The sequence below is a fragment of the Culex pipiens genome, chromosome 2, assembly GCF_016801865.2.
Source record: "Culex pipiens pallens isolate TS chromosome 2, TS_CPP_V2, whole genome shotgun sequence".
Lineage (NCBI taxonomy): Eukaryota > Metazoa > Arthropoda > Insecta > Diptera > Culicidae > Culex > Culex pipiens.
In genome coordinates, this window is record NC_068938.1 from 193158038 (window position 1) to 193301557 (window position 143520).

Sequence of the window (143520 nt, forward strand, 5' to 3'; positions counted from 1 at the left end):
TCGGTGGCCCTTTCGCATGTTTCGTTCAGCCCAGTTAGAAAGCAGCATTCGGTAAATGGGTTACGTTCTCAGCTCAGTTATCGAACAAATACTGTATTTGTAATTTATTTTGTAGCCGAATCTCATTATTAAAGTTTTATTTTCCCCATGTTCCCCGGTCATTTTGAACATCTACTTTTCCGAAAACTTTAGTATTCTTGTTTTATGGTTTATTATTCTATGATTTTTATGAATTTTTATATGCATTTATATTTTTAAGTGTTTGTTTGTTTGCGATAATATTAGGGCAGTTCTACAACCTACATTCATTATTTGTTTACCCAATTGCTGGTTTTTATATTTCTACCGTCTTCTTTTTTCACATTTTTTATAAATTCGCTGTGGTATCTTGTGACAACAATCATTTGGTACCTTTCGAGAAAATCTTTTTTCTTTATTTGATGTAAATATTTTCAAAGCTATGAATGATGGAGTTGAAGCAACTTTTTGAAGCAATACTATCGCTATCCAAACGCTTCAAGTTTCAAATTATTTGGTAATAATAGTTTAAAGAAATATCAAATTATAATTCAAAAATCAAAAAAGCATGTGTCACAAGTGTGTTTTGAAAGTGAAAAATTTACTACTTTGAACATGTGTGAACAGAATTTTAATACAAACTAAAATAAGTTTTAAGTTGGTTTAAAAATTTATATATTAACCCTCTATAACCCAAACCCGTCTCTAGGCGGGCTTCGACCAAAAAAATCTCAAAAAATCCATTTCCCAACCAATTTTTGATCTTCAAAAAGCATTATAGACAAACTCTTAAATTTTATGAAAACTTGATGTTCGTAAGTAAGACTTGTTTTAAGTGACTTTGCCAATGTTTAAAAAAATGTTATTTTTTGGGTCAACTTTGGCTGTGTTTCTTATTAACATTTCCACTGCATTATGTGAAATTTAGTATGCTGTGATTTTTGTAGTGTACCAGACTATGCCTCAAAGCTTTTTTACAATTTAAATGTTAATGGTATCGTTTTAAAGTATGAAATTTGAGAAACAAGCAAGAAATTAAAAAAAAAATAATGTTAAAACATGAACAAACTAGATAGACAAAAGGTAATGATAGTAGAGTAAGCCTAATACTACTAGAAACAAACATAAACTAAACAAGATAAATGCGAATTAAAAAACTAAAAATGAAACAAGAAAAACATAAAACAAGAGAAGTATAGTTTTTTTAAGAACCAAAGTTGCTCAAAATAACTCAAAATTGACTTATTTTCGACTAAAATGGTCATTGTCGCAAGATAGGACACAATCAATAAGCTTAATTTTTTTATATTACAAAAAATAATGCATACTTAGTTTACTTGAAATATAGGGAATATCAGTTAAAAAAACTCGACCAGTGTTGATCCTGATTTTTTTTAAAAAGACAGCACAGTTATATAAAAAATCGAATAAAAATACTATAAAAATCTATGTTTATATTTTTTAAACATGATTATATTTATCAATTTGAAACTCAATAGAATTTGCCAGAATTTGCATTGCATGAAAAATATAAAAAGAGTGAATATATTTTCTTCTGGAATATTATAAAAAATATAAAATAGAAAATCTTATTTTTTCAAAATTTTTAAGCAAAAAGTGCAACGAAATGCTTTTTTGCAAAGACCGTTTTGATCAAAAGTTTCGCTAACTTGAAGAAAACATAACATAACGTAACAAATTCGAAATATTAATATTGAATAAGATTTGATAAGATAATAAAAACAACGAAAAATTATCAATTTAAAAATGAGAAGAGCTTTTTAACATTACATGTTAACATATGAAAACTTGAAGCTTAAATTTGAGTAAAACTATAAAAACAAGGCAAAAATATGTTAAAAATAAATTCATCGGAAAAAATTCTCTTGAAACAATTTAGGATGTATTTTTAGAGTAATGTATACAATTTAATTAAAATGATAAAAAAAATTAGTTAAAAATATTTTTTTAATCAGAATACATCCAATAAACTGAACCCATTTTTGAAAAAAAAAGTGAGTGTGTTTCAAGTGAAAATACTCAATAACCTGTAATTCTATCGAATTCTATGTTGGCATAATATGAGCGATTTTCTACGAAATCGAATATATTGATGAGGAATGTTGTGAAAAAATCACGCAAGAAAATTTATTTAATCATTTTTAAAATTAACTTATCCACAATAAGAAAGAGTTTCCCAAAATCCATAATTTTATTATGTTTTATTTGTTTTAAAGGGTAAATACCCACACCCCCTTTTGAGTAAAAATAAGCACGGAAAAAAGTTTTGCCGCCGAGTAATGACTTTTTTTATAAAAGTGGTGTTTTGGAAACAACATTGAAATCTTACACAGCACTTTGACGTTCAATTACAACTTCTTGAATGCGTTTGGAATCGAGTAATAAACAGGTCAATCAGAAGTGAATTTAATGAAATTAGAACCGATTCCTTTACTTAAGGATTTTTCCAATTTTGAACCATTGCGTAGGATTAGAAAATAATTAAGCCCAGGCTTTTCGCCTGTGTGTTTTTTTTTTAATATTCAAATTATGATTGAAAAATGGAACCATTTTTTTACATTGATTCAAATAAGCAATTGAAAAGTGCTTCTCACAATTTTTTATACCACAAAATAATATTCGTGAAGAAACGTTGTTGAACCTAAATATCGAAAAATTAAACTTATCAAAATAATCTACACTAAGTATATATCACTGAATTAAAAAAAAACAAATTTACACAAAATTAGTTCTGATGGACGCTCAAGTGCCACTCTTTCGGCGGAAGCTTCCCCAAGCGGAAGCTCCGTCCGTTGCCGGGGAGATGATGCCGCCGTTCGGAAGTCGGAAGGAGATGAGATTTTTTCTCTCCCCTGTCCTTATCGTACCGTTGATGCCTGAGCTCAGGCAGCTTAGAAGGACGCGAGCAGCATCAGCAGCAGCGGCACGGGGATAAGGATGTTTGTTTTCGTTATTCCGTCCCGGCCCCGGTGGTTCTCCTGGATATGCTTCCGCCATAAATACACTCTGTGGAAAAATTGCACAATGTGTAAATAATAAATGAAATTTGCCACTGGCTGTTTTCCGGACGGGAGTCTGAAAATGAAATGGAAGGATCCTAGGGAATCAGACTTAGGGACGTGGCCTTTTTATAAACAAAAATTAATGGAGCTCTTTTTTGAGTTTCTTTTTTTGGAGGAATTGAAAGCATTATGAAGGTAGTTTAAAGCTAACGTGCACTAAACTAGAATTTTGAGGTCGTAAAATAATCATTTTAGAAAAATCCCAGAAATAACTGCCAAAAGGAAACCATTTAAAGAGGTAATAACCTATGATGGTCCATTCCTCGTTCCACCGTCCGAAAAAAAAACAGCTTATGAGGTGTCCGAAATCCCTTTTTTATTCGTGGCCACAGCTTGCACCCTTCACTCCTCCCATCCTTGGCGGATGATGATCCGGGATGAGTGAAATGTTGCCAAGACCCCCACACAGTTTGGAGGGGAGAGAATTTGGGGTTGATGGAAAAGTCTTAGGACTGGGAGCCGGGTGTATATAATTTTCTACCAAGAAATAGATCCTACTCTTTCCTAGAATTCACATGTTTAGGGGGAGAGGATAAAAAGAGTAACGTGGAAATTGTAGAACATTGTTTTCAATTTTAATCAGCTCCATCTGGTGGCATTTTCCGTGATAAGCCTAAAAGTAGGCAAAGTGACATGACAAAATTAATTTCAGTACGTAAATTTCCTAATAACCCCACTTGCCTATAGCCAGGCGAAAGGGGGAAGCGAACGGAGTCTACCATGCTGCATAGCTGTAGGCGAAAAGAGGAAAAATTGACTCACCCACTACTCGGAGGAAAAAAAATGTCTGGAAATGACGCCCCCACCCCTTTCCACCGGCCCTCACACGACCAAGAAAAATGTACATATTAAATTTTTATTTTCGGGTTGTAAAAGCGATATTTACTTTTATGATCCTTATAAGGAAGCAGTTGGCACCGGTTGGTGGGGCCGTCTCACGTGCATTTTCCATTCAGTTCGAGTTGAGACTGGGAAAAAACACAGCACGAGAAAATCCCGAAACAGGCTTTAGGGAGTTGGAGTAGGGAGGTTGGGAGTACGTGAAAAATCCTTTGCCATAATTTTCCAGGTGGTGCGTGCGTGGGCCGCGCGACCGGGAGTCTCTCTGCGGTGATGAACTGGAAAGGGATCATTATTAAAGGGGAGAAGCCCCTTCCGGTGATGATGGTGGTGGGGGTTGTGAATACGGTAGTGTATTGAAACGAAAGGTGGATTTTATGACAAGTTCTTAAATTGTAATAGGGCGGAAGTTGGTTTGAAAGAGGGTTCCGATGGGTGTGAAATAATAACTGGGTTTATGTTTTGTGGAGAAAACCTTTTTGAAAGTTTATTAGCATTCTCTATATGGTCCGTATAAGTTAATACGAAAAACTTTAAAGGAAAGAACAATATTAACAGTGTGAAGACGTCAGGCCAATTTTAAAATTGAAATGTTAATTTTAAACTTTTTAATCTTAAACTCAAAGATTCTGAACATCACCTGACTCTTAAAAATCGATTGTTACCCTCCTAAGGAGTGAACAAAATCTAATGGTCACTTTGACCGATCCGAAGAAAGCAATTAAAAAAATCGCGTTTAACATGTTTCGAAGTTATCGGATTCAGGATGCTAATTAACCGAAAGATTTTGTAGACTTTTTTGAAGCTTATTAGCTTCTGAGTGTAACTAAAGATCTTTCGTTGTAGCATGAAGGTTAATTTAGAAGCTTTTTTCAGTAATGTAAAATCACAACAGTATGGATTCTTGTTCCAGTCCAAGAACAATTTAAAACCAGAACCAGTTCCAGACATTATTGCGGTTTGTAAAAAAAACATAAAAAGTCATACATATTTGAATTTCGAAAATTGGTCTGGCACCGATGTCAGCCTTCACGAGATGTGATACGAAAAGCAAAGAGAACATAATTAAATCAGCTTTTTTAATTCTATATGATCCGATTTCAATGCTCTTTTCCCTTTGAAAATATGATTAAAGATTAATAAGTTTAAAACCACTCAAATAAATTGCAAAACAGCTGAGTTCGCCATAAAACATAAAACACAACACAAATTTTGGACCTTTTGGAATGTAAAGACTGTTTTCAATGTTTTCAAAATATATATATATTTTTTTTTTTGATAGATTGAATAATTTGACAAAACCATTCTTTGACCTTTTTTTGGATAAAGTCACCAAAATTCAATAAACAACTACAACTTAGAAAACTCATTATTTCTTAATTTCAATACTTTGCAATGTTCTATCTCAGCAACTAAATTGAAAATATTATTTTTTCACTGGAAACTAATTTTCAAATGGCTAAAACAAAATATTAAATAAAATACAGTTTATTGGCTAAGATTTTCATGTAAAAACCGTAAGTTTTTGATTTTTGTAAAAGATATAAAAAAAATATTTTTCATGCACGCGGGATGTTTTGAAAGTCTTCATACCAAATTTTAGCCAATTTGGTCCATCCAATCTCGAGATATCGTGGCACTCGTAAAGCAACTCGTTGTTTAGAGAAAAACGCTCACAAAGTTTGACAAATTGCTTTGCGCATGGAAAAATTCCAATTTTAAATCGTCTGTTACTCAGTTTAACCTTGATTTTTTATTCATGAAACTTTGAACAGTTTTTGAGTGGATTAAATAACTTTTCTGTAATTTTGAGAATATCTACATGTATTTAACCCCTTAAGTTCAAGTCATAAAATAGAAAAATCCATTCCGAAATGATTATTTTTATTTATTTTCTTTTAATTAGTAAATTAATTTAAATTAACGTTTTTTATGCATTTTTCTAAATTTATGATCATATTTAGCATATTTGGACTTGTTTAAAAATATATTGTTTTTTATTATGAAATTTCAATGAACCCGCACACATTTTTTAGGAAAAATAAAAACAAAAATAGTCAATACTTAGAAATGTTGGCAACTAATGATTGAAAAACAACTGGACAGGTGAATAATGCATTTTAAAATATTTTTTTAATCAAACATTCAAACCATGGCTTATACAGTCCAGACTCGATTATCCTAAGCCTCGAATATCCGAAGTTTCGGTTATCCTAAGGTTTCCGCCATCTTGATTTTTTTTTTTTTTCATTGAATCACTTTAGAGTAATTTTGGGTTTGTACGCTCGACAGTAAATATAAAACAGCCAAACATGTTTTTATTTCTATTATCCGATGTGGTTTTCCAAGTCCTTCGGATAATCGGGTCTGGACTGAAATGTAAATTTTTATACTTTTTTTTCTTTTATTGCTCTCCCCCCTTTATTTTGGCCAAGGTTGAGGGACATAAACTCCAAAAAAATAACTTTAACTTTTTTCCTAATAGGAGTTTCCATAATTCTAAACTTGTGAAAAGAATAAATGGATTTTTGTAGATAAAAAAATGCATACATACACGTTGTACAATGTATTGTAAATAGTTTACAATCGATTTTTTAAGTTTTTTCCCCTATGATTTTTTGAGGGAATTTTGAAGGTGGAAAATAAAACTGCAATAAAATTTGCATTAACCTAACAAAAACAAGAATTTATATTGAGTTTGATGCATTTCAGTGAAACCATTTCAAAGTAACATTTGTGTGTTGTAAATTAAAGAATGAAACAGTTTAGACGTGTCGCTTTGACCCCATGAAATAAATCTTCAGCTATTTGGAGAGAGTTCTCCGACAAACTTGAGATATTCCAATTCCCAGGAATTTAATTTACTCTCATCAAAATGCAATCGCCCCACACTCATCAACCTGAACTCTCGAAACCCAAACCCGAGGTTAATTCCAGCAATCCAGCCCAAAGTGTGCTCCTCGTACTGCATCATCCTGTTTAGATCTTTTGCTGCATTTAGGGAAAAGGTGAGTGAAATAGTTATCCCATTAAGATGAAAAAGCTGCTGCTCGTCCAGGTTGCATAAAATACGTAGAAATATAGACTCCCCAATAGTGTGTCTAACTCTAGGCCAAGACTGATTCCTGAGCATCTCAGTTGCTCTCAGCTGCAGCTTCCAAGAACAAGACGATGATGGTATCCGAGATTCGAAACCAAGAAGTGCATCCTTAAGCACACTGCTGCTAATCTGGAAAATAAAACACTCGCACATCGTAGCGAAGTTCAAACAGCATCCTGGATCGTCCGGAAATACCTCCACCCTGGACCGTCTCCACTTCTCCCATAGATACCGTATTCGCACCGTTTGATCTGCTCCTTCCTCTGTGAGCAACCATCGTCCAGAGAGGACCAATTCTGGGAAGAATCTAAAGCTAGCAAGACGTTTAACGAGTGCGAACTAAGTTGAAAGTCAGTGGTGTTCAACCGATGACTGGAATAAATTACTGTCAACAATTTGAATTATTGTTCTTAAATTCAAAATTTTCCTAAATTTCAAAAATCATTGAAAATGCCTAAACTATGAGTACTTGAAAACCTCTGCCCTCTTCCCAGCAATCCAGCAAAAATAGCACCGAAGAAGCGTAAATCTATTGCCTTTCGGAAGATGTACGACCTCCAGGATGGCCAAGATCCTTAACCAGCCGGCACTTTCCCCCCGGGAGTCAAGATTTGAACCAGCAAGCAAGCTCTTCTCTGGCGCTGGCACTGGCCTCCAGAAATGGGCTGCCATCGATCTTGTGCTCCTTTCGCTTCTGGCCTCGGAGAGGCAGTGCGCCACCATTTCATTCCAACTATTCCTCGGGAAGCACCTCGTAGAAGAAATACCCTCCCGAGAGTGTACGCTCGCTCTCGTATAGGAAAATTATTCAATTTAAGTTTTGTTGTGAACAGATAATGTGCCATAGATCTTCTCTAAATAGTTCCACACCGGATTGGCGCTTGGCTGCTGCTCCTGAAGAGTTCTGTCTCGTTTTTTTCTGCCCTGAATCAGGGCTGCTAAAACGCCTAAAGTTATACAGCAGTTGCGCGACATCTGTTGGGAAATTTTCCTCCAAAAAACTCGCATCACTGCCCGGAAATGGTTTGCCAACATTTTCTCCATGAGAAGAACCCCGGTGGCGGGAAGACGAGCTGAGAATGGCTATTAAATTGCTCTGCCGATTGTTCGATAAGAGCCAGCTTGTGCCAATTGCGGGTCACTGGGTCGGTGATACATGGCCGCCGATGCGGTGCTGCGGTGTACTCCATATTGCCGGTACTGTACTTTTTTGATGGTGTACTATAAGGGGCTCCAGACACTTTTGGCCAAGAGTGAGCGAGTAGCAGCAGCAATCTTAAGCACCAACAGTCGGGAATAATTCATTGTTTCTTTAGACGGGGGTTAGGGTTTGCTAGGGAAGAAAATTGGGAAACAATATTGAACGAAAATAGCCAATTTTAAATTATCTTCTTTAAAATATCTGTATCGGAAGGCGATGGCTTGATGCCATCGAAAAACAGATGGACAGAGCATCTGTTGGGAAATTTTCCTCAAAAAACTCGCATCACTGCCCCGTAATGGTTGCCAACATTTTCTCCGCGCGGAGACCTCCGGAAGAACCCCGGTTTCGGAAGACGATGTCTGAGATTTTATGAAGCTCCAAAGCTATAATAAAACCTTTTTCTCAAAATTTTGCATGAAACTCAAAGAAACTTGCTATGTTATTGAAATAATGAAAACGAGTGTCGCGAATTTTACAGTTGTTTTATTAGTTTGATTAAACCACAAAAACATAGAGAACAAGCTTGTTTGTTTGTCAGTTTCAAAATTCAAAATGAAAACTGGGTACTTGAAACTGAAAACTGAAAACTGAAAACTATCGTAATCGTTATTTCGATAATTCTATCGGCGATAATCTTAACGCCAATAATGAACGATGACTCATTTATTTAATCTTTTTAAAATCGATTAATTCAACCATATCATGATAAATTTTCAATATTTTTGCAAAGATTTTTTTTTAATCTGGTAAGTTCAAAGTACAAATATGTACTCAAAATTGTTCACAAAATACCGTAATTTTTCGCAAATACTTAAATTTTCATAATTATCTTTATGGCTGTCAAAATAAGAAAAATGTTGTGTGTTTCTTTCACATTATAAAAGTATTTCGAAAATACTCCAATTTAAATAATTTGCAATATGGGTATCAAACGAAAAGAAATTGTGTATGTCATTTCAATTTATTAGAGTTTTTGCTTGGAAAATATTAAAAAGATCACAAATTACCGTATTTTTTGAAAATACTGAAAATTTTAAAATATGCAATATGGGTATCAAACGAATTGAAATTTCCTATGATTTTTCAATTTATTGAAGTTTTTTAAAGCAAATACTAAAATTTTTACAAATTTCCGTATTTTTTCGAAAATTCTCAAATTTTTAAAATATGGATATCAAACGAAGCGAAATTTGGTTCGCTTTTTCACATTAAAAGAGTTTTTTGTTGGAAAATACTAAACATTTCACAAAATACCGTATTTTTTTCGAAAGTACTCAAATTTCCAAAATATGCAATATGGATATCAAACTAGTAAAAACTTCGTATGCTTTTTCAATTTAATAGAGTTTTTTTTAAATACTAAAATTTTCACAAACTATCGTATTTTTCCGAAAATACTCAATTTTTTTAAATATGCAATATTGGTATCAAACGACTCAAAATTTTGTATGTTATGAAGCATACACAATTTGAATGTATGTATGAAGCGTGCAAAATTTCGCATAGTTTTATACCCATTTTGCATATTTTGATAATTTTGATAAGTGAAGTGCTTCTGGGGACGCGCAGTCCTGTTTTCTCGCGATGATTTTCGTCTCTTTTGTGTTGCTGTTTGTGTGCATGGGGTGATTGGTCATAATAATTTCAATAATGCCTTCATAAGTGAAGTGCTTCTGAGGACGCGCAGTCCTGTTTTCTCGTGATAATTTTCGTCTCTTTTGTGTCGCTTTTTGTGTGCATGGGGTGATTGGTCATAAGGCTGGTACAAATATTTTTAAAAGTTTTTGTCACCCCCCCCCCCCCCCCTTCAAAATTGGCCCGAAAAATCAGGGGGCAAAAAAAAATATTTTTACAATAAACTTCAAAATTTCAATGAAAATTCAAGTGCAACCAGCTGAAATCAAATTAAAATACATTCTCCTGCGTTTAAAATCATTTTTAGCATGTTTGGGTTTATTAAAAAATCTTAAGGTTTTTTGAAAATTTTCGATGCAAAATCTTTTTTTTCGATAAAATTTTTGTTTTTGTCAGATCTTAGATTTTTTGAAAACTAATGATTGCAAAACAACTTAACTAGTGTAAAATGCATTTTAAAACACTTTTTTCATTTAAATGTGAAGACTATGGCTTGTTATTTAAATTTTTATATTTTTTTATTTTTTTGCCCCCCCCTTGACCTCGGCCAGGGCCGAGGGACAAAAACTTTTTTAAATATTTGCATCGGCCTAATAATCGAATAATGCCTTCATAAGTGCAGTGCTTCTGGGGACGCGCAGTCCTGTTTTCTCGCGATAATTTTCGTCGTAAATGATCGTAAAAATTTATTCCAACATTCAGTTTTAGTATTAACTCATCAAACTATCGATTTTATGAAGAGTAAAGCGTCATTTATTTACTATTTTTGAAATTTGCTCGCGTTATCTAAATGGTAAAAACAGTAAAAATATACTGATAAGTCCAGCCCATAGCACTACTGCTCGGCTGGCACGCGTACGATAAAAATAAACCATTTTAAATAATCAATTATCTATCTTTCCGCAGCCGGCTGCCTAAGATTTAAAAAATTTCAACCGATAAACAAAATGCTCATGGTCACATCACTGCCACTCGTGAATCCTGACCTCATACCCATCTACTAACCCCCTCAAAACTCATGTGATACTTTGTCGGAGAAGCAGTCGATTGGGCGGTCTCTATCACTCAAGTATCGGACTAACATTCCCATCCACTTCCCCGTGACCCTACCACTGGTCGTGGCCGGCGCCGGTATTGATCAGCATGATAGGGGCCTTTGAGAAGTTGCGAAGCGAGGAAAGATAGCACCCACTCATCTTCCACGGCTCGTGGATGTAACTTCTGGAGGTCCTGGTCAATAACGGAGTAGCAACTGCGGGTGGGCACCTATGCTTATGCTTATGCATTTTGCATATTTTGATAATTTTAGTATTTTCGAAAAATACGGTAATTTGCATAAAAGCATAAAAAAAATCAAATCGTTTGATACACATGTTGCAAATTTTGAAAATTTGAGTATTTTTGAAAAAAATACGGTATTTTGTGAAAATTTCAGTATTTTCCTTTGAAAAACTCTAATCAATTTAAAAAAGCATACGAAATTTCGCTTCGTTTGATACCCATATCGCATATTTTAATAATTTGAGTAATTTGAAAAATACGGTAATTTGTGAAAATTGTAGTATTTTCGGAAAAATACGGTAATTTGTAAAAATTGCAGTGTTTTCAAATAAACCCAAATAAATTGGTGAAGCATACAAAATTTCAATTCGTTTGGTACCCATGTTGCAAATTTTGAAAAACTGAGTATTTTTGAAAAAATCGATATTATGTGAAAATTTTAGTATTTGAAACAAAAACTCTAATAAATTTGAAAAAGCATGCAAATCTTCGCTTCGTTTAATACCCATGCTGCATATTTTGAAAATTTTAGTATTTTCGAAAAAATACGGTATTTAGTGAAAAATTTAGTATTTTACAAAAATACTTTTATAAAGTGAAAGAAACATACAAAATTTTGCTTGAATGCAATACCCATATTGCAAATTTTGAAAATTGGAGTATTTTCGAAAAAGTACGATTTTTTTGTGAACAATTTTGAGTATATATTTGTATTTCGAAACATACTAGACCTTAAAAAAATATTTTTAGTGAAAGTATGGAAAATTTAACAGGATATGGTTGAATAAATCGATTTTAGACAGATTTCAGAAATGATTTGTCGTCCATTATCGGCGATAAGATTATCGCCGATGGAAATATCGAAATAACGATAACGATAATATTATCGACGATAAATTTATAAAAACGTATTTTCCATCGAAAAAAAGCAAAAAACATTTTAAGAAACTCTACCATTTTTCGTTAGGCCGTTGCAAATATTTTTTGAAGTTTATGTCCCTCGACTCTGCTCGGGGTCGAATATAGTTAATAAAAAAATATAAAAATTTAAATTACAAGCCATAATTTCAACATTAGAATGAAAAAAGTGTTTTACAATGCATTTTACACCTGCCCAGTTGTTTTGCAATCATTAGTTTTCAAAATATCAAAGTATTCAAAGTAAGTCAAAGTAAGAGATTTTTTTCGTCGAAAAACAACTTTTTGGAATTCCATAAAAATTGAAAATATTTTTGATCGATCCCAGACATGCTAGAAATGCAGACATGCGCTGGAAAATGCATTTTAGATTGTTTTCAGTTGATTAGACTCCTATTTCCATTAAAAAATTTTAGTTTTTTGAAAAAATATTTTTTGCCCCTTAATTTTTCGGACCGATTTTGAAGGGGAGGGAAGGGGGCGACAAAAACTTTGAAAAATATTATTCAACTGTAAAAAAAAAACTAGAAACACGTCATTGGGGGGAATTAAATGTACTTTTCGAATCTGCAATAAACCAGAAGATTCATTTTTGCATTTAAAAAAAATATTTTAAAATTACGTGTTTTTTTGTAACTTTGCAGAGTAATTTTTAGAGTGTAACAATGTTGTAAAGCAAACTTTTCTTTTAATTGAAATTCGGCCATGTTCTAAAAATATCGTTCGTTTTTTTTTTTGCTTAGATACAGATTACAAGAATTTTGCGCATTTTTTGCAGCACTGTTCACTGAGCTCGTCACCTGGTCCCACGAGGGAGCTGGTCACTACCCCCAAAAATAAACAGAGGAAGTGAAACGTGGCACGTGCATGTTTCATGCCCCCATGCATATCTTGTGCGTACCTGAGTGTAGGAGAAAGATGACCAATGACGTCCTTTTACCTGGCCAGGCTAACCGGACCGTTATCTGCCGGTTGACTGACGCCGGACGAACAACACACAATATGGCGAAGAAGGGGCTTCCACAGTTCCCTGGAGACCCCGGGAAAAGGTACGAGCCGGTGCCACAAAACCGAGTAACTCAACTCTATCTGGACTCACATTCTCATCTATCTTCATTCCGGTCGGCAAAACTTGGCCAGGAAGGACAACGACCGAAGTGGCCCCCCAGAATTCTCTCCATCATCCGACGACGACGGACGCCGCCCAAATGACACAGATCCCGAAGAGGGTCTTTGTTTCGTGTTCAACGACTCTTCAAAGGAGTTGCTGCAAGTTGGTTCTGATGTGGCACCGTTGCCACTTCACACACGGCCGCTGCGGAAACTAGGCCAGGAATGTAATTATAAACACACATACCGTCCGTCCGCCGGGGGGCAGCCCAAAACATATTATGTGACACGAACACACCGCTGGCCAATGGGTTTATTGATTTATTTCGACACTTACAAAACGTGCACGTGGCGTGGAAAGCTGCAAGAATTGGGCGCCACTTTCTTGTGGTAAACTTTGAGCTGGAAAAAAGGTGCGAAATTGAGGTTAAATTCAGCATCATCCACTCTTGAGGCTAATTAATTGCTTTACTTCTGCAACCGGAAGTGTTCGCAGAGAGCTTTTTTCACACTTTGGAAACAGATCGAAGAAGGAATAAATCTTGACCATCTTGCTTTGACAGATATGGGTCAAAGAAATGGGAATCAAATGGTTCTGTTGAGCGATTCTTATGGGAAGAAGTTCAGGACTGGACCGTGACTTTTTTGTTTCATTTTGAATCGCAGATTGCTTGAGGAAAATTCAAGCATCATACTTTAAAGTTAAATTTCACGGAAATCAAACAAATATCTCCATCCCGTGGCTAATGGCACTCTCGTTTGCCCTAATCGGCTAGCCGAAATGTTTTAGGCAAAACTGACACTTGCCAATCCACGGGTCTGTTTTCTTCTACACCGGATGTCTAAGAAAGAAGGTTTCACACCGGAAATGGCCCTCCCGCGTGTTTTCCTCCCACCCGGAATATTTAATCACCGCTCCGGACAAATCCATTTGCCTTCTCGTTTCAAGAAGCGAATTCCTGGAAGGACTCGCGGAATGCCCTTTCAGCAACCGAGATGGATTGGATTGTTTCAAAGTTGAAAGCTCTCGCCGCGCCGTCCAAGATCGATGAATCCTCTGAAGCTGAAAGTGAAAATAGAACTTCAAAAGGAAGTCGCGCTGAATGCTGGTGCGTAGTTCAATTTCTAGCTGATGAAATATTCACGGTCCTTTTGTACGAAACTCGGCTCATGCCCATAAGTCTTGCAAGCAAGAGTTGATAAGCTTCGTATAATTAATTGCACTTGCGAATGGCGAGCTCGTTGTTTCATATCACATAATTCCGCATTGTGAGTGAATAATTCCATTCTCCCAGTGGTAGTTCAAGACAAACCCACCAAGTGGCAAGTAGAGCGTGTAGTATCGCTGAAATCCATCTATCCTGATCCTGATGGAGCATGGCGCGATGATGATAATGATCGGGATCGGGATCAGGCGATAGCAAACCAACTTCGTTGGGAATGGAGAGTTCCATTGACCTCGTTTGGCCACTAGCAGCAGTAGCAGTTTTGCCCAACATTCAACGTTGCAGTTGGGAGGGAGTTGATGGGTTGAGTGGTCTTTTTTGTTATCTTGAACCTCCAAAAGAAGTAATTTCACTTGTTCTCCAAACAAAATGTTCATAAAAAGCAATTTATAGAGTCATATTTCAGAGCAATTTGCTTTTCTTTTAAACTATAATCAATAAACCATATAAGTTTGCAAAATAAGTTGTTTACAAAGTGAGAATCGCCAAACTGAACCGAATCCTTTACCTGCCAAACAAACAAAATATACCACTATTTTAAAATAATTTCTCGAAAGAAGATCTTCACAACAATGTTAGGCCACTTCAATAAGCAAAAAAATTGGACACGATCTGAAACTAATTTCTTCTTTTTATCAAAAACTTAAGACTCATTTTTACGTACAATTTTTCAAACTGATTTTATAATTCGAATTAGAATTCTTTTTTTCAATTGTATTACACACAGAAAAAAATCATGGTAATTTTCAGATTTTTTTTTACACAAAATAGAGGTAATATTCAACCAACCAACTTTTCATTATTTCGAAATTCAACTTGTTTTGCTGTGAATTGCATTTTTTTTCTTGACAAATTATATGGTAATTATAGGAAAATCATAATCTAAAGAAAACATTTTGTTTCAATTAAATTAAACTTTGAAATGTTTTTGCAAATTTGATGCTTTTAATAAGTACCACTCTAGAAAGCATAATTTCCTCTGTAAAAATTGCACAGATGATTTGCAGAACAATTATAGTTATGAGCGATTCTCTACCAAACTTTGTAGGATCCTTCCCTGTGACCAAAGAAACCATTTTGTGTCATTAATTTACCATACAATTTTGGCAGCTGTTCATGCATAAATGATACGTAAATATTCGAACATCTGTAACTTTTAAAGGAATTTTCTGATCGATTTGGTGTCTTCAGCAAAATTGTTGGTATTGATGAGGACTATTCAGAAAAAAAACACATAAACATATACATACACATATTTTTTACCGATTTTTAAATTAACTTTTTTCCACATAAAATAAATTTCTCAACATCCTCATTTTTATTTATAAAAGGCAACCGCAACTCTTGAGCCATAGAGAAGTGTGGACAAAAAAAATGCCGTTGAGTTATGATTTAAAAAATGTATTTTGAAAAAAAATAGAAATTTTCGTCAATTTTTTTAATGCAGAATAAAATTTACAATCGAAAAGTAACAGATACAGTCCAGACTCGATTATCCGAAGGCCTCGAAAAAATTTCACTTCGGATAATCGAAATTTCGGACAGTCGAATCACGATTTATTTTAAGCTTACATTTTCAAAATATAGCTATTTAAAGTTCAATTCATACTGAAAAATTTCCGTTTTATGTTTTCTTTTTAAATATTATCCAAAGTAGTTCATTCTTGAAAATATGTATTTCCAAAAGTTCATAAGATGTCCAATAAAATGTCTGCGAAACATTGAAGATTGGATCTCTGATTGCTCAAACTACAGCGAATAAAAGAAATAGAAAAAATAATATTGAAGTTTTTTAAGCTTTTTAAGTCTAAAAATTCCCACATTTTCTAATGCCAATATCTCAGCAACTAATAGTCAATGTTCAATGTTAAAAAATACATTTGTGAAATCCAATCGAAAAAAATATTTTGAAAATTTTGGAATCAAGACTGAGATTCACGCCCATAGGAAATTTCAGTGTAGATTCCAAAATTTTCAAAATATGTGGTTCAATAAGTTTATCAAATATAGACCAAAAAATTTCCAATCAGATTCTTCATAAATTTAGAAAATTGTTCAAATTTAAAATAAATTTTGAAAACAAAAGTTTCAAATTTTTCCGATTAAAATTTTACGTTCTGTTTTAGAATGTTTTTTGTAAGGTGTTTGTGAAAGTGACAATTGTTAAAATTAAAGAATTTAAAAATACTACGGAATTATGCGAAATTAATATTTTGAACAAAACAAATCTAATGTTTAACACTGAAAAAATATATTTTAGAAAATTGGGCCACATTTCCAATTAATTTCACAACATCAGATTTTTTTTGTTGCAAATACATAAATTTCAATCATAAGTTAGAATAATAATAAAAAATCAATAGATTCAACTTATTTAAGTATTTTTGAACAAAAAGTCTAATGTTCGCTAATTGTTTATGCTAGTGAATTTACATGATTTTCGTTAATTTTGATAATTTGAGTGGAAAAAATTTAACAATAACTGAAACAATAACATTTTTTAATTATTTTTTATTCGTTATTATTATATTTAGGCAAAATGTCTATTTGTAAGCCTGGTTTGCAAAATTATGATACAACTTCATATTTTCAGGGTAATTTGAAGAAAAATCACGAACCTGGGACCTGGTGTCGGAGTCGTCAAAATTGGAATAGCCGGAGTCGGAGTCAGAGTCGTCTAAACTTTCAAAGCTGGATTCGGAGTCGGAAATATCAGATAACCCGAGGTCGGAGTCGAAGTTATCTCAAATTTAACACAAGTTATGATTTTTTTAATGTTCAGTAATTGGTATTCTAACATCACAAAATTTCAATCCAATCCAATTTCTTTTCATTTGTTTTACTTAAAGAGGTGTATCAGATGCCTTTTTATTTTTTGGCATTTTATGAACTATTTTTTGCAACGGATTGAAAAATTTAAAAACTAAATGTTGTCAAGCTCGGTGGGTAAAAGGGGATTATTATGCGACTTGCATGCACCTATGAAATTCCCCCTGAAGGTTGTTAGGGGGACTATTCTGAGGTCAGAAAAATCGATTCCCAAAATATTCTGTCAGTGAAAACTGATTTTATCTCGATTTGAAGTTAAAAACATAATATATCTCCTAAAACCTCTAAAATACGTCTAAAATCTCTGTCTAACTCTGGACAAAAATCAGGAGTGTAGTAAGAATTTTGGTTCGGGGGGGCTGGAAGAAGAAATTTTCTTCTTTTTTTCTTACTCCCTCTCTCCCACATGCCCACTTCCCTGGCTACGGGCCTAACAAAGATGTTAATTTTCATCAACATATCAATTTTAAGTTCCCAAAATATATTCCTGACACAGCACACCTTAAATCGATCCATAACTTGAGTCCCAGAGTCATCAGGGTGTGTAAAATAGTATAATTTCTTTAAAAAAAAATCTCTGGTAGATAAACTGTCATGTCTGAATGCAAAAAACTTATGTTGTGACAAACAATATGAAGAATAATTTTGCAGAAAAAAGTATGATTTTTGATCCATTTTTAATAATATGATGTCTATTTTAGTGGGAATTTTTCTGCCAATTTTCAAAATGTTTTGTTATTTAACTCATTTCTGTTATAAACAGCTACTACGATCATACTCAGTTTCTCATATATAGTATTTTGAAAGGCTTCCTATAAAAAAAGAAAACAAAATTAGAAATTGCACAAAATGTGCGCATTTCTTGAATTATTCTGCTAATCAACGAAAGCGACAATCTTGTTTAGTAAAGTATTATATTAATAATTTTGTGAAATTTCTTATTTTGTTTTCTTTTTCTATCGGAAGCTTTTCAAAATACTTTAAATGAGAAACTGAGTATGATCGTAGTAGTTTTTTTCTTAGTCACATCAAGATTTTTAACCATTAATTGTCCATCTATGATCACTAAATGATGAACTGTTAATTCTTTTTAATTCATGTTTGTAGCAGCAGAACTCATGAATTAATAATCAACAATGGATTCTCTTAAACAAATTGAAAATTGTATAACTAATTCTTGACTGCTTCTTTTTGCTTGAATAATTGCAATATCAATTACAATTTAACCAAATTTAATAAAACTCTTACTCAAAAAAACACACGCTCGCAGGCATTTTTTAGCACGAGAATAAATGTCTTGGAAACTTTAAGTAGATTATTTATTTTTTCCAATGTTTCAAATTTCAATTCAAATCCAATATCTTTCTTTTGTAAGGAAGGCATAAAGCTATGAGGTTCATAAGAAAGATATGATTGGAAATAATAATCACTGTTTTGACAAAATTTCGAAAAAAAATAGGTGCACAATCAGTTCTGAACTAAAATAATAACGTTTTCAATACATTTCTGAATTTGTTCACGTAGTTTATGGTAACACAATTCATAAATTACACAGAAAAAAATGAGGGTAATATTCATCAGGAAATGGTGACAGATTTTGTGGCAAAATAAATGGTTAAAAAAAAAGAAAATGATGAATTTTCATCAGTTTTTGATGAATATTCATCAGGTTCACGTTTTTACACATTTTTTATGTAATATTATTCAAAAAAAGAGGTAATATTCAACCTACCAAATTTTAAATAACTTTCAACTTTTTTTTTCTGTGTAGTATTTTTTTCCCTTATTTTTATATAGGGTTCCTTTCCTACTAAAGATATTTTGAGTATTCTAACAAATTCAATATTATCAAATCTCACCCCAATTGCCCCTAGCCGAGTCCTTTCCAGCAGTCTCAGCAACTGTCGCAGAAGCAGCAGTAAGCAGCACCACATATTCATAATTCACCCGGTTGTTTCCGGTCGTTCTGTTCCGGGAATCCCGCGCTCCGGTCGCAGGCCACACGCCGGCCGTGCGAAGTCCTGTTCATCGGTGTCAATGCAAAATAGCTTTGTTCTTGCGTCGTCCTGTCGGTTCTCGAGAGGGGGGGCGGTGGGGGTCGGCCATGTCCAACTAATCTGTGTGACAGCATCTTCCACGGGTCTCACACGTGCAGAGGGCCCCACATCGCGGCAGTGTGAATGTGTCGTGTAAAATGGTGGACGGACATGATGGTACAAGATGGACACACAGTATAGTGTTGTAGCTAGTTGGGCGGGCCCTGCTGCTGTTGCTGGACACACTGTCGGTTTCAAAGCATAAAATGTTTATCGGGCTAAATCAAAATTGCTTGCATTACACGAAGTTACCACATGCTCACTCGTTGTTGCTGGCTGTAACGGGGTCAGTTTGTGATGTGGAAACTAGTGAGTCACGGCGTGCTCGAAAAAACAGTTTATATTAGAATTTTAAAAAAATTGGCGAGTTACAATTTTTTGTAGCTAAATTTGTACGAACAAAATATGTCTATTGAAAATTCAAAACAAAATTCATGTAATTTGTTCATTTTTATGATGAAAAATATCAAATCTCTTACTTGAGCACCACATGTATTGGCAATGTTTATTTCTTCATGTTCCACTATCAACCCGCTAGTTACTGCCTCGGTAGCTTCATGATTTCCCCTTCACTCTTCCAATCCCGACACTCCGACAGCAGGTCACAGAGGCTGGTGACAGTGAAATTGCAGCACTGCAGGCGCATCCAACGGAACGGGCCAGGCAAGGGCTGATTGCACATTTAGCTTTCGCTTTTGGCCTCCGTTCGTCATATCTCGCCGTCAACTGGCACCACTGCCTGGGAAAAGTTGGAAAAGCCTCGCCCCCGTCCTCGTTGGTGTTCTCGACGTTGTAATCGAATATCGGATCCCATTAAAGCGTTTTCGAGTTCATTAATATTAATTGATATCTGCATAACTTTATGGCCGGGCTTCCATTATTGCGAGCTCCGAGGGAGTTGACCGAGAGGGCTTCCTAGAGTCTGGCGCTTTTATGGACCAGTGACGGCCAACCGGTTGATAGGAAAAGTGCAGCATATACAAGGACAATATTAGCCGGTTTTAACTTTGTCACATTGGCAAAATTGTAACAACCCCTCGGAGTTGCGATAACAGCTACGGAGTCGAGCCGTGCAACGCTGGAAATAAAGGAAAAACTTTTAGATGAGTTGCTTCTTCCCGCTTTGTGTAGTCCGGTGAATCGACTTCAGTGGAATATCACCGATAACAAGTTTTGCGTGGAATCCACGTGAGAATGGAAAATGAGTAAGCAGTGACGGGGTTTAAAATTACCATTAGAAATTTTGGATTAACGAGCTATATTGCGAGCTATATCAACTATAAACTCATTTTACGAAAATTTATTTTATAAACATTTGATGCTAAAAAACACTAAAAAATATAAAATTTGAGTAACAAGCCATGTTATTAACATTTCAATGGATAAACTGTTTTTAAATGCATTTTACACCTGCCCAGTTGTTTTGCAATCATTCGTTTTCAAAGTGTGTAAGTACCGAAGAATTATTATTTCGCAATATACGCTTTTTGCCGTATTGTACAAAGGAATTTCACAAAAATTCAAAATATTTTTAATTTTAAAAATTTTAAACACGGAAAATGCTTTTTAAATCGTTTACAATAAATTAGAACTCTTTTTCGATTAAAATTTTGAAGTTTTTTTTAAAAACAATTGCTTCCAGATTGTTCAGGCCGATTTTGAAAGGGTGGGGGGGAGCCGACTTACACAGAAAAAAAAGTTGAATTTTGGAATGTTGAAAAATTTGGTAGGTTTAATATTACCTCTTTTTTTGAGTAATATTACATAAAAAATGTGTAAAAATGTTAACCTGATGAATATTCATCAAAAACTGATGAAAATTCATCATTTTCTGGGGTAAAATTAATCTTTTTTTTTTTGACACAAAATCTGTCACCATTTCCTGATGAATATTACCATCATTTTTTTTCTGTGTAGCCGTTGAAAAATATACCAAAATTTCAATGACGAATTTTCAATAACGATTTCAAACGAAGCGAAATTTTGTATGCGTTTTTACTTTATTAATTTTTGTTTTTACAATTTCTACAAAAAAAAATGTATTTTTCGAATATACTAAACGAAGCGTAATTATGTATGCATTTTCAACAAACTTTGGTTTTTGTTGTTAAAAAACTATTTTTTAACAAAATACCGATTTTTTTTAGAAAATGCTAAAGATTTTATAATTTGGAAAATGCGTATCAAACGAAGCTAAATTTTGTATGCATTTTTACTTTATTAGTTTTTTCCTTTTTATTTTTTGCTGAAATTCTCATTTTTTTCGAAAATACTTACTTTTTTGTAAATCGCTAAAATGTTCACAAAATATCATATGTTTTATAAACACCACAATTTCCATAATTTGCGAAATTAATTTTGTACTTTAACATTTTAAGAGTATTTTGGGAAAAAAATAAAATTTTCACAAAATACCCTATTTTTTCGAAAGTACTCAAATTTTTATAATTTGCAATATGCATATCAAACGAAGCGATATTTGGTATGCCTTTTTACTTTATTAGTTTTTTTTTCCTTTTTATTTTTTGCTGAAATTCTCAAATTTTTACAAAATAAAGTTTTTTTCGAAAATACTCACATTTTTTTGCAAATCGCTAAAATTTTCACAAAATATCATATTCTTTTGAAAATACCAAAATTTCCATAATTTTCAAAATTCGTTATGTATTAGAGTATTTTGGAAAAAAAACTAAAATTTTCACAAAATTCCATATTTTTACGTAAGTACTCAATTTTTTTTAATTTGCGATATGCGTATCAAACGAAGCAGAGTTTGGTATGCATTATCTCTTTTTCAATGTTTTTGCTGAATTTCTCAATTTTTTACAAAATATTTTTTTTTTCGAAAATACTCACATTGTTTTGTACTTCACTAAAATTTTCACAAAGCATCATATTTTTTTTAAATTCCAAAATTTCCATAATTTACAATATGTTTGATAACCATATTGCAAAATATGTTTTTTTTTTTTTGTATAAAGCATTCACAACTTGAATGCACGTTTCAAACAGGCAAAACTTCGTTTCGTTTTTGAAAATTTTGGTATTTTCGAAAAATACGGTATTTTGTGAAATTTTAGTATTTTGAAAATAACTCAAATAGATTGAAAAATCATAAAAAAATTAGCTTCATTTTATATCAATATTGCAAATTTTGAAAATTTCAGTATTTTCGAAAAAATACAGTATGTTGTGAACATGTTAAGTACTTTAAAAAAAACTATAAAGAAGTGAAAAAAGCATACGAAATTTCACTTCGTTTGATATCAATGTTGCAAATAATAAACATTTTAGTACTTTTGAAAATCTACGATATTTTGTGAACATTTTTGTGTATTTATACTTTGAAACTAAGAACATTTTCAAAAAATATATTCTTAGTAAAAGCATTGAAAATTTAACATGAGTTGCGTTTTTGGTAAAGAATTTTCAATTTAAAAATCCCTGATCAAGATAACTTTTTTTTTCAGTAAAAATGAACTTCAAATTTTTAAAAATAATGTTATGGACATCCGTCAATCTTTTCAACACAATTTTCAAAAAGATCACAAAATCAGTATAAAATAAACTTTAAAGATTACTTTTCGATTCAAGGGCTTAAAAAAGAATTTCCAGCACTGCAATAAATGCTATAATCCACTGCTTTTTTTGTGATGAAGATTGTAAGCTGTTTCGAAACAATGGAATGACTGGTAAAGTAGGTTTTTTTAAAAAAAGAATAGCAAATGAAAATCTTAAAGCAGTTTACGATACAGATTTTCTTATTCTGTACTAAATGTAAGAAATTGATTAAATATTGAATCATCAATCGATGCTTCTGAAACAAAATATTTAAAAAAATATTACAAATCAATACACAACTCAATAAGAGAAATTATAAAAAACCATCAGTTTTTTTTCCGGCAATAAATAAAAGTAATTTTTTTTTCAATTCTCGATGTGCTCAACTTCATCAAAACCGCCCATGGCTTTTTCCGAAAAGCCCAGAAATAATTCCACCTATTATTAGCTTAAAGTTTCCCATTTCACCCACCTCAACCAAACCCTGACCACCACCATCATCTCGCACCCCCACCCTCGTGGCAAACACTGCGGCAATTCTTCAGCCCAGATGAGTTACAACTTTTCGATTATTTAACATTCTATCGGCAGGTTTTTGTGTGTGTATAAAGTGATGCCGCGGTGTGCGGGGGAGGAAGCGCTCAAGACGACCAGACCCAAGACTTTCCGAGAGCTTTCCATTGAACGCACACAGCAGGCCAACTTTTCATCTTATCGCACCACTCACAGTCCAAGCCAAGCCAAGTCAACGCTTTTTCCCACCTTTTGAGAGGTGGAGATAGAGAGAGAGTGCTTTTTCCCAGCCAGAGCCAGCAAGCGCTTCATTGAACAACTGTTCCTTTGTTTTTCACCGATTATTGGAAAAGTTGCCCCGTTAAAGTTTTCATTAGCTGTCTAAACTGAACAATCTGTGTGCAAGAGCGCGGAGGCATAGACAAACAGATTGAACTTTTTTTTTTTTGATTTTGTTTTGTGAATAGTTGAAATTTAATTTAAAAAAAAATGAAACAGAATACAATTTCATCAAAAAATAATTCCAAAAATTTGAACTCGCCATCATCTTGTCAATCTGTGGAAAACTCTGCAGCAGGAGAGGATGAGTTTTCCTAAAGTAGGTGGAAAATGAAAACTAGTGAACGTTAACTGGAACAACGGTCTTTGTTTATTGGCGATTTGATTTTACGATAATTTTTCTTTCTGATTCCAAACAAGTAAAGAACAGTTATTGCTTATAGGTGTAGGAAAACAATGTTTCTAAGTATTCTAAAAATTTAAGCTAATAGAATACTACAATTTAACAGTTGAGAAAAAAAAACAAATTTTCTTCTTTTGGTATATGTTTTACAAAATTGCTTTCTAAAATTTGATATTTTTTTATTAAATAAAATCTTAGAAAATCTTGATTCTGATTTTAAGTTTTAAATTAACTAACATTTGATGCTACTACAAACCAGTTTTTTTTAATAATAATTACCTTTCAATTATCCTTAGTTCAAACTAAAATTTATTCTTTCATCAGATTTCATTTTTTTTTTTCAACAAATTTGGGCTAAATTGAGATATTTTTATAGTCTAATTTGAAAAAGGTAGTTTCACCAAATCAGGTAAGCAAAATTTTCAACAACAACAAATTTATCAAAACGTGCAAACTGTAAAGAAATGAAAAAAACATTATTCTTTTCTAACGAAATGCAATTTACAACTAATCGAATTACGCTTTCCGATACACCGAAATCCTTCCCGTAAATTCCTCTTAAGTTCTCAGTACGCTCAATCCCTACAAATGGCACAACCTTCATTATACAGTTAAGTACGCACTCGCCCAACTTCCTTCTTCCCGGCAGAACAACAAACCAAACAGCATAAGCTCCCCAAATCCTCCCCCGCGCGGATAATGAGCTTTTATCCAAATGCTATTGTTTTTGAAACATCTCATTCACTACCGGGCGCATTTTACCAACTGTTGGCAACACCCAACCTTGGGATGAAGCTAAAATCGAAGCTGCTTTCACGATTTTTCTCGATATCAAGCAAAGGCAATCGCCAACCAGTAAGAAATGTTGAACAGTACTTGCGCGTTCATCCCACGTTGAACTTGTCCTTGAAAAATTCTAAGCAAGGAATTGAAAATTTTCCTTAGAAAAAAAATGTTTTGCTATTCAATAAATTAATGTTATTATTAATTAAACCTTAAAAAATATTCAAAAAAAAAACTAAATTTGCTAACTGAGCAGTTCTCTAGTATTTCGGTCATTCGATTTTTTTTGTATTTTTTAATCCGGCTGAAACTTTTTTGGTGCCTTCGGTATGCCCAAAGAAGCCATTTTGCATCATTAGTTTGTCCATATAATTTTCCATACAAATTTGGCAGCTGTCCATACAAAAATGATGTATGAAAATTCAAAAATCTGTATCTTTTGAAGGAATTTTTTGATCGATTTGGTGTCTTCGGCAAAGTTGTAGGTATGGATACGGACTACACTGGAAAAAAATGATACACGGTAAAAAAAATTTGGTGATTTTTTTATTTAACTTTTTATCACTAAAACTTGATTTGCAAAAAAACACTATTTTTATTTTTTTTTATTTTTTGATATGTTTTAGAGGACATAAAATGCCAACTTTTCAGAAATTTCCAGGTTGTGCAAAAAATCATTGAGCGAGTTATGAATTTTTGAATCAATACTGATTTTTTCAAAAAATCGAAATATTGGTCGCAAAAATTGTTCAACTTCATTTTTCGATGTAAAATCAAATTTGCAATCAAAAATTACTTTAGTGAAATTTCGATAAAGTGCACCGTTTTCATGTTAAATCCATTTTTAGATGACTTTTTTGAAAATAGTCGCAGTTTTTCATTTTTTTAAATTAGTGCACATGTTTGCCCACTTTTGAAAAAAATATTTTTGAAAAGCTGAGAAAATTCTCTATATTTTGCTTCTTCAGACTTTGTTGATACGACCTTTAGTTGCTGAGATATTGCCATGCAAAGGTTTTAAAACAGGAAAATTGATGTTTTCTAAGTCTAACCCAAACAGCCCACCATTTTTCAATGTCGATATCTCAGCAAATAATGGTCCGATTTTCAATGTTAATATATGAAACATTTGTAAAATTTTCCGATCTTTTCGAAAACAATATTTTCAAAATTTTCAAATCAAGACTAACATTTTAAAAGGGAGTAATATTGAATGTTTAGCCTTTTTGAAATGTTAGTCTTGATTTGAAAATTTTGAAAATATTGTTTTCGAAAAGATCAGAAAATTTCACAAATGTTTCATATTTTAACATTGAAAATCGAACCATTAGTTGCTGAGATATCGATATTGAAAAATGGTGGGCTGTTTGGGTTAGACTTAGAAAACATCAATTTTCCTTCTTTTAAACCTTTGCATTGCAATATCTCAGCAACTAAGGGTCGTATCAACAAAGTTCAAAAAAGCAAAATATAGAGAATTTTCTCAGCATTTCAAAAATATTTTTTTCAAAGGTGGGCAAACATGTGCACTAATTTAAAAAAAAAAATAAAAAACTGCGACTATTTTCATAAAAGTCACCTATAAATGGATTTAACTTGAAAACGGTGCACTTTATCAAAATTTCACTAAAGTACTTTTTGATTGCAAATTTGATTATACATCGAAAAATGAAGTTGAAAAATTTTTGCGACCAATATTTCGATTTTTTGAAAAAATCAGTATTGATTCAAAAATTCATAACTCGGTCAATGATTTTTTGCACAACCTGGAAATTTCTGAAAAGTTGGCATTTTATGTCCTCTAAAACATATCAAAAAATAAAAAAAATTAAAAATAGTGTTTTTTTTGCAAATCAAGTTTTAGTGATAAAAAGTTAAATAAAAAAATCACCAAATTTTTTTTACCGTGTATCATTTTTTTCCAGTGTAGTCCGTATCCATACCTACAACTTTGCCGAAGACACCAAATCGATCAAAAAATTCCTTCAAAAGATACAGATTTTTGAATTTTCATACATCATTTTTGTATGGACAGCTGCTAAATTTGTATGGAAAATTATACGGACAAACTAATGATGCAAAATGGCTTCTTTGGGCATACCGATGGCACCAAAAAAGTTTCAGCCGGATTAAAAAATACAAAAATTAAAATTGAAGAAAAAAGACCGATTTCGTAGAGAATTGCTCAACTATGAAAAACAAACCAAAATTTCTCACAGTGAAAAAAGGCGACTCCCCCCACGGAAGAAAAATGAAGCTCACGACCTGCTGATGTTGCGATCCCAGACCATCCCCAAGACTCCGCCCGTCCGAGCTCAACCGTTTTCCTCCTCCAAAATGAGTTCATTTCAAAAGCCAATAAAATTTAAACGGCCGCCCTGCAAACCATTGATGAAGGGGGGTGGTTTTGCACTGAGACAAAGGAAACTCAAGGAGGCAGGGTAGAGCAGTGGGGGTGAAGGGTAGAAAAATGAAAACAAAGAAATTCACTCGGTGTGCGAAAATTAATCAATGTCATGCGATTTTCCGTTTTCCGGAGCGCGTTAAAATGTCTGGAAGGGTGGAAAAACTGTGAAAAAATTGATCGTTAGGATATTTCGGATGAGATTTAACGGATTCAAAAAACGAGAAATTGTAAAGCCTCTTACATTTTTTGCTATTTTTAATTTAGTTCATAAGTTTTGATATATTTTTAACCATCTTTTCATCATGTCAAAAAATATTGTTTCCACCATAACAACCTTCACACAAATCGTAAAACTGTCCAAATAAAAATATAATAAAAATCATACAAAAAATCTGTTTCTTGAAGAATGCTTTCAAAACAATTGGGTGTCGTTCGAAAAAATTACAGGAGCAAGTTAAATACATTCTTATTTAACCTTTTGAGTCATTCCAGGATCTGGGATCACTTTTGGACTGGACCTTCACCGATTTGGACCAAATTTGGAGGGAACGTTCATTTATCGATAGTCAACAGAAATCCCAAGTTTGGTGCCGATTGGACCATCCCTTTTTCATTGGCACCGGCCTCTTTTTTTACGATTTTCTAAAAAACATTTCTGGAGTTTTTTTTCTTTTTGAAAAAGTCCAATAAACCAAATTTCCAGTTTTTTGCTTTTTGGGTGTTTTTGAAACCGCCTTGATTCAGGGGATTTAAAAAAACACCCAAAAAGCAAAAACTGAAAATTTGGTTAATTGGACCTTTAAAAAAAAAACAACTATTAGACCAAAAGACGTTGTTCTGGTTGCATTTTATAGGAAATTGTCGAAGGAATTCATTAAAAATAAAATATCAACTCTTAAATGCTTCCAATATAATATCTTTGCAGATTATTGTTTAAAAGGTAATTTTCATCCATTCCATAATTATTTTTTATTTGATCACCATCGTGTTTACCGGACAATTTTACATACAAATCAATGCATATCTCAAACTAAACCAAACCATGGCCGAGAAACAGCCCTTCAAAAATATTCAGAATTTCCACTGGGGAGAATGCATTTTAGATTGTTTTCAGTCGATTGCACGTTTAATTTAAATGAAATTTTGAAAGTTTTTGAAAAAAAATGTTTTTGCCCTTTGATTTTTTGAGCCAATGTCGAAGGGGCGACACAAACTTTGAAAAATATGTGTAGCTGTTATATAACATAAAAATAATTTCTAAAAAATGCTAAAATTCAATACTTTGACCATCCAGATTTAGATTTATAATTAGATTAAATAACAGAAAGTTGGACAAATCTCAATTTTAAACAGTTTGGTTTTGAAAATAAAGATTCAAGAGATTTGTTAAGCGTTTGCAGAGCAAAAAAATTGTAAATATGGAAGGTGTTAAAATTTAAAAAGATAATAATACTTCTTTAATACTAACCTCAATTTAGAATGAAAAGTGACAAATAATTAGAGGAAAAATTTTAGAAGAAAAATTTAGAAGAAAAATTAATCATTTTTTGCTGACATAAAAGATGTTCAATACAATTTGTCAAGGCTTTTGTTTAATTAGTTTTATTGGGGTAGGAGGCGTGGCTGAATGGTTACGCTGTTCGCTTTGTAAGCGGAAGGTTCTGGGTTCGATTCCCATCTGCTCCTATCGAGAAATTATGGAAAGAAGGAATTCTGAACACTTGAATATGAACGAAAAATTCATTAGCTCGCGGCGGGGTTCGATCCCCCGTCCTTTGGGTCAGCAGACAAAAATGCTAATCACCAGACCATCGAGGCTTAGTTGTCTAGAAGGATTAAGAATGCTATATGAATCCAAGAAACTTGATTGGAATCTGTGTGAACCTAAGAACAGGAAAATGCAATATTGAATGCAAGTTGAATTCAAGGACACTGGTTGCATAATTGTTAGGCGAATATTGAACTTTCAACACGACCAGAATTCACCACAAAAAGCTTGGTGAACCGAATTGGAAAGCTTCCAAAAATGAATCCAAGAACATACGAAGAATTAAGAACTATAAATAGATTTGACCGGCCGCATCACTTACCACGGTGAATCCTGGCTTCACACCCATCTTACTAACACCCTCAAACCTCACGTGATACTTTGTCGAAGACGCAGCTGATTTAGCGGTCTTCATCACTCAAGTATCGGACTAAAATTCCTATCCACTTCCCCCGTGTCTTACCACTGGTCGTGGCCGGCGCTGTGATTGGCTAGCATGATAGGGACATTTGAAAGTTGCGAAGTGGTGATGATTGGTTCCTACTCTTCATCTGTGGTCCACGGAGCAATTCTTGGAGGTCCTGGTCAATAACAGAGTAGCAACTACGGGTAGACACCAATGCTATACTATGAGTTACGGAAATTGCTTTCCGCATAATTGATCGACGCCACCAACATCGTCAGCACAGCCGACAACAGTAACCCAAACTGCGAACAAAGCTAAACTTCGTTAACCTCGCCGCGATTAAAGCAAGTAGCTCGATTAATGCTCTGTAAGCAAAACCTCAGTACCTCGTGTGTGAGGCTCTGGGGGACTTTTCGATCACAATAAAATCAGAACGTTTTGGACCGTCAAACTCAACACTTTGGAGTAATAAATCAAGAGAAACCACCCTTTCATAATGGACGTTTTATGCTATGCTTTTATTAATTAGTTTTATTCGATAGGTAAATTAGGTTGTCGGCAAAAAAAGGCTCCAAAACTGCACAATATTTCAGAACATTCAATTTTCCCTATTTTTTGCCATCTGGATACGAGCTTTAACTGCTGAAATATAACAAAGATCATGAAAAGTTAGTTTGCCTCAAGTTTTTTTTTATGGATTTTCGGATTGCAGTCGTTGATATCAGCTCAAACACTTATTTTGTGTACTTTATCAGATGTTTCAATTTATTTATTGAATCATTTTCAGCTTTGTTTTAAGTTTTATTTAAGTTTCTTTTGGAAAAAAAAATTGAAAATGTTGGAATCAAGACTAACTTTTCATTGGGGCCATTTGAAATGTTGCTGTTGATTCAAAAATTTTCAAAAAAAAAAACGAGAAGATCATAAAATTTTATAATTTTATAATTGAACCATTATTTGCTGAAATATTGGCATTATAAAATGTGGGATTATTTGCTTATTTGCTGTATTTCATCAACCAGAGGTCCAATCTTCAATTTTTCTTAGGTTATTTTACTGGATATTTTTTGAGCTCTTCACAAAAAAATGGAGTGGACAATCATGGACACAATTTTCATAAAAAATCGAAAAACGGAAATTTTTAAGTTACCGTTAAACTTAAAGCTTTATTTTGAAAACGGTGCAATTTTACGGGAAAATTTTACAAAAAAAAAGTTGACTAAAATTTCTATTTTTTCTTATTTTCACATTTTTTTTTTTTTCAAAAAATCATAACCTATCCCCAATTTTTTTCTCCATACTTATCTATGGCTCAATGGTTTTGGGAAATCATTTTTTTTTTTTTTGTAAAAAGGTAATTTATGAGTCGATTAAAATTTTTCCGTGCACTTTTATTCTGAATAGTATTTAGCAAAACCTACAACTTTGCCGAAGACTCCAAATCGATCAGAAAATTCCATCAAATTTTTTAGATTTTCTAATACAGTCGACTCTCTGGTTGTCAATATCCAAGGGACCGTCGAGGAAGAGAATCATCAGTTTACAGAACGATGCAAAATGAAGACTCGATTGAAAATATTTTTTTCTTGATACCCAGCTATGGGAGAGAATCATGGCAACGTCCATCAAACAAAAACAAATAAATGTCAAACACCCTTCAAAGCTTCGTTTTTAAAAGAAAAGTGTCTATGCAAGCCATGAGAAAGTGAAATTATTGACAACCGGAATAGATATTTAAAGCAAATAGAATCCAAGGGACCGTCGAGGAAGAGATCCTTCAAGCAAGAGAAAATATCGAGGAATAAAGACAATCGAAGTATGCAGTTTGAAGGGACTGAAGAATTCATCGGTACATGGAGCATTATTGATATCGAGAAGATCGACAGCCAGAGAGTCGACTGTATTTACATTTCATTTTTGTATGGACAGTAGGGTGCCCAGAAAAAATGACCCTCTGCTCCACAAGCGAAAAACGGTTTTTTGGGTTATTTTAAGCATCTGTGTAAATTTTGAGCGAAATTGGATGAGATTAACCCATTGATACCCGAGCCTAAAGTTGGCGAAAAAAAATGTTTTTCATACAAAAATGACTTTTTTAAATCGCTAATAACTTTTCAGGATCGATTTTTACAGCTTTGGTGTGTTCAACAAAGTTGTAAAGCATTAAATTTTCAATAAGAATCAAACTTTTGGGAATATTTGGATGGAAGTAGCGCACCGTGCAGACCAAACTGTAAGAATCTTGGGTTTTCCATACATTTTTTCGATTTTTCCCATACAAACTTCACCTCCGAGTATCAATGGGTAAATGATTACCGATTTTGCTCATATTTGGCCCAGAGTCCTAAAATAGGTCAAGAAACAATATTCAGCTTGTGGAGCGAGGTTTTGAAAAAAAGTCCCATATTCTGGGCACCCTAATGGACAGCTGCCGAAATTGTATGGAGCCTTGTATGGGTAAACCAATGACACAAAATGGCTTCTTTGGTCATAGGAAAGATCCCTTAAAGGTTGAACTAATAAAAAATATATAAATAAAAATCAATTTCCGGTTTTGGCGAAGAATTGCTCTGGAGTGTTTTTGACTGCAAATTTACTTTAAAAGATGTCAAAATTAGGTAAATGTGTTGTGTGGGTTTGTGTTGGCACCAGAAAAAAAATGATTATTCGAAAATTTTCAAAGCACTTTTGGTAGGGCCTATGCCCTAAATATAAATAGAGACTTTCTTGAAGATTTGATTCTTGAATAACGTTGGATTTGCAAATAAAGTATCGTTCAATTAAAAAAATATAATTCAGAAACACGATAAAATCTAGAAAAGCCCATGCATAAATCTTTTACCATTAAAAAGTAATCTTATCAAAAATCAAAAGGAAATAACAATAAAATATGTGTTACTTAAACATAGCTAAAAGAATAATTTTAAACGATCACCTTTTTTAAAAGCGAGGAATTTCGGATAGTTTTGTAACACAACACAAAGGCAAACAAATTATTTTTCAAATAAAATGTTCATATTGATGTTTTATTAAAAATTTCTTTGATATACAATGTGTTTTCTTCACCCTTACAGCGCTTCCTTTCTTCTCATCAAGTTTAATGCTTCTGTATAAAGTATATATATGTGGTTATGACTAAGTTTAAAACTTCACACTTTTGTTTTATTCTTCTCAGTAAAACATGTTTATTTTGTCAAATTTATTTTAATCTAAGAGTATTCGGTTTGTACACAGTAGATTTGTTTGTTTTCCTAAACTGGCTACAGTTACTGGGCTAAACTAGCTTTGCTTAGTGCAGTTACACGATAAGTATAGTATAAGTTAAAATTAAATCACAAACGGCACAAACAATCAGAAACAACCTTTATTTCAAACAGAGTTGCTATGTTACAGTTACGTAGTAATGCTTTAGTGCTTTTCAAGAGTTGTAAAATTAGTCTCATTGCTATAATACTTGATTTTTTTATTGTTTAGTTCTATGTACACTTACATACGCCGGAAATGGAATGTAACAAGTGCTTACTTTTTTTAAGACTAACGTTTGATATTTGCTTTTTTGTGTGTTGAGTTTTTTATCTTCATTCGCTAAGTTAATCCCCTTTTTACTAGGGTGTATCATTTTGCTTGATTTGCGATAAGTTTTATCTTTTCTTCTTCTTAAGTAACGTTGGAATGTTGCGTGACGTTCCTTCTCAGCATTTCTTTTGTCTCTTCACTAGCTAAGGAAAATTCAAAGAAGTTATAAATTATTCATCACTCACTTCCGGGCTCACTCTTCCAACGGGGCCAATCACTCTTCCTTGACTTGACTATCCTTCAAGTTGCGGAGACAAAGACTTGCTCAACCGAGCAGGTAGATTAAAGCAATAAAATAATAACTTAAGTTGAGAATTTGTATTTCTATTTACATAATTTACCCTAAATACTTGTACATAAAAAACTCAAAAGTGAGAAACAGCCTTCTTTTTGGATTATTCTATTACGTTTGAATTTTTATCTTCTTTCTTGTCGTTGGGGTTCCCTCTCTCTCGCTCTTTTTTGTTCCTTTGTCCTTTTCGTAAGTAGCTCCCCTAATAATCCTTAATATTTCTTTGAAAAATTTACACCTTTTCCCCGTGCCACTCTTTCAAAAAGTTTCCCCGACGCAAACTCTGCCTTTTCCTGGTGCTAATCATTTGTACCTTTTCCGGTCTGCGATATCCGGTCCGGGAAAGAGGACGCCCACGTTGTGTGTATGCAAATATAATCTGCCCGTTTGTTATCTTTTCGCGCGGGGAAAACCCCCGGCAAACGGAAAAGTTTGCCTTTCGAAAAACCGCAAACAACGAAACGCGGCATGTCCAAATATACTGACTGACAGGACCAACCTCAGACAGGACTCCAGACCCAAACCTTGAATGGGGCCAGGTAAAGTTATTCTGGAGTCTGCTTCCTTTATAAGGTTAAGAAGTCGATGCAGTGTTGCCAAATATTCTACTATTTTCATTTGAATAATTATAAATAATTCAAGGGATCGCAGCAACCGTGCGCGAAGTCGGAAGCGAAAATTTTTAGCTGTCGTTTTTTCACCCATTTTTTTGTGAAAAAAGTATTTTAACATTATGAAGATCAACGCAAAATTTCTGATGATGACCAGTGGAAGTTTTGGAAGCGGGGCTTTCGCGATTATCTGGACCAGCTCTCATCAATTCCTCAAGTGTCGTCGTCGGATGAAATGGCAGTTTTGGCCAGATGAGGTCTGCGGTCCGGGCCCCCCTAGCTGCAGCCGTTGTTGGAGTAGAGATATTCGGAGCTAAGGAACACTTCCACTTCATCCGATCGGCCTGTTTTTTATCAAGAATTTGGGATCTGACGATCGGGACCCCAGCCACCTGGCTGTGTCTTTTGAAGATTTGCTGTTCCTTGGTGAGAGCTTTCCATCATTATTTGCTATTTGACTATATTCCCCTTTATTATAATATAATATTATAAATTCAATAACCCTCCTACCCCTTTCTCATTTTCCCATTCCCCAATCCCAATTTCCCCAACCCCAATTTTCCCATTTCCACTTCCCCCCTAAAAATATAAATAATTGCCAATTTACACTAACACACCACACCCAACTTATTCGGAGCGTTTGGTACGGTATGTCCACGCATCCTTCCTCCCCTGTTGATTCTGTGAAATGTGGTCCGTTCACAGAATCTGTCTCTGCGGTTAATGCAACGCAGTAGGCCTGGCCGCTTTAATTTTTGCAATACATTTTCGGGGTAACTCGGATGTACTGCAATTATTACTATTGACAAGAAAGAACTTGGGGCGTAATCTAACCACAAGTTCTTCCAGGATGCTTTCTTCGGACTGGCTGCGCTTGTGTTCGATTAGATTAGATTGGATTAGAATAATAATAAATAATTCAAATTATCAGAAATATTTTGGTTTGTTTTATTACAAAAAAAACTATAATAAAAATATTTAAACTCACCAAAAACATCAATCTTCCAACACTGCACATCAAATTTCAAAACATGACTTCCCCAACCAACCGTTGCTAATAATTCTAAAATTAGAACCCCCAAGGTATACAACAAACCCCTTTCCCTTCCAAAACCATCAGACCAAACTTTAACCCATTCATTGTCCTTTTCCAAGAAATACCACCATTAAGGAAAGTCCGCTCCCTCCCCCTGCAAAGGCTAAGCCATCGTCAGGCTAATCTAATCAGAAGAAATTTGCAAATTTGTTTACCTTTATGATGGACGTCCCCTTGGTTGAACTCGCTCTCTCGCTTCCAAGAAATTGACAACCGAGCTTCTTGACGGCCCGCGGCTGCGATGGATGTCGATGATGGAAAAGTTATGGTTTTGGGACTGAGCGAAGGAGTAAGTTTGCGCTACTTGGGTTTTGGGCTTAAGAGTTAAGGTAAACCTCATTAAGATGGAGGGGTTACGGTTTAAGGGAGGAGGAAAGTGTTTTTCTTTGGAAGTGCAAACATTGGTGAGAGGTGTTTGAGGTCTTTAAGAACTCTATAATGCTTTTTGAAGGATTAGATAAAATCCAAACAATTTAGTAACATAAAAGAAACAATGAGAAGCTTTATATTTTTTTCGATTAAACAGAATTTCTTTAAGATCTGTTCATTTAATTTCATATTTTACCCATGGTATGAATTTTCCAACATGCTTGAATCTTTCAATAAATTCTAGTTAAAAAATGCCATGAAACATATCTTAAAATTAAGGATATTAGACCAAATTTATCTACTAATACGAAATCTAGTTACGGTAAACTTTTACGTTGGATTAAATTAGTCCCTAATTTCAAACTCCGGGATGAATTGTTTTTAAACATTTTGTGACTTGCAATCCGATAAAATTTGCATATAAATGAATGTCGCTGCAATTTGAGATTTTAAAAAAATCAAAAGGAAAGTTTAAAGTAAATTTCATATTCCTATCGAATTATACTCTTACCCAGGCTGATATCAATTCTATAAAAAATCAAATATCTCATTTTTGTAAACATTGTAGGCAATGTTTTGTTTTGAAAAGTTGTTGAATCGGCAATAACAAATTAGTAGTTTATGCAAAAAGTTGCAAACCTCTTTGGATATATGTATCATACATGTGGTGAAAATCAAGGTTTGCAACGAGGTTTATACAAGATATTTTGCCACTCTATGAATCATCCTTTGATTGGAATTTTACATCATATCTCCTTGGGTTTAGTCAGTTCACCGTTGAAATCAAAACAATATTAATCTCTTAAATTTTCAATAGAGAAAAATAGACCATTTTGTTATTCGAAAATGACAGCCAAAGTGAGTAGTTTCACGATGGAATTGCAAAAATTGAGATTTATTAGAGAGATATTACGATTTTACGCAAAAATAAAAAAAAAAATATGTAGAAGGTGTTAAATTTGGTAGTGAGTGATTATTATTTTTTAAATATTTTTACACCAGTTTATACGTAAATAAAATTAAAAAATAAATAACAAGAAATCTTTATTTTCTTTACATTTGATCTTTACGAAGATATAATAATTCTTCTTAACAATCAACAAATTGTCGAAGATTTCAGATTTTTTTATATTTAAAAACAAAAAAAATACAGTCATATCAGATCTAGAAATATTAACCAAATTTGTTTAGCAAAAAAAGGTAATATAAAACCTCCAAAAAAATGTATGAATCAAAATGCATTCTACGTTAATTGAGGTAAAATAACATCTAAAATGAGGTAATATTAAACCATCATATTTTTCAACCTTCCTAAACATAACTTTTTGTTCACTGTAAAAAGCGATTTTTTTTAATCTACACAGTTAAAAAATGTATTTTGGAAGGTTGAATATTACCTCTTTTATGTTGTAATTTTACCTCAATTTAGACTAAAAAAGTGACATTACACCAGAAAAGTGGTAAAATTACACATTTTCAGAGGTAAAATTTCACATTTTTTCTGACATAAAAGATGTACCCCTTCCCAGATGTAATATTATCATGATTCATTTTACTGTGTAACGATAGCATTGTTAATATCAAAACGGCCCACTTCATCAACAAAAAATAATCAAATTAATAAATAAATCAAACAAGTACTATAAGAATAGAAAAAAACACTGGAACTGCGTTTTCAAACCACCATGGCTTTAATCGTAATCGGCGTTATTCGAAAATTTCGGTAAATTAAAAATACGATAATAAATTTTATATTTGTTATTCTTCATGAAATTTTAAAAAGTTTTGAAAATATCGTTGAGTTATTCAAGGGCATATTTTACAATCAGCCAAGCACGAATTACAAAAATTTCTGTATTGTTAAGCGGAAATTTTCAATGTAAACTTTAAATTTCCCGAAATTACAGAAATTGGTTATGGTTTTTAATGGATTTGAATCATGGTAAATTTCGAGCATTCACTAAGAATTTATTTTTTACTTATGTAGTAAATTTCTTTGTAAAAAATCTCAAAATATAGAACAAAATATCGTATTTTTTCAAAAAATACTCAAATTTCGACTTACAATTTGAACATCAAAATAAATTTCGCATGAATTTTCACTTTATTAAATTTTTGTTGTAAAATACTAGCGTGTTCGAAAATACCGATTTTTCGAAAATACTCAAGATTTTGGTATTTGGTATACATTTGCACTTTATTATTATTATTTTTAAATTACTAAAATTTTCACAATATACCGTATGTCTTTGAAAATACTCAAATTTTCATAATTTGCAGTATGGATATCAAAATTTTGAATGCAATTTCACTTTATAATTTTTTTTTTTTTTGTATATTTATAAAATATTTACTAAATACGGTTTTTTTTCGAAAATACTCAAGATTTTTAATTGGCAACATGGATATTAAACAAAGCAAAATTTTCTATGCATTTTCACTTTACTAGAGCTTTTTATAAAATACTTAAATTTTAACAAAATATCGCATGTTTACGAAAATATTACAATTTTCATAATTTGAGATATGGGTATCAAAAGAATCGAAAATACTCAAATTTTCATAATTTGATACCCGAGTTGCTCAATAAGTAAAATTTTGTATTTTCGAATTAAAAAACGGCATTTTCTTTATTTTTGGGGTTTTTTTTACACTTGGAAACCTATTATATTATTTAAAAAAATATTCTTAGTAAAAATTTTATAAAATTTTACATAATTTGAATAATAATGAAAATAAATGGATTTTTTTTAAACCGCTATGTACAATTTGAAAACGGTACAATTTTTTAATCAATGTCTATTTCTTCAATAACTCGAAGGTTGGAATTTTAAACCGGCAACATAACATTAGAATAAACAAACTGAAGAGGACAACATTTGTCAAAATCAACATTGCAGAACACACTAAATCGATCAGTTCTACAAGTTACAGACTTTGGATTTTTTTTATAACACTTTTGTGGGACATCTCTCAAGTTGGTTTGGAAAAAAATAAAGGTTGTTAAACTGCTTCAGAGCATTGATGTAGCATTTATCTGACACTTTTTGATCAATTTAAGTACAAATTCATTTAAATTTTAATGGAATTCAGAGCACTTTTATTGAAAATGGTAAGCTTTATCATAAAACAATAATAAAATTTAATAAAATGCTACGTCATTTGTGAAAGGCACTCTAGTAGAATTAACCTGCTGCAACGAATATGCCTGATTTACCACCATGAATACTTTACTCCATCATCCCACTTAACTGTTGAATGTTTTACAACTTGGCCATCGATATACATCTCATCTGCAACGCTCTCTCGACTGCACCGAAAAATCCCATCAACACCCGGCTGCACCTTGAACCATCATCCCACGCCACACTCATAATTGCCTTTAAAAATTCAGCCAAGTACTTGGCTGCTGATGCTGATGCTGATGCTTCTGCAAAACAGTCCGCACAGTGATGATGCTTTCACCTCTGCTTAATGTACTGTTAATGTTGATTCTTCCAGTTGGGCTGCTTTACCCCACATCACCCCCCTTCCTCAACCATATTCCGAAAAAGTTCTCACAAACCGATCCGGGTCCGGGTCCCGGCCCAGGTATTCCCGCAGGTGGTGCAAATATGTAATTACACATTCATGTAGCAACCGAAAAGTGTTGGCCACGTTCCGGACCCTCCCCCAAACCCAACCTAGGACCCAAACCTGGCGTGTTTTGTTTGTTGTTGTTTGGCGCTTAAATAAAAGAGCAGCTTTTTGGAGATAGCAGGCCAAACCTGGACCGGAGACCTCCGGAATGCCTGTACAATTATTACACACACACGCAAGTTGCCATACAAATATTTGTTTACAGACTCCAACTGGCCGCAACTGGCCCCTCAGGTGGGGGTGGTACGGAAAAAGGACAAAGCTGCTGCTGCGAACAGCAAGGGATGCCAACAAAACAAAAAAAAAGAATCCGTGCAGGTCCAGTCGGACCGGACCGGAAAAAGTCCCGGCTGAACAAAGTGTTACGTGTTGTGTTTTGTTTGCTTTTGGTAACGAAAATGCGGATTTGACCGCGTGAAAGGGTGTACAACACCGCCGGGGGGGTTCCAGCAGGGACCGTCGCCGGTAGGGGTGGTCAAGTTGGGAATCGTGAAAATGCGAAAAGTATCAATCGAGAAAAAATAGGTCCGGAAGTGGGACTGAACCAATTCTGGTAAATATTATACTTTTCCATAACTTCGTATCCGGCCTTAAAATCTTAAAATTTCAAAAAATTGTACTGGTTCTTAACTACTTATTTAACTGTTTGTGTACAGGACGCTGCATTATTTGATCATGTTCTGGCCTACACATTATTTTTGCAACTCAATACCAGTTAAAGAAATGAAAAAATAAAATTTTGTTTAGCATTGTAACCAATATTGTTTACTTTTTACTCTTTGGTCTGACAATGTTGGTCTGACAGTTTTGGTCTGACAGCTCTATCATGAATTTTGGTCTGGACCAAACGAGGGGTAAGACACAGCACTCTCTTGGGGAAAAATATATGTCCTGAAGTGAGCCTGAATAAATTCTGATACAAATCATAATTTTCCATAATTTCGTAGCCGGCCAGCGGACTACATTGAAATAAAAATATTATAATTTCCAACATTCTATACTGACTGAAACGGTGTAAAGGCAGTGGAAAAACAAACAATATTCAGGACTGAAGTTTAGTAAGGCCGATTATAGTGTCTCATAACTTCGTTGGCGGCCAACGGACAGCTTTGGACTTTCCTTCAGATTAAAAAAATATAATGGTTGAAATGGTTGGAAGCAATGCAAACAGCATATTATACCCAGGACAAAACTTTATCCATGTCTGATGAAGATTATACTTTCCCATAATTTCGAAGCCGGCCAAAGATCCAATTTGGAAAAAAAATCCAAAACTTGTAATGGCTGATATGGTTGCAAGCAGTGCGAAAAATATTCAGTGTACTGAATTTTAACCAAGTCAGATACCGATTACACTTTCCCACAATTTCGTAGCCAGCCTTCGAAACACTATAAAAGAAAATCTATGAATTTCAAAAAAATGTAATGGTTGAAATGGTACGAAAAAGTGCAAACTACATATAATGTCTGGGACTGAACTTTGACCATCTCTGGTTCAAATTATACTTTCTTATAACTTCGTAGCCAGACTACGAAACATATTTAAAGGATTTTTTTGAATTTCCAAAAAAAATCCGGTTGAAATTGTTTGCGGCAGTGCAAACAATATGTTTTGTCCGAGACTGAACTTTAAACATTTCTGATTCAAATTGTACTTTCCAATAACTTCGTAGCCGGCCTACGAAAAACTTGTCAAGAAAACTTTTTAATTTCCGAAATTTGTGATGGTTGATATGGTGGAAAGCAGTGCATACAACATAACATGCCTGGAACTAAATTTTTACTATGACTGGTTAAGAATATACTTTCCCTTAACTTCGTAGCCAGCCTACGAAATACTTTTCAAGAAATTATTTAATGTTTCGAAATGTGTAATGGTTCATATGGTTGAAAGCTGTGCAAACAACATGATATGTCCGGGACTAGCCTTTAACCTTGTCTAACTCAGATTATACTTTCCCATAACTTCATAGCCGGTCTACGGAACACTTTGAAGACAATATTTTTAAATTTGTAATTGAAATAGTTGGAAGCATTGCAAGCAACATATAATGTCTGGGACTGAACTTTAACCATGTTTGATTCAGATTATACTTTCCCATAACTTCGTAGCCGGTCTACGGAACACTTTAAAGAAAATATTTCAATTTTCAAAATGTTTACTGGTTAGAAGCAGCAGATGAAATCTGGGACTAAGTATTAACTATGTCTGATACAGATTAAAATTTCCCATAATTTCGTAACCCGCCAAAAATCCACTTTGGAAAAATAATTTAAATTACAACATTTAGAGGGGCTAAAATGGTTGCAAGCAATGCGGACAAAACCCGAATGAATGGGACTGAATTTTAACCATGTCTGATTCAGATTAACCTTTTCATAACTTCGTAGCCGGCCTATATACCGCTTTGTAAGAAAAATCTTTAAATTTTCAAAATTTTAATGGTTGAATTGGTTGGAAGCAGTGCTAACAACTCATATTATCCGGGACTGAACTTCAACCAGGTCTGATACAGATTAAACTTTCCCATAATTTCATAGCCGGCCTACATAACACTTTTTTAGAAAATCTTCAAATTTTAAAATTATCTGGCGGTAGAAATGGTTGGAAGCAGCGCAAACTACGTAAAATGTCTGGGATTAAACTTTCTAATAATTTCGTAGCCGGATCATTATTTTTGAAGAATAAAGTAAATTTCAAAAATTTAATGGCTTGTAATGGCTAAAATGGTTGCAATCAGTGCCAAAAATATATAGTAGAAGGGAATGAATTTTAAACAAGTCCGATACAGATTATACTTTCCCATAATTTCGTAGCCAGCCTACTAAATTTGCAAATTTTGTAGTGGATGGAATGTTTGAAAGAAGTGGTAATGAAACTAGGAATGACCTTAAACCAAGTCTGGCATAGGTTATAATTTTCAATAACTTTGTAGCCGGCCTAAAGATATCGGATTGCTAGTACAAACACCATATTTTCAAAACAAATTTCGGCTTGATTTTTTGTGATTTTTGAACATCCCACCCATCACCTCCATCCACCATATTTTCCAAAGGTCAACCCTTTTTCCCACCATAACTGAACCTTCCCATTTTGTCTCCGCGTCTGACCGCAAACGGGTTCTCCCGCTCCCAAAAAAATGTAAACCACACACGTCCCAAAAATTTCCCAGAGCTTAAAACTCCAGCCAAATTCCCGGCTCCTCTCACGTGCTCACACTAACCTTCAACAATTACGCCAACTTTAAATGGGTATTGCTATAATTTCCCTCACTTTTCTCTGTTTTTGGCCATGATAGCACCTGGTCCGGAATCTGCTACCGAGTTCTGCATACCAAACAGCGCTCCAAACAGGTGTAACTGAAAAGTTGATCCCTAGAAAATTGAATCACACACAGCGATTGGCGTTGCTGCACCTCAGGACAGGACCAACTTTTGATTCCCTCCCAACTTTTTTGCTGTTTGAAAGAGGATTACTCAACAGCTATTATCGCAAAGCCTGACCGGCATCGTTTGCTCGGCGAAACTTTCCCACCCTGCAGGATGAAGGACCAAAAAACCAACCGAGAGAGAGCTTCCGGCAAGGATTCACCCGCAAATTAATTTACACGCTGGCATCGCCGCACTCGTCGACCAGCTTTCAATACTATAACTCCGTAATCGGCAGCGGCTTGGCATTGTAGTACGGGTTGTACCCGGCGGACGTGGCCTGCATGTAGGCGGCGGCCGCCGTCGGGTACCCGGTCAGGATCGGCTGCACCTGGTGGTTGCTGTACAGGTTGTTGTGGCGATCGTCGCCGGTGAACGCCTTCTCGTAGTCTACGACGTCCAGCGAACCGGCGGTACTGCCCGCCGAAGCGGGTTTGTTCTTGCACCCGTTGTGGACGTAGGTTCGCAGCAGGTCGCGGAACTTGTACAGGCAGATCACGATCGCCGTCATGAGGGCTACCGCCAGCACTAAGACGGAGATGAAGTTCTTGTTCTTCTGCAGTGCGTACTCACACTCGAACTGGTCGGGCAGGTAGTGCGGACAGCCGGTGGCGTTGTACATGATTCGGTTGGCGGTCTGCAGTCGGTGCAGCAACCGGGAGTAGTAGCAGTCGCAGTTGATCGGGTTGTCGGAGATGTCCAGCGAGCGCAAGCTGTTCCACGAAAACATCCCTTCATCGAGTTGGGTAAACCCGTTGTTCCTTAAGCTCAAGTGCTTCAAGAACAACAGTCCGGCGAAGGTCTCCTCCTCCAGCTCGCTAAGCGCCTTGTTCGACTCGATCGCGATGCTCTCCAGGTTGGTGTTCGTCTGGAACGCTGCCCGTTCGATCCTCTTCAGATACAGCGATCCTCGCAGCTCGAAACGCTTCAAATTCGAAAGCCCACGGAATGCGTTCCCTCCCAACGCTTCAAAGTAGTTCTGACCGATCGATAGCTCCTCCAACCTCCTCAAAATCCCCAACGCTTGCGAGGGAATCCTCGTAAACCGATTATCCGCCAGGTTCAAACTCTTGATGTTCTCGATCCCCGCAAACGTATCCGTACTAATATTGCTCAGCAAGCAGCTCTTCAAATCCAGCAGCGTCAACTCCGACAGCACCGCAAACGCTCCGTCCTTCACCGACCCAAACGAGTTCGTCCCGATGTACAGCTCCGCCAGCTTCTCCACCGGCCGGAACGTCTCCTCCACCGGAACCACCTCAAACCGATTATCGTCCAAAAACAGGATCTTCAAATCCCCCAACCCAACCAATCCCGTCACCGCCATCCCGACGCTGCTGATCCGATTCTGCCCCAGATTCAGCTCCTCCAGCTTCGGCAGCGGCGCAAACGTCAACGGTTCGATCTGATCGATCAGGTTCCCGCGCAGATTCAGCACCAACAGCTCGCCCAGCCCCACGAACGTCCGGTTCGACACCGCGCTGATCTTGTTGTGGTTCAGATGCAACTGCTGCAGCTTGCTCTGCCGGGCGAACGTCCGGTCCGGGATGTTGAACAGGTAGTTGTAGCTCAGATCCAGCAGCGTCAGCTCCGAGTAGAACTGCACCGACGAGTCGATGATCCGGATCTTGTTGTTCCGGATGACGAGCCGCTGGATTGAGGGGTTCAGCGCGATCGGGACCACGTCCAGGTGGCCCTCCTCGCAGTTGACGTCCAGCTTTTCGTCGTCGCAGTGACACCGGGATGGGCAGTGGAGTAGGCTCGAGGACAGATCCGGCACGATCAGCGCCAGGATGAACAGCCAGGACAGGATGAGCGTCATTGCTGGAAGGGGAGAGAGAGAGTTGATTGTTAGGTGAGTTTGAAAAGATCTAATCTTCGATATTTCGTCGTTGTCGTGCTATCTTGTCGCACGTATCCGTACGTGCATTCACATTTTTCGCAATTTGAATGCCAATTTGAAAGAGCTGAAACTCACCACGGCAGATTTTATTCACCACGGCATGCGTTTGACAGTTGCTTGATCGTGCTTCCAATATTGAGAGATTCGACAGAAACGTGCACGCATCCTGGTGGCGAGTAGAAGCACTACGCAACGATGTTCGGAATGACAGCGTGCTTGGAAATATTTTTTTTTTTTTAGTTTTTGATTTTTATTTCCTTCAAATATTTTTTAACGTCGATGAAAGTTATTGTAAAGTGTGGCAATCGCATAAACGAATCAAATGATGTATAAATCATAGGGGCTGAGTTAATTTTTCATGTTTTTTCCTCAAATTTACCAAAAAGATCTTTTGAAAAATTGATTTAAATATGATTTATTTGATTGATAATGCTCCTTATGTGTGTATTATTGATAGAACTAACTATTAGAGTCATATTACAGCATAATTACAATAATTTTCTCAAAAAATTGCCAGTTATTCGAATTTTTCCAAAAAATTCAAAAAAATCACCAAAATGCATTTTTAAGGTCAATATTTTGGTCAAAGGGGAAGAAAAGTAAAGTTTAAACACTTTTACATAACACTTCATCATTACTTTTAACTTTTGCCACATTTAACTCAAGTTATCCAAAATATCGATCATCTTTCTAGAAAAATCGTTTAAATAAAATACCAGTCACAATTAATCATTAAAAATCACCACGCATTATGATCGTTAGCGAAATTGCCACACTTTGCAATACCCCACTTTTCTGAAAATGCTTGATTTTTCATCATAAACGCGATTTTTCCCTAAAAACTGTTCAAACTGTAGGGGGGCTGTCATTCCAAACACCGCTGGAACAACAGCGAACCTAGCGGAAAAAACGTCGTCGAATTCTTCAATTGACGTAGACTTACGTCTTTGTCGAAGGTACTGGGGTGTCATTCCAAAAAACCCGGGCCGAAGGCCCTGGATTACTGCGTCATCCGTCAAACGCTTATATCTTCCTTCCCTCAAATCGAATCGACACGATTTATGTGCCATTCGATTCGAAAATTATTCAGCAATTTGCTATAAAACTTTCATTGTTGGCATAATAGTTTAACTATTGAAACAATTGAATGTTTTAAAATGTTTTCAAAATGCAGAGATTTTGCAAGCAAAATGAGCGCTTCCCACTCACGGACGGGAATGTCAAGTACCTATTTTGAGGGGAAAATCATCCGAGCAACGCGACCGAGTGTCGGTCGCGAAAAAGGAGGGGAAGTAGCGGGCCGAAAGGCTATATAAGAACGCGCGCCAGAGCCCATTCTATCATTCACGTCTCAGACGTCGGACCGGCAGCAGCAGCAGCAGGAGCAGCAGCAGCAGGAAAGCTCAGCCCAGAGCAGCAGCAGCAGGAGAGACCAGAGCAGCAGCAGCAGGAGAGAGGGACCAGAACTGGAAAAGAAGCGCGCATCGCCTTCTCGACGTCACCGTCAGCCAGTTGCCTCTCGATGGCCGGACCGTTTGGATCTTTCGTGGTTGCCGTGGTTCGGAGTTGCCTCACTCCCCGTCCCTCGTCCCACCCGGGACGAGGCATCAACGAGATGAGGCGCGTGCCTGCTGCCTTCCGCTGAAGAGCCTCTCGTGGGTCAAGCCGTGGTTGTGAAACAACAACTAGCTCGTCGCATTCGCGGCGAGCGTTTCTGAAAGAATTGCGTCGTGTCCAATTCCAAACTGTTGAAAGAGTTGCCCTCATCCCTCGTTCCACCCGGGACGAGGCAGCGAGCTAATTTGAATTTAAATTTCAGGAACAAATTTTGGTCTGGGGGGGCGACGGAATGCACAGCTTTCTGAGGCTGCTCTCGCCCCCAACCCCTCCCCCCATTCGGCTCGCTAAAATTCCTTCGTCTCTTTCTTTTCTCTCTTTGCCGTTCGAATGGGTGTTCCGTCCAATTAGGGGTCGGCACGGATCTTGATACTAAGGGTGTGTAAGTTCTGTTGGGTTGGGGAGTTAGGCTCTAAGAGCAAGAGTTCAACCCAGATTTAAAACCAGCAATTTTGCAAGAGTAACAAATCTGGGAAGATCTCTTGCTCTTAGGCTTAGCTCCCTCAGCGTTCGCCAGTCTGTTGTGTTCGGGGGTTCAGCTCCCTCAGCGTTTGAAATTCGGTTGTGCGTCTTGAAGGGTCGTCCAAAAGCGCAAATTCAAAAGTAAGTTGGTAGATTAGTCGTCCATAAACGTTTGGGTGGGTTGAAAGTGGTCTAAGGATGTTGTCAACTTGGGATTGTAAGTTGTCTATAAATGGTTTCCTCCCGGGTTGCAAGTTGTCTAAGGATTGTGTCGCCTTGGGTTTGTAAGTTGTCTATAAATGGTTTCCTCCAGTGTTGTAAGTCGTCCAAGGCGTTTGTTTTCTTGGGATGCCAGGGCGTAGAACTTTATAACCATTCATAACTTAATCTTCTTTTCAGAAATTCAATAATCTTCAACTTTTCTTTCAGAAATTTGGTCCTTTTTGACGTAGACTTACGTCTTTGTCGAAGGTACTGGGGTGTCATTCCAAAAAACCCGGGCCGAAGGCCCTGGAATATTGCGTCATCCGTCAATCGCTTATATCTTCCTTCCCTCAAATCGAATCGGCACGATTTTGGTTCCATTCGATTCGAAAATTATTCAGCAATTTGCTATAAAACTTTCATTGTTGGCAAAATAGTTTAACTATTGAAACAATTGAATGTTTTAAAATGTTTTCAAAATGCAGAGATTTTGCAAGCAAAATGAGCGCTTCCCACTCACGGACGGGAATGTCAAGTACCTATTTTGAAGGGAAAATCATCCGAGCAACGCGACCGAATGTCGGTCGCGAAAAAGGAGGAGAAGTAGCGGGCCGAAATCATTTATAAGAACGCGCGCCAGATCCCATTCCATCATTCACGTCTCAGACGTCGGACCGGCAGCAGCAGCAGCAGGAAAGCTCAGCCCAGAGCAGCAGCAGCAGGAGAGAGAGGGACCAGAACTGGAAAAGAAGCGCGCATCGCCTTCTCGTCATCACCGTCAGCCAGTTGCCTCCCGATGGCCGGACCGTTAGGATCTTTCGTGGTAGGGGGTGAAGACTTCCCAACTCTTCGGAGTTGCCTCACTCCCCGTCCCTCGTCCCACCCGGGACGAGGCATCAACAAGATGAGGCGCGCGCCTGCTGCCTTCCGCCGAAAAGCCTCTCGTGGGTCAAGCCGTGGTTGTGAAACAATCAGGACATCCAACTAGCTCGTCGCATTCGCGGCGAGCGCTTCTGAAAGAGTTACGTCGTATCCAATTCCAAACTGTTGAAAGAGTTGCCCTCATCCCTCGTCCCACCCGGGACGAGGCAGCGAGCTGCAATAATTTCAATTTAAATTTCAGGAACAAATTTTGGTCTTCGGGGGCGACGGAATGCACAGCTTTCTGAGGCTGCTCTCGCCCCCAACCTCTCTGCCCTCCCCCCATTCTGCTCTTAGCATTCTTGTCAAAATTCATCGAATGCTTTCGTTTATCTTCAAAATCAATAATTATGTATTGATTCATGCCTAGAAATGCTAAAAGTTTATTAATCTTTTTAATCTAATTGAAAATTTCACAGAATTTCATTTTTTCGAAAGTGTCGAAAGTTAAACAATTTACCCGATTTGATTCTCACCAAACGCACACATCTAAACTTTACGTAGTCTACGCCATTCCGGTTATGTCTGTGACATAACTACTTTGACTTTTATTTTCTTCCCATTCGAGAATGTCCTAGGTAGCTCTCTTGATCGAAAATAGTTCATAACTTCTGTTTTTAGTAGGGATACTGCTCGAGTCCATAAATTGCAACAAACTTCCCATTGCACTTCCATTCCGATCGACCCCCTGTCTATTGTCCAACTAGCACTAAATATGTGGCAACCCCGTCAATTTCCACCTTCTAAAACCCTTGTCAAAATCCCCCTTTTTGAACCAGCTGAAAAAAGCGTAACTCCCCTTCTTTTCCAATTCGACGTTCGCGTGATATCGCTACTCCACCTTCTAGCCCCGAAGCCTTAAACCGTCCAACAGGATAGCTATTTAGTGGCAGCAAACAGGCCCCCACTCAGTAGCGCTACTGTCTATCCATGTTCCCCGCCGACGTTCCACGAGGATCAGAAGGTTTTTCGGAAAATTTAATTTATGTTTATTTGCTCACGAACGGAACCTCGCCCCAACTCAGTCCTGCAGGTTCTTTGAAGGCTCCCTCGAAACTAGTAATGCTGGGGTGGTTCTTGAAATCAAGCGATCGAAAATTGAGAGATTCGACAGAAACGTGCACGCATCCTGGTGGCGAGTAGAAGCACTACGCAACGATGTTCGGAATGACAGCGTGCTTGGAAATATTATTTTTTTTTGCAGTTTTTGATTTTTATTTCCTTCAAATATTTTTTAACGTCGATGAAAGTTATTGTAAAGTGTGGCAATCGCATAAACGAATCGAATGATGTATAAATCATAGGGGCTGAGTTAATTTTTCATGTTTTTTCCTCAAATTTACCAAAACGATCTTTAGAAAAATTGATTTAAATATGATTTATTTGATTGATAATGCTCCTTATGTGTGTATTATTGATAGAACAAACTATTAGAGTTATATTACAGCATAATTACAATAATTTTCTCAAAAAATTGCCAGTTATTCGAATTTTTCCAAAAAAATCCAAAAAAATCACCAAAATGCATTTTAAGGTCAATATTTTGGTCAAAGGGGAAGAAAAGTAAAGTTTAAACACTTTTACATAACATTTCATCATTACTTTTAACTTTTGCAACATTTAACTCAAGTTATCCAAAATATCGATCATCTTTTTAGAAAAATCGTTTAAATAAAATACCAGTCACAATTAATCACTACAAATCACCACGCATTATGATCGTTAGCGAAATTGCCACACTTTGCAATACCCCACTTTTCTGAAAATGCTTGATTTTTCATCATAAACGCGATTTTTCCCTAAAAACTGCTCAAACTGTATGGGGGCTGTCATTCCGAACACCGCTGGAACAACAGCGAACCTAGCGGAAAAAACGTCGTCGAATTCTTCAATTTAGTTGTTATGTTCAAAAACTCACCACGGTGATTTAATATTCACCACGGCTCATTTACACACGTTTGATAGTTCGACGCTGTCGTGCTATCTTGTCGTACGTCGCTTTTTTTTTAAATTTCGTGCAAACGCGTTTCAATAAACAAAAACGAGAGCACGCAATGTAAACAATAACAAACACGTTTCGTTTGGCTGACCATTCTGTGCATTGTCCCGAATTTTGGTATAATTTGATTTCCGAAGTCCCAAGTTATAATCAAAAATGTTTACGGTAGTCGGACGTGTACGTGAGTCAAACGCGTTCTGACCTGAATTCCCTTTGGCCAGTTGTCGCATATTTAGAGTGAAAAAAATGCACGGAGTTCTTTCGGTTTTTGTTGAATATCTCAGGATTGTTATCGAATTTTGGGGATCTGCGCAGGCCAAAAGGTGAGGCATTGACAGCTGCACAAAATTACGTTCTCAACTCAATTTGGCCCAAAATTGACGTGTGACAAGATAGCACGACAATGACGTAATTGTGAACGTTCGTTTTGCTCGAATTGTTCGACTGTTATGAGCGGTGGTGAGTTTGAAATGGCCGTGGTGAGTTTCCGATTAATCGAAATGACGGTTAGATTGCTGATTGATCGATTTGATAAGAGATTTATGTCTGTTTGTCAATGCTTTTACCTTACACAAGATATCAAATCTTCAAAATTACTTCAAATTTCTTATAAAATTCATCAGAGGATCGAAAAAACACCTCTTGTAGAAAATTATCCCGTAGAACCACCCCAAATCCAAATTTCCCCTTTTTCCTTCAAAATCAAACAACTCCTGCGAGGGAGGTGGGAGGGGGAATTTCCAAAACTTTTCTCGACCCCCTCAGTCGAAATTGCTCAACTCGATAATGCAATTAGCCGCGAGCACGTTGTACACTTTTGCTGCAGCAATTGCGCCCGCGTCTAGAGCTGTCTGTCTGTCTCGGCTTGCTCTTGATGTGGTTCCGGGTAAATTTTATGTATTATATTTTATTTGGCGCAAATTTGGTGTGAAAAGCACTTGAGGGCGCCAAAGTCGAACTATAGCGCCAAAAGTACATAAATAAATGAGTCCCAAATTTGGGGTTTGAGGGAAGGGGGAACAATTGGCATGCTCGCGATGTCAGATTTAAGAAGGGACTCGGCAAAGTGGAGTCGTTTTGATGGAGAATTTGAAACCGGCAAGCAATTTAAAAATAGGGAGGGGGTGGCAATTAGGGAGTTCGGTGGAAAACAACCGTGTTGAAATGGCAATTACCCGAGGGCAATTTGGTGGAATTTTAGTTTTCAGAAATGCCATTTTAGCTACGATTTCGCTGTCACGTCACTTTGTACAAGTTTTGCAATTATGCGATGGCATCTAATTGAGATTGTTTCCGCTAAATTGTTGTTTACGCCAAGCGGGAAAAATTTCATGTTGTCATATATTGTACTTGTTGTTCAAATGAACGCACTAGAAAACGGTCCTCTCGCGAGTAACATTATGCTCTGAAACAAAATTCAGTCCGTTTTACTCTGTATTTTTCAATTCTCTTTTGTGCGAACGTCCGTGAACGGTGAGAGAGAGAAAATGAGCTCTCTTTTCGATTCTGCTTTGTGTGGACGTTCGTACTCTGATTTTTTCAGCAGATTTTCATTCTCTTCACGAACAAAAATATTTTTATCGGTTGATACACTCTTCAAAAAAATTAATCCTTAATTTGGATTATAATGAAATACCAAAACTATCCGCACTCTCTTAAAGTTCACTCAACTCTTCATAAAATAACAAGCCACTCACAAGACATTCTGTGATCTGATTCCAACGGGGTTTCGCTTGAATTCCGAACTGCCATAACTTTCTACTGCTCACAATCTCAGCAGAGAAAAAGGATCGTTGCCCTGCGTATGTTTCTAGCCCAGCTCAAATCCAAATTCCATGAACCCAAGAAGTGGAAAAGAATTTAATATAAATTCACTTGAACAGCTCATTCAGTGTGTGCGAGTGCTGCATGAACGTGTGTGTGTCGTAATATTGTAGAACACACCCCCTCTTAAACCAGAACAAAAGCAAAAGCTTTTCCACTCTTATCAAACTCAATTTAAGCCCAATGAGACATTGATTAAAGTGAGCTTTTTCCGGCTTTCTGGATGTTTTTCCTCTTCTTTGTCGTGTACTCGTCGTCGAAGGGAGATATTCAGAGCAATGTAAGTCTTGGAAGTTCCGCCTCTCTCTCTTGAATATTTTCCTCAACCTCTTTTTTGTCGTCTAAGATTGCGTATTACATTTTCTTGTTTAAATGGGACAGTTGGGGTAAACATAAGAACACTCCTCTATTTTCACAAGAATATTGGTTTAAAAAACACATATTTCTGAAAGGTAAAACTACAATCATCATGATTAGTTTAACAAAATCAAATAAGACTGGTACATTTTTTTTAATTTTTGTCTCCCCCCTTCAATGTTGGCCCGAAAAATCAGGGGGCAAAAAAATATTTTTTTCAAAAAACTTCAAAATTTCAATGGGAATTTAAGTGCAATCAGCTGAAATCAATTTAAAATGCATTCTCCTGCGTTTTTAATCATTTTTAGCATGTTTGGGTTGATTTAAACATCTTTGGAATTTTCAAAAATTGTCGATGTTTATTATTGCAAAATGTTTTTTTTTTTCGCTTAAATTTTTGTTTTCGTCAAATCTTACATTTTTTGAAAACTAATGATTGCAAAACAACTGTACTAGTGTAAAATGCATTTTAAAACACTTTTCCATGCAAATGTTGAAACTATGGCTTGTTATTTCAATATTAATATTTTTTATTTTTTTACCCCCCCTCGACCCCGGCCAGAGCCGAGGGACAAAAACTTTGAAAAATATTTGCATCAGCCTAAGCGAAAAATTATTCCAGACATATAATAATAAATGGATCATTTCATGTGTAAGTTTCCTTGTGCCACATAAATTGAAGTAAAACATATCAAAAAGAGGTACCTACGCAAAATAATTATAAATATGGAATATGTAAAATGTTATTCTACTTTACTAGTTCCTTTGTGAAGAAAAAATACCTCAATTAATATGAAAAAAATAAATTAACCTGAAAAGTAATCTTATCATACACAAAAATGTGTAATTTTACAATTATGTAATGTAAACGACTGGGAATGGGTACATCTTTCTTGAACATTTGTTTTAGAAAAATGTTCCCATTAACAGGTAAAAGTTTCTTTTTCCTAGAGTATTTATCTTTACATCTTACAATCTGTAAAAAAAATGTTTACCTATAATTAAGGTTTATAACATAATAAAAGAGCAATATTACAACTTCCATTTTTTTCTAATAAATTTACTTTTTTATACTGAGTAATATTATTATATCATTGCTGTCACAGTGCACAGCAATATACAAATTCCAAATTCCAAAATTGTGACATAATTTGTGTTTAAAAAGTATGTAATTTTGTGATAGAAATTTCCCATTTTTACAAATTTTTCAGGCTAAAAAAAAATGTAAATTTTCAACCTTCAAAATTCAACTATTTTTACTGTGTGCAAAATAAAAAATTGTGTTGTCATGTCTTAGCCACTTTACACAGTAAAATACTTGATAATATTACATCACGGATTGTTGGCTGATTTTGTACAAAAAATGTTATAGTGTAAATTTACATACTTTTATAAGTAATCTCACATTTCTTCTACAAAAATTGAGAAAAAAATTACGTAAAAAAGAGGTAATCTTTATTCATGAAATCCTCCAAAATTAATTCTTTATTGTGTATCTTGATAAAAAAAAAATGCAATTTCACAAAAAGATTCTAAAAATAATAGCTCTTTTTACATTCATATGGCATTTCCATATGAAAACATGTTGAAGTGAATTCTTAACAAATTCGCGAAGGTTTTATTTTTGTAATTGAAAATAGGTCTAATTTGTTAGGAAACAACACGTAAGAAAAATTTAACTATTCTTTTAGAGGCTGTTTAATGTTTTCACCCAAGTAAATTTTCACAAATTTGTTTAAAAGCGAGTTTTGTGACAGTTAGATATTTTTTTGTCAAATCTACATGTTGTGCATGTAGAGCAAAATATTACGAAAATTTAGAAGGTTTAATATAATCTGTTTTATGATGCAATATTAGCACAACTTCGACTGGAAAAATTGCATTTCTTCGAAAAAGTGGTGAATTTACCCAATTTCAGCGGTAAAATTACATACTTTTTTTTGACATAAAAATATACTCATTCCCAGATGTAAAATTACCGTGATTTTTTTACAGTGTGGTTTGTGTAACATTTCACCAAATATGTTGTTATTACACAGTTGAAACAATTTTTTTTTAAATTAGATATTTATGGCCCATTTCACCCCTCATATTCAGAACTTCACCAGTAGACCAAGTGGCTTCTACCACCACCAATACCGTTCGAGCTCGATGGAGTTGGAAAGCGTTTTTCGTTCGAATTAAATGGCTTAACTTTATCATCTCCACTTTGGCATGTCAGGAAGAGTAAATAAAGGAATTATTGGAAAAGTTGTACTCTTCCTACGGGCTGCTTGGGGTGGTTCGGTTGGAGGAAGGCGACATTTCCAGGTAAGTTGGTTCAATTTTGCCCTGAAGAAAACCAGGAATGCTTGCACAAACAAAGAAAACCCTACGAGACTTGAGAGTGCCCCAACTTTAAGTAAACTCTAGCTTATGGGGGAAAAGTTAATCGTATTCCCGTGTCTTTAAGCAACCATAAGTGTGGGAGTGTGTGTATGAGTTCGCACATGGTAATGGTGGGTGTTGTTTGCTGCAGGTTAGACAAGAATTTACCCTCCCAGCTGCTGAAAACATGCCAAAGTTTGAAATCGCAAAAGGGTGTCTACCCGGCAGCCAACCGGCCGGGCGAAAAGAGGAACTCGTCGAACACGCTTTTCCGAGAAATAAAAGAAGCTGGAAAATTGAATTTTGATATGATAGAATGCGACACACACGTGGCTTGCAAGTGTGAGTGTGGAAGAGAGTCCTGGGACAAAGTTTTTCCCGGCGGCAGCAGCTGTTGCTGCTGCTGTTCTTGGAAGGAAATTTTTGCTTGGGACAGATTAGAGTGGTTTGCTGGAAGTGGGAGTGAGAAATGTTGAATAGATGAAATTCTTTTAAATTGTGCTGGAAGTTTGAGCTTGAATCTGACGGTCTTGGGAATTTCAGTTGACAGCGTAGGGAAGAGTTTTGAAGTGCAATTGGATGGAATTTGGGGAGCGCTTTTGTAAAGTATTTTTCAATCGATCAATTGATTTTGTCGAGTAAGTTGAATTGAAGGAACATTTTATTTTCTTAACGTGAAGACTTCCATCATTGCCATGATTTTTCGTTCAAAGATATAAGTTTTGCGTCGCTATCAATATTTTGACAAAATTTCTCGACATTGTTTAGAATAGTGCCCTACACATGCTGATTCCTTTTGGTAACGATTATCCCATTCCTTGCAAAGTTATGGAAATCATCATTAATCAATGATAACCAACTAGGACCTCAATGATTGTACCACAAAATTATATCTTGACTTTTTTTTGATAACGTCCTATAAACAAATGTAAACATTGAGTGTATCCCTTTCACACCTTATGTCAAAGTCCATCGGAGTAAGCGGGATACACTCAATGTTTACATTTGTTTATAGGACCTTATCAAAAAAAAGTCAAGATATAAATTTTGAAACAAATTTGATTTAGACCAAAAATTCTTTCATTGGCTTCAAGAAGGCAACAACCGGCACATACTGATTCATTTTGGTGCAGAAATTCGTTAAATTGAATTAATACAGAGCATTTTAGAGTGATGATCAATTTTATTCGAAAATGATCAACGGCTTCACCTTAAGTCTATGCTTATTCTTTTAACAGTGATGATCAACCAGAGCCTGGTGCACCAAGATTATAGTTACAAAGATTTAAGATTTTTAATGTAGTTACCGTACACAACCATTGGTTAAACTCAGTCATAATTAACAAAAGTTTAAAAAATTTGTTTAAAATCATTTTTCTCTACAAAGCAAGAAATAAATAAATAAAATAAGGGAAACAATTATTATTTTACAGTAAAATTATGAAAGAAAACATAAATTGAATTCTTCCCTTATTATCAATTATTTGGAAGGTTAATTATTACACTTATTTCGTCTGGTAAAGATTGTTTATTGAAATTTTTAAAATCATTTTGCTTTACAAAGCAAGAACTGTTTAACTAAAATGTTACAATAATAATTTTACAATAAAATTAAGAATGAAAACTTTATACAGTCTAGACTCGATTATCCAAGGGCCTAGCAAAATTTGCATTTCGCATAATGGAATAACGAAAAAAAAATTTTCGTACCTTATTTTTATTGTAGAGCTTTAGTATGACCCCAACTCTAAGATGAGCGTTCTTTTATTGCGTAACGCAAAAATTAGGGCTTTTGGAGCCCCTCCTACCTCGTAACAAAATTTCCATATTTTTTTTTTAAATTATATGGAACGTAACACTGACTACGACCCTCTCCACCTAACTGCGTTACGTAATAAAAGAACGCTCCCCAAGTGGTTTAGAATTTTGTAAAAAATGAAAAATAGAAAAAAATGCATTTAGATTTTCATGCAATCAGTCATTCAAATTAACTAAAAAGGGTCGCAGAATTCGAATTTGATGTTAAAAGTAAGAAGATGACATTTTTTTTTTTTTGAGTCTAGGTCTTATCTTCAGACATGTTCGGATTTTTAATATTTGTTCCTTTTTTTCTGTAAAGTTAACAAATTTCCTAGAAACTTTTACATGAAAAAAATCTTTAATCCTCATAGTTAGTCATTTATTTCAAACTTTTTTTTAAATGTTTTCCAGCACAACATTAACTGAAACAATTAATTTTAGACATTTTCATACATTTTTTATAATTATAACACACTGATTCTTTCTGATTTATTTATAAAACATTTAAAGAAATCCTCACATCCACCCAAGTATTCTCATATTTTTTGTCAAATTAGTGTTTTAAAATGCATTTACATAGATAAATAGAGTTTAAAATATTAAATCTGTACTGTAAAAAATATTTTCAAAGCAATTTTAGTATAATAATTATGTGTGCAACAAAAAACTGTAAAAAATCTCCTTAATTATTGGCTATAATTAAAATTTTAAGAAGCTTAAAAAGTCTAAAACAGATTTTTAAATGTCTAACTTAAAAAAACTATGTCATCATTTATTGACCGATTCTTTCGTGACGGGACAACGTTTGTACGCATATGTTTTCAGTTTTTTGCTGTTAACTTTAAAATCTGTGGGAAAAGGTACCAATATTTATACAAATTTGGAAAGTACATTAAATTTCCAATAAGATTCACTCCAGCAAATATTTAAAAACACAAAGTTTGAGTCAAGTGAGATACAAATGTAGCGTGACGGGACAACATCGTACAATTGGATCATTTTGATTTTTATACACAAAAGTGAAGAACTCTGCTCTCCTAGTAAGTGTTTGAAAAAACCTTTTTCTACAGTTGTTTCTAAATTGAAAAACGAAGATTTTGCTTCCTGGACCACCCAATTTCGTCAAATTTTGTTGATTTGACAGGTACTTCTTTTCGTGACGGGACAACGCAGATATTTTGCAAAAGAGGGTTTTGCTCGCGTTGTCCCGTCACGAAATGAAGCAATTGTGAAAATCTCTACTGACTAGTCAACTTTAACTAATTTAGGGTCGCTGAGCTCGAATATGACTCCTAGAATACTCCAAAGTATTCAGGGAATGTGCAATCCAAGATGGCGGCCAATATGGCGGTGCTAGAATATTCGATATTTTATAAAGAAATGTTACCGGCAATGAGCAGGTCAAATTCAACAAAGGGTTGCTGAACTCGAATATGAGCCCTAGAATATTCCAAAATACTCAGGGAATGTGCAATCCAAGATGGCGGCCAATATGGCGAAGCTAGAAAATTTGATTTTTTTTCAGATGTGTAACAGGCAATCAACGGTTCAAATTCAACTAATTTGGGGTCGCTGAACTTGAATATGTGCCATAGAATACTCCAAAGTACTCAGGGAATGTGCAATCCAAGATGGCGGCCAATATGGCGAAGCTAAAAAAAGATATATTTTTTTCAGATATGTAACAGGCAATCACGGATCAAATTTAACTAATTTGGGATCGCTGAACTTTAATATGAGCCATATAATACTACAAAGTATTAAGGTAATGTGCAATCCAACATGGCGGCCAATATGGCGAAGCTAGAAAATTTGATTTTTTTTCAGGGTTGTAACAGGCAATCAACTAGTCAAATTTAACTAATTTGGGGTCGCTGAACTCGAATATGAGCCATATAATACTCCAAAGTACTCAGGGAATGTGCAATCCAAGATGGCGGCCAATATGGCGAAGCTAGAAAATTGAATTGCATTCCCTGAGTACTTATTTATTTATTTGTCACCGTATTTGGCATTATGCCGCACAGACTGTTCCAAGGACTTTAGAATATTCTAAGGATTATATTCGAGTTCAGCATCCCCAAATTAATTAAATTTGACCTGTTGACTGCCTGTTACATTTCTGTATAAAAATTTCCAATATTCTAGGTTCGCCATCTTGGATTGTACATTCCCTGAGTACTTTGGAGTATTATATGGCTCATATTCGAGTTCAGCGACCCCAAATTAGTTAAATTTGACTAGTTGATTGAACTTAAAAATCCTTTTATGGTGGTTTTTCCATTCAGCCGCCATATTAGACGCCATCTTGAATATCTCGCTTCCCTTTGAGACTCAGGAAAATCAACAGGCAAATTTGGATTCAGGAGGGTCGATTTAGTCTAGATCGATCAAAAACTGGCCTGTTACACGATTTGCTTCTAGACACGACAAATGAGCATCTTTTTTTGAATTCGTGCCTTGACCAAAAAATTGGCGTGACGGGACAACGCAAACTTGCGTCAGTCGTAACTCTGGTTCCTTTTGACCAATTTTCGATTTCTAATAAGCATTTTAAAGGGTTTTTCGAGTACGAAGAGAATCCAAAATATGATGCAAATCCGATTTCAAGAACGATTGCAAATTAAACAATTGTCATTTTTCGTGACGGGACAACGCTTCTATATACCCCCTTTTTAAATGTCCTGTATAATTTTATACCTACAGAATCTGCTTTTGTCAATAAGAGGGCTTATAAAAGAGTCATTTTACTATAAAATTCCGTTTAGAATGATTAAATATCTGCATTCCATCGATTGATTTGAGCAATTATTTAAAAAAGTTGGGAAAATTAAAAATTTTCAGCGTTTATACATTTTACAACTTCTGCTCACAGATATGTTTAGAATAAGAACTTTGGTGTGGAAATATGTTTTTTGTGTCGTTCAAATAGTTGGAAAACATGGAAAATTATCAGAACCATCCAAAGTTCAACTTGAAAAAATGACTGCTTGGTAAACAAGTGCTAAGAATTGGTCTATTGTTGAATGATTTCAAACCGATTTTAAAATAAATTGTTTTTGAAAAGCATGGAGTGCAATATTGTTAAATTTTCAAAATAATTAGTATCTAGTGATTTTATCAACTTCATGTGATTTTGTTAATGTTTTTTTTTGTGTTATCAAATATTTTGATCAATATTTTCAATTTCAATTTTCTGAATAATTTTGATTAGCAGCACCAAAGTTTGCCTATCTATTTCTTAATTTAAAGAATTTGTGTACTTAAGATTTAGACTGTAGTCCTAATTTCACCAAAGAAGAGTAGAGATTTTGTAAACCTTCTATTTTCTCATCCTGCAACCGCCGGTAAAGCAGAAAAAATTTAGTCAACCCAGTCAAATTTAACGTTTTCAAAAAAATGTATAAAACTGCAAAATAGTTTTTCAAAACTAGCAGAAATCAAACAGCGCAATGGCATGTGCTTGTTTTGTGATAGAAAATTCTCAACGCTTAAAAAAAAGATAATCTTTGAAAAAATCTTTGACCATAAGATTTTTTTTTAAATAAAGATTTGGAAGAATTAAGTTCTATATTTTCCCATCCAAATCACATAAATAACACGAAATAAATCTTCAAACGACACCATAAATAGCCCACCAATTACCGGCTGACACGTACACGCGCACAGGTTCAGCGCCCTGCCCGTGCCTGCTTCGACTAATGCAATCAATCCTCTGTTTGCCTGTCAAAGTGGAAACAAATCGCATCCCCCCCTTTAATAGTCTCCATCAGACGTTCAACAACCTGGGCACCTGGAGAAGTGCACCCAGATGCATGCAACCATGCAAGTCTGCCAAGTCTGGGCCACGTGGCCTTTTGCTCCCTCGTTGCAATTTGCATTCCACCCTCTTGAGGCAATATTTTTCCGATATTTCCCCATTTTCGAGTCTCGTCGTCGTCGGGGAGGAAAAACAAATGCTGTGAGCACGTGATCGCACACACGAGTTTTCCGACCATGTCATGCTGTAAGATGGTGGGGGGTGGGATTCATGTTATGGCGTAGAGCAGTGAGCTTCAAAATCGGAAGAAGGGATCTCTTTTAGGGGAGAGTAGCTGTTTTTTTTTCGATAGGGTACGTTTCAACTTGGATTAAATTTTAGACGACTTTTTTTTTATTTACTTCAAAATGTTTAATGACAATACTTCTAAAATAGAACAGTAAATTCAGCTTTTTTGACAAATTTCTAAATCGCTTTCTCAGGATTTTTCTTCAAAACAATTACCCCATTTCAAGGAGCAAAAACCCCAATAAAACCAAAAGGAAGCACGTGGTCCCAAAATTCCAACCGCCACCCCCTTCGCAAAAATGCAAAGTATTTAAAATTAGCTCCCGCACAGCATAATTCCACCTACTCAATATTACCCACCAATACCAACACCAGCACCCACCACACTTTTTCGGGTTGTTGTTTCCCGAACGATGGTCTGACGTATAGGTGGGAGGAAGGAGGAACAGCAGCAGCATATTCGAACAAATTTTCATTTCATGAAAACACGACACAACATAGCAAGCAAAACCCCCCACGGTTGGTGGTGGGTGGGTTAAATTGGGGGTGGTTTTGAGGTGGGTGGAAAATAGCATATATTTGCGTTCGGTATTTGCTGCTAATAGCGGGTTCAATTTGTTCATTCGCCCAGACTGGTTGGGGAGAGTTAATGTAGGGGGTGGTGTATTTTGGGGGTTTTCTGAAGAGGGAGAGGGTGGTATTGTTACAAGGGCAGGAATGTAATGAGTGGAAAAAATTAAGTTTCAAACTTGTACCGGATTCAAGGATGGCAAATATTGCTGTAAATTAATGTAAACTTTCTGTTAGCAGAAGGTTCCACCGTAAAGTTTAGTGTTTATCACTTAATTTGTGGTGCTGACATTTCCGCAGTGATTTCAACGCTTTTTTGAAACAAACATTCTCATTCGATTTTTTTGACTAATAACAATTATTTCCAATCTTTTTTTTTTCATTTTCAATCAAAAAGTATCGATATCGTAAATTGCTTTTAAGAAAATTTCGTCGTAAGATCCAAGTAAGATCTACTAAAATAACAATGACGAATATAGGAAAGTAAAGGAAATCTTAATCTTTGAGACATATAGCATCAGTCTCGAAAGGCCTAAACGCGTTTTGGTTTTGGTTTTGAAATTGGAAATGGAAATGGAAATGGAAATGGAAATGGAAATGGAAATGGAAATGGAAATGGAAATGGAAATGGAAATTGGAAATTGGAAATTGGAAATTGGAAGTTGTAAATTGGAAATTGTAAATTGAAAATTGGAAATTGGAAATTGGAAATTGGAAATTGGAAATTGGAAATTGGAAATTGGAAATTGGAAATTGGAAATTGGAAATTGGAAATTGGAAATTGGAAATTGGAAATGGGAAATTGGAAATTGGAAATTGGAAATTGGAAATTGGAAATTGGAAATTGGAAATTGGAAATTGGAAATTGGAAATTGGAAATTGGAAATTGGAAATTGGAAATTGGAAATTGGAAATTGGAAATTGGAAATTGGAAATTGGAAATTGGAAATTGGAAATTGGAAATTGGAAATTGGAAATTGGAAATTGGAAATTGGAAATTGGAAATTGGAAATTGGAAATTGGAAATTGGAATTTGGAAATTGGAAATTGGAAATTGGAAATTGGAAATTGGAAATCGGAAATTGGAAATTGGAAATTGGAAATTGGAAATTGGAAATTGGAAATTGGAAATTGGAAATTGGAAATTGGAAATTGGAAATTGGAAATTTGAAATTGGAAATTGGAAATTGGAAATTGGAAATTGGAAATTGGAAATTGGAAATTGGAAATTGGAAATTGGAAATTGGAAATTGGAAATTGGAAATTGGAAATTGGAAATTGGAAATTGGAAATTGGAAATTGGAAATTGGAAATTGGAAATTGGAAATTGGAAATTGGAAATTGGAAATTGGAAATTGGAAATTGGAAATTGGAAATTGGAAATTGGAAATTGGAAATTGGAAATTGGAAATTGAATTGGAATTGCAATTGTGTATGTGTGATTCGAAAACACCAAATACGTCCCTTCTCACTCCTGTTTTCAATGAAAAACATAAGAAACTCCCTCCCACATTCGTGTTCAAACACGGAAAATGTCTAAAGTCAGGGGTGGTGGGCTTTTCTAAAATTGGAAGAAAAAAAACTGTGCTCAAGTGCCCCCTCCCTGGTCGATCCAATCATCATCGTCGGCGAACCCGCGTTGCCCTCTTGCCCTCTTGGCAGAACACATGTTTCTGCCGGCTTTATTTCACGATGCATTTGGAAAAATGTCAATCTTAAAGCGCGACGTCCAAGGGGTTGGCGTAGCTTCAACTCTTCAACGCCAAAGTGCGAAACGAATTTTGCCTCCCTCCCTTCGACGAGGTTCCGGCATGCAATTGAAGTTTTCTGTGAAAAGTGGTTTCTATTGCAATGAGGGGAACTTCACCCAGTCATAACCTCACTTTATTTCTGATAGTAGGAACGGGGGTGGTTGGGGAATAACTTTTAAATCAGAAAAGGGCGACGGAGGTTCCGGGATTCATCAGCGTGTGTCTGCAGCGGAGTTCGAGCGCAGGGGAAGTCGGGGTCTACGTGATTAGAGTGCCAAGTCATGCCAAGCCAAGTCGAGTTGATAAGCAGGGCCAGTGCACGGTTCGTGACGGGGCGCCCCGTGACGGCTTTAAACGAGACTAGTTCCAACTCAATTTGTTGTGAAATGTGCCGGCAGTTGGGGGTGGAAGTTCAATCGCGTGAGTGGCGTTTGAAATTTGAATTATGGTAAGGAGTTGCTGGCTTGTGATGATTTTAAATTTTTGCTCGGTTATTTTAATCAGAATAATAAAAGTGTTTTTGCAATTCTGTCGTGAAACTGCTTACTTTTTCTGTTATTCTCGAACGACGCAACGGTCAATTTTTGTCTGTCTAAAATAACAGAGACGAATAGTATTACTTTGAAATGAGGAATTTATCTAAAAGTAATAGTTTTCAATCATTCAGACATAAAGGCCCTTAATTTATAAATAAAAGTTGAATTATCCACTTCACCAACCAATGTTCCCATCTTACACCATGTCTACTTGCAGCACTCCAAGCGACACCTTAAGCGATTATCCTTGAAAACTTACACTCACACACTTCATTCCACACGTGTCTCTCCGTTGGTACAAGAAGCCGTCTACTAACAATTCACACCGCCGTTGAGTATGCCCATTGAGAGGAAAATTTTCTCCGTGAAAACATCCTCACGTAGGCACTTTTTTCTCTCCGTTGTTCAGGAAAAGTGATTTTTCCATCTACGGGTAGCAGCAGCACCAGATGTGATAGACGGGAAAATCTTCCACGCACACAGACTGCTTCCGTTTGAACGGGCAGAACACGCGGGAAATCCAGTCGAGAGGAAAAGTTGTTTCTTGTTGAAATAGGGGGAGTTAGGTTAAAGTGAACTTTTCTTCTAGAAAATATCGATTTAATTAGTTATTTCGATGTTTACTCAAAACTCGATTTCAAATAACATGTATTAATTTCAAGAGCTGGAATTTTCAAAGTCACTTTTTCCCACTTTCAAACAATATAGCAGCTATCGGACCTAACTCAGGCTCAGACGTTCGAAGTAATGGTTAGTGTGCTTCCAGCTGGCTTCCCTCGAACATAATTTAGGTTTCCTCAGACGTGTTCGACGAGCCCAACTCAACCCGAGAACGGAGAATCGTGGAGAGCCCTTCAATTGCCCCCGATATGATGTAACTTTGGATTAGACTGGCGGCGGAGGTGTCTCAGACGCGGTGTATGAGATAGGTGCTGGCAAAACTCATTTCCCATTCAAGTTTAGTCTTTATTTACCGACTTTGACAAGGCAGACAGTCTGCTGTTGCGACTGCTACAGATGTTCATGTTTGATATCAAATTGAAATTTAAACGCTAAACGTTGATTTTCAAAATATGATTTTTCACCTGAAAAAATACTTTTCCGTGTGGATTCGATAAAAAGGAAAATTGTAAAGATCCACAAGCCATCTGTGAATGCTGGTAGATATCATATCATCTCCGATTAACTTTTTCCCATATTTCGTAGAATGTCCTTTCAGCGTCGTTGACATTACTCTCTTTTGTACACACAGCTCACCCTTTGGAAAATGTGGATGTCATTCTACCCTTGGGAAAACCAATCAACTTCAATCGTGTGTGTCGTCGATACCTTCCCGCCCACAAACCGGATCCGGAGTGGAGCTCCTGTCGATATCAATTAGCAAATCGAAAGGAAAATCTTCCGCACACAACTTCTTGCTTGCATGCGGTACATCGTCCTCCGGTGGGACTACCAGGTTCATGACACTGATGGCTGAAATCGATTCCTGGTCGCTTGACAGTACGGGATCACAACAGTGTGCGTGATGTGCGTGAATAAGAAGCTGGAAGAGTCGTGCGTATGTCACAGGGGAATCTAACTGTTCGGGACAGGTTTGGAGCAGGTACGAGATGCTTGGACTTTAGGAAAAAATACCTTGAAGATGGACAACTTTGAAATTTATAGGAACAAAAGTTCACTATTCAGAAAGAAATCGTATTTTGATGGAGCATAGACAATTGCAGAAACGAATTGGGCAAATCTTTCTCAGCTATTCATAATTTAAATACTAAAATTGATAAAAATTGCCAAAAATAATAACCTAAAAGTAACTATTATTCCAGCACGGTGCACTTTATCAAAAATTCGGTAAAGCACTATTCGATTGCAAGTTTGATTTAGATTTTAGTCATAATATTTTTTTTACTGCTTTTAAAATATTGTTTCCTTTCAAGAATTCTCGTCTCTGAAACCAGATTTTTTACCATCATGCACTATCTCTCAAAAGATGTCTTAAAAAAATGGAAAACACGTATTTAGGGAATCTTTTAGTGAAAAAAAAATCAGGTAAAGAAATTGGCATTTTTTAAAGAATGTAATTATTATAAGAGTCCGGATTATGATCTTCAACTTTGCCGATGACACATTATTGTTAGGGTTAGAGAATTTTCACGATTTCGCGGACAATTTCCGTGAAGTCCCATAAAATTCAAGATCGTGATCGTGATATTTACTTTTTGAACTATTGAATTGGACTCTTATATTTGAAAGAAACACAAACATTGAAATAGAATTGTTACAACATTAAATATGAAATGTACTATGAATACCTAATGGAAGTAAGAAATTGATTCAAATAAATTAAAAACTTATTTTATTTTCTTAATCATGAAATGATACCAAAGAGAAAGACCAAAGAACTATTTAATGTTTTGTCTCCTCTCTCATACAATAAGATTGCTATAAATTTAAATATTCATTAACAGAAATAGTGCACTTGATTTTTAACATTTAATTTTGTTTATTTTAGCGTTTAAAATTAAATTTAGTAATTTCAAGCTTTTTCCAAATTTTGAGATTTTGAACTACAGATTGAAGCACTCCGGAGTTTTAAAAGTATTTAATGATATTTTGTTTTTACCCATAAGTATGTTACTGAAAAAATGTATAAAGCAAAAGGGACTCTTATTGCTACAACATTTTTTTTTTTTTTTTTTCAAAATGCTTAGAATTGTTTAATGGAATGAGAAGTGCAAACATTGATTGCATTTTTGAAATTGCATTTTCCTGCATTTTAGGGCGTCCAATTTCCCCGGGTTTCGAATTTACCGGGAAACAGGAAAAATATTTTTGGAATCCCGGGAAATTTTTGAATCAGTCATAAAATTAATGTTTTCATTATATTTGTTACGTTTTTCAAGCCTTAAATCATAGAATTAGCTCAATAATATTAATTAGTGATAATCTAATTTTCAATCTAAACAAGAACGATAGTTTTTAAATAGTTTAAAAGAAATTTAACGCTGATTTTTTTGTTCTTTGTTATGCTTTGGATGTAAATTAACTACAATTTCTGATTCCAATGTGATTCAAATTAAATAAATCTTTCATAAATAGGTATATTTCTTGTTTATTTAATAACATGAATAGAATAGCTTGAACAATTTCTTTGGAATTCCCTGTTTTATATGAAACATATTTTACAAATTATCTTTTATCGGGACTACAGTCTGAATAGGTAAAGAGATATTAGAGTGATACATTTGGAAATCGGTGTACTAATTGTTTTGTTATGTTTCTGTTTTAACCGAAGTCATTTTAAAAAATTATGCAAAAGTTTTTGCTTAAATAGCTTTCTTAATTCGTTACATTTGTTCTGATATGCCCCAATTGCCGATGTTTGATTAAAAATAATTTAATATGACTTTTTTTCAAATTTAAAGTCATGATTGCTCAATTGCTAAGTGTTCGACTGTTCATCTATTTACACAACTAAATCTGAATATCCATAACAATGTTTGATTTTTTTTTCAATTTCGGGAATTCCCGGGACAAATTATAAAAAAATCCCGGGATTCGGGAATTCCCGGGTTTGGAAAAATCCCGGGAATTCCCGGGATGGACGCACTACTGCATTTGTTATCACTTTTTGCCACGATTGGGCTCGTTTAAAATAGTTTTGAATATTTGTATAATTTCCATGTACAGTTTGGCAAAAAGTTTTCATTGCCATTTGTTTTCGTGAAAACCATTTTTGAAACTAATGATAGTGTTTAACTTGCTACATAAATTTCGTGTAATAGCATTACACTAGTATTTCATTGTAAAGGTAGTATTCCAATTGAAAATTGAAGAATCAAAGTCGGTTTATTAAAGCTTAAATGATTTGGGCCATAACATATTTTATTTTATCTCAAAAATCAGCCTTTTCTTGAATGTGTTAGATTTTTTCATAGCTCCCACGAAATTTGATGATTTTAATCGATCGTCCCCGTGAAAACTGGAAATTTTCAGATTGAAACATCTTTTAGCTTAAATAATTAGTATATAATTAAGCTTAATTTAGCATTTTTCACACTTCGTGCAATTTCCCTGAAATTTCTCGGATAGTAGTCCTCGTAAAAATTGCATTTTTTTAGCGTGAAAAATCACTAAGCCTAATTATCGTATATCTATGTATCTATTTTGTATGAGCAGCCCGTAAAATTGTATGGAAACAAAGAAAAGTCGAAATAGTTAATTAATAGCGTGGTAGCCTCTAAACCCCATTATGGCCTGGGTTCAATCCCAGACGGACCCGGTGGCATTTTTCGAGACGAGATTTGCCTGACCACGCCTTCTATCGGATGGGGAAGTAAAACGTCGGTCCATTTGCGTAAAAGAGGCTTTGGGTGACTCACCACACATAACCTTCGGACGCCTAGAAATGAGCAGAAACTTGCAACAGAGACCACAAAAGACCCGGTGGTCGTTAAAGGTGATTACTTTGCTTGCTTTTTTTTTGCCTAATTTGTTGAAAAATGGTGCATAAAATTGTTTGGATTGCTCATGTTTTTTATGCTTCGGATTTTTGAGGAGATAGAGAAAATTTTGGTAATGATATTAAGTTATTAAAGGCTTATAAAAGCAATATCAATTCTGTATCTATCACTCTAAAATGACTTTATTAGAAAAAGTACCCTCATTTCAAAATATACACTTCAATTTGCAAATAATTTTGAGTTGAACATGTTTTTTAAGTTTATCGGCATTTCTAAATATTGGTCAGTCATTGTAATACGTTTATCATGATTTTTATCAGGTTTATACTGCTGCGAAAATGATATTATGTTGTTTTTAATTATTATTATTACATGAACAAACTTTCTCAACCTCTCACCAACCCTCAGGTCCATCTCATCAATCTTTCCAGCTTCAGCGCCCTGCCCCAACAACCTCTCGCCAACGACATCATCGAGTGAGGTCTTCCTGGAAGCGATATAATTTGGACTAATTTTAATTAAGCCGACCCGACGCGTTCGCTGCCGGTTGTTTTGTATATTTTAGCAATTAGAGTAAATCCTTTAATCAGTGTGCTCACGGCGGGTTCAAGCCGACACCTGGACCTGAATCCTTTGCTTCATTCGTTTTTTTTTTTTTTTTTTGTAGAAAAGGTGTTACATTTCTTCCTGTGAGAGAGAAGTGGCGGTGCCTTAATCGTAGAGGGAAAAAAGGGCAAGAGGTGTTTATCTTTCACACCTGGCTGCGAACTGACAGGCACAAATTATTGCCGAAATTTGCCTTTAAAATTAGCTTGCTTTTATGGGCTTATCTTTGCTTCGGCTTTTGACACGTAGCACTAATTCCACGATATGTTAAATTTCCCGGACTTGCCACCGCACACTGCAATTAGAATAATGTAATCCTCCGAAATTCTGCTCACGTCCCCGAAATCCGCAAGACGCCATCAAGCATTTTGATAAATTATTCCAATTCCGCATAGTGCCATTTGGGGTACGTACAGTACTCCCCCTCACTTAAAATTTCTCCCCCGCCAATCTACCACGAGGTTAAGCAAGCATTAAAATTGCGTTGATCCGTTCTTCGCCGTCGTATTATCAGCATAAACCAAGTTATGAATAAATAAAGCGCCCACCCCCCGAAAAACACACAGCCGCCCCTAAATACACGCAAAACGCTATGCAAATCGTACCGAACCCTGGCTCATGCGCCTAAAGTTATGCAATTACCCTCGCGCTGCTGCTGCTCCAGAAAGCAAGCCTCCACCAAAGTAGAACACCTTAATTTCGAAAACAAACATGAATATTTATATTTACCCAGATCTATCCAAACCATCATCATCATCCTCATCAACGTCCCGGGAAAGGAAAAAACAAGTATTTGTGTACTATTTCGCTTCTCCCCTTAAATAGCTGCTGCTGCTGTCTAGAACATCACGCAAAATTGCGCGTATACTTTCAGGCGCGCTTGCACGTTGATTGGAAGCAAACAAATCGTTTTGCCCGCAATGATGGTGAGCAGCACTTCCCCCCACTTGAATGCAACACGCCCAACACGAAAAGGTTTTATGAATCGTCACAGGATTGAGGCTTGTTTGCACCTCGGATCTGGCACGTTTCAATACGGTTTGAACAGGGTTTTGAAAGGGTTTCAGGATTTTAGGCTAGACGCTGTAAACGTGACTTATTTGAAATGTTTGCAATTTACCTCTTAACTGTTTAAAATTGCATTGTTTGGCTTGTACTTGTTGAAATTTACCTAAAAAGAGAAAAAAAATAAAGTAAATTAGTGAATGACAAATTTTCAACCTCTGCTAAAAAAATTCAAAGCAATACATATTACAAAATGTATGCAACAGCATACACATGAAACCCTCAACCAAACTCTCGTCCAATTACTCCAAACAATGTCACCCGGAGTCCCTTTTCAAGGTAGAACCCATTTCCATTGAACCTTGAATTCCGCACAAAGGCCATCGCCCAGAAGAAGTTAATGTGTCCCCTCTTGAAAAACCGAGTCCAGAGAAGAAAGAGAATAATCTAATTTTTCTCCTTCCATCAGGCATCCACAAAAGCATCCCGAACCTAGCTGGGAACCCTTCAATAAACCATCCTGTAGATGGGCGCAACAATGCAACAATACACACTCTTTTCAGGCCGAACATCGATTCAAGGACCCCAGCAAATCTTGGTTTCTCATTCTCGGAACACCGCAAATCCGATGGCCCAAAAGGGAATCTGAAGCCATCCTCTTATCACGGTGTGGCTGGAGATTTTTTCTCCGGTTGTTGCCCTTCAAACACTGCTGCCAGTCTCGTTGACATGAAGGGAGGAGAGTAACAATCAGAAAGGGTTGAGTCTGAGATTGGAATTTTGATTTTTTTTTTACTTGAGCAACATTTTAAAGGGGCAAAATAGTAAACGTGATAGTAAACGCGCTTACTTAATGTTTTTCTGAGGTTAATTAATAGTAAAATTTTAAATTCCTTTAGTTTAGTTCTGAAGCAACATTTGAAAGAGGCGATATGACATTGTTCTAAAGGCCTGTTTTTTTTCATCGTTTAAATTATTTTAATTAACAGGTAATTCAGGATAAATATTCTGTTAAGTTTATATTTCACCTTCCTTAAACAAAAATCCGTAAAAATGCGAAAGCAATAAAACAATATCACAAATCCATAAAGAAACAAAAATGGATACTGACGTTAAAAATGTATAAAAATAAATAAATGCATAGTACGAAAACAGACTTCAAAAAACTTGACAAACAATACATTCGCATATAATTTGTAAAAAAAATAACCTGTAATTATAATGCTGTATAAGCATATAACAACACCACTTTGTTTTTAAATATATAATCAATAGGTTTGTGTGATAAATAATAAATTCATTTTATAAAAGATGACGAAATATTTATCCATAAAAAAATGGATTACAAATTATAATTTTCTAAGAAAACTACAAGCACTCCAATAGAAAAGATTTTGTTTTTTTTTTTTAATTATATTTTAACCACATTTAATATCTGAAAATCAAAACTCAAAATTTACGTCTCCATATACACAAAAAAAATTGGTTATGGTTATCCATATCAATTTTCTGTATAAATTTAAATAAATAAATGAAATTGTCTCTTCACTCATTTAAACATTTTTCGAAAACCAATGGGCAACAATACTGTTACTAAAATTTGTTTTTATTTAATTTAAAAATCTAAAAATACCGGTCACAAAATATTTTATCATGCAACACAGAAAAAAAGAACTTTTTAAAGGTTGAAAATTTGGTTGTTCAAATATTACCTCATTTCTATTAATTTACATTTTTTTTTTAATGTTAACATGATGAAATTTTTTCACAAAACGATAAAAATTCGCCAGTTCTTGATGTAATATTACACATTTTTTAAGACAAAATCTATAATCCTTGTGAACCCTTTTAACAATAAAAATAATTGATAGTTTATCCGTAAATTGGGTTATTTTTTGACATTTTTAAGGACTTATAAATTTAAATGTTAATAAATTTAAATAAAATCAAACAGAACACTTCAAAAAATTTCAGATATAACACATATTATTCCTCTATTAAAAGTAAAGAAAAAAGTAAAATCAACGATTATAAAGAGCTCGGGTCGAATTCAAACTTATATAATTTAACAATTACTTACGAAATAAGCCTGTTTTCAAATTTTACTTTAAAATAACTGTTTCAAAAAACTAATAACAAATATTTATGTCATTTTCAAATGTTGGGCTGAATTTTTAAATATAAAAATATAATATAAATTATTAAAATAAGCAGAAAATTTCACAAAATTTTTAAACACTGAAAATCGGACCATAAGTACTTTTAGAATCTATTTTTCCTGTTTGCATGGCATGGCCTTAGCAACCAAAAAAAACAAAAAAAAATAAATTGTAGGGACTTTTCTCAGCTTTTCGAAAACACACGGGCAACCTTGAGCACTTTTATTAAAAATTTAAAAAAACTTTCGAAAAAGTTACCTAAAAATGGCTGTATTAATATTTTTAAAGATCTTTTTGAAAAAGGCTTCTACCATAAAGTAGCTTGGCCAGAGATGTTTTTTCCACTTTCTTGATTTTATTTTGAAAAGATGGAATTTTTCCTCTAAAACAAAAAGAAAAAAAAATTAAATGTGTTTTTATGAAAATATATTTTTGGCAACAAAAAGTTATTTTAAAAATCATCATAACAAATATTTTCCATGTTTCAACTTTGTTCGGTACAGTTATCATCCATACCTAAAGCTTTGCAGAAGACTCGATCGAAAAATGTCTTTTTGCAATTCCGTCGTGAAACTACTTACTTTTCCTGTCATTCTTGAACGACGAAATAGCCTACTTTTCTGTACCAAAAATAACAGAATCGAATAGCAACACTTTTCAAAATAAATGCTGAAAAGTTCTACTTTTCAGCACTGAAATGGGTGCTGAAAAGTTGAACTTTTCAGCACTTGTTTCGAAAAGTAACACTTTTCAACATTTTTTTGATTAAAACGATTTATTGACAAAATACATGAAAATTTAACTTAAAATTTCACTCAATGGGTGTTTTTCGGAATTGCAAAAAATGTTGTATGGAACTCGTTGCAAAACTTGTTTTTTTCAGCACTCTTCGTATTTATCCAACTCGGTGAACCTCGTTGGATAAATGTACGACTCGTGCTGAAAAAATCCTCTTTTTGCAACTTGTTGCATAAACTACTATTAAGAGATACAGATTTTAAAATTCCCGTATATCATTATTGTATGAACAGTTGCCATCATGGCTTCTATAGACATACAAAAGGCACCAAAACATATTCAAACCAGACTAAAAATTGCAAAAAAGGGATGGAATCTAAGAGAATTGCTCACTTGATTAATATTATAAAAATCTGATTTTATCAATCTAAAATCTTCAGATATACAAGGAAAATCTTTGGATAAACAAGGAAATTTTCAAAAAATCTATTTAGATTTAAGAAGGAGAATTGAATAATGGTACAATCCAACTGACATGTTTACACAACGGTAAAATTAATATACGAGCTTGCTGCAAAATTGGTTACAAAGTGTAATTTTTTTAATGCAAATTCACTAGGACAGATTTCGAAACGTTTTTCTCCTGTGGATGTATCTAAATACAAGGTTTTGAGTAGTAAATGATAATTTTAAAACATAGTTTTTCAAGCATTAAGGTTTTTGAGAGATTATTTAAGAGAAAAAATCTTCCAAAATATAGAAAACATGTTTTTTTTAGATTAATTTGAAACAAAAATACCAAAATCATTTAAAGAAATACTTCGACTCAAATTCTCTCCTCAGTACACAGACAAAAAAATCGTGGTAGTATTTATTACATCTGGAAAGGGGTACATCTTTTATGTCTGAAAAAATGTGTAATTTTACCTCTGAAAATGTGTAATTTTACCACTATTCTGGTGTAATGTCGCATTTTCAGTCTAAATTGAGGTAAAAATAACATAATAAAAGAAGTAATATCCAACCTTCTAAAATTACACCTTCCAAATTCACACTTTTTTTGCTGTGTACCAACTTCACTCAAAATTTAACAAAAAACTACAAAAATTTCATACAAATTTGTAAACACCAAAACTTGAGTCATTTTCAAAGTTTAACCCTCAAGCTTAATGTATAAACGTGTATGTTCGTCCCCGCTGAAAAGGGACACGACTGCAAAGATGTGGCCAGACAGATAGCACGCTCGAGTGGAAATGTTGTGGCGCAAAAGGAGGCCAAAGCAAGAAAGAACCCACACACTCGAGATCCTCTTACGAGAGACCCCTCAGAAAGGACACGGGCCACTCAGCTCGCAAAGTCCAAATCCTTTATTCAGGACAATTTGGTTGGACTTCTTTCGCTCTCGTGCTTGTGCTACTTTCACGATGATGGCAATATACGTGTGTAATGGTCAATAGAATCATTTTCCGGGCCGGCAGAATACCGAAATTCTACGGTGATTTAAGAGTCTTGACCGGGAGATGGCACTGCCGCCGGGCGAATGCGCCTTCAGTTAGGCAACGCTGCCGCAGGCAGGGGTTAAGGGAATCGTTTCCGTTATTGCCAGGGATTTCAATAAATTTCTCTCCGAAATGTTTGCACCACAATCCCACAATTTTCTGCAGTTGTCGCAATACTTCGATTAGCCGCTCTCTCGGAACTGACCCGGACAAAAGAAGGGCCCACAAATTTCCCCCGGGAGCCATTAGAAGCCGGCTTTTCGGCAGAGAGGTCAGGCGATTAGTTCTCAGTGTTTGGAACTGACCTGGCCGCCGGTTCCATGATGAGGTAAATTGTGTGCGCCTTTTGGCAATAATGGCCGGTCGATTTCGAAAACGGGAAAAGGATTTTCCGGACCCAGGGAACAATGGCCAATCGATTTTCCCGAGTCACATTTTTCACAGATTTTTTTCGTCTCTGACCATTGAGGCGGTTAAAGAGAACCGGGTTTCTCTATTGGAGGGCATTGTTCCCAGACCGGCGAATACTGCAGGATAAATGTTTTCCCACAGAAAGGCAGCGCGACTAGAAAAGGTCCTTTTTTGTTCGTCGTCCTGAATGATTTTGCGCCGCGCGCTGCTTTTCATCGTTCAATAAATCCAAAAGTTGGAAACTTTTGTGCGAGTTTTGAAGCTCTGCCTGTCGATCGAGCGTGGCAAAGCTGAGCTGGAACGGGGAGTGGGACGGAACGGTAAAAAATAAAAGTTGGTCCTTCCTTCTTTGCGCAACCTTTCACGGTACCTTTCTGAATTTGAGCGCTGGAACGCCTAATTATAACCTCTTGCGTATTCCGGTGTGCGGAGAATCTTTGCTTGCAGCAAACATAGAAAAGGTGCAGCACTAACATGGCTTTCTTAAAGTTTAATTTGTTTTATTTTTAATTTGATTCTAGAAAATTTACTTGAAGCAAATTCGACCTCACTCAAAAAATTATGACAGGAACATTTCATCAATTCGACGTCGTCATGCTATCATGTCGCACCCGCCATTTCGACGTTCCCAGAAAAACGCGTTTTAATGTTTGACCTTGAATAAACAAAAACGAAAGCACGCAATGTAAACAATAACAAACACGTTTTGTTTGGCTGACCATTCTGTGCATTGTCCCAAAGTTTGGTTGAAGTTGGTTGCCGGAGTCCCGAGTTATAATTACAAATGTTTACGGTAGTCTTACTTGTACGTGCGTCAAACGCATCCTGACCTGAAATCCCTTTGCCCTTTGTCGCACTTACATCAATTTTCAGGGAGTGACAAGATAGCACGACAAGATTGAAACTACTTTCATATGAAAAGTGACAAACATTTTCGGAGCCTTTTTGGTTTTCATTGAATATCTCAGGATTGATATCGAATTTTGGGGATCTGTGAAGGTCAAAAGATGAGGCATTGTGAGCTGCACAAAATGGCGTTCTTAACTCAATTTGGCCTAAAATGCACGTACGACAAGTTAGCACGACAGTGACGAATTAGAATTCTTGACAAATATTTTTTAATTTAATTTGATGAAATCTTGGAAGAAAATACACACAATTAATTAAAAAAATAAATTAATCTTACGAATCGGCCTATGTTTTTACCACGTAATTCTGTTTAAATAAAAAAAACCATAAAATTACCGCTCTTAAAAAAATCATATGAACTAAAATGAAATTTTGTTAAAGAAAATTAAAAAATATATAAAAATTGTAGATGACTTAACAAATAAATTATTACAATTGTTAAAATAAGACCATCATTTGATAATAAATGACAAACTACAAAATGTATTTGAATTATATTTAATGCTCACTTAATTTCATTTTTTTGTTTTTCCTCATCTCTAAAAAATCAGAGAACAAATAAACTTATTATAACAAAAAAATATAATTAAAAAATCATATTTAAAAATATTTTTTATTTTAGATTTGTAATAACTTTTTAATTATGAATGTTTCTTCCCCTTGAAAACTTTCCTAATAATTCAGAGGGCAAAACAAAAAACTACAAATTTTATTTTTATTAAAATTAAAGCCTAATCTATACTAAAATCTAATCTCAATCAAAATCAAAACTTTAAAAAAAGTCTTTTCCAAAGATTTTTTTGAAAATTTAGCAAGCTAAAAAGTGGGAATGCTTGAAAAAATACTGAATACACTGTCACTGTGTGCGTGAAAATTTCTGTTTTTGAGCGTGAAAAATCATAAAGTCTATAAAACGTATGGAAAAAAATACAGAGTATTTTTTAATAAATTGCAATTTTAGGAAGATTTTTTTTAAAACTAACTAGTCAAACATATTGTTTGTTATGAAAATTGAATCATTTTGAAAAAATGTAAAATTGTTTGAAATTTCAAATTTGAAAAATCGGTCTTAGTTTTTTAGTTTATAAAATTCAGATGCTATTAAAAATGTGTTTCTTCGTTCACTTTGTTTGATATTGAAAATGATTAAAAATAGTGTATTGACACTTCATTTTTCATATTTTTTCAATGGGCTATTATTTTTCTTGCAATATTGCAAATCTTTTTTAAATTTCTTTAAATTATAATTTTTTGATTTCCGGTACCATTTACCAAACCAACAAATATTGAAAATTTGAAATTTCTGAAATAATCTCAAAAGGCCTGATTTTTAAGATGAAAAATAGAATATAGCAATATTTATTTATCTTGAATAAATTAAGTTTGATTCATCTTATTTTATAAATCTACCATCAAATTAAATGGAAGTCAAATTTGTGCAAAACACTTAACAAACCAAAACTCAAAATTCACAGAAATTAAAACTATGCTTGGTTGAAGACAAAGTGCAATTCTCCTACGCTTTGATAAATCTTGATGATTCCAAAATTATTTTCATTCAAGTACATGACTTCTTATCTACTTTATTCAGATTTTCATGGTATTAATTTCTTAGTCAATGTTGGAAAAAAATGTTCCGTTTTTAATTGAAAACTAATATAATTCACAAAAAATGCTTTGTAAATGAAATATTTGTTGAATGTTTTCAATTTCAATAATTGATTTTTGAAATTTATCAAATTTCCCGTGATTTAAAGGAAATTTTCAAATTTCACTAATTTCACACTGTCCACGAAATCGTGATAATTCACTAACCCTAATTTCAATGAAACATCAAACTGTTTGATTAAAATTCTCGTCACATTTTTTAAATCAATTTTTATTAACTTTTACACGGGGTAAAAAAAGATAAATTCAAAACAAGTTTTCATAAAATTTTAATTTCTTGGAAATTCATATTTTTTCAGAAATCCATATTTTATGAATTATTCTGCTGTTCCTAATATTAGTGGTATTCTGAATACATATTCATTATCTCAATTTCTTGTTGTTAACATTATTTTTATAAAATACCGTTAGTTATGAAAGTATTCAAATTATATGAATTGATATTATACATCATATTAGTTTAACAACGAGAAAACCAAATTTTTATGTAATATAATTTTTCATCATTTTAAAGGTACCATCATCAGGGGTGACATTGGGTCTGGGGGGTCAGATTGAGTCATACAAAAATGCTGAAATTTGTATGACCCAATGTCACCCCTGATGACGGTATGAGTGTTTAACGATGCAAAAATGGGGAAAGCTATATTTCACAAAAATATCAACTTTTGTCAACTAAGGGTTTTGAAGTGCAACTGAAAAATTTAATAGTCCGTAAGCTCATTTTCTTAAAAAAAAAAACTAAAAATTTACTCACATTTTTCCTAAAATTTCTACGCTTCTTTTTATGTACCTTTTATAGCCTACAAATAAAAAGTTGTCCAAATGTTGTCAAAAATAAAGCAGTTAATGTTTTTATGTTATTTAAATACTGTGCAAAATCGAAAAAAAAAACTGTAATAATTTAAAAAACAAACTACTCATCCAAAAGTCTCCGCAAAATTTAAAAAATTGACAACACAAAAATAAATTGTTGAAAAAATATTTTTCAATCATTTATTAACATTTTCGAAAACCAAACAAAATTTTTCAAACCAATTTTTAACAAACTTGTAATGACAATCGCTCATCTTCTATTCTCACTTGCATGGATGAACAATAATCATATTAACATTAGAGCAAACATATTGAAACATTATATCATTTTTGTAGCTTTTATTGTACTTTATAAAATAACCTTCAAAGGTTTTTCTAAAACCTAACTATCGGATATCTCTACTACATCTTCCAGTTGCATCACTTCGATTCAGAAAAAACTTAATTTAAAAATCTAATTAGCTGAAAATGTCTTGGCCTAATTCAACATAAAAAAGATGAAGGTCAGCCAAATACCTAGAAAAAAGCCTGCAAATTTTTAAAAACTAAAATTAAAGCGTTGTTGATCCAATTTTTGTTTTAAACAACTTAAACAAAATGAATGAAAAATCAGAGCGGCCCTGCCACTGTTTATCTATTTTGACCAAATTTCCCAAATCTCAGAATGACTGCCAATAAAGATGAACCGAGCAGACACGAACAAAACAATTTGAAATAATGAGATCAGGCCCCGTAAGCCGATTCCAGTCCGTATCCTCGAGCGTTCCCAAAAACGCTTCCCACAGGGCAAGTCCCAACGAACGTCTTCCAAAGTCCGACTGTTTATTTTTTTTATTTTTACAACTTTTCCGAAATTGGAGGGAAATAATCGTAAAAACATTTCGTTCTCAGCTTCCAGCTTGGTTTGGTCCAGCAGGCCCGGGTATCCTTCGGGGGATTCTCGCTCTCGCCGCTGGCATCCAGACAAGAATTAAAGAGAACACAAGGATATCCCCCGGCTTAGAGCCAGACAAAAACATACACAGAAAGAGCGAAGGAGAAATAAAAAAAAAGGTGTTCTTCCTGGGAAGCCACGCCAGGTCAGGCCCAGGTACCAACTTTGATCCGTAACGCACAAACTCCGGCTCGAAGATCTCGTCGTGGAAAGTATTGCAATTTTTAAGCGAAAGAAGGAGAGTAAATTTAAGGTTGCTTGCTTTTATGCAAATTGCCTTTTATTACCTTCCGGAAATGTTTCATGAATACTTGATGCAGTAAAATACACCTGTTGTTGTTTTGAGTTTGAGGCCGCGGTTATGGGTCTGCCGGGTCCTTAAGGACCTTGAGGGTTCATCCCGACGATTATCAACTGCGAGGGCTTTGTGGCGAATTTTGGCAAGGTGAAAATTATGCCGGGGACTTTTCGCGGAAGAAACAACAAGGATCATGTGGCGCACAGACCCCGTTGAGAGCTGGTCGTAAAAGAATATGGCGGATTTTATGCCGGCGAAGGTGGCCCATTAGAGGGGACAGGTTGTACGAGCAAGGACAAGCTGGGTCCCCGGGATTGAGTTGGTCCTTTATGTGAAGGTATGATTGCTTGATAGAATTTTAATTTTTAGAAATTACGTTGAATTTACTGCAATAAATTATCTTAATTATGCATGTCTTTGTCTATGTACCTATGGCATTGTGTCTCTGTGTCTCTGAGTCTCTTTGTCTCTTTGTCTCTTTGTCTTTTTGTCTCTTTGTCTCTTTGTCTCTTTGTCTCTTTGTCTCTTTGTCTCTTTGTCTCTTTGTCTCTTTGTCTTTTTGTCTCTTTGTCTCTTTGTCTCTTTGTCTCTTTGTCTCTTTGTCTCTTTGTCTCTTTGTCTCTTTGTCTCTTTGTCTCTTTGTCTCTTTGTCTCTTTGTCTCTTTGTCTCTTTGTCTCTTTGTCTCTTTGTCTCTTTGTCTCTTTGTCTCTTTGTCTCTTTGTCTCTTTGTCTCTTTGTCTCTTTGTCTCTTTGTCTCTTTGTCTCTTTGTCTCTTTGTCTCTTTGTCTCTTTGTCTCTTTGTCTCTTTGTCTCTTTGTCTCTTTGTCTCTTTGTCTCTTTGTCTCTTTGTCTCTTTGTCTCTTTGTCTCTTTGTCTCTTTGTCTCTTTGTCTCTTTGTCTCTTTGTCTCTTTGTCTCTTTGTCTCTTTGTCTCTTTGTCTCTTTGTCTCTTTGTCTCTTTGTCTCTTTGTCTCTTTGTCTCTTTGTCTCTTTGTCTCTTTGTCTCTTTGTTTCTTTGTCTCTTTGTCTCTTTGTGTCTCAGTGTGTCTCAGTGTGTCACAGTGTGTCTCAGTGTGTCTCAGTTTGTATTTGTGTCCTTCTGTCGGAAATCCATAAAAGGGGTTTCAAGTTTATAAATTCGATCTTTAGCAATATAAAATTTTGAACTGATCATAGTATTTTACAACTTTTCTACAAATCTGCTAAAAACACCCAAAAACAATGCTTCGGGCTCAACCGGGATTTGAACCCGGGACCTCTCGCACCCAAAGCGAGAATCATACCCCTAGACCATTGAGCCGCTTGTTGTTTTCAAAAGTAGTCATAAATTTTAACCATTTTCCCTCAGGTTTTGTCAGGTCTTGCTTCACCAGCCAAGCAATCAACTTCACTTAACTTGCTCTCCCATCGCGATGCATCGTCGCTCAAAAATACTACAAAGCAACGTGGAAAAAAAAAGTTTCGCAGAGTTCAATTTCAAGTGGCTCAATGGTCTAGGGGTATGATTCTCGCTTTGGGTGCGAGAGGTCCCGGGTTCAAATCCCGGTTGAGCCCGTCAACTTTTTTTTTTTGCTTCTCATGAAATGCAATCCTTTTTCCTTCTTGGAAGAAAACTATTCTAAACGCTTGTAATCAAATCCCATTATGACACCTTTTCCAGATTATCTCACCTTTCCCGAAAACTTGGAACCAATTCATAACCTACAATCCCATTATGATTTATATCGACAATTCGATCTCCAATCGGGCCATCGCCTTCGGACAATTTCGAAAAAAAAACAAATTTATTCTCCGCTATTGCGCTATCGGAGCAATCTTTCAAGAAGACTGCTTTTTTCGTCTTTACCCTCGAAGGAGACCAATTTGTCGCTGTTCGCTTCACAGGTTCCACGCGCCCCGGCAGGGAGTTTGACCTGGGTCTCTCCTACTTCTGGGAGTTGAGGTACCTCCAGAGTTCGGCGAGGTGCGATAAGTCAGATGTTATCCTGCTGGCTAGTAGAAAATGTGTGTATCTTCATTACACGAAGAAGGAGATCTTAAAACGGGGAAGGTGTCTTGGAGAAAGAATGAAAAATGACCAAGGGTCTAAGGTTTCAGCAGGTAGAAAAGTCGCTGGGAAATTAATTACTTTCTCAAAGTTTTGGGCCTGAAAGTTTGTTCGATTTCGAAAACCTTCCGCGTGAACACCTGTTATTTTCGGGGCCGTAAATCTCCTTTGTTTTATGGATATATCCTTTTCTTTTTTGTTTTTTCATCCTTCTATCAAACAAAACACGAAACCCTGAACCTCGCTCCTTGGGAAACTAGTGGGGGTGTAGTTAAGATACTGCAATCTCATTAAAGACTATTAACTTGGATGATTTCGATTTTTTCTGGGCGATTAGAGGGAGGATCTTGAGCCAGATGGGATGCAGCTCGAATCAGTTCGACCGGGAATTATGCAAGCATAATTGTTGGCCGAAGTTCCAGGTACACCAAAAGAGAGAAGATGAAACGACTGAGATTGTGTCGAAATTTATGAATTATCATCATGCATTGTGAATTGATCGTCCTGAGAAAGGAACGCAGCTTTGATGTTAGCAGCGAAGAATTCCAAAAGGACTCGAAAAAAACATCAATATTCCAAATGCTTGAAATATTTTTTCGGACAAATTCAATCGAAATGTGGAAAAGGCGCAGAACAATGGAGTTCAATTTGGATGTCGGATTAGGAGAGAAGTTTTGACGGATGTCAAAATTAATCCCCAGGGTTAATCTCCGGTGCGACTCTTTCAAGTTTAAAGCTTGCACGTCACTGAAAGGGCATCAATGTTGAGAAAGATTATGACACTGAAATTGAAAATTCTGTGGATGAATGAGAGATTTTTTGGATTAGTAGAATTGACTGAAATGTATTTTTGTACATTTGATGGTTTTCTGAAAAGAATATCAATTATATTTTTCAAAAATGTGATGTATTTGTGTTCAAATCATTGCAAGTAGTGCCTAAATTCTTTTGTAAAAATTGATGTTGAATATTTCAAACATGATTAAAATTTATTCATCATTCGAACTGCTATATGCTATAAAGCTTCTTAAAGTGTTTTTGTTTTGTAAAAAAATAAAAATCAAAATCAAAATCAAAATCAAAATCAAAATCAAAATCAAAATCAAAATCAAAATCAAAATCAAAATCAAAATCAAAATCAAAATCAAAATCAAAATCAAAATCAAAATCAAAATCAAAATCAAAATCAAAATCAAAATCAAAATAAAAATCAAAATCAAAATCAAAATCAAAATCAAAATCAAAATCAAAATCAAAATCAAAATCAAAATCAAAATCAAAATCAAAATCAAAATCAAAATCAAAATCAAAATCAAAATCAAAATCAAAATCAAAATCAAAATCAAAATCAAAATCAAAATCAAAATCAAAATCAAAATCAAAATCAAAATCAAAATCAAAATCAAAATCAAAATCAAAATCAAAATCAAAATCAAAATCAAAATCAAAATCAAAATCAAAATCAAAATCAAAATCAAAATCAAAATCAAAATCAAAATCAAAATCAAAATCAAAATCAAAATCAAAATCAAAATCAAAATCAAAATCAAAATCAAAATCAAAATCAAAATCAAAATCAAAATCAAAATCAAAATCAAAATCAAAATCAAAATCAAAATCAAAATCAAAATCAAAATCAAAATCAAAATCAAAATCAAAATCAAAATCAAAATCAAAATCAAAATCAAAATCAAAATCAAAATCAAAATCAAAATCAAAATCAAAATCAAAATCAAAATCAAAATCAAAATCAAAATCAAAATCAAAATCAAAATCAAAATCAAATCAAAATCAAAATCAAAATCAAAATCAAAATCAAAATCAAAATCAAAATCAAAATCAAAATCAAAATCAAAATCAAAATCAAAATCAAAATCAAAATCAAAATCAAAATCAAAATCAAAATCAAAATCAAAATCAAAATCAAAATCAAAATCAAAATCAAAATCAAAATCAAAATCAAAATCAAAATCAAAATCAAAATCAAAATCAAAATCAAAATCAAATTCAAAATCAAATTCAAAATCAAATTCAAAATCAAAATCAAAATCAAAATCAAAATCAAAATCAAAATCAAAATCAAAATCAAAATCAAAATCAAAATCAAAATCAAAATCAAAATCAAAATCAAAATCAAAATCAAAATCAAAATCAAAATCAAAATCAAATTCAAAATCAAAATCAAAATCAAAATCAAAATCAAAATCAAAATCAAAATCAAAATCAAAATCAAAATCAAAATCAAAATCAAAATCAAAATCAAAATCAAAATCAAAATCAAAATCAAAATCAAAATCAAAATCAAAATCAAAATCAAAATCAAAATCAAAATCAAAATCAAAATCAAAATCAAATTCAAAATCAAAATCAAAATCAAAATCAAAATCAAAATCAAAATCAAAATCAAAATCAAAATCAAAATCAAAATCAAAATCAAAATCAAAATCAAAATCAAAATCAAAATCAAAATCAAAATCAAAATCAAAATCAAAATCAAAATCTAAATCAAAATCAAAATCAAAATCAAAATCAAAATCAAAATCAAAATCAAAATCAAAATCAAAATCAAAATCAAAATCAAAATCAAAATCTAAATCTAAATCTAAATCTAAATCTAAATCTAAATCTAAATCTAAATCTAAATCTAAATCTAAATCTAAATCTAAATCTAAATCTAAATCTAAATCTAAATCTAAATCTAAATCTAAATCAAAATCAAAATCAAAATCAAAATCAAAATCAAAATCAAAATCAAAATCAAAATCAAAATCAAAATCAAAATCAAAATCAAAATCAAAATCAAAATCAAAATCAAAATCAAAATCAAAATCAAAATCAAAATCAAAATCAAAATCAAAATCAAAATCAAAATCAAAATCAAAATCAAAATCAAAATCAAAATCAAAATCAAAATCAAAATCAAAATCAAAATCAAAATCAAAATCAAAATCAAAATCAAAATCAAAATCAAAATCAAAATCAAAATCAAAATCAAAATCAAAATCAAAATCAAAATCAAAATCAAAATCAAAATCAAAATCTAAATCTAAATCTAAATCTAAATCTAAATCTAAATCTAAATCTAAATCTAAATCTAAATCTAAATCTAAATCTAAATCTAAATCTAAATCTAAATCTAAATCTAAATCTAAATCTAAATCTAAATCTAAATCTAAATCTAAATCTAAATCTAAATCTAAATCTAAATCTAAATCTAAATCTAAATCTAAATCTAAATCTAAATCTAAATCTAAATCTAAATCTAAATCTAAATCTAAATCTAAATCTAAATCAAAATCAAAATCAAAATCAAAATAATTTGGTCATAAATGATAATTTTACATGGAAACGCAAAAAATGACCAAAAATCGATTTTTCGATACTTTGGCTTAATTATGAGGGCAGATTCAGATTCAGCGGGCAAAATTACATGGAAAAACATATATTTGGACAATTTTCGATTTTCATTAGGGTGGTCCCATATGATTTTCCCTTGAAAATTAGACTTTTTCAAATGAAGATATCTCGAGTTTAAAGAAAAACACCTCTGAGATTTTTTCAGCGTTTGTAGTGCTAGATCTCCGCTTTCAAATACAACATGGTGCTTAAAATTTGGCTTGCGCCTTTCGAGATTTTTAAGTTTAAAACTTGCATCTTTTTTACCTTAAAATGGCTGTAACATTTAACCCTTAAGTCCAAATTGACATGTCAACAAATAAAAATGTTCGTTTTTAAGAGCTCTAAAAGTGCTCCAAATATCACTTTTCTCTAAAACTTAACCCTGAATTGCCACGTTCAAAAAACTGATTTTTGAAGGTTTGCTTTCTATAAATTTGATCATAGAAGGCGTAGATTACGAGATAAAATTTTGGCGTCTTCGACACAGTTGCTGAAATTGGCAAGCCCAACAAATTTCTAGAAGACATAAAAATTCCAAAAAATATTCCTGTAAAGTTAGATTTCCAAAATCACCCTAATCGTGAACCACCCTAATTTAAAACCAACCCAAAAGTTGCTCCTTTCCATTTGGAACAACTCTTCTGAAGACACCAAAGCTCCAAAACTTAACCATTTTTCGGAAAATCCATTTTCCACTTAATTTTGCGATCTGGACCACTGTGCATTGATTAACAGTGGTTTTTGACTAGTTTCCGATAGAACAAATACAGAACAACATAAAAAGTGGATCATTTTCTAAATTACAAGGTTTCATGTGCTAAAGGGACATAGACAGCATTTTTTACATCTAAGTCAAATTTGAATAGTTGATTGCCTTTTAAATAACAAAATGTATTTTTTTTTCAATATTTCATCACCGCCATCTTGGATTTAAACATTCTAAATCATTTTAGAGTAGTTTATGGGTCATACTTAAACTCGACAATCAAAAATAAGACAACAACCAAAAGTTTTTTTCGTGATTCGATTATCCGAAGTGAAATTATGTCAAGGCCTTCGGATAATCGAGTCTGGACTTTATTGTGTTTTTTTTTACAATGAAAAATCTAGTGAAATAAGAATTCACCTCTCATTTAAAGCAAAATTTTCAAATCGACACATTTTAAATTTTTTAAAGGGTGTAAAATTTTATAAATATAATTTGTATAATTTTTTAAATGTTATAACATATTTTTTTAACAAGTATGTTTGATATTCCCGATATTACTGACTCTTTGATACACAAATCTCAGATTTCCGATTTTTTCCAGTTTTGGCGGATTTTGACCCATCCTGGTCACCCTAAAGATTGTAGCCTGTCTAGAACCAAGTTTGGGCTAAAGAAGGTTAAGAATATCTCTCCTCGAACCCCCTTGTCAACCCGCAGTCACACTGCTCATGTCACGTTTATGACGAGTTTATTCCCGCTCCCGTGAGACATAAATATAATCGTAATTTACGACCGCACCATCACCAATGGTAGCAGCATACGACTGTTAATTATCGTAATTGTGCTCATGGCCTAATGGCCACCGTCGTCCCGTTCCCATCGAAAGTGACCCCTCTCGCGAGTCCTTACCTACGTCGTGACCGTATGTTCCGTATCTTTACGACCCAGGAAGTATTCTAGAGGTATCATCGCTTAAGGAAGGTGGAGGGACGGTCGTCAAATGGATTAGCGATAAAAACCCTCCCGGTACTGCTATCTGAGGGGTCATTTCCGATATAAATTTCTTCGCGGTCCCGCGAGCGCTCTTTTCCGGGGTAGTCAGTCGGACAATCGCTTGAAAGAGGGGGTGTTGGGGTGAAATGGACAAAGAATTTGTCGAAAAACGTAAATTTTAATTTTGTCTTGTTTTGTTAGCGATGGTCAAGTTTGCATAACTTCAGGCGCTTATTTTTTCAAATAATTTTAGTTCTAATTTCAACCTAATGTCCCATCATTCCGGAAGAGGGAGGGACAAAAGTGCCCAGCAAAATAAATTATTAATGAATGATTATTCTCACGCAGAGATAAACCAGGAATATTTTTTCGTTTCCCTCTCAAAATCAAATAACTCCGAAGGGCCAGTTCGGAAGAGTACCAGAACCGGGCCCACTTATCGGGTCCAATTCGATACCCTGCAAAGAGTGCCGAAATGGAATTTTTCAAAATTGAACAGAAAAATGCTAGATCGGGGAGGAACAAAATAGGATGAACTTTAATTACGATGATTGGTCCCTTTTTCGGAGGGGTGCACCGACGGGATTAGGACGCGAGATTTACGGGAACCTTTTTTTTGTGTGTGTGAGCGATTCAAGGGAATGAATTGTTTGGTGGACGACCGGACGGTCTATCAAAAGTTTGTGACTTTACGGATAGATGAATGAAAAATGGTAGGGAAAAGGAAGAAGGGATCAACTACCGGCTTATTGAGGTCGTAGATTTTTTAAAGACGGAATTTAGTGATTTCCTCAAAATTTGCTGAGCGTAGAAGGAAACACTATGGTATAAGTTTGAATTAACATACATTGGAATTTTTCAATTACTGTTGAAATTTCCAAATCCAATGCCAGGTTTGCCTGAATAAACCAAAATTAAATAAATAAATTGAAATCCAGTGTACTAAACTAACTGAAAATAATCATCATTTGAAACTTTCTAATTAAAATTTCTTTTTTATAAACAGCCATAATTCGGGAATTTGACACCAACATATAATTACAATGAAATTGTAATCGGATTTGAATGCTGCAATTAGAGGAAAATCACTCAAATTACACTGTAACATCGCAGTTTATCCATTCCGGTGAATTTCCCACAACACGTTTTAACCCCGCAATTTGCGGCTCTCGTTCACCAAATCAAAATCCGAAAAGCTCAAAATGTTAATAAACCCACGAAAATGTGGACTAGAGCACACATCCTGTGACCTAAATGTTTGATTCCCGGAGCAAATCTCCCACACATAAATTGCAATCAATCCTCCGAATTCAAACGAATTGCCACCACCATCACAAACCCCTAAATCTCACCCTCTCCCCCTCAACCACCCCTTCGGAGGAGGGGGTGGGGGTTGCTACTGCTGTGTCATGACAGTCAAATTTATCAACATAAAATTTAATTTTCACTCCTCTTGTCAAACGCAGCCAACGACGGAAACCTTCGTCGAACTCGGCGGCGGCGGATATTTATGTGTGCGCCTGATTCCTCCTATCCCTTGGCATTGTTGGTCCACCCCCTCGAACCCTACAGCTGAGTTTTAGGGAAGAACCATGCCACCTCAGCATTGCGTACAATCCCACATGATGGCTTTATTTCGGCAGTCTTCATTGAAAATTCATCCTCAAACAAAAAAAAACGACGACTGCAACGCAAAATAGACCATAAAAATCGAATTTATTTGCGTTTTCCTCAAAAAGTGTGATTCGAAGTGGCACCCCCAGACATCATCTCACACAGCAAACAGTAAAAGGGGCCCAAATTCCGCTAAACGTCATAGCTGATAAATCTTCCCAGAATCCATCCCCGCCGCGCAGCTAGCTGATCAAAAACAGCCCAGCCCAACGAGCTCCAACCAGTCGGTGGGATTTCGGCAGTCACGTTCCGTGCCTTTATCACGCGAGATCTGGATAATACGACCCAACATGAACAGAGAGAGGGGGGGGGCTTCCTAGCTAGCACGATTTGAATAATCTACTTAAAGTTTTTGATGTTTCAGAAAACATTTGAAATTGACGACATTAACTTTCTTTTTCAAAATAGAAGTTAAGTCGTGTATTCATTCAACGAGCATTATCGAATTTGATAAATACGATGAATGCTAAAAAAAATCAAGTTTCGCAATTTTTTCGCTGATCCAGAAAAAAACTTCTTTAAATTGGATTCTGTCAGTGACCGATTTGTTTCCCAGCTAAAATGTTATTTGTCGTTAATATGTAAGATACAACTTTTCAGCACTCAAAAGAATGCTGAAAAATACTTTTCAGTCGTGTTTTTCTTGGTGATGAAAAGAAGGCTGTTTAGTCAATCGAAAATGATATCCTTTAAATATTGAAAAAAAGGCACAGATGCACGTGAATGTGTGATTCCGATTTGCAACTATCAAACGCTTCAAAATGAGCTGTTTTGAATTTAGAAAATACGTTGTTTATTTCTCGTTTGCTTGTCTGTCAACTACTGTAAGTGCGTGCAAATGAGCTGTGGTGAATACAAAATTTGCCGTGCCGTGTTTTCTTTTCGATAACTTTTGTAAAAAAATAGCTGTATTTTTTGACTATTTTTTAACAAGTTTCTACCATGCAACTGAAATCCAGCAAACAAGAAAACATAAAAAGTTTTTTGAACAGCTTAAAATTTTATCCTGAATCATTGGGTCCCAATTGTTCAATCGAAAATCACTATTTTATTTTTATTTTGGCCAGAACAAATTAAAAAAAACATTTTTCTCAATCCGTGTTGAGGTCCAAGAATGTGTGTGTGTGTGTGCAACCAACCAAACGGGACCACGCGGCCGCTTCTTACAAATTGAGTTGTTTCCATGTATTTTTAGATCTACATTATATACATGCAAATAACTCGCATAGGCATTTGGAAGGTGTTAGCTCTGCCGAGCTTCGGTGACCCATTTCTACGCTGGCTAGCCGAGCGCGAGGTACTTCAGCTTTATCGACAAGCCCCGCCCTGAAGAACGTTTGGACCAATAGGATTAAAACGTTATTTAGAACTTCCGAACCCTTGTCAAATGGACAAGGACCCAGCGCGTATATAGTTGGTAGTAACAGTATTCATAATTCCAGTTATAAGCTCACCAAGTCGCGATGGCCTAGTGGTTATCATTTTTGCTTACCAATCCAAAGTACGGGGGATCGAACCCCGACTCGAGCGACTTTGATTTTTCGTTCATGTTCAGAGTTTCAAAATTTATATTTCCTATACTTTCTCGTTGGGAGCGGATGGGAATCGAATCCAGGACCATTCGCTTACAAAGCGAACACCGTAACCAGTCAGCCACGGCCACTCCATCCGTGTTGGGGTCCAAGAATAGCCCAAAATCCTAAATTTCAAATAACGAAGCAATGACATTTCCCCGAAACCCATATTAACAAAGGGACATTTCCCCGAGTGCCACTTTCCCGGAAAGACAATTCCCCTAATAGTCATTTCCCCGAATTCCATTAACCCGAATTTCCCGTTTCCCCCAATCTTCCACATTCCCGAATGCCTTTTTCCCGAATGGGCCACAATCCCGAATGCCATTTATCCGATTCGTCATAGAATCCCGAACAGACGGTAATAACTAAATTCATGCCATTTCAATAACAAATACTGTTAAAATAACAAAAAGTGTTATGGAATATTCTTGCAAAATCCATTTTTGCATAAGAGTTTAATAACAGTTTATGTTATCATAACGAAATTTGTTATTGGTCTGATATTGATTGAAAGCCAAAACAACTTTGGAATAACATTTTTTGTTATGGAAGAATACCTCAAACCGTTATTGGGATGATCGGATTAGTTGTTAAAATAACAAAAAATAATAACAAAGATTTGTTCGAGGAATAACTAAAATTGTTATAAGTCTGTTATTATAATAACAATTCAATAACAAAAAATCATAACGACGAATAACAAATCTTGTTATAAATAACATAAAATGTTATTGGCCTAGTATGTTCAAATATCAAAAAATGTTATTCCCAAGTTATTTCCGTCTGCTCGGGATAGTCATTTCCCTGAACGCCATTTCCCCGAATGCGGTCAAGCGGAAATGCCCGGTGCCCCGGAGCGCGCGCTTCAATTCGGGGAAATGGCATTCGGGGAAGTGGTTGATTAGGAGAAGTGGGTTTTGGGGATGTGGCCAATTAGGGGAAATGATTTTCGGGGGAATGGAATTCGGGGAAATAATTTTGACAACTTGTTAAATCTTAGATTTAGATTCTATTGACATTCTTAGATTATATGTGAAATATATTATACTGAGCCAGAATCTGCATTTCACTGCAGGATTTCTGAAAAATTGGAAATAAAAACATGAAAAAAGCATATTTTCTTTTCTTTACTTTTGGTCATAAACCTAACCAATTTTCATAAAATTATTACAGAATATTGAAAAATTTGATCTGTAAAAGTCATTACTGTTCTTAATGTTAGATTTTAGGGACTTGATTCAGTCTGAAACAAGTGTATATGAAAAGAAAGTAGCAAGAAAGTGTATAAGAAATGTATTTAAAATAATTAAAAAATGTATGAAAATATCAACAAATCAAATTAAATCTTTTAAATAGCATATTAATACATCGAAGATATTGTAATAAATTAATATTTTAAAATTATAATCTAAAAAAAAGTTTATGTTTACAGTCATCTCACATATTCGGAACACCCTCAAATTTGGAACACTTTTATGATAATTTGTCAATAGCATGCCATAAGTAGCTTTCCTGTCGACCCTACTATTTTTAGAACCTTCATTTGGACATTATCTTGCTATTTCACTAGTAAAAGTAATACTTTTTGAACAAAAAACTTCATTCCAAGACTATTTTGTCCAGAGCAACAAAACAATGCCTCCAAATGGCCTGTTTCATAATTGTGGGATGTTATTGTGCCTCCCACAATTGTGGAACACCTGAATTTAACTGATATTTTCACAAAAAAAAGTTATCAAACCATGTATAAAACATCACTAAGCTTGAGTTTCATTGGTTTCAGTGTGTGAAGTCATTATTTGGTAATAAATATGTACTCCTGGAGAGATCCAAAGCTTGTTTACATTCGTAAGAAAAAAGTGTACCGAATTTGTGGATTTCAAGGGTCAAAGTAGTTCTTCAAAAACTTCATATAAAAGTTAAAATTTTCAGATGTTCGATACAGCATTCGAAAGATCGCAAGAAAAGCTTTTAAATGAAGGCAAAAGCGAATCATTTAGTTCAATTATCGATTTGCTATGATTTTTTGAACATTGGCCGATCTGGAAACCGTTCCGAATATTTGGGATGAAAGACGTTGCAAATATTTTCTGAAGTTTATGTCCCTCGACTCTGCTCAAATTAAAAAAAAAAAAACAAAGGAAAAGAAACTGTTTGTGGTACTGTATATCGATTTTTTTATTAAATCTGTCTAGTTTTGTAGTTTTGTGTTCTTAATTTTTGAATTGAACACAGATTAAAAACATTTCAACAATTGTTCGAAATCTGAATGTCACAAAACATTTTTCAACGCATTGACATTATTTTCACTAGTTAAATATGAAATGGTTGGATCTTATAGGGAGTAATAGATTTGGTCATTTTTAAATAACTTTTAGCAAGGTTTCCACAAATAACTGAAATAAATTATTTTAAAAGTGCTATACAAAAAGGGGATCAAGTGTCCCCATTTCCCTCTAGGCATTCAATATCTTCGATTTCAACGATTATTAAATTGTTTTGTACATTGATAGCATAACTTACTATCAATTGCTCACAAATAAGAATATATTATGACTTTAAAAAAATAATAAAAAATCGTTATGGCAAATAACAATCATTGCAATGAAATAAATGATCCACCGAATAATTTAAGTAATCTTGTTAACATTCAACGTCTATTCACTTTAACATTGAAGTAAAATTTTTCTATTGATCTTTGATAAACAAATTCAACCTCCTTCCCATTCCAAAACAATAATCAAAGACAAACAAAAAAAAACTTCTCAGACATCAACCGGAAAGTAAATCCCAGGCCCAAAAAAAAATCAGTCAATAAAATTTCCGCAAATCTCAATATCAATGTCTTCGTCGTCGCTTTGCGACCAATCCACCCCCAATCATTCATCCTTGCCCCCCACAACCGTTCCTTATCTGTCCCCGCAGGTCTATCTTCACAAAAAGGGGAGTCATCGGCGAGGGAATTTCCACACCAGCCGAATTGCGTTTATTTCTGGCTCACCAAACATCGTCCCCCCAAAAAAGAAGCGAGTCTGGGGGGCCTGGGAAAAATTCAAATTTCAGGGCGTGACATGGAAAACGATTTTCCTCACTTTATCTCCCCAAACAACTGTGCGGGGGGAAATCGAGGATCTGAAACCAGAAGCAAAAGGAAATTCCTCATTCTGGGGTTTGACCCTCCCCCGTCCTCCAGTTCCAATTGGCGAACCTTCGGTTCGCCTCCATCCGGAAAGGTCCTTCCGAGGAAGTGGACAATTTAACGTCACTTTAATTTTTCCCACCCCCTCCGGGTGTGGCCACCCTACTCGCACACAAACAGCAAGAATTTTCCGACACAAATTTTTCACTGGAAGTTTTTTCGCAGTGACCCCTCCCTGGCCAGTCGTTTTGGAACCCACGAAAAAAAAATGGCAACTGAAGTCATTAAGGCACCCCACCATTACCGGTCGGGGGGTTTGGCCAGGGTCATTAGGGTTGTCCTAAGTAAATATTACGGCCAGTGGAGGCCACTTGGAGGAACACGGACTTCTTTGGAACCAGCAAAAAAAGGTACCTCCGGAATGGGTCAATTTGGCCGGGGACCAGGAAGTGGGTCAAGCGTGAGGAAAAACGCTTTTCCGAACTCAGGCAAGCAAAAACCAAACGAGTTAAATTATCCTCAACTACATGTTATAAATAATTCATGATTTAAACCACGAGAGGAAAAAAACGCAGGAAAAACATTGGAAAACATTCAAGGAATGTGTAATAACCATACGAACCTGTGCTGTGTTTGGTTTTTTTCGCTGGACTTTTCTTCCGCGAGTAGCGCCCTCTCACTCTTTCACGTGCTCTCACTCTCCCTTTCTCTCTCGCTCACTCTGACAGAGTACTTCGTGGCCAAAAGTATCCGTTTCCGGTACCCCCTTCAGTTTGGCATGTTTGAATCGGACAATTTCACTTCACCAGAACCACCAAAATCACACCGCACACGTGTGAACGCGCTCTGCTCCGAAATCGGCACTTTCTAGCAATCCCACGGCAGCGGGTTCAAATCCCCTCTCCGTCACAGTTTTTTTCCTTGCGCGCGCGATTCTAGCTTATTCTCCTTTTTAAACTCATTTCTCGCCCAAAAAACCGATCAAACTTGGGCCATCTGTCCCCTAAACCGCCCCGGAAATCTCACTTTTTCTCAGAGCTTCAAAAACACCCCTCCACAAAAAAAAAACACACTCCTCGCAATCCGAAACAGCGACGGAACGACACACGACGGACCGACCCAATGTTATGAAACATCCAGCTCCGACTAATCTTCTCTTCGCTGTTCAGTTCCGTACCAAGCATCCTTGTATCTCCCCTAACATTTTCGTTTCAGAAATGTTTTGAGATTGTCGTCCTCGTGCGTATGTTATGCTCACGCTCGCTCCCCCTCTCTCAATTTCATGCTCGCGTTCTCTCACTCACGCACCCTCTTCCTTAGCATAGCATAAAGCATATCATCCCCTTTGCTGAGGCTTTGTTGTTGTTAAGGGATGATTGCCTCCTGTTCGAAGAGAGCGGGCGAAATGGCTCTCTGCGAGCACTGCGAGCAAACGTGAGCTGGCTCACTATGGTGAGAAGTTTCGTTAAGTTTTTCTTCTTTGATCGGAGAAGGATGCGTGGAAATGCGCGGTCTCTCGCGAGAGCGGCGTCCTTTGACTTGGTGGGTTGGTAAACAGGCACGGTAAACAGGGGTGGTTATGAGAGGGGTGAAATATTTCAGTGTTGAGAAAAAGGGAAAACCGGCGTGGTGTCCTAGGAGGGATTCGAGCAGTTTTGGGGTGACGAAATTGTTGCGTGTCCTTTGGAAGTTGTTGCACGGATCATTTTCGAAGAGGATTAATTTTAATTAAAAAAAATCTTAAGGACAAAAAACAAGGTAAAACACCGCTTTATTTTTTTTCAAGAAGGTTATTTTGTAACTTTGTACTTCAGTTGATTTTTTCGATTCATTTTGCACCATTTAATTCTCTCCTTCACTTTGATAGTTATTAAAAATCTCTACCAGGAAAGTATCTGCACATAATTGATTGAATGAATTAAAAAAAAATAACGAAAACTAACTGAAAAGTTTAACCAAAAGTTTAAACGAGAATAATTTGTGTGCAAATTTGTGTGCAAAAATTTAAAAAAAATGATTTTTTTTTCATTTTTCACAATATTTTTTCAAAGATTCATTAGGCCCTGCTTTAATGCTAATGCAAATATTTTTCTTCTTAAAAATTTGTCCAAAATAGGTTACCCCTCTTTGTCACGACAATCAGAAAAGGATTTAATTTGTACTTGTGAGTTTGACTTAAACTTTACAAGGGTCTTCACTATTCCCAAAGTAACTATTTTGCATCACTTGTTTGTCCATACAAGTATCAAAACAAATATGGGCAACTATCCATACAGAAACCGTATGTGATTATGAGCAGTTCTCTACGGCATCGGTCTTTTTTTTTCTTTAATTTTAATTTTTGTATTTTTTAATCCAGCTGTCCATACAAAAATGATATGTGAAAATTCAAAAATCACTATCTTTTGAAGGAATTTTTTGATTGATTTGGTGTCTTCGGCAAAGTTGTAGGTATGGATATGGACTACACTGAAAAAAATGATACACGGTAAATAAAAAATTGTTGATATTTAATTTCACTTTTTGTCACTTAAACTTGATTTGCAAAAAGAACCATTTTTTTTTTTTTTTTTATATATAAGGCCGATGCAAATATTTAAAAAAGTTTTTGTCCCTCGGCCCTGGCCGATGTCAAGGGGGGGGGGGGGGCAAAAAAATAAAAAAATATAAAAATTTAAATAACAAGCCATAATCTTCACACTTAAATGAAAAAAGTGTTTTAAAATGCATTTTACACTAGTTCAGTTGTTTTGCAATCATTAGTTTTCAAAAAATCTAAGATCTGACAAAAACAAAAATTGTATTGAAAAAAAAAGATTTTGCATCGAAAATTTTCAAAAAATCTTAAGATTTTTAATAAACCCAAACATGCTAAAAATAATTTTAAACGCAGGAGAATGTATTTTAATTTGATTTCAGCTGGTTGCACTTGAATTTTCATTGAAATTTTGAAGTTTATTGTAAAAATTTTTTTTGCCCCCTGATTTTTCGGGCCATTTTTGAAGGGGGGGGGGGTGACAAAAACTTTTAAAAATATTTGTACCAGCCTAATTTAGAGGACATCAAATGCCAACTTTTCAGAAATTTCCAGAATGGGCAAAAAATCTTTGACCGAGTTATGATTTTTTTGAATCAATACAGATTTTTTCAAAAAATCAAAATATTGGTCGCAAAAATTTTTCAACTTCAGTTTCCGATGTAAAATCGAATTTGCAATCAAAAAGAACTTTAGTGAATTTTTTATAAAGTGCACCGTTTTCATGTTAAAGCCATTTTTAGGTAACTTTTTTGAAAATAGTCGAAGTTTTTTTTTTTTTAATTAGTGCCAATGTTTGCCCAACTTTGAAAATATTTTTGAAAAGCTGAGAAAATTCTCTATATTTTGCATCCTTAAACTTTGTTGATACGACCCTTAGTTGCTGAGATATTGCCATGCAAAGGTTAAAAAACACGAAAATTGATGTTTTCTAAGTCTCACCCAAACAACACACCATTTTGTAATGTCGATATCTCAGCAACTAATGGTCCGATTTACAATGTTAAAATATGAAACCATCGATAAATTTTCAGATTTTATCGAAAAAAATATTTTCAAAAATTTAAAATCAAGACTAAAATTTCAAAAGGTTTCATATTTTAACATTGAAAATCGTACCATTAGTTGCTGAGATATCGACATTAGAAAACGGTGGGTTATTTGGGTAAGACTTAGAAAACATCAATTTTCCTGTTTTTTAACCTTTGCATGGCAATATCTCAGCATCTAAGGGTCGTATCAACAAAGTTTAATAAAGCAAAATATAGAGAATCTCAGCTTCTCAAAAATATTTTTTTCAAAGGTGGGCAAACATGGGCACTAATTTAAAAAAATGAATAGCTTCGACTATTTTCAAAAAAGTTACCTAAAAATGGCTATAACATGAAAACGGTGCACTTTATCAAAAATTCATTTAAGTTCTTTTTGATTGCAAATACGATTTTACATCGCAAACTGAAGTTGAAAAATTTTTGCGACCAACATTTCAATTTTTTGAAAAAATCTGTATGGATTCAAAAATCATTACTCGGTCAAAGATTTTTTGCCCATTCTGAAAATTTCTAAAAAGTTGGCATAAAACATATAAAAAAAATAGTTTTTTTTTGCAAATCAAGTTTTAGTCACAAAAAGAGAAATTAAAAATCACCAATTTTTTTTAACGTGTATCATTTTTTTCAGTGTAGTCCATATTCATACCTACAACTTACTTTGAAATTTCACATATCATTTTTGTATGGACAGCTGCCAAATTTGTATGGGAAATTATATGAACGATCTAATGATGGAAAATGGCTTCTTTGGGCATACCGAAGGCACCAAAAAAATTTCAGCCGGATTAAAAAATACAAAAAAGATCGAATGACCGAAATCTCAGAGAATTGCTCTATACAAAAATCTGTACCTTGGGATAGGATTTTCTGATCGATTTGGTGTCTTCGGCAAGGTTTATTGTGTTTGTTAGGACTGTTCGAAAAAATAGGGACACTCTGAAAAGTTACACATTAATATTCTTTTTCCACTAAAAGTTGAATTCCCAGAATTTGTTTTTAAAGATTTTCAAAATTTGAGTCACAATAGATTTTTTTTTCAATTGTTAATTCCCCTTTTCTATTTATTTTTTTCATTGAGCTGTGAAAATTGCATTTGGGTAATTCTCCGCCAACTCACACAGCAGTTGCCCCGACCCCTCTTCGATTTGCGTGAAACTTTGTCCTAAGGGGTAACTTTTGTCCCTGATCACGAATCCGAGGTCCGTTTTTTGATATCTCGTGACGGAGGGGCGGTACAACCCCTTCCATTTTTGAACATGTGAAAAAAGAGGTGTTTTTTAATAATTTGCAGCCTGAAACGGTGATGAGATAGAAATTTGGTGTCAAAGGGACTTTTATGTAAAATTAGACGCCCGATTTGATGGCGTACTCAGAATTCCGAAAAAACGTATTTTTCATCGAAAAAAACACTAAAAAAGTTTTAAAAATTCTCCCATTTTCCGTTACTCGACTGTAAAAAATTTTGGAACATGTCATTTTATGGGAAATTTAATGTACTTTTCGAATCTACATTGTCCCAGAAGGGTCATTTTTTCATCTAGAACAAAATTTTTCATTTTAAAATTTCGTGTTTTTTCTAACTTTGCAGGGTTATTTTTTAGAGTGTAACAATGTTCTACAAAGTTGTAGAGCAGACAATTACAAAAATTTTGATATATAGACATAAGGGGTTTGCTAATAAACATCACGAGTTATCGCGATTCTACGAAAAAAAGTTTTGAAAAAGTTGGTCGTCATCGATCATGGCCGTTCATGGTCACCCGCGACAGACACGGACGACGAAACAAAGAGAAACGCAAAAAGTAACTTTTTCAAAACTTTTTTTCGTAAAATCGCGATAACTTGTGATGTTTTTAAGCAAACCCCTTATGTCTATATATCAAAATTTTTGTAATTGTCTGCTCTACAACTTTGTAAAACATTGTTACACTCTAAAAAATAACCCTGCAAAGTTAGAAAAAACACGAAATTTTAAAATGAAAAATTTTGTTCTAAATGAAAAAATGACCCTTCTGGGACAATGTAGATTCGAAAAGTACATTAAATTTCCCATAAAATGACATGTTCCAAAATTTTTTACAGTCGAGTAACGGAAAATGGGAGAATTTTTAAAACTTTTTTAGTGTTTTTTTCGATGAAAAATACGTTTTTTCGGAATTCTGAGTACGCCATCAAATCGGGCGTCTAATTTTACATAAAAGTCCCTTTGACACCAAATTTCTATCTCATCACCGTTTCAGGCTGCAAATTATTGAAAAACACCTCATTTTTCGCATGTTCAAAAATGGAAGGGGTCGTACCGCCCCTCCGTCACGAGATATCAAAAAACGGACCTCGGTTTCGTGATCAGGGACAAAAGTTACCCCTTAGGACAACGTTTCACGCAAATCGAAGAGGGGTCGGGGCAACTTTTCCCGATTTCGTGTGAGTTGGTAGAGAATTACCCATTTGAAATCGCCTAAGAACTATTGAGGATTGCATTTTTTGTTCCTTAAATACAGCCACTCATATTTAGAAAAAACAATCAAATTTAAGTTTTTGTGGCACTCAAAAATCACTCAATTTTCTAAACCCGATAACATAGATACTTCGGCTCCGATCTTCAACGTCAAAATTTGAATTTTTGGTTAAACTTTCTGATCTCTTCGAAATTTTTTTTTTAAATTTTGAGATCAAAACTTACATTTTTATAAGGTACCAAAATTCTATGTTTGCACTTTTACAATAATATGGAAATGATTTTTTCTCGAAATCAACCTAAATGTGGTAATAACCCGCAAATTTGTCTTATATTTCTAAAATATTATTTTTTTTAAAAATACGAATATTTAAAAATCTATTATTACTTTAAAGATGTATGAAAAATTTCCGTTAAACCACATTTCAAAAAATAAAGTATTTTTTCAAAAATACATAGTATTGTGTTTTTTTTCAATATTTTCAAAAGAAACTTTCGAAAGCTAATAAAAAAATCCCAATCCTTTAAAATCTGTATTGTAATGAAATAAAATAAAACAAAATAAAGTACTTTTTCCGACATTAAGCAGTTTTGTGAAAGTTTTGAGCGTTATAAAAAAATGATTGCATTATATCAAATATGATTGATACCTATACTGCAAAAAAAAAACATATTTTTTCGAATATTCGTGGATTTGATTTTGAGTATTTTGATGATTTCTAGAGTATTTTTTTTTGGAAAGATATTATGTTTAGATTATTATGGACCTAGATTTTAAAAATTTATAAGAGCTTAAAAATAATGAGTTTTAATTTAATAATAAAAAAAAACCCGTGACTGTTATGTTATTTATCTAGTTTTGATTGCTAATATAGTCTTGAATTTATTGATACACCCATATTAAGTTTAAAAAAATGCATTTTGAAAATAAAGGAAAAATAGATATTTTGAAGATTTTTTTATCCGATATCATCCCGCTTCCAAAACACTATAAGTTTTTTTGATTTTTGGATGATTTTTCATTGAGTTAAAGCCAATGTCTCCCATGTAGCCCAAAGATCATAAGCTCTGTGTTTCAGCTATATCAGGCTGTACTTTGGAAATTCACAGAAAAAAAATTAAACGATTCCAAACATCCCAAATATGATTAGAAGTGCACGAAAATCCATGTCAAAAAAATCAAATTGCAAAAAAAAACATAAATTACTCGAAAAATCTGGGGGCAAAAAAGGTAGAAAAAAAAGTTTTAAAAATGTTGGTCGTCGTTAATCATGGCCGTTCATGGTCACCCACGGCAGACACGGACGAAGAAACAAAAAGAAACGCAAAATGTAACTTTTTCAAAACTTTTTTTCGTAAATTGCGATAACTCGTGATGTTTATAAGCAAACCCCTTATGTCTATATATTAATTTTTTTGTAATTTTCTGCTCTACAACTTTGTAGAACATTGTTACACTCTAAAAAATAACCCTGAAAAGTAAGAAAAACACGAAATCTTAAAATGAAAAATTTTGTTCAAAATAAAAAAATAACCCTTCTGGGTTAATGTAGATTCGAAAAGAACATTAAATTTCCCATAAAATGACATTTTCCAAAAATTTTTGCAACGGAAGTTAAGGAAAATGGGAGAGTTTTTAAAACTTTTTTAGCGTTTTTTTTCGATGAAAAATACGTTTTTTTCGGAATTCTGAGTACACCATCAAATCGGGCGTCTAATTTTACATAAAAAGTCCTTTTGACACCAAATTGCTACCTCATCACCGTTTCAGAATGCAAATTATTGAAAAACATCTCTTTTTTCGCATGTTCAAAATGGAAGGGGTCGTACCGCCCCTCCGTCAAGAGATCTCAAAAAACGGACCTCGGATTCGTGATCAGGGACAAAAAGTACCCCTTAGGACAAAGTTTCACGCTAATCGAAGAGGGGTCGGGGCAACTGCTGTGTGAGTTGGCGGAGAATTACCCACAAAATATCCTATTTCAAGCTAATTAAGCAAAAAGTATATCAAAATCGTTTAAACATTAGTACAGTTCATTACAGTTCAAAATTATCATTTTTTCAGGCACAAGAGTGCCTTATTTGTTCAAAAATGCTAAAAACGCTATACATTGTATTCTTTATAGTTTACAGTCGACTCTACAAGTGATTTGAAGTAATACTTCTAAATCATTTTTGAACGTTCCAATCTATGTGTTAAGGCAATTTGTTGCAACTTCAAAGCGAATAAATCCAATTTATGGTTAAAAAAAGCAACAAGGGAAAAATTAAAATCTTCAAAAAAAATTTACCGTAACTGAATTTAGTGACGACATTGCTGTCTTTTTAATCAATTTTTTAAGCTAAATTCTTACATTTTTTGCAATTAATTTATACATCTAGAATCCACCACTAATTAATTCAGGATTAATCCAGGAAACATTTTATATCATACGATATTGCAATAAAAAGCCTAATGCATATTAAAAAATGGTTAAATAAGAGTACATCATCATAAGTACATCATCAAATCCCAAAATTAATTTTCGGTTGAGTCATAGAAGAATCATGTACCATTAAATTTTAAACAGATACTTTCAGGACAGATTTACATTGAAATGTGTGATGACGAGTCAGTTTGCATCAAAAACCTTCATTCTGTACGTCCCAAAACCACAACAAGCTGCAATGGTCCATTCCGGGAAATTAAAACATCCATTCACGAGTCAATAACAAGAAAAAAACATCAACAACCCAGCCATCCAAGGCAGAACGTTATTGAATGAACCACATCAGCTTGCTACACGTCAATGGCTTTCCGATTTCCTAGAAGTCTAGAACCAATCCCAAGCAGACTATCACTAATTACGGATGCACGTAAAATTTCGCCATTTATAATAAGCGATTATTTTTTAATTCCTGGAAAATGGCAACATTGATCCAATCAAAACCAGGTCATAAAAGTAGTTGATCTTTGATGTTTTTATCACTACTGGTTGACCGATTGTCAACAAAGGCTTGTTGAAATTATTATAGTGACCTACCCTATTCTACAACACTGCTCTACTCGTCATCATAGGTTATCAATCATTCATACATCTTTCATCGCACCGACCTAACCGGAGCAACATCCAGAAACTAACTCATCTCTACGCTATAGCTACAGTACAGCATTCTTAAGCAGTCAATCTAAATGTATTCCAGATCATCCCAGCTAGACTGAGTTGCACACTGAATAAAGGCTTGAAGATCGCGTATACGAACATCGACGAACAGATCACCGTGGGTATTTCTCGATGTGTTTGTTTTCAAAACACGACCCGAACACTAATTGCTATAAATTGACTCCGCTGGACGTCAGTCTGGACGGAGCAGTCGATCGAAGTGGTTGTACGAGGAAGAAGTGTGACAAGACAACCTTAGAACTAACGGTAAGTTAAGTGAGACTAGACTGAAAAACTAAGAAAGGTGTGATTTTGAAGCATGACTGGATAATTTAATAAAAATGCTTTATGGAATCACAAAATTTAAGTAGTGAAGTTGTAATGCTCCAAGAAGAAGTGAAAAAACCTTGAAACTGCTTCGGGCGCGTTGTTGTGATTGCGTTATGGATGACCGGTTGATGTCACGCTAGCCCCCGGGGTGAGGGTCACCTCGTAACACGGCGTATACGTAGCCTCTCGCTGAAGTAAAAACATTGATAAGTGGAAGACTTTATTCAGCGGGAGAAGTGGCAAAAGTGAGCTTTTTGAAATACAGTGGACGTGAATTAAATTTAAAAAAAATCTTTGTGAATGAAACATTATTCCTTATGCATTTCAAACAAATTTAAAAGATAGTTTTGATCAAAAGTGTTCAACAATACAAGAAAAAATGCTTTAAATTATAGTTTATCAAGTTTTGTCCTGAATTAAAAATCGTCTAAAAAACACTTTTTAAACAATATTATAACATAATTTCATTATTATCTGTCCACTGTTTTGAAATTCATTTTTTTGTGTGCCAAGCAATAAACTTTGAAAAAACATCAAAAAGTGATATTTTTCTATCAACTTTGAGGTTGAATGATTCACTTTAACCCATCTTTACCTTAACCTCGAAATTATTTATTGCATTCGAATAAAAACTCGAAATAAATAAAGAACAAACAATCAAATTTTAAATGCAGCAAATTTGACTTCAAAACTGACTATAATTTTGAGTGTTTTATTCAGAAGCTAACTCGATTCAGCTATTCCTTTTCAATTTAAATCATTCTTTCTTCTTTTTGTGGCTGTATTTCAGCAACTAAGGGTCCAATGTTAAAAGTTTTTTAGACAAACTTTCTAAAATATTTTCAGACTTAAGTAGACCAAAAAAATGAAAAATTTCTGAACATTCACAAAAATCTAATTTAAGGTGGATTATACTCGAAAACTTAGCACTTTTTCAAAAAGTCCGTAAAGTACTTATTAAGTTCGAATCTTTTTTTTCGATCGTTTTTTCAAAGTTTGAAAAAACATGATTTATTAAAAAAATACAGTACAAGCATACATTTTTTTGCCCTTGAACAACAGTTATCAGTTTTGATCCCTTCTTAACCCTTTACTGCCCAAGGTTTTTTTTCCATTTTTGTCCCCGTGCTCAGCAGGTCATTTTGAGCATTTTTTATTCTACGAAAAACTTTAATGTTTTTCTTGTTTCATTTTTAGTATTTTTTTTCAATTTTTTGTTTGTTTTTCGCATGTTTTACTGTAGAATGATACCATTATCATATAAATTTTAAGTGTAAAACACAGCCAAATTGACCCTAGAAAAAAATTATTTTTTTTTAAACATTGGCAAAGTCACATAAAAAATACTTAAATTTTAAGAGTTCAACTTAACTGTTTTTTTTTAAAGATCAAAAAATAGTTAAGAAATGGATTTTTGGTGATTTTTTAGATCGAAGCCTGCGGGGGTTGGATTGTAGTGCGTTAAATATCAAAAAAAAATTCAAAAATAATGTGCACAAATCGATCTTTCTGTTTAAATTCGAAATTAAAAAAGTACTTAATTGTACTTACAACTTTGCCTAAGTAAAAAAGTAAATCTTTCCCAGTTCCTGAGGGGAACACCCTTGAAGAGTATCCGGGCCGGCATTTACAAAGCGGATTCAGTGGCAGTTTCATTCTCAACTTAAAGTTAACATGTTAAGGTTAATGTTAACATTCCATAGGTCGCCTCCCTAAGGTGTCGTGATAAGGTCCAGTTTGTGACGATATACTACCTTCCCTTTACTAAGCAATCGATTCCAGAAGGAAAAAGATCACCAGTTGTGTTGGTCCGAGCCGGGATTTGAACCCCGATCTACCGCTTACGAGGCGGAAGCGTTACCACTGGGCTACGTGGCTCGGTCACTTTGCCTAAGACACCATCAAAAATCAGATATGGTCGGATTTTTACCGGAATTATTGTTCACGCGGGTTCAGTAAGAGTCTCGCGTGGCTAAATATCGTCAGAATTTGTTTTTCTATGATACTATACTGATTTGACCCATGTTCCAGAACCCAGATTAAGATTGGCCTAGATTTCAAACTTCATGACTGACCGGAGCAGCCTACTGTTGGTGATCAACGATGGCTGAAACGAAATCGATGATATAAACGCCGTTGATTTCGACGATTAACAGCACTGTTCTAAACAATATAATCCAAAAAGAAATTTGAAATTTAACAAAAATCACTTTAACATTAGAAGTGAAGTGTTTCGTAGAACAGAATTGGTTCAAAATGCCTTCCCAACACGGAAAAAAGAATTAGAAAAAGAAAATAGATATGTAGAGGGTTAATTATTAATATTTAAATTCTAATTTAAATTTGATTTTTTGCCAAAAAAAAATAACACAATTTTTCATTCCCCAGTAACAATGCAACCCCGCGCCATTCACCTCGCGGTGACGGTCGCCCTCATCGGTGCCACCCTCGCCGCCACCGTCCCGAGCGGATCTGGCCGCAAGCTGAACATTCCGGCGTTCAACAACGCCGGCAAGACCAAGGGGCTGGAAATTTGGCGCGTGGAAAACTTCAACCCGGTGGCGGTCCCGAAGGCCGAGTACGGCAAGTTCTACACCGGCGATTCGTACATCATTCTGAACGTGAGTTGGTTTAGCTGGGTTGGGTTGTTGATTTGACTAATGTTTTTTGCTGGGTTTTGCAGACGAACATTGACAAGAACAACAAGAAGTCTCACGATGCCCACTTTTGGCTGGGTCTGAAGACGACTCAGGACGAGGCTGGATCGGCGGCCATCTTGACCGTGCAGTTGGACGACCTGCTGGACGGAGTTCCGGTGCAGCACCGTGAAGTTGAGGGATCCGAATCGGACCTGTTCCTGGGCTACTTCAAGGGAGGTGTCCGCTACTTGGAGGGTGGAGTAGCTTCCGGATTTAAGCACGTTGAGACGAACGGCGCCATGCCGAAGCGTCTGTTCCACGTCAAGGGATCGAAGAACATCCGCGTCCGTCAGGTTGAACTGGCCGTTTCGGCTATGAACAAGGGCGACTGCTTCATCCTGGACAACGATCGCAACATCTACGTGTGGGTTGGACCCAAGGCCAACCGCATCGAGAAGTTGAAGGCCATCAACGTTGCGAACGATATCCGCGATCAGGACCACAATGGTCGCTCAAAGGTTCATACCGTGGACGAGTTCTCCACCCTGACCGACCAGGAGGACTTCTTCAAGCTGCTCGGATCGGGCGCCCCGAACCTGGTTCCGGAACAGTCTGCCGCGAAGGAGGATGCCGCCTTCGAGAAGGCTGATGCCGCTCGGGTTGCGCTGTACAAGGTCACCGACTCCAAGGGTGGCAAGCTGGTAGTCGAGCAGATCACCCAGAAGCCGTTGAAGCAAGAAATGCTCAAGAACGAGGACTGCTTCATCCTGGACACCGGATCCGGTCTGTACGCGTGGATCGGCAAGAGCGCCAGCCAGCAGGAAAAGACCCAGGCCTTTGCCAAGGCACAGGAATTCATCAAGTCCAAGAAGTACCCCGCGTGGACCCCCGTAGAGCGGATCGTCCAGAACGCCGAGTCGGCACCGTTCAAGCACTTCTTCCAGACTTGGCGTGACGGAGGTGCCACCGGATCGCGACTGGTCTAGAGATTCGAGTATGACTCTTTTTCAATACTCAGTGATGCACGGTTGTGTTAACCCTCCCTATAAACCTGAATAAAGCTACCCAAAAGTACAAACAGAGTATGTTTTTGTGTCTTTAAAAAAGCTGACATCAGCTGGGCTCAACCGGGATTTGAACCCGGGACCTCTCGCACCCGAAGCGAAAATCATACCCCTAGACCATTGAGCCACTTATTTTATACGAACTTGACTCATGATAACATAAAAAATGTAAACATGAGTTTCCAACACTGCAGTTGACAGTTACTCACCCTTAACAATTATCGCATTGTTGCTTAGTGTAGTATGATCTAGCAGGCATTGGACCTGATCTTTCAAGACACTACACATAGAACGCATAAACAAGGCAATTAAACGAAGAACAAAATAGTCCGTCAGACGCGGACGTATACGGAGAAGTGTGCGCCTGACATCGATCATTGCAAATAGCAACCCCTTTAGATTATTCGACTGACAGAGCATGGAAAAATCAGACTGGCGCAAAGTTTTGCATCTGCGTCCGCGTCTGACGAAAAAAAAATCTTGTTCTTACCTTGCTTTCTTCCTTTCCAAAGGTAAGAAAGTAATACTCGCTAATTGCAGGGCTGTTAATTACCGTGATTATTTAGAAGGTTCATAAATTTTAAGGTGAAATTCAAATGTAATTGACAAATTAACAACCACGACAGCAAAATAAGCTCCTAGAGTGACTTGAAGAAACTAACCAGCTAATATTAGATAAGCCGAAAAAAAAATCTACCGCAGGGCTCAACCGGGATTTGAACCCGGGACCTCTCGCACCCGAAGCGAAAATCATACCCCTAGACCATTGAGCCAGTTGAAATTGACCAGAAAATCTAGTAAAGTAATCCTTAACTCAAATGTTCAAGCATCCGCTGACTTCCTCATTTCACAATTGTTGCCTCCGCTTTCGAACAGAATTGCTTCTAATTGTTCGACTTATCAACATTTGCGCCAGTATCGCGTCGCGTCATACAGGTCAATTATCAACAAACCACCATCGCGGTCTGTCTCGCTCTGGTAGCCGTGGTACAGTTATCAAAGTTGTGGAGATCGGCTCATTTACACCATTATGGTAGAAATATAATATGCGAAAAAACAATGTACTACAAATGTGAGTCACTTTCTGAATGTCAAAACTTTGCCTTCTCGTAATCATACCGCCAGGTCGTCATCTGGGAGGCACCACTGAACGTCTAGGTCTAGGTTTAGATAAGAGCGTCGCGTTCATTACAGCAATTGAAGCCAGCGATATACGCGGGAGGTGTAGATGTAATTAGTTCAAGTTGTGGTTGGGCGAGTTACTCAAAGGTAAATAGGTTGCGTCATCAGCCAGTTGGGTTGTGAATAGTTATGAAAAGTTCTTTTTAACAACAGCAAAAAACAGCTGGTTCTTATCAGAAATTAAGTTTCAGATAATAATGTTAGTCATGGGTTCATATGCTTAATCACGAGTTTGAAATGAAACATATTTGGTTGGCTTTTTTTCGTCTGATAAGTGAATTTTATTTTAATTCAAATGATTTGTTTGTTATTTAAATTATATGACATAAAGGAAAGTGATAGACCATTATTGATAAACCATAATAACTGAAAATAATCGGATTTTTCTGTAAATTCCGGAGGCTAGTTTTAACTCCAATTTGTATACAAAAATGTTTAAGCCGCTAAAAAATATAATAAATTAAATAATTATTTACAATTTAAGAATATTTTTTGTACATCACAAGGCTAAGATAAAACTCAATCCCCAAAATACAGTTTATGCATGTTTTTTTCGAATTTCAGACTTTTTCCAGACTGTTATTTATAGTTCCAGAAAAGGGTGATTGGACAAATACTGATAATCTTACATAATTTTTTTTTTTTTTTCAAAATTATGAAGCTTTTTGATGCAAATCAATTGCTTTTGCCTTTCTTACTAAAGAAAGGTATAGGTTTTACTTTACGGTTGAACATCATTTCCATCTTCGTAAGAAGACGATTCATATTTTAAAAGGATGTAATATTGAATATTTGGCCCTTATAAAATGTTATTCTAAATTTAATTTTTTTGAAAATATTGTTTTCGAAAAGATCGAAAAAATTCATGAATGTTTCAAATTTTAACATTGTAAATCGAACCATTAGTTGCTGAGATATCGACGTTAGAAAATGGTGGGTTGTTTGGCTGAGACTTGGAAAACATCAATTTTCATGTTATTAAACCTTTGCATGGCAACATCTCAGCAACTAAGGGTCGTATCAACAAAGTTTAAAATAGCAAAATATAGAGAATTTTCTCAGCTTTTCAATAATATTTTTTTCAAAAGTGGGCAAACATGTGCACTAATTAAAAAAATAAATAAAAAACTGCGACTATTTTCAAAAAAGTTAGCTTAAAATGGCCTTAATTTGAAAACGGTGCCTCTTAAAAAAATTTCACTTGGGTACTTTTTGATTGCAAATTAGATTTTACATCAAAAAATGAAGTTGAAAAATTTTTGCGACCAATATTTCGATTTTTTGAAAAAATCAGTACTGATTGAAAAATTCATAATTCGGTCAAAGATTTTTTGCACAACGTGGAAATTTCTGAAAAGTCTAAAACAAATCAAAAAATTAAAAAAAAATCAAAAATAGTGTTTTTTTTGAAAATCAAGTTTTAGTGACAAAAAGTTAAATAAAAAATCACCAAAAAATTTTTACCGTGTATCATTTTTTTTCAGTGAAGTCCGTATTCATACCTACAACTTTGCCAAAGATACCAAATCGATCAAAAAATCCTTCAAGAGATACAGATTTTTGAACTTTCATACATCGTTTTTGTATGGACGGCTGCCAAATTTGTACGGAAAATTATATGGACAAATAAATGATGCAAAATTGCTTCTTTGGGCATACCGAAGGCACCAAAAAAGTTTCAGCCGGATTAAAAAATACAAAAATAAAAATTCTAAAAAAAAGACCTATATAGTAGAGAATTGCTCAAAGGCTATTTGTAAGTTAACTCTTACTTTAATATTTTGATGAACTTAGTCAAACATAAACTGAAATCTCTTGATTAATACAAAATATTATGAAGATCTGTCTGATTTCTGCCCGTGCAAAATTAATATTTTGTAAGTTAAAATGTAATACATAATTAGAAGTTTAACTTCCTTGAAATTATCAAATGCTTCAAAAATTGAACAGAATTAATGTAAAAATTGTATAAAAATTAGATCTGAGTTTTTTTTATTCAATAAATTTGGGTGAATTTCCCAACTGTTCCCAACACTTTGAATAACAATCTCAAATTCACTTTTTTTTCGACTTTCTCAACTTAAGTGGCCACCCTGTCATAATAGGAATTGGCCTATGTGGCTTTATGATCTTGCAGTCTACCCTGCTCATGTCAGTGATTTTTTACATTTAAAATGTCCAAAGTAAGTTGTGTTAACCCTTCAAATGGTAACTCTTGATTCCAAAATTTTTAAATTATGTTTATTGAAAAAAAAGCAGCACATTTCAGAAGATAAGTGCAGTGAATAACTGCCCACCATTGAAAAAACGGCTAATATCCACTTTTGGCAAAAACGAGATATTAGCACCAGGTGGTAGAGGATGTTCCAACGCATCTTCTGGAACTTGAATTTTACTGAAATAGTGTTTAGACTTGGCTAATATGCCACTCTTGCTTGCCTTGACGGAGATTTTGTGACAAACACTAAAACGCGTTTTTCTCGGTATTGATTTGGCATAATAGCCGAATTTTCAATTATGGGCAGATAAAACAAAAAAAAAACTTTTAAAACTTTTTCTCAAATAGGTTTCTAGTAAAAAACAGGCTTCGAATAATTATGTTTTCTACGAAACTAAAATTTCTCTAAATCTGTCTTAAAAATAAACTTTGAAATTTAAGGAATGATCTCGACACACCCTAAATGATAAAAATACGTTTGAAAAAGAAAACTACTTTGAATAATAAATGAAATAAGATCATTTCTAATACAAAACCTTCAAAAATGATGTGCTTCCGTGTTAATTTAACATTTAGGTACTTAACACTAAACGCTATTTCAAATTTGAAAAAAAGGTGGTGTTATGTTACACATGACCAGTATAACAAAGAACTTTGCAAGATGGTTGTTGAAATTTTCGATTACATTGTCTGGTCCAAATTTTCCCAAGATTCACTAGATTCATAATTACCATAAAGTTTGATACCCATATTGCCCCTACTATTATGGTTCGGCAAATGTCCCCCCATCGGAACATCCCTGGGGCCTCCGGCCACTTCGGATTGTGGCCACTGCTGCTGAAATGTCAAATTTCATATCCAGTATCAAAAATCATAAAGTTTGATACCCATATTGCCCCAACTCTTATGGTTCGGCAAATGTCCCCCCATCGGAACATCCCCGGGGCCTAAAAACTACGTTTATGGATAGACTTTTGAAACATTGTTAAATGTTCATACTGTTTTTTTTTTTGTAAAATTTAAATTTTTGACAACAAAATAACATACTTTTAGCTCAAAGAACTTTATGATACTTATTTCAAATATCCAGCTATAAATTTGAAGTTCAATGATTTCAATCTTTTTTGTATCAGGACTTATTTTAGTGTTTAATGGAAATAAATGGTAAAAGAATTAAAAAAACATATTTAAAAATCTTTCAAAATTAACGATATTATTCGATAGTGCATTGAGAGTCTGAGAGGCCAGCCGTTGAACAATTTTCAGGAAAAGTCGAGATAAAAACTGGGAAAATCTGTTGACCAAAAATCCACCAGTACCAGATCGAAAAGAGGTGGAAATTGATGATTTTGTTTGAAAAAATATGGTAATCGCCAAAGTAAATTTACTCTTATGTTTTTAAAATATATCACCTGGAAAAAATCTGGGATTCCCAGATTTATCTGGCAACCTTCCAAAAAAACCAAAAATAATAATGTCATTTATTATGTCTCTTCAAAACCTGCTTTTAAATGCAGTATTTCATAAAGAAAAAAAGAAACAAAAAATTATAATTTTGGAAATTTCTAGAAATTAATACATTTGCATTCAGCATAGCATCATTTGTGGTCGATACCTAAAAAAGCTCAGACTCAGCTTAATTTTTTTTCTCGTAAAGCTCAACCGACAACACTGTTGACCATGAAACTGTTATTTTGTTTCTCTCGATTCTATGGCGGCATCTTCTTTATTCGCTTGTTTGTCTCAAGTACAAAAACAACCCAAAAGAGCCGTAAATAATACTACAGAATAAATTTGTGCATAAAATTCAACGTTTTGCAATAAAATACATTGTTGCTACAAAAAACTGCACTGCAAAAACATAAACCTAATAAAACAAATAAGACAACTATGCAACCAAAGCCAACCCGTGCTCATCTTCTCTCAACTCGATTTATCGCGAGCTCCCCCACACAACACACAGACCCATTCACAGAGCTCGCATTCATATATCTTCAAATGCCGGTTCGCTGCTCTCGCTCAGCTCAGTACCGAACCAGTATTCGCGAGTGAATCACGCAGCTTTTTTTTCGAACGGCTCGGCTCCTATCGGGGAGAAAATTTATAACTAAGCTAATATTTAGTACCGACTTGAGCTTAGTCCGGGTCGGAAGTTGCTAGTGCCAACGCGTCAAAGTGCCGGAAATAATCTGCCTTTTTCAACACTTGTGCCTATAGTTATTAGGAGTGAGACCATTTTTTGATAGTTTTAAACCAAATTTGAGTGTTTAGAAGAAAAAAATGCACCCAGCATTCGACGATGCAGGAACCAGTGCTGGCCTTCTGGTTTGGAGAATTGAGGTGAGCTAAGAAGATTATGATCTGGAAGGAGGAAAACAGAAAATGTGAAAAAAAAGTATTTAATTAGACCCGCTCTGCGGAATGTTTGGATCAGTTCATGTTTAGTGGAAAAAGCATTTTTATTACCTCGGACCAAATTGTGCTGTAAACAGAGTGAATTGTGGAAAAATGTGTATATTTAAACGACGTTCTGTGCGGAGACAACAGCACGAGATGAGGGGGGGGGGGCAACGAACGTTTTCCACCGAAAATCGATTTTCAGTGGCGGCAGCGGCTTTCAAGGTTGGACCCAACATGGAAAGTCAGACGTCTGGGGGTTTGTCGCCCCAGATGTGGTATGGAGAAATAACGATAAAATGATTCACCGGAGACATGGACTACAAAATTATGCTGAAAAAAACCCAAAATGTGGTTCCCCTTGCTGAAATGCCAACCAAGGCAAAGCAGGCTAAATTTGGGCATTTCTGAATAATAATGGGCAAAAAGATAAGCCCAGAATCAATAATGTTATCAATGGTGTTATCGTCAGCACAAATAGGACGATAATCGGGCTCAAATCGTAGTTTACGAAATTCATTGTTGAGTACCGTAATCGTTAATGTGCGCTTTGAGGGCTCATATGACATGTCGTAATTTATTATCAAAGTTTTAACTGTTACGCGAATTTGAAGCCTATGCCGTTGAAATATTCTTGATAATAATACATTACAATTTGTAATTTACAAATTATCCTCTTGAAAAAAAGCTTTACCATAACAGCTATTTTTCAAATTTTAGGCTGTCTTTTACGTTTTGATGATATTTTCAATTTGATTGGCATTTAAAATAAAATAAATATCTTGTCTGTTTATTTGTTATATTACTAGAAAAGCTTAAAAATCAAAGAAGTAAAGATAAATTTTATACATGCGTTTTCTACAAAAAAAAATATCTTTTATCTCAATTCAAATCACTACCGCAAACTGGGTCAAATCGGGACTTGTAAATTTTGAAAATTTTGTACCGTCATCAGGGTTGACATTTGGTCTGGGAGGTGAGCTTCGATCATACAAAAAAATAGAAATTTGTACGACCCAATCTCATCCCCAGACCCCATGTCAACAATGATGACGGTTGTTCCTATTCTTGTTTTAATTGAAATCAGTCAAAATATTTAAACATTGTCCAACAAAAATAACATTTTCAGCTGTACCAATAAAGTAAATTTGCCCTTATTCAACCCAGATGTAGATACCACAGAAAAAATAAAAAATATATAAATTCATTTGAATAACAATTTAATAAAAATATATAAAAAAACGCTATGAGGATTTTAAAAGTTTAAAATTTTATTTAATTCAAGTATTTCAGCATAATTTTGGGTTATTAGGAAAAATGTATTAAATTTTTGTGTACAGATACACAAAATGCTTAGCCGTTTAAACAGTTTCTATGTAGTTTTATATATTGTTATATATGCCCTGCCCGTGTGGATCAATCGGTCCGCGTACAGGACTCACAATCCAGAGGTCGCCGGTTCGAATCCCGTGGCGGGCGCTCTAAAATTCTTTGTGTAAATATGGGTATTCGGCGCCGTCGCTCCGTGCCATACTTTCATACACTTAGGAGCCCAGGGCGGCGAAGTCCTTGTAGATAAAAAGGAAGACACTAGTGGTTGGTACTAGCAATGGTGGCCGACAGCTATAAAGTCAACCTCGTTTTTTATTATTATTTTTTATGCAACTCACGTTACTTTTTTCAAAAAAACTCAAAACATTTGAACTGTCAGACTTTTTTTATTTTTTCATAATATCACTAACCAACATCTAATATACCTAACGACGTGTTTTCTGGGCAACTTTAGAAGAAAAAAATAGTCATGGCTGCACAGAAAAAAATGATGGTAATATTCATCAGATTTTGGTGAATTTTTATCATTTTTATCTTTTTTTGAAGATTTTTTTTTGTTTTTAACTTATAATTTATTTGAAACATTTTAATAAATATTCAGGCAACTTGTCAAACAATGCGTCATTTAGTCATCAACATGTGCATAATCAGATAAGAAACGACTTTGAAAAGGGGTTAAGAACGCAGCCCTTTTACTTTAATTTAGTTTTAACCATAAATTTTTGAAAACGTGAGATTTATTCAGAAAATAAAATCCTAAAACCATTTAAAAACATTATTTTAACAACACAGAAAAAAAATATGGCAATAGTTATTCATCAGGAAATGGTGACAGATTTTGTGTCAAATTCAAGTTTTGTATGACATTCATCAGTTTCTGATAAATTTTGATCAGGTTCACCTTTTTACACAATTTTTAGTTAAAATTAATCAACGAACCGAAATTTCAACCTTTCAAAATAAATTTTTTTTTTCTGTGAAGAATAAATAAAATTACATATGATTTGAGAACAAATATCACCTGTGTGTTCTGAGTCAGCGAAAACAATTGAAATTTTATCAGGTTTAAGATTGATAAGCAGTGAGTTTCCTTAACCAAACATTAAACATATGCTTAAATATCTCATCATTTTGAAAAACGTATTCCAATTGCCTTGATTTTTTTTTTGTTCAAATAGTTTGCTCTGAATGTTTTTTTTTTGTAAATTTTCCTATAAGTAACTTTCAAATGAAGCTATGATTATTTTTTCCTTAAATGTTAATTCTAGCAAACACGCCGTGACCTATTATAAATCAACATTGAAATTCTCAAACGGAAAATTACATTTTTTAAGTTCACAAATTACCTTTTTGTTTGCTCTATAACTTAAAACAAATAATAATAAAAATAAAAAAAATAATCAATATTACGCCCTTTAAAATTTAAGTCTTGATTCAAAACTTTTGAAAATATTTTTTTGAAGAGATCGGAAAATTTTACGAATGTTTCATATTAGTTGCGAATGTTTCATAGTTAGTTGCTGAGATATCGACGTTAGAAAACGGTGGGTTGTTTGAGTGAGACTTAGGAAACATCAATTTTCCTGTTTTCAAACACTTGCATGGCAATATCTCAGCAACTAAGGGTCGTATCAACAAAGTTCAAAAAAGCAAAATATAGAGAGTTTTCTCAGCTTGTAAAAATATTTTTTTCAAAAGTAAGAAAACATGTGCACTAATTTAAAAAAAAATGAAAAAAAGTCACCTTAAAACGGCTATAACTTGAAAACGATGCACTTTATCAAACTTTCACTTAAGTACTTTTTGATTGCAAATTTCAATGACGAAATCTGAGAAAACTGCTCAGTAAAATAAAACTACAGAAAAATCAAATTTAATTGCAAAGATCTAAAATTATGATTACATTTATTTCAAAAAGTGTTTTCAAAATGCAAAAGAAAACGAGCAAAAGATTTAACAGTTTTCATTACAAAAGATGCATCTTCTAACTTCGAGTTGATGGCCAACTCTAGGGTACTTGAAGCTATTTAAATCAATTCGGAGACCTCATGAGCCTTAAAAATTACTTTGCGATTGATCAAGGACAAGAAAGATGTTTCGTAAAATTTTGCAAAAGTATTTTTTTATATTAATTACACAATTTTATGTCTACTTGTAATTCCATTATTGGTTTCATACATTTTCAAAAGAAAATTACAACAAATTTTTATTTATCAAAAATAACAGTCAACTTGACAATCTGAAACAGAAATCCTAATTAAAAGATAATAAAATAATCATAAACTAATTGAAATTTTAAATTCATATAAAATTTAGCTCAGTTTGAATTGTTATTTTTAAGCATTGATAATATAAAACCTAATCATATAAAAGCTCCAATTTTATGTTTTTAAAGTAAACATTATTGATACTGTTGACAAAAATAAAACCAAAAAATAGCATTGCTGCAAATGTAATGTATGACAAAATATTTCAAATTGATCACAAACTAAGAAGGTTCACTTAAAAGCGTGACAACGACAATAAATCGATATAAAACAGAGTACAAACGACAGAAACTAAAACAACAAAATATGATACTGATAAGATAGATATGGCAATCGAGTCAGTCTTATCATATAAACGGTAAGCCTACTTTTGTATGAAAGTGTTGCCAGAAATAAAAATCTGATCTACACTTGAAGTACTCTTAATCAAATTTCGTCGAATATTAACAAAATTGTGGAATAGTTCAAATTATCACTTGATTTCCACATTGTCCACTAACAAAAGACATTATCAACACCCAACACATGCAGTTCTGGCCAGTTTATTACTTTTCCAAAACAGTAACAAATTACACTTTTGAACGGGCGCGCGACCTTGAAGCTAGAACAATCAAATTAAAAACGCAAACTAAGAATCGGTCACAGTCGGCTGACTTCAATGGCAGATCTTCCGCGTCTACTGAACGTGGAACTACCACACTTGAATCACTAAGTCATCTATACGACGCTAGCCGACGACAGCGCTGCCAGCTCGGAACTGTTTTGCAATAAATTAGCCGCGGTGCGTGTTTTCCCAACAACCTGCTCGCCCCTCCGACCGTAGTGCTGTGAATGCAATCCAGATGTTGAGAGCAATCTACGCAGCTTGAAAAACCAACCATGTCTGGATGACTAATGTTTCTCACTCTTTTCCCGGTGGTTTCTTTTGCAGAACTTCGAACCGGTCCCGGTTCCGCCAAAGACGTACGGGAAATTCTACACCGGTGACTCGTACATAGTGTTGAATGTAAGTTTACATGAAATTTTTTAAAATTTTAGTGAAATCGTAATTCCAGAATCTTTGCAGACCAAACAATCCAAGAGCGGTGTGCTGTCCTGGGACATTCACTTCTGGCTGGGTCTGGAGACCACCCAGGATGAGGCCGGTTCCGCAGCGATCCTCAGCGTCCAGCTGGACGATCGTCACAACGGTGCACCGATTCAGCACCGCGAGGTTCAAGATCACGAGTCGAGTCTGTTCCTGAGTTACTTCAAGGGTGGAGTCCGGTACGCCGACGGAGGCGTCAAGAGTGGCTTCAACGAGGTCGAAACCAACGCCGCCGGCGAGCGGCGCCTATTCCAGGTCAAGGGCTCGAAGAACGTACGCGTGCGGCAGGTCCCGATTGGAATCGGTTCGATGAACAAGGGTGACTGTTATATTTTGGACGGCGGGCATGAAATCTACGTTTATGTGGGCCCAAGGGCGAAGCGCGTTGAGAAGATCAAGGCGATCGCGGCCGCGAGCCAAATTCGCGACCAGGACCATGCGGGCCGGGCCAATGTGCATATTATCGGTAAGGTTAGATGAGGGTGTGGTTATGATCGCGGGTAATAACGCTTGTTGGATTGTAGACGAGTTCGCTAGCAACGCTGAACAACAGGAGTTCTTCACCGTGCTGGGTGAGGGATCTCCGGACGAGGTCGCGGATGAATCCGAGAGCGATGAGCAGTACGAGAAGAACGCGTGCACCACCGTTGCCCTGTACCACGTTTCGGATGCCGACGGAAGTCTCCAGATCAAGCCGGTTGGCGAGCGTCCGCTGAAGCAGAGCATGCTGGACTCGGACGTAAGTGATCGTACTAACCTGTTTGATGTTGTGTGTGCTTGATATGTAACCCTGCGCTAAATGCGATCTTTCAGCAGGATTGCTACATTTTGGACACCGGATCATCGGGGATCTACGTCTGGGTTGGAAAGGGAGCAACCGCCCAGGAACGATCACAGTCCATGGTCAAGGCACAGGAGTTCATCACCAGCAAGGGTTACCCGATGCATACCCAGGTTCAAAGGGTGATCGAGAATGGTGAAACTACCGACTTCAAGCAGTACTTTGCTAGCTGGCAGGACAAGGGCATCAGCCACAGCCACCTGATCAAGGCAGCAATGGATGAGGACAGTTCAACCGATGGTGATGATCGTGAATTCGACCCGGAGATCCTGCACATGTTCAAGAAGAACGGAGGTCGTGCACTCGGATTCATGCCGGACAATGGTCAGGGAGAAGCGGAGGTTTGGCGCGTAGAGAATTTCCAACTAGTCCCGGTAGAACCACAAACCTACGGAATGTTCTTCGGCGGAGACTCGTACGTGATCAAGTACGAGTACCGTAACAAGCACGGCGGTCACGGATACATCATCTACTTCTGGCAGGGTAAGCAGTCCTCAACCGATGAGAAGGCTTCCGCGGCCATGCACGCGGTCCGCTTGGACAACGAACTCAACGGCAAAGCCGTCCAAGTTCGCGTTACCCAAGGTAACGAACCGCGTCACTTCCTGAAGATCTTCAAGGGCAAAATGATCAACTTCACCGGTGGTCACGCCTCCGGCTTCAAGAACGTGCACGACCACGACACGTACGACGTCGACGGAACGCGTCTGTTCCGCATCCGCGGAACCTGCGCCGACGATGTCCGTGCGGAGCAACTGGACGAAGTCGCCGGATCGCTCGCCTCGGACGACGTCTTCATCCTGGAAACCCCGTCCACCACCTACGTCTGGCACGGCGTTGGAGCTTCCGACCTGGAGAAGGAGATGGCCGCCAACATCGTGGGAATCATCTCGCCGGACGCGAACCTGCAGCTGATCGACGAGGGTTCCGAGCCGGACGGCTTCTGGGCAGCGCTCGGCGGACAAGGAGACTATGATCGCGAGCTGGACCCCACCGGAGCGCCGTTCCTGAGCCCGCGACTGTTCCACTGCCGGATCCTGTTCAACGGAAGACTTCGCGTCGAGGAGGTGCCCCACTTCGAGCAGGATGTAAGTGTTTTCAACTCATGCAACAAATTCCATTGGCGATTAACAATCTTTCACTCAACATTGGCCAGGACCTGAACGTGGACGACGTGATGGTGCTGGACGGTGGCGACGAGATCTACTGCTGGATCGGCAACGGGGCCACCGACGAGGAGCGCGCCAAGTCGATCGACATGGCCAAGCAGTACATCCGGACGGATCCGTCGGAGCGCAGCGAAGACACGGTGCCGATCGTGATCCTGAAGCAGGGTGACGAACCGCGCAGCTTCAAGCGACTGTTCCCCGCCTGGGATGATGGCCACTGGGAGGTTAGTCACCGTTTGTAGTCGAGCTGTGTTGCCTTCCAAACAAAATGGCCCCACAGGACGCAGCCATTTCTGTTCACTAATCTGTTTGGTTTTTTTGATTAGCCTTATACTAAAACAAAGAATAGCTAAACGCACCCTTTCCCTCCTCTGCTGAACAACAACCTATTGCTTCTCTGCTGTACCTACAAGTTTGTATTGTTTGAAAATTACGTTTAGCATATTGTACTAATAAGTAGCTCTGTGTAGTGCCTTTCCTTCTTACCTGAGCATGTTGCCTAAGTCATAAGTATAGCAAAATAAGGTGATTGATGAAATAGTGCCTAACGTCATTTGTTCACTCTTTTCCACAGTCGCAAGCATCGTACGAGAGTATCAGACAGCAAGTGTTGGACCAAAACCAGTAAGTGCTGTTAAACATATGAACAAAGTAATCAAGAGTACGTGTTGCTTCCGCACAAAAAATAACATGAGCCAAATGTATTTAACATGTAATGAGTGTATTCTATTAAAAATAGAGTGAAAAAATTCACGTTTTGTTTTAGGATTTAAATATCACATCCTCCTTTGTCGACACTTTTTAGCTTGATTAAAATTATCGTTCGAATACTCTTTTCTCCTCTGGATCGAATTCCAATTCAATTGGAATTCAGATTTGCTTTCAAAAGTCGCTACGTCCTTTTGAACTATTGATATTAGGATAGTTCTCTACCAGCTCACACGAAATCGGAAAAAGTTGCCCCGACCCCTCTTCGATATGCGTGAAACTTTGTCTTAAGGGGTAACTTTTGTCCCTGATCACGAATACGAGGTCCGTTTTTCGATATCTCGTGACGGAGGGGCGGTACGACCCCTTCCATTTTTGAACATGCGAAAAAAGAGGTGTTTTTCAATAATTTGCAGCCTGAAACGGTGATGAGATAGAAATTCGGTGTCAAAGGGACTTTTATGTAAAATTGGACACCCGATTTGATGGCGTACTCAAAATTCCGAAAAAATGTATTGAAAAAGCATTGATGTTTTCAAAAAAATATAGTAGTGTTGCCTGCTTTTCGAAAAAAATATGATTTTTGAAAAACTTCTAAATTTTTTTTCGAGAATAAGTGTTTTCGGGCCAAAAATTTATATTTTGCGCAGTTTATTTTTTTTGTGTAAAAAGCCCCGTTTAAAAACTGTAAATTTGTTTTAGAATGTAACTATTTTTTTCTGAGAAGTTTAAGCAATATTGTATAGGCCGTTTTGTATGAACGGTTGCCAAAATTGTATGGAAACTTGTTGAGATAATTACTTTTAACGAAACATAACACTATTCAAGCATAACAATGCAAATGGGCCAAAGAAAGTATAAGCAATAAGTATGTCAATCGATGTTTACATTACTAACGAGCTTTATAAACTGTGTGTTTACAGTTCATCTTTGAATTCATCTTGAATTTATTTCGGAAAAGTGAGACTATTGTTTACAGGATTTCTTTTTTTTTATTTTTGATAAAACAAGTGAAACATCTAAGAATCTTTAAATTTTCCCTAGAAGTCTTCATGCTAAATTGTATGCTTGTCGTACAAAGTAAATAAAAAATACATGTAATAAATTTTCCATGCGAGAAATTTTCCAAGAGAGCAATTCTCTACAAAATGAGCCGATTTTAAGTCTTTTTATTTTTTTGTAATTTTTATTTGGCTGAAACTTTTAAGGGGCCTTCCCTATGACCAAAGAAGCCGTTTTGTGCGATACAAGGCTCCATACAAAAATTGTGAGTAAAAATTTGAAAATCTTTATCTTTTGGAGGAATTCTCTGTTCGATTCGTTGTCTTCGGCAAAATTGTAGGTATTGATGAGGACTATTCAGAGAAAAATAGTACATGGAAAAAAATATATTTGTCGAATTTTCACTAAACTTGTTTTCACAAAAATTAAATTTCGCTAAATTTTTATTTCCGATTTTTTGATTTTTTTTTGTTTGTTTTAGGGGACAAACAACCGCAACTTTTTATCCAAGGAAAAGTGGGGACAAAAATTTTGTGTTTTTTTTTATAAAAATTTTGCTTGTAATTTTTTTGACTTCAGCTTTTAATGTAAAATTAAATTTGCAATCGAAAAATATTTCACAGATTTATTGACAAAGTGCACCGTTTTCAAGATACAGAGAAACCTCTTATTACGCGATGCGTTACGTGTTTCTTATTTGTCGATTTTTCTGGAACGACGCATCATTTTTGCAATCTTTTAAAAGCAATTTTTAGGTTTTGTTCAGATCTACAAAACGCTTTTGCATGCATGCAAAAATATTGTATGGTTTAAGAGAAATCGACGGAATAATAAGCGTAACGCCACTGCGTAGAAAGTGGTTTCTCTGAATAGCCATATACATGGTGTCGATCCAAATCCAAAAATAAAATTCCCTGACTTTTCCCTGACCTCTCCAGACCACCATTTTTTTTATTTTATATTTTTTTGGAGCGTTTTTATGGTTTCATGCATTTTCCTTTTTGAATATTGGAAATTTAAGATATTGAAAAACTTCAATGACTTTTTTATTTTATTTTTTTAACGATGGATTCTGCAAAAACTTAAAAACTTTTTTTTTTTGTCAATCGAACATCCAAAATGAGCATCCATAAAAATGTCCTATGTTTTTTTATCTGGTGATGTCATTTTAAATATTGCCTTCTACCAAAAAATCTAGAGTTTTTGTTGAAAAAAAAAACTCTAGAAATAATTAAAAATTAAAATTGTTGCAAATTTCAAATTGCGATTAGTTAGTTTTACTTCATTTTCTAAAGAAAATTTAAAGTTAAAAGATTTAAAAAAAAATCAGTTGAAAATTTGAATTAAAGTAAGAAGTCGTGTTTAATTTTAAATTGTTGCCTTTTGCCGAGTTTTCAAACGAATTAGGCCGAATTTTTCAAGTACATGTTTATGGTACTAAAAAAGATCTGGGTCTTTTTCAACAATGTTTGTATTTAATGTTTTCTGGATATTTGAAGAAAAAACATCTTCTTAAATAATTTTACAAAAAAATATTTTTGCTGTAAAATTAAAAAAAAAAGTTTTCTACTTTGACCAGAGCTTACAGACGATCAATACATTTTATAAAAATAAAATAAAAACAAAATACAACCTGCTCGAGCTTTTCAAAAGGTCGTTATTTATCAAACTTAGATATTTGGGTATTTTGGAATAAATTCCAAATTTAAGCTCGATCTGACCACGGGAACTCCTCCTTGTAAGCTCTTGAATGTTGTTTGGGAAAAATATGTAAAATGTATTTGTACAATCCCTATGAAATCTCGGATGCTGGAAACAACTTTTCCGAAGAGACGCTTTTTTATAAATTCTTGGTGAAAGGAATTTGAGAGCCTTTATACAGGGTTGTTACGGAAAAATCGAAAAAAAAATCCGCGCCATCCCATAACCCAATCCATTTTAAGAAAAATAATTTTGCGACAAATATACAAAAGTGTTTTACAATAAATTCAATTTTTAATCTCAGAACGCAGAATCCTGAAACGCTGAAAATGTATTTTTGCTAGAATTAGGTAAACTAGAGAAAAAAGCCAAAACAATCATTTTGGCAAAAAAAAATCAAAAATTTAATCATTTAGAATTTTAGATCTTAAATCTGAATCAAATCTAAATAAAGAAAAATAATAAAATTAAAAAATTGTAACAATTCATACTCGATGACCTCACACGGTGGGTAAGAAGGGGATTATTATGCAACTTGCATGCACCTCGGAAATTCCTTCTGGAGGTTGTTGGGGGGACTATTCTGAGTCAGAAAAATCGATTCCCAAAATATTCTGTCGGTGAAAACTGATTTTATCTCGATTTGTAGTTAAAAAACCTAATATTTCACCTAAAACCTCAAAAATACGTCTAAAATCTCGGTCTAACTCTGGACAAAGATGTCAATTTTCATCAAAATATCAATTCTTAGTTCCCAAAATATATTCCTGACATAGTACATCTTAAATCGATCCATTACTTGAGTCCCAGCGTCATCAGAAGGTGTAAAATAGCGTTACTTAAAAAACAATATTTTCCATTTGCTCTGGTAAATAAACTGTCATGTCTGAATTCAAAAACTAATGTTTTAGCATTGTTGCAAACAAAATGAAGAACAATTTTGCAGAAAAAAGTATGACATTTTATCCATTTTCGGTAAAGTTATGTCTATTTTAGTGGGAAAATTGGTGCCAATTTTCAAAATTCTTCGATATTTAACTCATTCCTGTTATAAACAGCTACTATGATCATACTCAGCAGGATGTAACAAAAGTTACATTTTGGTGGTCATTCAGGGGCTGGTTACGGTGGCCATACAGAGCTCAAATCCCAAATATGAGCTTGATTGAACTTAACAGGAGCTGGCGCTTTGCATTTGAATTTTTAATGGAAATAACTCGTAAACAACATTTTTTGAAAAATGTAAATTTTTTAAGTCACTTTGGCCACTGAAGCGTTTATTTTCAACATCATTGGCGTGTAGGCCAGATTCTTGCGCATGTTTTGGTATATATAACATTGAATTGAAGCACTCTGGAGCTCTGTACAGGCCTTCAAAGTTTTGAAATTTTTCAAAAAACGTCTCAGCTAAAAAGATAGGCGTCGAGCCATTTCATTTTTTTCAAAATTTCAATGTTATGTATACCAAAACATGTGCAATAATCTGGCCTACACGCCAATGATGTTGAAAATTAAGGACGCAAGGTAGCCGAAAATGGCTCCCAAATTATTTTTTTACTAAAATGGTAATTTCTTGAAAACTACAACACCTATCATTCTCATTTATAGTTTGTTCTCTTGGGGGATGTCTAACGAAGATTTTCCGCCACGATTGAGATTGATAAGTTGAATATGGTGTTCTCATATTTTACCAAAACTTAACATTTTATAAAATTTTGTGGATTTGACGAACTTCTGGTAAAGCGTGGAGGCAAAATGCCATACCGAGAGCCCAAATCAAGAGCAAGCAAGCTTCCCAAGTCAATTCCCTCTGGAACGGCGTTTAGTTTCATTAGGTTTGAGGCTTAGTATGGTAATTAGAAGCAATTTTCTAAATAAATATTTTCAATATTTTCCAACCATTCGACATCATGCAACACGCGTGCAACACGTGCGTGGCATAAATACGTTGTACGCTACAACAACAAAAACAAAGCAAGCAAGCAGCAAGCAAGCAGCCAAGCAGACAGCAATAGGGTATTCACTGTAACCAATTTATGAATGGTAACTTTTACAAACATCTTATTTATTTTACTAAATAGTTTTGTTCATTTTTTTAGTTTTGAAATTTGTGTACAATCGATTACGATTTTATATTTCATTTTTCGTTGAAATCTGCTCAATTCATCATCGATTCTTTCCCAAATTTGATTAGATTTTATTGCTGTGCGTATAAAACAAAAAAGTTCAATATTGTATTTCAATAAAGTTTAAGAACTCAAATCAATTATTTGTAAAAGAAGTCATCGGTTTGAGTATTACTCTATTTCCTTTCTGCGGGGCGTCTACTACGTTTGTTTTTGCTGCGCATGATAGTAGTTGTGCTGGGCCGAACGGGCATGAAGCGTGGTGGTAGTGAAGTGTGCTTGCTTGTTGTGTTGCAAACGGATGCGGGATGATGCATGCATTTCATAACTTTTAAGTTTCTCAAAACATTAAATATGTTGAAGTCTTTAGTATACGCAAATGACCTTTACATAAACTATTTGCTTCTCGTACAAAAAAATATATAGAGTTATCTTGAAAATGTTTACAATAAGTTTTGCGATAATTTTTTTTATTGAACAATTTTTTTATAAAATTTTCCAAGAAATGAGGACAAATTGTCTGATCGATGAGATGTCTAGGGACAAAATGAAGATGCCTAAATCAAGAAATTTCATAAAAATGTATTAGGCTGATGTAAATATTATTTAGAAGTTTATGTCCCTCGACACAAGTAAAGATCGCAAAGGGACCCAGTCACGAAATTCTAGCAGGGTTCTAGCATAGTTCTCACAGAGCTGGAAATTCTTACAGCATTCAAGCATAAATGTTCAACCATTCTAGCAGGGTTCTGGTAGAACGAGCTTTGCTAGAATATTTCGTGACTGGGGAGAGGGAAGTAGAATAAAAAGTAATATTTCAAGCCACGATTTAAAAATATAAAAGAATAAAATAATAATAATTCTCTGGCCCCTGATTTTTTTAAAACATTTTTAAAGGAAAGCGTCATAAACTCTGAAAAAATTGCTTCTGACCTATTTGATTTCATATTATTATTGGCTAGATTGAAGATAATTTCGAGCATTACCCCCCCAAACATTATACCACTGTACAAAATTGACATCCAAAATCTTTTGAGTAAAAGTTGTTTTGATTTATTTTTCAAAATTAAAAAAAAATCAATGGATTTAAGAAGTTGATTATTGATTGAAAAATAATATATATATTTTAATACATTCATTATTTTTTAGCGGGATATTTTTTACTAAATGTTGTTTCGCACAATGGACGTTTTGATGAAGTTTATTCGTCCGAAATAATAATTTGGAGCCAACAATTTCATCGAATGATAAAAAATACAGAAGACTAATTGGGAAAATTGCATCATCGATTAAATGGGAAAATTGCATCATCAGTTAAAAACAATTTGGAAAATGTGTTTTTTTCGCTTTTCCTTTCCATTTATTTTTAACAAAAGCAAGTCTTTATTTGTTTAAAAATTTAGTTTATGAGCGGTTTCCTACGATTTCGCAAATCGACTTTTCTTTGTATTTTTTTTTATTTGGATGAAACCCTATGTCAAAAGAAGCAATTTTGCATCTTTCGTTTTTCATGCCAATCTCCATACAATTTTGGGGGCTGGTCATACAAAATGGGTATGTAAATGTATGAAATTCTGTGTCTTGAGAAGGGATTTTCTGATCGATTTGGTGTCTTCGGCAAAGTTGTAGGTTATGATTAGGACTTTTCCGAAAAACCGATTTTTTGTTTATTCAAATTTTTATCACGAAAAGTAAAATACGTATTTTTTAATTATTTTTTAAAAGTTTTGACTAAAAAAGACAATTTCTAAGCCATAGTGCGTGATGGTGCAAAAATCTGGTTTTGGAGATTTAATTTTTGTTTTGAAAAATATCGAAAACCTGGACAAAATAATTATTAAAAATCATTTTTAAAGCTTAATCAAATTGGCAATCGAAAAGTACTTTAGGGTAAAGTAGTCAGCAATGAGACATTCTTTGAGAATTGAACAGTAATTTTCTTTTGCAAATTTGTTAATTCAATAATTAATTAATTATTATTATTTTTTTCTTTAACCTGTTTTTGCACCATCACGCACTATGGCTCAGAAGATCTCTTTTAAAGTCACCGAAAACATATAAAAAATCGAAAATTAAAAAATACGTATTTCGGAAATTTAACTTTAGAGATAATCATAACCTACAACTTTCCCGGTTTCTCCTGTCTCGTCAGAGGCGCTGGAGCAGAAATCCCACGTTAGAGGAAGGCCATGCCCCGGGGGGCGTAGTGCCAATAGTTTCGTTTTTTTTTAACTTTCCCGAAGACAACAAATCGATAAAAGCTCCTTCTCAAGATATACATTTACATACCCATTTTGTATGACCAGCTCCCAAAACTGTATGGAGACCTGTATGGAAAATCAAATAATGCATGGTTAAAGTTTCATCTAAATAAAAAAAACTGCGAAATCGTAGAGAACTACTCTTATACATGTTTTTGCGTTCATGCATTTTTTAACGGTGAGAAACTCGTGAAATATAGCAAAATCGATTTAAATTGAGAGATCTGGAAACCTTTCAACTGAGATCAATTGATAACTTCTCGAGAGAAGGTATATATTTCTAGGATTGAATTTGGCATGTTAAGCTCTCTTTGAGGGAAATGAGATTTTGTGGACAACCTCGCCCTTATTAAAAAAACAAATTTGGTGAGTGTTTTACACTTTTCTGATTTTGAAGCGTATGGACAAAACAATACATGTAACAACTGGAAATTTGTTTGATTATTTTAACTAAATGATTTTAACAGTTATTAACAATATTATTCTTCGCGGCTCACGAAACCAAGAGAGTAATATATAAATATATTTATTTGCTTCAAAATTTAAAGAGTCTAAGCCAGGCCTGCCCAACCTTTTCGGCTCAATTTTCACATTTTGGTCGTCAAAATTACAATTGTTATTTTTTTCATGGTTTCTTTGATGGAATCGGTTCTCAGATGACCAGTGAACATAACTTTGATAAAAGTTTGAAAAAATATGTTTGCAGGTTGTTTTTATGTAAGTTTTAAGTGAAAAATTGGTCCGGCCCGCGGGCCGGATTGATTTTTGACGTAAAATGTGGATAAAAACGACTTGTATAAATATTTTTTTCAAACTTATGGAAAAGTTATGTTCACTGGTCATCTGAGAACCGATTCCATCAAAGAAACCATGAAAAAATGAACAATTGTAATTTTGACGATCAAATATGTGAAAATTGAGCCGAAAAGGTTGGGCAGGCCTGGTCTAAGCCAAACATATTTGAAACATCGCTTTTTAAAGTTTTCAAGTTATTCAAATTTGATTAAAAAGAGGGAAAATGATCTGAACACCTTTTTTAAAATCTCCTGAACAATTTTTTAAAATGAAACCAGCAACTTAACTAATAAATTAACTTTTCTCCTCGAAAAGAAACTGTCCATACAAAAATGATATGTGAAAATTCAAAAATCTGTATCTTTTGAAGGAATTTTTTGATCGATTTGGTGTCTTCGGAAAAGTTTTAGGTATGGATATGGACTACACTGAAAAAATATGATACACGGTAAAAAAATTATGGTGATTTTTAATTTCACTTTTTGTCACTAAAACTTGATTTGCAAAAAAACACTATTTTTATTTTTTTTTATTTTCAGAAACGTTTTAGGGGACATCAAAAGCACACTTTTCAGAAATTTCCAGGTTGTGCAAAAAATCTTTGACCGAGTTATGATTTTTTTAATCAATACTGATTTTTTCAAAAAAAATCAAGATATTGGTCGCAAAAATTTTTAACTTCATTTTTCGATGTAAAATTGAATTTGCAATCAAAAACTACTTCAGTGAAATTTTGATAAAGTGCACCGTTTTCAAGTTATAGTCATTTTTAGGTATCTTTTTTGAAGATAGTCGCAGTTATCAATTTTTTTAAATTATTGCACGTGTTTGCCCACCTTTGAAAAAAATCGAAAAGCTGAGAAAATTCTCTATATTTTGCTTTTTTGAACTTTGTTGATACGACCTTTAGTTTGCTGAGATATTACCATACAAAGATATAAAAACAAGAAAATTGATGTTTTCCAAGTCTCACCCAAACAACCCACAATTTTCTAATGTCTAAATCTCAGCAACTAATGCTCCAATTTTCAATGTTAAAATGTGAAACATTCGTGAAATTTTACGACCTTTTCGATTTTTTTTTTAATTTTTTTTTCAAATCAAGACTATTATTTTAAAAGGGCCAAACATACAATATTACGCCCTTTTGAAATGTTAGTCTTGATTTGAAAAAAAATGAAATAAATAGTGTTTTTTGCAAACCAAGTTTTAGTGACAAAAAAATAACATAAACAAAATGGGAATTTTCAAAATTCGTTTTTCTGTGTTGATTTTTTGGTTATAGCTTATTTCAACATATTTTGAATATAAGTGAAATTACAAAGTGTAAAATGCATGTTGCATGTTTGTTAGATTTTATAAAGTAAAGTTTTCATCGCTAGATATTACAGAGTTACAGAGCATTTTACAAATCTCATTGATTTACACTTTTTAAATCGCGGCTTGAAATTCAAATTCTTATTATTATTTTGCCATCCCTAATTTGGATTTTTTTTTCCAAACAGAAAAATATATTTTACCTCCACATGAACAAAACAATATTATTTTCTTTCAAATTTATCGAGGAACATAAACTTTTGGTATAATAGGGGACCTCATACAACACTGTGAGCCTCAAGAAACAAGCATTTTCGATCATTACCCTCTGAACGGCGATTTTTTACATGATTGGAAACCTAGCATAACGATTAGATGTATTAAAACAATAATATTAGTCAATGTTTTCAAATCACCCAGCATTTTGTAGCATGCGCGTATGTTCAAAGTTCGTGTTGGTTCGTGCAACAAAACACATTGTTGTGTGTGTTTTGATGCACGCAGCAGCACAAACAAACTATAGCAAGGATCCACGCCGAGAGCAATAGGGTAATGTTACTTATGTTTCTCATATAACAAACATTCATTTTCTAAGAGTTTGTTTTTCTTTTAATGGGCTTTAAAATTTGCTGAATAAACAAAAACAATTTTACATTATGCTTGATGTGAAATCATATAACACAAGATATTGAACAATATATTTCGAGAATTTTTGCTGTAAAACAAATTTTAGCATAATGTTTTACAATTACTTTCCCAACAATAACAAATATTTTGTAAATATATCTTCTTGTTGAAATAAAATAAATCAACTCTACATAGTTCACTTATATAACAATTACCCTATGAATCTCTTTGTGGCATCAACATGCGTGCTGTCGCTGCTGTGCTGCGCAGCGTATGATAGTATTTGTGTTGTATCAAGCGAGCATGATAGTACACCTCCGGTGGTTGGTCACTATTTCGTTTGACACTTTTTAGTTTGTACCCCGTTGGTTGGACTAAGTCAAACAAAACTAAAATGCAACGAACTGTCACTTTTTACACGGAACTCACTATTATCATCAAACCATACTTTTTTCAGTAAAAAGAGTGTCATACTAAAAAGTGTCAATTTAAGTGACAAAAAATGTTGTCAAACCGTCGTAGTTTGAGTGTAGTTATTTGTATTTGCTTGTTTTATTGCAACCGTTTACCGAATTGCGATCTTGCATAATAATCAACGTTAGTTTTTATTTAATTTCAAATATTTATCGATATGCGGACATTTACTTCTGAAACACGGAGAAAAAGGAGTTCCCAAAATCGTGAACAAGCGTTCATGAAAATGAGAACCTCGAACAAACTGTTCAAATCCCATGGTACGATTTTGAAAAACGTACCGTGAAATTTGAACACTTTGTTCGTGGTTCCCATTTTCATGAACGCTTGTTCACGATTTTGGGAACTCCTTTTTCTCCGTGTGGAGATTAGCAGATATCCTAAGCAAGAAATTAGAAAATCAACTAAAAAGAAACTGAATTAGTTCATTAGTTCATCAGTTCATTAGGGAGCGTTCTTCTATTACGTAACGCATTTATTTTGCTTTTTTACCCTCCTTATGCGAAACATTTTCATCACACTTATTTTCATTAGATTTTTTCCAGGTTTAAATCATCAAGAAATTACTTTATCCAAAATTACCTTATGGGTAATTCTCCGCCACTCAGAGCAGTTGCCCCGACCCCTCTTAGATTTGCGTGAAACTTTGTCCTAAGGGGTCCCTCCGCCACGAGATATCGAAAAATGTAGCTCTTATTCGTGATCAGGAACAAAAATTATCCCTTGGAACTTTGATCGAAACGCAAATCGAAGAGGAGTCGAGTCAACTTTTCCGATTTCGTGTGAGTTGACGAAGAAATACCTCTATACAAGTGCCTTTTCTGGCTGGCCATGATGCAGACTTCGAAAATTATTTCAAAAATATCAAATAAATAAATAAATTGTTCGCTCTACAGCATGGTCTTAGAATTCTTTTTTGCAAGATTCCTACTCGAAACTAGGTGTCCGAAAGCTTGAATCTGTGAGTCAATCCAAACGACTTCTAAACCTGGACTGCCCCTGGGTTAGGCCGCGACCTACATTTACTCCCCATCCGACGGAAGGCGTGATCAGACAAATCTCGTCTCGAAAAATGCAACTGAGCCGACTAGGATCAAATCCAGGCTATCTGGGGTCAGAGGCAACCACGCTTACCGCTACACCACCGAACTCGAAATCGTTGTCAGAATTTCACTTCGCAGAATCGAATCAATTTGGTTTATCTGATTATTGGTAATCTGAAATGGTGGCCAATATGACATTGGTAGAATATTGAGAATTTATAATTAGTTACCAATAAGCTGAACTCAAACCAAATAACCTAAATGTCGAGTAATAAAGTACGGGCTGTTTTTGAAAATGTAAGGTGAAATTATTTGAAAAAAAAAGGCTTCAAATTTTGATCTCATTATCTTACTGATTGTATTGATAATTAGTAACAAATGTAATAAGCATTTTTGTATAATAAAAATTGTTTTCAATCATTGTAGGAAACAATTTTAGCTAAAAGCATGGGAAACGTGAATGTGCTGTTTATGTATTCGTAACATCATTACGTCAATCAAAATGTTGCGCAACATGTTCAAAAATGTAGCACGGAAGAAGAACAACACAACTTCCCGGCCTACCTTGGGTCCTTAACGCTTCAGTGGCCAAAGTGACCAAAAAATCAACACTTTTCAAAAAATGTTGTTTAGGAGTTATTTCCATTAAAAATTCAAATGCAAAGCGCCAGCTCCTGTTAAGTTCAATCAAGCTCATATTTGGGATTTGAGCTCTGTATGGCCACCGTAACCAGCCCCTGAATAACCACCAAAATGTAACTTTTGTTACATCCTGCTGAGTATGATCATAGTAGCTGTTAATAACAGGAATGAGTTAAATATCGAAGAATTTTGAAAATTGGCAACAATTTTCCCACTAAAATGGACATAACTTTACGGAAAATGGATAAAATTTCATTTTTTTCTGCAAAATTGTTCTTCATTTTGTTTGCAACAATGCTACAACGTTAGTGTTGGAATTCAGACATGACAGTTTATTTACCAGAGCAATTTGAAAATATTTTTTAAGAAAAAAACACTATTTTACACCTTCTCATGACGCTGGGACTCAAGTAATGGACCGATTTAAGGTGTACTATGTCAGGAATATATTTTGGGAACTAAAAATTGATATTTTGATGAAAATTGACATCTTTGTCCAGAGTTAGACCGAGATTTTAGACGTATTTTTGAGGTTTTAGGTGAAATATTAGGTTTTTTAACTACAAATCGAGATAAAATCAGTTTTCACCGACAGAATATTTTGGGAATCGATTTTTCTGACTCAGAATAGTCCCCCCAACAACCTCCAGAAGGAATTTCCGAGGTGCATGCAAGTTGCATAATAATCCCCTTCTTACCCACCGTGCCTCACCGAAGCGTCACTTAGAAAAATCGAAGCGAATTTTCCTACATCTTCTTCTCAAAATTTCTCTAACCGAAAAAAATATCTCCAAAAATACTTCAAATTTTATCAGGTTTGCTGTAATCTAAGATGGTAACAAAAATGACAGCATTTAAGAACCTAGAATTTATGAATTTAAGGAATTAAGAATTAAGAATTTAAGAATTTAAGAATTTAAGAATTTAAGAATTTAAGAATTTAAGAATTTAAGAATTTAAGAATTTAAGAATTTAAGAATTTAAGAATTTAAGAATTTAAGAATTTAAGAATTTAAGAATTTAAGAATTTAAGAATTTAAGAATTTAAGAATTTAAGAATTTAAGAATTTAAGAATTTAAGAATTTAAGAATTTAAGAATTTAAGAATTTAAGAATTTAAGAATTTAAGAATTTAAGAATTTAAGAATTTAAGAATTTAAGAATTTAAGAATTTAAGAATTTAAGAATTTAAGAATTTAAGAATTTAAGAATTTAAGAATTTAAGAATTTAAGAATTTAAGAATTTAAGAATTTAAGAATTTAAGAATTTAAGAATTTAAGAATTTAAGAATTTAAGAATTTAAGAATTTAAGAATTTAAGAATTTAAGAATTTAAGAATTTAAGAATTTAAGAATTTAAGAATTTAAGAATTTAAGAATTTAAGAATTTAAGAATTTAAGAATTTAAGAATTTAAGAATTTAAGAATTTAAGAATTTAAGAATTTAAGAATTTAAGAATTTAAGAATTTAAGAATTTAAGAATTTAAGAATTTAAGAATTTAAGAATTTAAGAATTTAAGAATTTAAGAATTTAAGAATTTAAGAATTTAAGAATTTAAGAATTTAAGAATTTAAGAATTTAAGAATTTAAGAATTTAAGAATTTAAGAATTTAAGAATTTAAGAATTTAAGAATTTAAGAATTTAAGAATTTAAGAATTTAAGAATTTAAGAATTTAAGAATTTAAGAATTTAAGAATTTAAGAATTTAAGAATTTAAGAATTTAAGAATTTAAGAATTTAAGAATTTAAGAATTTAAGAATTTAAGAATTTAAGAATTTAAGAATTTAAGAATTTAAGAATTTAAGAATTTAAGAATTTAAGAATTTAAGAATTTAAGAATTTAAGAATTTAAGAATTTAAGAATTTAAGAATTTAAGAATTTAAGAATTTAAGAATTTAAGAATTTAAGAATTTAAGAATTTAAGAATTTAAGAATTTAAGAATTTAAGAATTTAAGAATTTAAGAATTTAAGAATTTAAGAATTTAAGAATTTAAGAATTTAAGAATTTAAGAATTTAAGAATTTAAGAATTTAAGAATTTAAGAATTTAAGAATTTAAGAATTTAAGAATTTAAGAATTTAAGAATTTAAGAATTTAAGAATTTAAGAATTTAAGAATTTAAGAATTTAAGAATTTAAGAATTTAAGAATTTAAGAATTTAAGAATTTAAGAATTTAAGAATTTAAGAATTTAAGAATTTAAGAATTTAAGAATTTAAGAATTTAAGAATTTAAGAATTTAAGAATTTAAGAATTTAAGAATTTAAGAATTTAAGAATTTAAGAATTTAAGAATTTAAGAATTTAAGAATTTAAGAATTTAAGAATTTAAGAATTTAAGAATTTAAGAATTTAAGAATTTAAGAATTTAAGAATTTAAGAATTTAAGAATTTAAGAATTTAAGAATTTAAGAATTTAAGAATTTAAGAATTTAAGAATTTAAGAATTTAAGAATTTAAGAATTTAAGAATTTAAGAATTTAAGAATTTAAGAATTTAAGAATTTAAGAATTTAAGAATTTAAGAATTTAAGAATTTAAGAATTTAAGAATTTAAGAATTTAAGAATTTAAGAATTTAAGAATTTAAGAATTTAAGAATTTAAGAATTTAAGAATTTAAGAATTTAAGAATTTAAGAATTTAAGAATTTAAGAATTTAAGAATTTAAGAATTTAAGAATTTAAGAATTTAAGAATTTAAGAATTTAAGAATTTAAGAATTTAAGAATTTAAGAATTTAAGAATTTAAGAATTTAAGAATTTAAGAATTTAAGAATTTAAGAATTTAAGAATTTAAGAATTTAAGAATTTAAGAATTTAAGAATTTAAGAATTTAAGAATTTAAGAATTTAAGAATTTAAGAATTTAAGAATTTAAGAATTTAAGAATTTAAGAATTTAAGAATTTAAGAATTTAAGAATTTAAGAATTTAAGAATTTAAGAATTTAAGAATTTAAGAATTTAAGAATTTAAGAATTTAAGAATTTAAGAATTTAAGAATTTAAGAATTTAAGAATTTAAGAATTTAAGAATTTAAGAATTTAAGAATTTAAGAATTTAAGAATTTAAGAATTTAAGAATTTAAGAATTTAAGAATTTAAGAATTTAAGAATTTAAGAATTTAAGAATTTAAGAATTTAAGAATTTAAGAATTTAAGAATTTAAGAATTTAAGAATTTAAGAATTTAAGAATTTAAGAATTTAAGAATTTAAGAATTTAAGAATTTAAGAATTTAAGAATTTAAGAATTTAAGAATTTAAGAATTTAAGAATTTAAGAATTTAAGAATTTAAGAATTTAAGAATTTAAGAATTTAAGAATTTAAGAATTTAAGAATTTAAGAATTTAAGAATTTAAGAATTTAAGAATTTAAGAATTTAAGAATTTAAGAATTTAAGAATTTAAGAATTTAAGAATTTAAGAATTTAAGAATTTAAGAATTTAAGAATTTAAGAATTTAAGAATTTAAGAATTTAAGAATTTAAGAATTTAAGAATTTAAGAATTTAAGAATTTAAGAATTTAAGAATTTGAGAATTTGAGAATTTAAGAATTTAAGAATTTAAGAGTTTAAGAATTTAAGTATTTAAGAATTTAAGAAAATAAATTTTTTGTTCTCTTGCTTGATTGTTTTTCTTTTATTTTTTATTTTCGAATATTGATATTTTTTGATTTTTTTTTAGATTTTTTAAAATTTTCATTTACAAATTTAGGATCTTTTAATTTTTATAGCATATTTTTTTTGAGTTTTTAATACTATTTTTCCTAATTTTATTTCCTAATTTCTGAATAATTTAATTTTGAATGTTGGAGCAGTATTTTTTTAATGTTTTGTTTTTTTTTCTTCAAGAATGCTTAAATTTAAAAAAAAATATTTCTAATGGTTGAATCCCATCTAGAATTCAAAGGCGGAGGCCAGCTTCTGTTACGTCCAATCAAGCTCATATTTTGGATATAAACACAGTACACCCACTGGAACATGCCCCAATAATTATTATTGTTACATCTGTCAATGTCTGTATCTTCAGGAAAAGTTTAAAATATGATTTTCAAGAATAAAATTGAATGTATCCAGTATAAAAGAACACAAATAAGGGTAAAAAACATTACTCAAAACTTAAAAGAAATTAAATATTCAGAGTCAGTATGTTTGAAAATGAGTTGAATGTAGTAATACATTTATTTAGGAAATCCTCAACAACACATTTAAAAAAAACTCTTAATAATCTTCATCTTTCGACGTATCTTATTGAGAAAACACAAACAAAAATTTTCGGAAGAAAATTCAATTTATAAGAAATCGAAGTTTTTGCACTCAACGAAAAAAAAACATATTATTCTGATTCTTGATAATATTTTTCTTTATAAGTTGAATGTAATTTTATCTCTCTCAATATATTTTTAAATCAAAATTGCTACCGGGCCAAATTCGTGCCGTCCGTAACAACCCTGTTTATTCCATTAATTTTTGTTTTATTTCTTTAATTCTTGGATTTAATTCTTTAATTTTTAATTCCATTTCACCATCACTATTTTGCTACCAATTTAGATTACACAAAATTATTTTACTTTGGATCATTATTAAATCATAGTTCAGTTTAATTTTGAGAAAAATAAAAATTTAGATAACGAATACGACAGTGGAATTTTGGAAAAATTTCTAACCTTACAATTTTTTTTTTGAATTTTAGAATAAGAATTTAAAAAAAAAAAGAAACAATTCTAAAATATCAGAATTTCAGAATTTTTAAAATTTAAAATCTTTGAGCTTAAAAATTTTAGATTTGTTTTGCTCGAAATGTTTAACTTTTGAATTTTTTAATCATTCAATTTTTCTGACAAAATGTATGATTTTCTCTATGGTCCCTATATGCTGAGCAAACGACCAATTTTAGAACAAATCTCTGAGGATGGTGGGGCAACTGCCTCATATTGTCCCACCCTGTGTGCGCTAGTTATTTGTAATTTTCAGTTGAACACAAATCCAAATTATTTGATTTTTAAACCAAGACATATTGCAAACAAGCAACGCGCGAAGAAATGCCAAATGCAACTTTTCGTTGCTGTTCCTTTTCTTCGTGACCCTTTTCTTAAGCATTTTTATATGGAGTTTTGCGTTCCTTCCGGACTGACCAATATAAAAAATTAAATATTATCAATGTTGCAAAGTTTGGCCTGGAAGACATTCAAATACATCATCAAGGGCGAATTTCCAAAAAGAAATGAAATTTTGCTGTAATATTTTTAAGATCATCGAAATTCCCTGACCCAGCTTAAAATTCCCTGACTTTCCCTGACTTTTCCAGGTCAAATAAAATTCCCTGACAATTCCAGGTTTTCCCTGACTTTTCCAGAAATCGACACCATGCATATAGAATTTAATTTTAACTGAAAAATTTCAGTTTTTCGAATTTTTTTTTTCAAGTAGTGCCCATGATTGTCTATTCTTGAAAATATGAAAGTTGAGAAAAAATCCAATAATAAAAATAGCCTAAGAGACAATAATGATTGAACTGCTGGTTGCTGAAATACAGTGGACTCTCTGGTTGTCGATCTTCTCGATATCAATATTGCTCCAGCTGTCAATCATTTTTTCAGTCCCTTCAAGTCGATTGCTTTGATTTTTCGTTCTATAGTTTGACAACTCCCGCTCTCGACGGTCCCTTCAATATCGACAACGAGAGAGTCCACTGTATAGCGAATAAAAGAAAAAAAAATTCTGATTGGTCCGCATCGACACCTATAAATTCAGAAAATTCCTTCAAAGGTACAGGTTTTCCAATATTTACGTTCCATTTTTGTATGGACAGATGCCAATTATGTATGGAGCCTTGTATGGGTAAACCAATGACACAAAATGGCTTTTTTGATCATAAGGAAGGTCCCCAGAAAATTTGAGACAATTAAAAAAATATAAATAAAATCCATTTCCGGTTTTGGTAGAGAACTGCTCAAGAGAAACTTGCTTGCAAACTTCACATCCCGAACAGACGGTAATAACTAAATTCATGCCATTTCAATAACAAACACTGTTAAAATAACAGAAAGTGTTATGGAAAATTCTTGCAAAATCCATTTTGGCATAAGAGTTCAATAACAGTTTATGTTATCATAACAAAATTAGTTATTGGTCTGATATTGGTTGAAAGCCAAAACAACTTTGGAATAACGTTTTTTGTTATGGACGAATACCTCCAACTGTTATTGGGATGATCGGATTAGTTGTTAAAATAACAAAAAATAATAACAAAGATTTGTACGAAGAATAACTAGAAATGTTACTAGTATGTTATTACATAAACAATCCAATAACAAAAAAATCATAACGACGAATAACAAATCCTGTTATAAATATTATAAAATGTTATTGACCTAGTATTTTCAAATATCAAAAAAACGTTATTCCCAAGTTATTTCCGTCTGCTCGGGATTTAATTATTTATTACTTGATTTCAGACTTAGGTATTTAAATGAAAGAAAAACTAAAGTGGTAAACTTGCATCAGATAATATTTATTTTACGTTTAAGCACATACATATACAGCGTAGCAACGTATACAACAACAACACTTTAGTAACTGTACGTAACGCTTACCTCCGTTTTCACTGCTTATCTACGCCGTGCTTTCGCAGTCGCAAAAGCTTCCGCTCCATAGCAACCCCCTTTCGAAAGCTTCTTTACGACTCGTCGATATCGTTGTTCCAGAAGCTTACCTTCTCGTTGCTCACCAGTTTGCTTCTGATTCCCTCGCAGCGTTCGGACTTGTCCTGCATCTCCTCCGGACAGGCCAGCGTAAAGTGTCTCCACAGACAGTACGCAAACTGGAATCCCTCCTCGTTGCACTTGCCCTCCTCGGTCTCATGGTGGCTGTGCTCATCCTCGGCCTCGTCGAAACACTCCTTAATGAACCCATCCAGCAGCGGTGCCTTCCACTCGGCTACGCTAAAGTGCTCATGGATGGCCTTTTCCAGCTCGTCGTGGTGCAGATTGCCGTGCTCATCCGCCAGCTCGTGCTTCTTGGTGATGCATTCTACAAGGCAGATCAGATGTTCACGGTCCTTCAGCAGTTCCTCTTCTGTTGGAAGGAATGTAAAAAAAACTCATATGTTGCATGCAATCTTGTGCGCAACTCGCACTCTTGTTCGTTCGAACCACCAGATGGACCTACCGGACATTTCGCTGAGTCCCAGCTCTTCGGCGCACTCGTGTCGAACTTCCGCCACTTTGGCATGGTTCTCGGTGTCCTCGAAGCCGTCGTTGCAGCACCGTACGGAGGCGTCCCGCCGGAACCGGTGTCGCAGCCCGGTCGCGTTCTGGGACGTCGGTGAGGCGTTCCCGGAGCAGAAAACCGCAACCAAAACCGCTAATGCAAGGAAAGACTTCATTCTGGAACAACTGTCGGAACAATACTGAACGTGTGGTGAACTGTCCGGGTGCAGGTTATTTATAGTCACGACAGTTGGGTAGATTCCAGTGGGGAGATTAGGGTAAGTTCTTAGATGCACAGACGATTAGGGCCGGTCGTAATTGCTGGATGCGCACAATGAGACATCGGGAGAATGTCACCTGGTGTTGATTAAAGCCCGGAAGATGCAAGCCCAAATTGCTTCCGATGACGCCGACGACGACGATCGCCAAAGATACTGGCTGGAGTAGGCTTTCTACACGCAGAAAAATAAGGCATATTTGAATCAACAAAACGTTTTGTTGATTTGAAAATCAAGATTTTTGTTGAATCAACGCTAAACGTCAAAGCAACTTTTTCAAAACAACAAAAGATTTTTGTGGAATTGAGAAAATCAAGGTTTGTTTCAACGCAAAATCGGCGTTGATTATATTCAACAAAAATTTTGTTGAATCAAACCTCGTACAGGCTGATTCTACAAAATATTTTTCTGCGTGTAGTAGTGCTACGAAAGTGCACGTGCCACTGGGACGTGATTTTTAATTGTAAAAGCTTGACTGGATGCTAGTTTACTTGAAAGAAATGTTGTACTCAGTACTGTGATTTTCTGATCGATTTGGTGTCTTGGTCAAAGTTGTAGGTTATGCTTAAAAGTTTTCAGGTAACGATAAAAAAATGGTTTTTTTATTTGACTTTTTATGATTTAAAGTTAAATTACGTAAAAAAATCATCTTAATATGCAAAATAAAATTTTCAGTCGTAAAGTAACTTCACATTTTTTTTAAAGAGCACCGTTTTGAAGTTAATTTCCTTTTTGAAGTTAATTTTCCTTTTGCGTTTTTGTTAGTGTCAGCTGATTAACCCTATTTTTTTTTACTCACGATATCACGATATCTCGGGACCGTGGTGTAGGGGTAAGCGTGATTGCCTCTCACCCAGTCGGCCTGGGTTCGATCCCAGAAGGTCCCGGTGGCAAATTTTGAGACGAGATTTGTCTGATCATGCCTTCCGTCGGACGGGAAGTAAATGTTGGCCCCGGACTAACCTAAAAAGGTTAGGTCGTTAGGTCAGTCCAGGTGTAGGAGTCGTCTCCCTGGGTCCTGTCCTGGTGGAGTCGCTGGTAGGCAGTTGCACTCACAATCCAAAGGTCGTCAGTTCGAATCCCGGGGTGGATGGAAACTAAGGTGCCTTCGGACACCTAGTTTCGAGTAGAAATCTCGCAATCGAGAACGCCAAGGCAATAATGCTGTAGAGCGAATAATTTGATTTTGATCTCGGAAACTATTGTTTCATTACTAGTGTAACTAATTTCGAAATTTTAAAATCCACACCCAATAGCCTCACAGTAAAAAAAATACATCTTGAAAGGGGTACATCTTTTATGTCGAAAAAATGTAAATGGTGTAATGTCACTTTTTCAGTCTAAATCAAGTTTAAATTACATTATAAAAGAGGTAATATTAAACCTTAAAAAACACCTTCCAAATGTTTGACTGTGCTTTTAAAAAGCTTAAACCGCCAAACAGTCTAAATTTGAAAATGTCAGGTTTATAACATTCCTTTAATCCATAATGTGAAATTGATGGAACTTAATCGGCCTGAACCAGAATCTACACAGTAAAAATATGTATAAATTTGGAATACACCAGAAAAGTGATAAAATTAGACATTTTCTGATGTAAAATTACATCTTTTTTGTTACATAAAACATGTACCCCTTCCCAGATGTAATATTACCATGGTTTTTGTTCTGTGTATATTTTATATCATTCAAAATTCTGACTTATAGCAATTTTACCTGAAATTTATTCTATTTTATTTAATGAAAACTGTATCAGCAATTTTATTGATGGTATATTTGAAGTGAAAATAAAATTAAAACACATTAAATTTGATTTTATCAAGAAAAACTATGACTATCAAAGTCACCCCGAATCTTTTTCTAAAACTTTGCACATAAAGTTTATTACGTTTTTAAATTTTTAACTTTATAGAGCAATTCTCTACGAAATCAGTGTTTTTTTTTTTGAATTTTTATTTTTGTATTTTTTAATCCGAATGAAACTTTTTTGGTGCCTTCGGTATGCCCAAAGAAGCCATTTTGCATCATTAGTTTGTCCATATAATTTTCCACACAAATTTGACAGCTGTCCATACAAAAACGATTTATGAAAATTCAAAATTCACAAAACTGTATCTTTTGAAGGAATTTTTTCGATTTGGTGTCTTGGGCAAAGTTGTAGATATGGATATAGACTACACTGAAAAAAATTATACGCGATAAAATTTTTTGGTAATTTTTTATTTATTTTTTTTTTGTCACTAAAACTTGATTTGCAAAAAAAACACTAATTTTATTTATTTTTTTCATTTTTTGATATGTTCTAGAGGACATCAAATGCCAACTTTTCAGAAATTTCCAGGTTGTGCAAAAAATCTTTGACCGAGTTATGATTTTTTTAATAAATAATGATTTTTCCAAAAAATCGAAATATCGGTCGCAAAATTTTATCAACTTTATTTTTCGATGTAAAATCAAAATTGTAATCAAAAAGTACTTCAGTGAAATTTTGATAAAGTGCACCGTTTTTAATTTAAAGCCATTTCAAGTAACTTTTTTGAAAACAGTCACAGTTTTTCATTATTTTAAATTAGTGCACATGTTTGCCCACCGTCAAATTTTTGATACGTTATCTAATGTCGATAACTCAGCAACTAATGGTCCGATTCACAATGTTGAAATATGAAACATTCGTGAAATTTTCCGAACTTTTCGAAAACAATATTTTAAAATTCTTTAAATCAAGACTAACATTTCAAAAGGGCTAAATAAACAATATTACGCCCTTTTAAAATGTTAGTCTTGGTTTTAAAATATTGAGGGTGTGACCCCTCTTTAATTTAATGTTAGTTTGTGGAAATGAGAGAAAAATATACGTGATTACCAAGATTTGTTTTAATATTTTGGTATAAAATTGCATTTAAAGATTATAACTGATTTGTTTTCGAGATTCCTGTTTTTTTTTATTTTGATAAATCTTTGTTCCCTAAGTGCAAGGATGCTATTTTGCATTTTTTTTTATCCATACAAATCTTCTTAAAATTTGGCCAACTGGTCACCCAAAAGGGGCATGTAGAAAAAATCTGTATCTTGAGCAGGATTTTTTTTATCCTTCGGCAATTTTTGTTTCTAACTAACTTTTTAGAAAAAAATGTGCGTATTGTATTTAGGCAAAAAATACACATTTTTTTATTTCACTTTTATACCCTAAAAGATAAGTTCATAAAAAAATCCATAATGATATTTTTTTATTTTTTTAACATTCGATTTTAACATTTAATAAATTTGGTTCCGAAAATAACACATTTTCAGAATATGTATTTTTTGATGATTGTTTGTCAAGTTAAATTGATTTTCAAGTGCATTTGGTTTGGTATGTATAATATGACATATTATGGACTATCAATGCAATTTTGACTTATTTGGGATTGCTGAAATTTTTTTCAAAAACAAAAAAATGGTGCAAATGAGGGAGTGCTTGAAAATTAAAAAGACAATTCCGTGTTTTTGTTAGTGTCACTGTGTTTGAAATTTATGTTTTACCTGGGGCTTAGAGACAAAACGTAATGTATAATTTATTTCTAGTGTATTACAAAACTGTTCATATTTGCTGCACAACTACATCAAACGAGCATTTCCAGTGCAAATATGAAGCTGACCGCTTATACTTTGCTTCTATTGGTTAAAATTCATCCAACCTTAGCCTACTATGATAACCCATTACATTATGTTCTCCTCACTATCAAATACTTTGCCCACGTACAAACCGGAACATTTAGCTGTGTTTTCTACGATATTTCCGACCTGGATTCGTACAACAACATATTGAACGCAGTGTTACAATCGCCTCAGTTGGGCCACGTCGTTAAATATGTACTCAACGGAACCTTCGACTATGAACTTCGGAAGATACCGTGGAATCCTTCAATGCTAGTCATCTATCCTGGACAAAATGCAACCCATCTTCAGCGCAGAGAAACTGCCCAGAATGTGGCTAAAACTATGGCAATGTTTATTCCCACAACTAAGGTGCTGATTTTGGTGGATTCTTCTGAAAGTGTAGCTCGTGAAATGGCGAAGCAATTAGAACGCGTAACATTCACGAGCTCTGCCATTCTCTACCTATCTTCAATGACTGCCGTTCTTTACAATGGAGTATTATGGTTTGATTTTCATCAAGTTAAACATCCCTGGTATCTCTTCAACCGGTTTAGTCGAGCAATGACGGGAAGGAATCTCACCTACATTGTGAATGAAGATATGGTGCCCTTTGCTTGGAATCATAACTGGATCAACGAAACAGCTCGATATCTGAACACTGAAGCTGTGGAGCATCCTCACGGTTGTACAGGAGCTGGTGCAGACTTTGACAAGTGCATGGATATATACAGAACTAACTTTGAGCTAGCGGACATCCTCTTCGTATCTGTTGTATGTTACCAAACTAGAGAGTTTCGACATCTTCATACAGGGAATTCATGGTTCTTGAAAATTGCAGTACCAAGAGACAGACCGCTTAATGCCGTCGAAATTATGCTGATGCCGTTCACTTGGCCCGTTTGGACGTTACTTATAGTGATTCTTATTGCGTCTGAAGTTGGCAAACGAATTTTCCCAGGTCTGTTCCAAAATGACCCGATCTTACTCGTGGTGTGCGGCTTTGAACGGCACAATCTTCACGCGGCAGGACGTTGGGAGAAAGTTATCCTTCACTCGTTGATCATTTTGATGTTCTTTATGTCCAACGCATTCGAGACCAAAATCGTTTCACTGATGGTGAGTAAGCCATCAATTCAGACAATCAAAACTTTGGAAGATCTTGTGAACTCCGATTTAAAGATTTACGACAACCTTGAAAAAAATCCCGAACTATTAAAGCATCCCGTAGTCGGAAATTTACTAGCTCATGCTGAAGCTCCCAACGTCTACGACAAACTACCGGATGCAGCAATTTTGGCCAACAGCGAGTGGGTCGGCAGGCTGCACGAGATGGCGTTCGATTTTGAGCGGATGCAATCTTTCTACGTGGTACTCGACGGGGAGTATTTTGGAGGTTCCGAAAGTTACGTGTTGAAATTTCGGAGCGCATTTATGGACGTTTTTCAACGTATTCACGTGGTGTTGGTGGAAAGTGGACTTAGGAATCTGTGGAAGAAACGGTGGGATGACAGAATGATTCAAAAATACGTCGGCCGAAGGTATAGGGCACGTATAACAAACAAGGTAGATCTAGACATTGGAGATATGCAGCCGGCTTGGGTGACCTTGGCTGTTGGGTTGTGTGCTAGTTTTGTTGGATTTTTATGTGAGCATGTTAAGAAAAGCTTTGAGACTATGTGGAGTGGGTTATTAGAACCATTCAATGACACCATTAAAATATTTAAATTTAATTTCAACAAAATTATTTCTTTGCTGCGAGGACATAACTCGAGGCTATGCTTTCATAAGGTCAAATCACGAATATATAATAAATTGCAGTTCTAGGAAAAACCGAATGAGTTGAGCAACTATCGTGATAGAAACAAGTAATCCATTAAGCTGAGTGTGATGTTTGATAAAAACCTGAACTTCAACGCGCAATTTCACTGAAAAAACGCAATTTGTGCGCAACAATGAAGTTGATCGTTTGTTTCTTAATAGTTATCTTCTATACACAACTAGCCTGCGCCTCCAAGCTGAACGCACTAGATTACGTGCTAAATACAATCGAATACTTGTCCAGCGAATATTCTGGCGTTTTTAGCTGCGTTTTCTACGACATCTCTCGCC

General features: G+C 34.5%; 3 protein-coding genes and 4 non-coding genes across 10 annotated transcripts; 2 read left to right on the forward strand and 5 right to left on the reverse strand.

The window, feature by feature from the left end:
- Positions 1-42116: 42116 nt before the first annotated feature.
- LOC120415215 (insulin-like growth factor-binding protein complex acid labile subunit) lies at positions 42117-93007 on the reverse strand. The gene is made up of 2 exons (XM_039576673.2): positions 92495-93007; positions 42117-44296 (listed from the first exon to the last, which is right to left on the reverse strand). Exon 2 carries the CDS (start codon positions 44292-44294, stop codon positions 42690-42692), a length of 1605 nt encoding a protein of 534 aa, XP_039432607.1. The 5' UTR covers positions 44295-44296; positions 92495-93007; the 3' UTR covers positions 42117-42689.
- Positions 79563-79634, reverse strand: Trnap-ugg (transfer RNA proline (anticodon UGG)). The gene has a single exon. It is a non-coding gene; the product is annotated as a tRNA-Pro (tRNA).
- On the forward strand, positions 79817-79888 carry Trnap-ugg (transfer RNA proline (anticodon UGG)). Its single transcript has one exon. It is a non-coding gene; the product is annotated as a tRNA-Pro (tRNA).
- A 12142-nt stretch (positions 93008-105149) lies between the features above and the next one.
- Trnap-cgg (transfer RNA proline (anticodon CGG)) lies at positions 105150-105221 on the reverse strand. The gene has a single exon. It is a non-coding gene; the product is annotated as a tRNA-Pro (tRNA).
- A 574-nt stretch (positions 105222-105795) lies between these two features.
- Positions 105796-105867, reverse strand: Trnap-cgg (transfer RNA proline (anticodon CGG)). Its single transcript has one exon. It is a non-coding gene; the product is annotated as a tRNA-Pro (tRNA).
- Positions 105868-110511: 4644 nt separating this feature from the next.
- On the forward strand, positions 110512-118340 carry LOC120415164 (gelsolin, cytoplasmic). Of its 4 annotated transcripts, XR_005605174.2 has the most exons (8): positions 110512-110834; positions 115422-115496; positions 115557-116043; positions 116102-116316; positions 116391-117506; positions 117575-117811; positions 117914-117999; positions 118162-118340. XR_005605174.2 is itself a non-coding variant. In XM_039576603.2 (7 exons), exons 1-7 carry the CDS (start codon positions 110775-110777, stop codon positions 117938-117940), a joined length of 2217 nt encoding a protein of 738 aa, XP_039432537.1. In that variant the 5' UTR covers positions 110512-110774; the 3' UTR covers positions 117941-118340. The 4 variants fall into 4 exon arrangements, 3 of the variants coding, with proteins under 3 accessions (XP_039432537.1, XP_039432535.1, XP_039432536.1); XM_039576603.2 differs by having other exon boundaries at positions 117914-118340; XM_039576601.2 differs by lacking the exon at positions 117914-117999.
- An 18436-nt stretch (positions 118341-136776) lies between these two features.
- LOC120415181 (uncharacterized) lies at positions 136777-137708 on the reverse strand. Its single transcript, XM_039576639.2, has 2 exons — positions 137454-137708; positions 136777-137360 (listed from the first exon to the last, which is right to left on the reverse strand). The coding sequence occupies exons 1-2, from the start codon at positions 137668-137670 to the stop codon at positions 136963-136965; spliced, it is 615 nt and encodes a 204-aa protein (XP_039432573.1). The 5' UTR covers positions 137671-137708; the 3' UTR covers positions 136777-136962.
- Between the last annotated feature and the right edge of the window lie 5812 nt (positions 137709-143520).

Excerpts from the sequence above, each read along its gene's own strand:
- LOC120415164 (XM_039576601.2), top strand. The coding sequence starts at position 110,775 with ATGCACCCAGCATTCGACGATGCAGGAACCAGTGCTGGCCTTCTGGTT. Across the intron at positions 110,835-115,421 it reads TTCTGGTTTGGAGAATTGAG|AACTTCGAACCGGTCCCGGT; the intron begins GTGAGCTAAGAA and ends TTTCTTTTGCAG. Across the intron at positions 117,812-118,161 it reads GGGATGATGGCCACTGGGAG|TCGCAAGCATCGTACGAGAG; the intron begins GTTAGTCACCGT and ends TCTTTTCCACAG.
- LOC120415215 (XM_039576673.2), bottom strand. The coding sequence starts at position 44,294 with ATGACGCTCATCCTGTCCTGGCTGTTCATCCTGGCGCTGATCGTGCCG.
- LOC120415181 (XM_039576639.2), bottom strand. The coding sequence starts at position 137,670 with ATGAAGTCTTTCCTTGCATTAGCGGTTTTGGTTGCGGTTTTCTGCTCC. Across the intron at positions 137,361-137,453 it reads GGGACTCAGCGAAATGTCCG|AAGAGGAACTGCTGAAGGAC; the intron begins GTAGGTCCATCT and ends TCCTTCCAACAG.